The sequence below is a fragment of the Cervus canadensis genome, chromosome 4 (genome assembly GCF_019320065.1).
Source record: "Cervus canadensis isolate Bull #8, Minnesota chromosome 4, ASM1932006v1, whole genome shotgun sequence".
NCBI lineage: Eukaryota > Metazoa > Chordata > Mammalia > Artiodactyla > Cervidae > Cervus > Cervus canadensis.
Genome location: NC_057389.1, coordinates 92,487,581 through 92,628,920, shown reverse-complemented (window position 1 = coordinate 92,628,920; position 141,340 = coordinate 92,487,581). Strand labels below are relative to the sequence as shown.

Genomic DNA, 141,340 nt, shown 5'->3' with positions numbered 1-141,340 from the left:
CTTCTGATGGCTTTTCCACACAGACTCTGTTCATAGGACTTCTTTCTAGGTTGAGCTGGTGCCTGTCAATGAAGAGATAGGCAGTAACTAAAGGCTTTCTCACTTTCATTGCACTCATGGGAATTCTCCCCCATAGGAAGTATGTGGAGTAAAGAAAGCAAATTCCTACCTTAGAAATTGCTACCATTTTCAGAGCAAGTGCACTGCTTCTGCCCTGTCTGAGTTCAAATTGAGCGTACAGAATGAAGTCAAAGTGTTTGGTCGCTCGGTTGGGTCCAACTCTTTGTGACCCCGTGGACTATAGCCCCGCCAGGCTCCTCTGTCCATGGAATTCTCCAGGCAAGAATACTGGAGTGGGAGCCATTCCCTTCTCCAGGGGATGTTCCCAGCCCAGGTATTGAACCTGGGTCTCCTGCATTGCAGGCAGATTCTTTACCATCTGAGCCACCAGGTAAATACAGGGAATGCTCTACCATAAGCTTCCATCATGGCTGCATTCATAAGACTTCTTATATACAGACTTTTTTTTTTCTGATAGTTATGTAAAACAAAAACTCAATTCTAAGTTATATTTATGGACCTGCTTATTTGTGGGATCTATCTATGAATCGCTATTAAAATCAGTTTAGGATATTACCCAAATTCATGGCACCCCAAGGCTCTCTCCTGAGACATGACTTATCTTAGGTGAAGGCTACTGGCCCCTCGTGTCTACCCAGGTTGTTGCGCTCTTTGTCTATCTCATGGCAATTTCCTCCTGCAGAGAACCAGCAATGAACCCTCATGAGCCTTACCCCTTTCCTGCCAGTAAGTGGTTTTTCCCAAACTTTATTCCTTCCAGCCGTGGTCTCTTGGGTTTTAAGCTGAGAATTCTGGTCTGAAATGATCAGAATAAAAAACGTTTAAGTTCATGGAGAAATAAATGGTTAGATAAAACAAAACAACAAACAGAGGCCCATGGAGTTTTTCTTTCATATACTGGCTCTTCTTAGTCACTGTGACAGGGAAGAATGCACCAGCAGCTAAAGACAGACTTAGGATTTCAGCAAGGTATAGAATTTGACAAGGACACAAACAAGGGGTGAAAATGGCAAGTGACAGGTCAGGGAACAAGTTTGTTAAGAATGAGACAACTGCTAATAGTCAAAGAGGGCAAGCAAACTTTGAGGACAGTGGGAAAATGGGCAAATAGCACACTTGGGAATGTTCTGGAAAGAGGAAGCAGTACTCAGTACTCTGTAATGGGAAAAGAACTTAAAGAATGGATACATGCATATGCATAACTAGTTAGGTATTCCTGAATACCTAAAACTAACACAGCATTGTAAATCAACCATACTCCAATAAAAATGAATTAAAAAAAAGAGAAAGCAGGACAGAGCTTATTCTTATAGCAAAAGTGGTAGAAACAGCAAGGATTATGTTCAAATCTTGTAATAACCTACAATGGAAAAGAATCAAAACAACAAAAAAAGAATACAGATATATACATACATGTTGTAGTGGTAGAAACAGCAAGGATTATGTTTAAATCTTGTAATAACCTACAATGGAAAAGAATCAAACAAACAAACAAAAAAAGAATATAGATATATACATAAATGTTGTTGTTTAGTCACTAAGTCATGTCCAACTTCTTGCGACCCCATGGACTATGTAGCCCACCAGGCTCCTCTGTCCATGGGATTTCCCAGGCAAGAATACTGGAGTGGGTAGCCATTCCCTTCTACAGGGGATGCTCCCAACTCAGGGATAGAACTCTACCACTGAGCCCTGAGGAACACCCTATATACATATATATTAATACACATATGGCTGGTGGACTAAGTCCATGTGTCACAAAGAGGTGGCCATGATTTATCGACTAAAACAACATATATGCATGACCGAATCACTCTGCTGTACATCTGAAATGTATCCAACATTGTAAATCAGCTATACTTCAATTAAAAAAAAAAATGGGAGAGAAAAGAGAGAAGGGAAGGAGAGGAAGGAAAGTAGAAGTTTCAAGAGGAAATTCACCCCAAGTGGCTGGACACAATTTCTCAGACAAAAATGACCTTTGAGAAGCTCTGTAAGGGGGGGCTCCTTTTCCCCAGGGCTCACCTGCACAGGTGTCTTGGAGAAGTCTCCTCTTCCGGGTTCTCAGCTCCCTCTGGGTGAGCAGGCGGGGCTTGCGGAGATGATACCCTGGCAGGTGGGGAAAGACACATGAGGTGGGGGGTGTGCAGGGTCGACACGGGAACTCTGCCCAGAGTAGGGCCAACAGTTTCAGCATGTGTGGCCCCATGAGCAGTAACACAATGATGGTTATTGTTTAGTCGCTCAATCGTGTCCCACTCTTTGTGACCCCATGGATTGTAGCCCATCAGGCTTCTCTGTCCATGGGATTTCCCAGGGAGGAATATTGGAGCGGGTTGCCATTTCCTTCTCCGGGGATCTTCCCAGACCAGGGATCAAACCTGCATCTCCTGCATTGGCAGGTGGATTCTTCAACACTGAGGCACCTGGGAAGACCAACATGATAACCCAAGACCCGAAACTATCTCACATCATGCCCTCCAGGGATCCTCAGACCCAAGCTCAGAGACACACATAAGGGGCATGAAAGCTTCCAATCATGAAGAAAATCAGGTTGATATAATGAATAAATCTTCACTCTCAAAAGGAAGACAGGAGACTAGGGGCTAGTGACTGCAGCCCAGACATTAGCCACCTGCTTCTGTAAGTCAAGTTGTATTGGAACACAGCCCTGCCTATTTGCTTACATGCCATCTGCGGTGGCTTCGACACCATAGTGGCAGCATTCAGCAGTTGCAACAGAGACCCAGGGTCCACTGAGCTGAAAATACTTACTCCTTGGCCCCTTAACAAAAAGAGTGCTCACCCCCATTCTACACAATCACTTTTTTTTTTTTGGCTATGCTGCAAAGCTTGCAGGAGCTCAGTTCCCCAACCAAGGATCAAACCTATTCCCCTTCCAGAGGGCAAGTGTCGACCCCTAATCACTGGACTGCCAGAGAAGTCCCTACAATATCACTTCTTAAGGATGGGCCACATACTCCTCCCAAGAGCAAGAATAGTTCCTGCAACACAGCAGGTGCTTGAGAAAGGTTTGCAGCAAAAACCCATGAACGGCACTTCCCTGGTGGTACAGTGGATAAGAATCCACCTGCCAATGCATGGGACATGGGTTTGATCCCTGCTCCAGGAAGATTCTACATGCTGAGGGGCAACTAAGCCTGTGCGCTACTACTGAATCCTTGCACCCTAGAGCCTGTGCTTTGCAACAAGAGACACCACCACAATGAGAAGCCTGTGAACTGCAATGAAGAGTAGGCCCCGCTCGCTGAAACCAGAGAAAACCCACACATAGCAACAAAGACCCAGTGCAGCCAAAAAAATAAAATAAATAATTAAAAAAAAAAAAACCTATGAATGACATCCTGCCCATTGTGTACATATGGTGGGGTGTTGCTCTAGGACCTTGCTTCAGACGTGTAAACTCCCCCATCATTAAGCCACTGATCGCTCTGAAAAACAAAAACAAACAAAACCTACTAACAAAGAGAGGTGGCCGACCACACTCACCCACAGAAGTCAGGTTCCTGTAGTTCTCCAGCATCACGTCTTGGTACAGGATTTTTTGAGCGGGGGCCAGCTGGGCCCATTCCTCCTGGGAGAAGTCCATCGACACTTCCTGGAGGGTCACTGGGTCCTGAAATATCACAACCTCATCTCCATCAGTGTCCCAGGAGGCCAGGGCATCAGGAAGACGGAGCCCGACGACTGAGGCTTGGGAAGTTCAGACAGAAAGGTGATCTTGACCTCAGCAGCCCCATGTAGCCCCATTGATATGTTCATTCTTCAACACACAGTTGAACTCTTCTCCAGCTTGTCTCTGAACCCATCCCTGCCTGGGTCCCCTCAGTCAGGTACACCCAGCCCTGAGCTCCCCAAGGTCCTGGAAGAATACTTGGTAAATGAATGAGTTAAAGCAACTATACTCCAAAAAAATTATTTTTTAAATAAATGGTAACAAATTTTAATTTTTTTTTTAATTTAGATAAATGAATGAGTGATGTTCCCAAGAGTTCCTGAGACAAAGTGGTCTCATAGATTTTCTTGATTTTCTGTCACAGCCCAGAAGTGACTATACTGAGAAAAGTTCATAAATACTGAGGCAGTGCCAGCATTCTCTGGGAAGCTCCTTCGCCACCGTTAGAGGAAGAGTAGGGACAAGTCCCGGTGGGGTTGGAGGCTCCAGGCCACCCACCCTCAGGGAAGGGAGACGCCATGTTGGATGGAGGGGGATTTCCAGTTACCTCTGACCAGGCTGTTGGCAGCTCTGCAGCTACTGCTTCCTCCTCCATGTTCCCCTCCTGGTGACAGGTGGGGTCCCGAGCAGGCATAGCTAGAGGACAGGGGAGATGCTGTGAGAAACAGGCCAAGGCTGGATTTCACTCCACCCAAGCCTGGACACTACTTCATACCACCCTGAATGAAGCCAAGGCAAGCCCGCCTACCTGCCTTCAGGGAGGTTTCCTAAAATGCCAGGGAGGCCCTGTATCTCTCATATTTAGAAAAGAGGCCTGTGGACCTTGTTGCCCAGGGGAAGCCTAGTTATCTCCCGTGACTATTGTGGGTAATCAAGTTTCAGAACAGTTTTGCAAGTCAGTCGTCCAAATTTATAAATCGAAAACAAGGAGGGGAATGCCCTGGCAGTCCAGTGGCTAGGACTCCAGGCTTTTACTGCCAAGGGCCCAGGTTCAATCCCTGCTTGGAGAATTAAGATCCCACAAGCCACTTGGCAAGGGGAAAAAAAAGAAAGAAAAAGGAACGGGATGTCCCTGGTAGTCCAGGGGTTAAGACCCTGCACTCCTAGTGCAGGGGGCCAGGGTTCTATCCTTGGTCAGGCACAGCCAAAAAAAAAGGATGGGAGGGAGGGGGGAAGGAAGGAAGCAAGGAATAATACAATATTATACCCCAAATATCCAAAACCCTAAAAAGCATCAATCCTGGGGCGCAGGGGCTCCTGGGGCTCCACTCCCACCTCGTCCTGGCCTTTGGAAGCCCTGGAGGAAGAGGGTCTCAAAATACTGGCCAGGGCACAAACTAGCTCTGGGAGGGGGCTCGAGGGGGAAGAAAGCCCGTGTGGGAGTGGCTGGAGCTTGGTGATTGGAGTGTCTGGGGAGGAAAACTGAAGGAGCAGAGGGACCAGAAGCTGAGTCAAGACCACAGCAAAGGATGGACTTCCCTGAGTCTGGTGGTTAAGAGTCCTCCTGCCAATGCAGAGGACACAGGTTTGATCCCTGGTCCAGGAAGATTCCACATGCTGTGGGGCAACTAAGCCCATGCTCCACAACAAGAGAAGCCACAGCAATGAGATGCCCATGCAACGTAACTGAGAGTAGCCACCCCCCACCACCGCCCCACCACTCGCCCCCAACTAGAGAAAAGCACCCGCAACAACAGAGACCCAGTGCAGCCAAAACTAAATAAATAATAATAAAAGACCAGGGCAAAGGGACGTGTGGGTTTATATCCCATGACTAGCTGAGCAGAAGAATTTGGCACCAAGAGTGTTCTGTTCCTATTTTTATTTTTTTAAGATCATATTGACTGCTATTCACAGAACAGAACTGGGGAGGGCAGAAATAGAAGCAGTGGGCTGGTAAGCAGCAGTGGCAGGGCCCAGAATGCCTTGGAAGAGGCCAGGAGCAGCAGAGACCATTCTAAATCATTAGTATGGTATACATATCAGAGGAAACACCAAAGGATTTGCTAGGGAATTCAACTGGGGTGGAAGGGGGGCCAACTGACCCTCAGCCAATGGGAGAAGGTCAAGAAACCAAGGGAGGGTCACTGGATCTTTTATATTCACAATGTTGAATTTTTGGAGGTGGGGAAGGGAGGAAGGCCCAGCTTGCAGGATCTTAGTTCCCCGACCAGGGATTGAACCTGGGCCCCAGCAGTGAAAGCGCTGAGTCCTAACCACTGGACAACCAGAGAATTCCCAACAACTGAACTTTATACCTGAGCCCTGTGGTCCTAGAAAACAGTGATGGGTAAGAACCACCTCTCCAACCCTTTCTGTCCTGCCATTAAACACCCTTCCCCAAACAACTCAGGTAAGACCCAAGTATGACCCTGTTTACCTAGGACAAGGCCAGACAGAGGCTATCCGAATTCCCAATATCTGTCTTGTGAATGAGTAGCTGAACTGTCTGTCCCCCTTGAACAGCCTGGACAGAACTTCACCAAGCTTCAGTCAGGCTTCTCCCCACCCCCCAACCCCCAACCCTCCTGGGTCACTGAACTTTGACCCACCCATGAACCTGGAAACCAGTTGTCCGCCCTGACAAACTACCCTACCACCCCATCAGTCATCCCACTTCTCAGCTTTGTTTATTCTTTCCTATCAAAGAAAGCCTGACCTGGGATTTCCCCGGCAGCCCTGTGGTTAAGACTCCAGGCTTCCAATGCAGGGGGCACAAGCTCAATCCCTGTTTGGGGAACGAAAATCCCACATGCTGCATTGTGCAGCCAAAAAGAAAAATAAAGCCTGACCCTAAGATGCGAGATTTCAGCCTACAGCAAGTCTCTCCTTACAATATTAGTACACTGGCTAAAAGATGACCACTACTTGAGAGGGAAAGATGGAGGAGAAGCAAGTTTGTTCAAGGTGAGGTTTGGAGGAGGCAAAAATATATGTATTTTGTCTAACATGTGAAAATTAATATGCATATATCATATATACTTTACACACAATATGCATTATGTATTTTACAGATTTAACAAATGGCATATTTTCCCATCAAATTTAAAAGGGTTATCCCAGGTGGTGCAGTGGTAAAGACTCCGGAGATGCAAGAGACTTGGGTTCAATCTCTGGGTTGGGAAGATCCCCTGGAGAAGGTAATGGCAACCCACTCCAAGGTTCTTGCCTGAAGAATCCCATGGACAGGGGAGCCTGGCAGGCTACAGTCCATGGGGTCGCAGAGTCAGACACGACTGAGCATACACATCACACATACAACCCAGAAAGCTCAGGCACTAGTGAACTTGGGAGGACAGAGGGTAAGGGGCGTCTATTCATTCTGACTATGCTCTCCCCTCTCCTTGGCAAAAGAGGAGGGGGCTGTTGTCAGCTGGAGGTTTCAGAAAGGTAAAGGAAATTTCCTCTTGCGGCAGCGCCACCCCTACAAGGCAGACTCCCTCGGAGAGAGGCTTGATACAGCAGAGGGTTTTTTTGTTTTTTGCAAGAGGGATATCAAGGCCTGTTCTTAGGCTTGTGGGAGTGACAGGGGCTGGGGGGAATAATTTCAAAATGTGGTGGACCAGCAGGCTAAGAGAGAGCTTCAGGGGATGTCTCTTTTTTTGGGCGGGGAGCCCTACACTGGCTCTAAGTTGCAGCATGTGGGGTCTAGTTCCTGACCAGGGATCAAACCAGCACCCCCTGCATTGGAAGCATGGAGTCTTAGCCACTGGACCACCAGGGAAGTGCCCCAGGGAAGTTCCCCAGGGATGTCTTATCTGGGCTCCAGGTTCAGGCAGCCACCTGCCCTCAGTACCCAGTAGAAAAATTTGTCTTTGCCACAGATGACAAAGATGACCAGGGGCCCGTGGCAGTTGGGACTGTGCTGAGGATAATTTGAATTTATGTGTATAAAAATTATAAATATCCCCATGCCTTCAACTAGCAACTTGCAGGATTGTAGCTAAGAGAAACCTTGGCACCTGTGTAGATATAGACAGATAAACAGATGTGTATGTATATTCAAGCTTGTTTACTATTATACAAACTGTTTATAATGGGTAAGAACTAGAACTAACCAAAATATCCATTAGAGTATAGCAAGGGGCTAAAGATTGACCAGATATTTGTATGTGGGATATGATTATGGCTTTTAAAACCAAAAAACTGACATAGATCTTGAAGTATTAAATACATTCACATAATCTATAAAAGTATGTGTATGCTCAGTGGCTCAGCCTGTCCAACTCCTTGCAACCCCAAGGACTGTAGCCCGCCAGGCTCCTCTGTCCATGGGATTCTCCAGGCAAGAATACTGGAGTGGGTTGCCATTTCCTACTCTAAGGGATCTTCCCGAACAAGTGATCAAACTCAAGTCTCCTGCACCGCAAACGTGCAATTCCTGCACTGCAGGTGTATTCTTTACCACTGTGCCATCTGGGAAGCTTGTAAAATATATGTATGTGTTAAATATGACTGAGAAAAAGGCCTTCAATGAATACTTCTCCAAAGAAAATACATAAATGGCCAATAAGCACACAAAAAGATGCTTGACATCACTAATCATTAGGGAAATGCAAACATGAACCATATTGAGGGACTTTCCTGGCAGTCCGGTGGTTAAGACTCCACACTTCCAGGGGCCGTGGGTTGGATACCAGGTCAGGGAACTAAGATCCCACAGGTTGGTGGGGCAAATAAATAAATAAATAACAAGACATCACTTCATACCCAGCAGGATGACCCTTATCACAAGAAAAAAAACTAACAATTGTTGGAGAGGATGTGGAGAAACTGGAACACTTATGTATTGTTGGTGGGAATGTGAAATGTGCAGCTACTGTTAAAAAGTGTGATGGTTCCTCAAAAACTGAATCACAGAACTACCTTACAGACCCAGCAATTCGAGTTTTTCCATTCTTTTGGATGTCCATACCCAGCAATAGTATATACATCCAAAAGAACTGAAAACAGAGACTCAAACAGATATGTGCACATGAATATTCATAGCTGCATCATTCACAATAGAGGAAAGGTAGAAAAAGTCCCCATGTTCATCAACAGATGAATGAATAAGCAACATGTGTATACTTAGAATGGAATATTATTCAGCCTTGTGTGTTAGCTGCTCAATCGTGTCCAACTCTTTGTGACCCCATGGACTGTAGCCCGCCAGGTTTCTCTGTCCATGGAATCTGAAAAGTAAAAGTCACTCAGTCATGTCCAACTCTTTGCAACCCCATGGACTATAGTCCATGGAATTCTCTAGGCCAAAATACTGGAGTAGGAAGCTTTTCCCTTCTCCAGGGGATCTTCCCAACCCAGGGACTGAACCTAGGTCTCCCACATTGCAGGCAGATTCTTTACCAGCTGAGCCACAAGGGAAGCCCAAGAATACTGGAGTGGGTAGCCTATCCCTTCTCCAGCGGATCTTCCCAACCCAGGAATTGAACTGGGGCCTCCTGCATTGCAGGCATTTTCGTTACCAATGAGCTAACAGGGAAGCCATTCAGCCTTATAAAGGAATGAAATTCTGACACATGCTACAACATGGAAGAATTTTGAAAATATTATGCTAAGTGAAATAAGCTGGACACAAAAGGACGGATACCATATGATCCCACTTATCTGAGGTACGTAGGTAAGGGTCAACTTCACAGAGAAAGAAAGCAGAACAAAGGGTACCAGGGTCTGGAAGTTAGGGTTCTGGGGAGTTACTGTTTAATGGGTACAGTTTCCATTTGGGAAAATGAAAAAGTTCTGGAGATGGATGGTGGTGCTGACTGAACAACAATGTGAATATGCTTAATGCTACTGAAAAGTACCCTCAAAAAAGGTTAAAAACTGGGATTTCCCTGCTGATCCAGTGATGAAGACTTCACCTTCCAATGCAGGGGGTGAGGGCTGGATCCCTGGGTGGGAGCTAATAAGATCCCATATGCCTTGGGGCCAAAAAACCAAAAGACAGAAGCAATATTGTAACAAACTCACTAAAGACTTTTTTTTTAATGGTTTAAGTAAAAAAAAAAAAAAACTTTAAAAAAGTTAAAAGGAAAATTATATGTTATATATCATTTACTACAATTTGCAAAAAAACTGCAAAGGCCTACTGAGATAGGTAACACTGGGACCCTCTGGAGAAGAGCACAACACTGTTTCATGGATATTTGGCAGGGGAAATATGAAGGGAAATGTTGATATTTTTACTCTACAGTTTCCTGAATTACTTTAATTTTTTCATATTCAGTTTATTTCAATAATATAAATATTCCTTCCACAATTCCTACTTTATGTAAGTTGTGAAAAGTGAAAGTGTTAGTCCCTCAGTTGTGTCCACCTCTTTGCGACCCAATGGACTGTAACCTGCCAGGCTCCTCTGTCCATGGAATTCTCCAGGCAGGAATACTGGAGTGGGTTGCCATTCCCTCCTTCAGGGGATCTTCCCAATCCAGGAATCAAACCCACATGTCCTGCGTTGCAGGCAGATTCTTTACCGTCTGAGCCACCAGGCAAGCTTAGCTGAAATAAAATGTGTTTAGACTAATTGTTTAAAGAAAATAACAGTAGGGACTTTCCTGGTGGTCCAGTGGCTAAGACTCGGTGCTCCCAATGCAGGCCGCCTGAATTCCGTTCCTGGTCGGGGGAACTAGATCCCATATGCTGCAACTAAGACCTGGTACAGCCAAATAATACATAAATAAACTATTAAAAATAAATAGATTTTCATCTTTATTTTTGAAAAATTAAAATAATAAAATAACACTACCATGCAAAATGACTTTTCAACTCGGCATAGAACAAAAGATACATGACATGTAACATTTTCAGTTTGTTTCTGTTTTTTAAACTACAATATTTACTTTGAAAAGCACAGCACTGTTTCTTTTAGAAATATTCACTTCCCCTTTCTACATATACCAAAAATGATTCCTTCTCACCTCTCTCTAGAGTTAAACTCTTATCCAGAAAGTAGCAGGCATGAGATTGTAGCCACAAACAACTACAGATGGAAGATAACTCAAGTGTTAAAAATTGCATAAGGACAAATGGCAACCTCTGCCCCAATTCCATGCTGAATTCTCTTCTGCTCAACCTCCTTCATGAGTAGGAATGTACCCTTAGCTCAAAACTATCCCAGTTTTGCTGTTCAAGCAGTCACTGCTTTGGGAAAGATCCCAGTGTCCTCCTTACTTGCTGCAAGTAATAAATCCTTACCTCTCCTGCTCTTTGGCTTGGTTATGTCATTTGGCTAGATGCCCCACCAAGAGATGAACCCACATTTCAGGTAACACTGCCTCCTTTTCTCATCACTCTCTGCCCTTCCAGGTCAGGTCTCTCTTTCCTTCATTTAGGCAATACACCAGGCTCTGTCCTGCTTCTGGGATTCTGAACTTCCCGTCCACCTCTCAGACCCCCTTCTTCCACAGCCTCTGCCCAGCTCTGTCCCACTTATCTTTCAGTTCTTAAATATCAGCACCACCTAATATCAAGCCTCCGCCCCTGCTTGTCCATATAATTAAGCTCATCTGTCCATTATAGGCCCTCATATCAGTTTCACATCTGTTTCTCCTCTAAACAGCTGGCGGGAGACAGCACTGTGCATTTTTTATTTTTCTGGTGCCCATGCATTGACTTAGGTTTGGCTCACACTCAGCACCCAGTGAGTTTTGTTGAGTGCCCTGGACAATGTTCAGTTACAGCTAGACTGAGAAGGTGCACACATCCAATAAGAGATACAGTACAAATATTAACACTGGAATTAATTTAAATGGCTGTCCACAATATAAGCCACTCATGTTATTTAAGAAACGGTAAGGCAGGCAATGGGGTCGCAGAGTCAGACACAACTTAGCGACTGAACAACAAGGTGTGAGAAGTATTTTCAGAAACAAGGAACCCGTGTTGCTGAATTTCCTCCAGAATCATTTTTCCTCCAATTTTTCACCCATGAGTTTTTAACTTCACTGAAGAAAAAAAAAAAAAAATCTCACTTGGTCAAAACACATCTCGTTTAAGGCTACTAAATTCGATTTTCTTCTACTAGTATTAAGAAAGCTGCTTCCTCCCTTTTACTGAAGAATCCTTTTGTTTTAATGAAATACAACCTCATGTATTTCACTTTGGATTCTTGTCACTCTTTCACTGCAAATATACAACACCAAAATCCCTTTTAATAATATCAATATTAAGAGATCCCTATATTTTTAAACTCAGCGGCGATCACAGCCACTGGAGGAAAGTTGGAGCTGATTCCGGATGTAAAGAATTGAATAATCTTACTTTAATTTTAAGACCTGTTATTTCCGTTTTCACTTCTCTTCCTTTGTTTTCTTTATTACACTTGCTTATTTATACTCACCCTAGAATCCTGAAATTATCTTCCCAAATGAATTTGTCAAATATAAATAAAAATTGAAAACAAGTTTATCTTAACCTCACCTCAATGCCGCTCACGAAAGCAAAAGTCTTGTACAAGTAAAATTCTCTTGTACAAGGAAGGCAGAAAGGGACCTCCTTGACTAAATTTCACGGGCACACACAAAAAAATTTTTCACCGGCGCCTTTCGCTGGAAAAACGGACGAAACGGCCAGATCACGAGAGCCCAAGGACACGAGGACGGAAGGTCAACGCCAGCTGGGTACCCAGTCGCTCGAATCCCCGCCTCCGGAGGCCTAAGGCCCCACCCTCTCTCAGACCCCGCCCCTTGGAGCTCCACGCCCCCTCCCCCCTATGCCCCGCCTCCCAGAATTCCACATTCACGCCGAGACCCCGCCCCGCTGAGCCCGGTCTCCCCGCCCAGAGCCCGCCCCTTGGATCGTACGCCCCTGCCCCCGCCTAGACCCCGCCCCCAGAGGCCCATCTTCCCGCCCTTCTCAAGACCGCTCCGCGAGCACCGTCGCCTGCCTCCCGAGCCCCATCTCCAAGTCCTTATCCAGACCCCACCCCACAAGCACCCTCTCCTCGCCCTCGCGAGTTCCCGCCCCCCAAGAGGCGGGGCCGCACACGGAACTGCTCCTCGGTGGCTGGAGGCAGGTCGCTAGGAAAACAGTGGCGCGGTTTCGATAAGGATGGCCGCTCCAGGGACGCCCACTCCATTTCCTTAGAAGGGGGAAGACTCGGGGACCGACCTAGCAGCACCTGAGGCGGCGAGAGCGGCGACCACAGCACCTTCTAGCCTCGGGGCCGGAGAGTCCCAGTATCCTCCCACCGGAGCCGTTGGGCCCGCGGGGCAGGCTCCAATAGGGATCCTGGGGGCGGGGCCAGGCGGGAGGCTCGGGCTGGGCGGGGCACCAGGGCCACTGAAGTCGGTTGGACCGGTCCTCGAGCACTGAGAATGCTTTTCTCCCAGCTCGAGCAACTCCTTAGTACCTCCTTTCCCTAAGGCATACTAAGTTTGCTGGTGGTCTGTTATGCAGCAGTGGATAACTAATACAACCCTCTTCAGTTTTTTATTTCTATTATTATCTTTGAACCTGTGTGTTAAGTAACTTCAGTAGTGGCCGATTCGTTGCGACCCTGTGGACTTTGTAGCCCGTCAGGCTCCTCTCTCCATGAGATTCTCCTGGCAAGAATACTGGAGTGGATTGCCATGCCCTCCGCCAGGGGACCTTCCCCACTCAGGGATCGAACCCTCAACGCTTAAGTCTCCTGCGTTGGCAGCTGGTTTCTTTACCACTAGCGCCACCTGGGAAGAACTTCTCTTACATTTGTATATTAATCCTGAGACTTGTTCAGTCGCTCAGTCGTAACTGCCTCTCAGCAACCCCATGGACTGGCAACACACTAGGCTTCCCTTTCCTTCACTATCTCACTGGAGGTTGCCCAAGGTCATGTCCACTGAATTGGTGATGCCATCCATCCATCTCATCCTCTGTTGCCCCCTTCTCCTCCTGCCCTCAATATTTCCCAGTATCAGGGTCTTTTCCAATGAGTTAGCTCTTTGCATCAGGTGGTCAAAATATTGGAGCTCCAGCAGTCGGTCCTTCCCATGAATATTCAGGGTTGATTTCCTTTAGGATTGACTGGTTTAATCGCCTTGCTGTCCAAGGGCCTTTCAAGAGTCTGCTCCAGCACCACAGTTCAAAAGCATCAATTCTTCAGTGCTAGGCCTTCTTTATGGTCCACCTGTCACATCTGTACCATAGCTTTGATGATACCTTTGTAGGCAAAGTGACATCTCTGCTTTTTACACTAAGTTCATCATAGCTTTTCTGTCAAGGAGCAAGTGTCTTTTAGTTTTATAACTGCAGTCACTGCCCACAGTGATTTTGGAGTCAAAGAAAATAAAATCTGCCACTGTTTCCACTTTTCCCCCATCTTATTTGCTATGAGGTGATGGAACCAGTTGTCGTGATCTGTTTTTTGAATATTGAGTTTCAAGCCAGCATTTTCATTGTCCTCTTTTACCCTCATCAAGAGGCTCTTAAGTTTCTCTTCACTTTCTGCTATTAGAGTGGTGTCATCTGCATATCTGAGGTTACTGATATTTCTCCCAGTAGTCTTGATTCTAGCTTGTTATTCATCCAGCCCAGCATTTTGCATAATGTACTCTGCATATAAGTTAAATAAGTAGGGTGACAATATATAGCCTTGTCATAATCCTTTCCCAATTTTGAACCAGACCATTGTTCTATGTTCAATTCCAACTGTTGCTTCTTGACCTGCATACAGGTTTCTCAGGAGGCAGGTAAGGTGGTATGGTATTCTCATCTCTTTAAGAATTTCCCCAGTTTGTTGTTATCCATGCAGTCAAAGGATTTAGTGCAGTCAATGAAGCAGGAGTAGATGTTTTTCTGGAATTCATTGCTTTTTATATGATCCAACAGATGTTGGCAATTTGATCTCTGGTCCCTCTGCCCTTTCTGAATCCAGTTTGTACATCTGGAAGTTCTCAGTTCACGTACTGCTGAAGCCTAGCTTGAAGGATTTTGAGCATTACCTCGCTAGCATGTGAAATGAACACAATTGTACAGTAGTTTGAGTATCATTTGGCATTGCCTTTTTTGGGGATTGGAATGAAAACTGACCTTTTCCAGTCCTGTGGCCCCTGCTGAGTTTTCCAAATTGTAGACACTATAGATACATACATCTAAGTTTTAGTTTAATTTCCCATTTGATTGCTTGGGGGGAGTTCTGAGAGTTGAGGGACCCGCTTTGATTTAAATCAAAGATGTAAATCAGTATTCACCTGATAAAGTAGATGCCCAACAAATATGCATTCCTTTATTTTTCCCCTTATGAGGAATGAAGGGGAATACAAATGTTAGAGCTTTCTTAATTCCTGTTATAAAGTTATATTTATAATTTACATGGCAAATATAATGATGTGTTGCCACCTGCTGGGGATCAAGGGTATCATGTGCTGTCTCAAGCAGCTGCTCTTGAAACCAACCACAAAATAATTTTTTCTGTATTGGATAGTTCTCATTAAAAGAAAAAAAAAAAATTTTTCCTGGCAAAGCCCCCTTGCCTGCCCACTTGCATCTCTCACAAGCATCCTGGATTCCTTCTGCACTGAGACATAAAAATAGCTGAGTCTCAGGAAGTCCAGACACAAGATACTGACACCCACTCCAGGTAGAAAAAGTTAATGATTAATGATGGTAGGCTGTCCACAAGCATGTAGACCCTAGATCATTTGGACCTGAGGGTTAGTGATGCTGACTCCTACTTACCATACCACCAGTGCTCCAGAAGAATTCAAGCCCATCACTCCCTTGATCCTTATCACCTACGCCTGAGCATTAGCCCTGTCTATAAGACCTCTCCCTATTCCCTAAGGAGTGGGGTACAGTTCATGAGGCACTAGCCTGCTGTATTCCCTCTTTGCCTGGAAAAGGAATAAAGCCACTCTTTTCTTCTCCTCCATAAGTAAATTTTCCTTTCCCAGGATAGCTTTGGGTTCTAACAATGCTTACTGCTTGGGGTTTGGCAGAAAAGGAATGACAGTTTGGCGAATGAGAAAACTAGGACTCAGAGTTATCTAGACACAGTATTTCCACATTACCCACCCCCCTTCCACCCCCAACAATCAGACTCAAGGATTTTAGGGACTGTCTTAGAATTTCTGGAGGAAGAATGAACAGCAAGTGCAAAGATCCTGAGGCAGGAAATGTTTGGCCTCTTTGACCAACGGCAGAAGCTCAGTACCTAAGATGGTGGAAGTGAACTGAGCAGGATGGAAACCAGCAGGAAATAAAATTAGAGTAGTAACAGTGTCAGAGTATATGGGGGTTATCTGGGCAACTATAAGAATATTGGGTTTAACTCTGAATGCAGTGGGGAACCCCTGAGGGCTTTGAGCTACAAGAGAAGCATTATCTGACATATATTTTAAAAAGATCTCTGTCTTCTGTGTGGGGCTTCCCAGGTGGTGCTAGTGGTAAAGAACCCACCTGCCAATGCAGGAGACACAATAGACAAGAGTTTGATCCCTGGGTAGGGAAGATCTCCTGGAGGAGGACATGGAAACCCATTCCAGTATTCTTGCCTGGAGAATCCCATGGACAGAGGAGCCTGGAGGTCTACAGTCCATGGGGTTGCAAAGAACTGGACACAACTGAAGCGACTGAGCACGCACGTCTTTTGTGTGACTCCAAGGAAGCAAAGATAGAATTGGGGAGGATGATTTTAAAAGTTAAGGCAGGAACTTCCCTGGTGGTCCTGTGGCTAAGACTCCCACTCCCAATGCAGAAAGCCCAAGTTCGATCTCTGGTCAGGGAAACTAGATCCCATGTGCTGCAATGAAAATCAAAGATCCTGAGTGCAATGAAAATCAAAGAACTGGAGCAGCCAAATAAATAAAAGAAATTATTTTTTAAAAAAGAAAGTTAAGTCAATAATCCTGATGACAGATGGAAATGTCTGAACAAGCATGTCAGGGGAGAATAGAAAGAGTGGGACACCATTTGCAAAAAGTATGTGCTTGATTGCATGTACTCCCCCTTCACCAAAATAACATCTATACTGACATTTCCCCCGCCTCTTTGGAGCATTTTCTCAGAGCTATCTGAGGAGCTGTCTCCCAGGCTACAGTCCTCATTTTGCTCCAAATAAAATTTAACTCACAAGTCTCACTCTGTGCTTTTTATTTTTTTTAAGCCAGCACTCTATCTCCTTCTATCTCCCTGGACCCTTTAGGACCTGTGACTAATGAACCTGTGTTTTCAAGTTCCCTGATGATCATTGATGAAGTGCTTCTTGGAATTGTCAACAAAACAATTAATTAGTAGTCAATCCAAGAACGAAATATAGATTTTATTCTAGCCAAGCTAAGGGTTATCCATATAACCTGGGAGAGAGTCTTTTAGAAAGCCCTGAGGACTTTTCCATTGGTTAGAGATCAAAGCACAGTTATATACTTTTTTTCCAGGAAAAGAAAAGAAAAAAATCAAATTGACATGCTGAGAGTTTACAAAGTACAGATTGGATATATAATGGGTCACTGTGATTCTAACAGGGTTGTGAAAGGAATATTATTTGCTCTTTATAATTGAGCAGGTATTCCTGTGTCTTCTAAGGAGGTCTGATTTGTCTATAATACAGATGCACATTGCACACAAAGGGGAGGAGGTAGTGGCCCAAATGGGCAAAGAGAGAATCCTATGTTTACATTTTTTCTCACCCTGCCTTAAAATAAGTTTATTTCATCACAATCATAATAAGAAACCATAAAGGCCAGTCCAGCCATACAGTGTTGGCCCCCGTTGGGGGAATGTCCACGGGGGCTCATCCCAATGAGTCTGGGCCCAGGTGAGTGCCCAGGCACCCCTAGATGATAGCAACTCTATCAATATGCTGTTGTTCAGTTGCTAAGTCGTGTCAGACTCTCTGCGACCCCACAGACTGCAGCATACCATGCACCAGGCTTCCCTGTTCACCATCTCCAGGAGCTTGCTCAAACTCTTGTCCATTGAGTCAGTGGTGCTATCCAACCATCTCATCCTCTGTGGCCTCCTTCTCCTCCTGCCTTCAGTCTTTCCCAGCATCAGGGTCTTTTCCAGTGAGTCAGCTCTTCAAATCAGGTGGCCAAAGTATTGGAGCTTCGGCTTCAGTATCAGTCCTTCCAAAAAATATTCAGGGTTGATTTCCTTTAGGATTGACCGGTTTGACCTCTTTGCTGTTCATGGGACTCTCAAGAGTCTTCTCCAGCACCACAATTCAAAAGCATCAGTTCTTCATCACTCAGCCTTCTTTATGGTCCAACTTTCACATCAAAACAAGTATACCTCTAAGTTAGTCTGAGTTAGGGAAGAGACTCCATTTCTCTGGCTTCCTAGGTCCAAGTAGGGGAAATTTCAGCTGAAGTGACAGTTCTGATTCTTTTCTGCACATAAAACACCCACACACTTTATTTGACTAGTGGATTTGGAAGAAGGAGCTGCGTTTGAATGGTTCATGCCCTTTCTCTCTGGCTTTTGGAGTCAGCTGGACCCCAGAGAGAGGGTGTTGCCCTAAAGGTCCAGGAGAGAGTGACAGAACATGAAATCTGGTGCAATGGATCAGGGAACCTGCAACCTCTATTGGACTGAGGTGCAGAGTCCACCCTGAGTCCAGCTTTTTTCCTGATTGCAGACTAGAAAACTTTCTTTGATCTATCTTTCCCAAGATACTATGTTGACATAGTCCAGATCTTGTTTTTACCCCAGGCTGTTCCCTTCTGGGATAGTCTAGGGAACAGTCAACAAGTGTGTAGACAGTGTTCATACCTAACGCCGACCCGGTGTTCCAAGGTCCATGCTTTCATGACCCCAGTCATACTCCTTTCTGGGTCTGGCCTTGGGGTCTGTAACAAGGCTATTATTCTAAGAAAAACATGATGAAAAAAATGTTTTTATCATTGTTGATATATCATCAACACAGTTTCTTGATATATGCTGTTTTTCCAGGTGCTATTTCTATGAAATTTCTCAAGGCTGTGACAGTACATTATTAGAAATTCCCACTTCAAGAGGGTATTTTGGTCAGGTTGGGACCATGTAGCTGATATCCAGAGGAGCCTTGTGGTTGACTAGCTGTGCCATGCCTGAGTAGGTTGGGCACATTAAGGGGTGAAATGTCAGAAAACCCATCAAGTTGCATAATGAAGCCACGTGTTCCAGTCCTGCCTTTATGGGCCATGAAGCTGATGTTTTCGTTGCTAGTTCCTGTGACTGGTCTCGACCTCAGAAGCGAAACGAAGAGATGCCAATGATTGTTTTCTGTCCAAAGTCGCAATAATAGAATGCCAACTGAAAATTGTCGCTTGCCCTCTGATTCTATAAGAATGAAGTCACTAGTGGGAATTCCCCAGTGGTCTAGTGGTTAGGACTTGGTGCTTTTAGTGTGGGAGCCCAGGTTTGATCCCTGGTTGAGGAAGATCCCACAAACTGCATTGTGTCGCTAAAAAAAAAAAAAAAAAAAAGAATAAAGTCACTAGCCACTGCAGTGACTTCAACACACCCTGGAAGGAGTTCAGGATAGAAATCAGGAATGAGGCACTCTGTGCACAGAGAAAAACTGGCAGAACAGGTCTTCCAAGGGTTAGATATTTCAGGAGATTTTCTGAGTCTAATTTCTTGCATCTTCTCATATTTAGAAAAGCACTAAAATTATTAAAAGAGACATCTGCTCCTTGAGACTAACAGAAACCTTCTACCAACATGTGGCTGGATTGCACCTATCCCCCTTCACTAAAATCATGTATCTACTCACTTCCTCCCCTATTTGAGAGCAATTCCTCAGAGCTGTCTGAGAGACTGTCTCCTGAGCTTTAGTCCTCATTTGGTCCCAAATAAAAATTAAATCACAACTCTTACATTGTGCTTTTCTTTTTTTAGTCAACAAGACAACATTTTAGAAGATGATAAGCCAAACCTCTTACAGTGATTCCCTGTGGGGTCTAGGATTAGAAATAGACTCACTTTCTGTAATGTTAATATTATTTACAAGGGACTTCCCTGGCAGTCCAGTGGTTAAGACTGTAACAGTTAAGACTTCCCTGCAGGGTCCACAGGTTCAATCCCTGGTCTGGGAGCTAAGGTCCCACATCCCATGGGGTGGCAAAAAAAAAAAAGAAAAAAAAAAATATATATATATATTTACAACATCAGGAGAATTTCTTTTTAACCAAAAATTATATGTTTTCAAGGCTTGTATGTGTATGTGTGTGCTCAGTCTCTCGGGTGTCCATGACTCTTTGCAATCCTATGGACTACAGCCTGCCAGGCTCCTCTGTCCATGGAATTTTCCAGGCAAGAATGTTGGAGCAGGTTGCCATTTCCTACTCTAGTGGAGCTTCCTGACCCAGGGATTGAACCCGAGTCTCTTGTGTCTCCTGCACTGATAGTTCCCTGTGCCAACTGGGAAACCCTGTCTTCAAGGCTTTTTTTTTTTTTAATATTTACTTATGTACTTGGCTGCTCTTGGTCTTAGTTCTGGCATGCAGGATCTTTAGTTGTGGCACGTGAAATCTAGTACTCTGACCAGGAATCGAACCCAAGTCCCCTGCATTTGGAAACATGGAGTCTTAGCCACTAGACAACCAGGGAAGTCCCACGAGGCTTATTTTATACTTTATTTTTTAATCAAAATATAGTTGATTTACAGTGTTGTGTTAATTCCCACTCAAATATTCTATGTTTAAACACAAATAACCATCCATAGGTGAATGGATAACAAATTACTGCCTCTAGTCATATGATGGACTACTACTCAGGAAGATATTTTTTGTTTGTCTGTTTGTTTTCTTTTCTTTTCTTTTTTCTTTTTGTTAGGAAGAAATGTTTTTTACTTATTTTTTTCTGTTTGTTTGGTTTTTAGGGGACAATTTGTTGGTTCATGTTTGGAGTTTTGGTGGGGTTTTTTTTTGTTTGTTTGTTTGTTTTTGCCATATTGCACTGCTTCCTGGATCTTATCGAAGCTGGGCCCCCTGCAGTGGAAGCGAGGATTCCTAATCACCTGATCACCCAGGAATTACTTTGAACAAATTTTTGATCCTTGAAACAATCTTGATAAATCTCAAAATTTTTATGCTGGGTAAAAGGAACAAGACCTCTCCTCCCAAATACACACACACACACAAACACACCATATGATTCTATTTCCACAAAATTCTTAGAAAAGCAAAATAATTTCTAGTGACAGAAAGGAGATCAATGGTTGCCTAGAGCCTGTGCTCTGCAACAAGAGGAGCCAACCCAATGAGAAGCCCAGGCACCACAACTAGAAAGTACCTCCTGCTAGCCACAGCTAGAGAATGCCTGCATGCAGCACAAGACCCAGCACATGTGCATGCCAAGACCCAGCACAGCCAAAAATAAATGAATAAATAAAGTTTTAAAAACAAATAAATAAAAGACAGTTGTTGGAGGATATAGGGAATGAAAAGTGACCACTGAAATGAGAAGGCTGAAGTGACCACTGAAATGAGACTGAAAAACAAGGCAAGCAGCTTCATATAGTCAATGGATCGATTTATTAGAGGGTGACTTGCTCATGGGCTTCCCAGGTTGTGCTGCCAGTGCAAGAGACATAAGAGATGCAGGTTCAATCCCTGGGTTGGGAAGATCCCCTGGAAGAGGGCAGGGCAACCCACTCCAGTATTTATGCCTGGAAAAATCCCATGGACAGAGGAGCCTGGAAGGTTCTGGTTCATAAGGTCTCAAAGAGTCAGACATGACTGAAGCAACTTAACACACTCACAACTTGCTCACAGGGTGGGATCAGGTGTATGACAATTGAGAAGCATTCATGACCTCACTCTCACCCCTGAGGGACCTTTGGACAATGTTTAGTTAACCTAGGGTCTGGGGGAAGGTGCTGGGAAACAGAATGTACATTGCTAAGTCAAGATTTATAAATGAGTAACTAGTCTCATGGGCACTGGGAATACATCAGCAGTGAAAGTTTTCATCGCTGTTTGGGGACTATCAGAGCACAGAGGCCAACCAATCCTAACGACTGTTAAACAATATCTCTTAACTACAAGGCCCTTGATGACAGAGAAGAGGTTTACTGTACAGTACACTTCTGCATGGGGTCAGCAGAAGGACAGGAGGAATTATAAGGGCCCAAGATGGCGTCAGTTATGCTAACAGCCATCCTACCAATGTCTCCACATCTGTCACCTTACTATACATGATTCAACAAGCTCCGGGTACATTTTGTTTTATTTTATTTGTATTTTTTAGTGGGGGTGTGAAGTAAAAAAGAGTAGCTTTATTGCTTTGCCAGGCAAAGGGGGCCACAGAGGGCTAATGCCCTTAAAACTGTGTGTCCTGATGTGGAAGGGGCAGTGAGGCATTGTTATAGTAATACTTCAAAGAGGAAGGCATGATCAGCTCATGGACATTCTTCTGATTGGTTGGTGGTGAGGTAGCTAGGAGTCAACATCATCAACTTTCTGGTTCCAACCATTCTGGGGTCTCTGTGCTTATGGAGAGCACACAGCTACTTTCTCCCACCTGGTGGGGGTTTTGTTACAGTAAGTCCCCTATAGGAACCTTCAAGCTGAGAACTTTTGCAGATACAAACATAATCTGGTTCCGGCCAGAAACCAGAACCTGTGCCATCAACATCATGCGTTAACGAAACTGCAGCTGCACTCCATCTCCTATTGCTGACGGTCCTTCAGCTCTACCATTTTCTACCTCCTCTCCCTCCTCCAGCCAGTAACTCTTCTTGCCTGTTCACTAGATGCCAGCTCCTGTTTGCCAGCCATTGTACTGTACTACTGAATTTTCAATAAATTTTCTTAAGTTGAAGAAAGTAGGGAAAACCACTAGACCATTCAGGTACGACCTCAATCAAATCGCTTACGATTATATAGTGGAAGTGACAAATAGATTCAAGGGATTAGATCTGATAGAGTGCCTCCATTCATAGAACTATGGATGGAGGTTTGTGACATTGTACAGGAGGCCGTGATCAAGACCATCCACAAGAGAAAGAAATGCAAAAAGGCAAAATGGTTGTCTGAGGAGGCCTTACAAATAGCTGAGAAAAGAAGAGAATCAAAGGAGAAAAGGAAAGATGTACTCATTTGAATGCAGAGGTCCAAAGAATAGCAAAGAGAGATAAGCCTTCCTCAGTGAACAATACAAAGAAATAGAGGAAAACAATAGAATGGAAAAGACTAGAGGTCTCCTCCAAAAAATAAGAGATACCAAGGGAACATACCATGCAAAGATGGGCACAATAAGGAACAGAAATGGTATGGACCTAACAGAAGCAGAAGATATTAAGAAGAGGTGGCAAGAATACACAGAAGAACTATACAAAAAAGATCTTCAAGACCCAGATAACCACGATGGTGTAACCACTCACCTAGAGCCAGACATCCGGAATGCAAAGTCAAGTGGGCCTTAGGAAGCATCACTATGAACAAAGCTAGTGGAGGAGATGGAATTCCAGTTGAGCTATTTCAAATCCTAAAAGATGATGCTTTGAAAGTGCTGCATTCAATATGCCAAGAAATTTGGAAAACTCAGCAGTGGCCACAGAACTGGAAAAGGTCAGTTTTCATTCCAATCACAAAGAAGGGCAACGCCAAAGAATGTTCAAACTACAGCACAATTGCACTCATCTCACATGCTAGCAAAGTAATGCTCAAAATTCTCCAAGCGAGGCTTCAATAGTACATAAACCATGAACTTCCAGATGTTCAAGCTGGATTTAGAAAAGGCACAGGAACCAGAGATCAAATTGTCAACATCTGTTGGATCATAGAAAAAGCAAAAGAATTCCAGAAAAACATCTATTTCTGCTTTATTGATTATGCCAAAGTCTTTGACTGTGTAGATCACAGCAAACTGTGGAAAATTCTTAAAGAGATGGAAATACCAGACCACCTCACCTGCCTCCTGAGAAATCTGTCTGCAGGTCAAGAAGCAACAGTTAGAACCAGACGTGGAACAACGGACTGGTTGCAAATTGGGAAAGGAGTACCTCAAGGCTGTATATTGTCACCCGGCTTATTTAACTTATATGCAGAGTACATCATGAGAAACACTGGGCTGGAGGAAGCACAAGCTGGAATCAAGATTGCCAGGAGAAATATCAATAACCTCAGATATGCAGATGACACCATTCTTATGGCAGAAAGTGAAGAGAAACTGAAGAGCCTCTTGATGAAAGTGAAAGAGGAGAGTGAAAAAGTTGGCTTAAAGCTCAACATTCAGAAAGCTAAGATCATGGCATACGGTCCCATCACTTCACGGCAAATAGATGGTGAAACAATGGAAACAGTGACAGACTTTATTTTCTTGGGCTCCAAAATCACTGCAGAAGGTGACCGCAGTTATGCAATTAAAAGACACTTGTTCCTTGGAAGAAAAGCTATGACCAAACTAGACAGCATATAAATAGCAGAGACATTACTTTGACAACAAAGGTCCATTTAATCAAGGCTATGGTTTTTCCAGTGGTCATGGATGGATGTGAGAGTTGCACTATAAAGAAAGCTGAGCGCCGAAAAATTGATGCTTTTGAACTGTGGTGTTGGAGAAGATTCTTGAGAGTCCCTTGGACTGCAAGGAGATCCAACCAGTCCATCCTAAAGGAGATCAGTCCTGAATATTCATTCAAAGGACTGATGTTGAAGCTGAAACTCCAATACTTTGGCTACCTGATGTGAAGAACTGACTCATTGCAAAATACTCTGAGGCTGGGAAAGATTGAAGGCAGGAGGAGAAGGGGACGACAGAGGTTGAGATGGTTGGATGGCATCACTGACTTGAAGGACATGAATTTGAGCAAGCTCCGGGAGATGGTGAAGGACAGGGAAGCCTGGTGTGTTGCAGCCCATGGGGTCGCAAAGAGTTGGACATGACTGAGTGACTGAACTGAAATGAACTGGACTTTCAAGGTACCGTATTATAAGATTTAAAATGTTTTCCATATTTTTTGTGTTTGTTTTTCTGCATTATTTGTGTGAAAATTGTTATAAACCTGTTACAATATAGTACCATACAGCAATTGTGTTATTTGAATACCTAGGTTAACAAATAGAACTTATGAACACACTCTTAGAACAAAACTCATTCATATGTAGGGACTTACAGTATCTAAAAAACAGCTCAAAGACAATGTTATTGCTTGAGGGGAGAACCAGGACTCCTGCCCCAAGGCTTCACTATGGTCCAGGTACTTATATATTTTTGGTTGTGCTGGGTCTTGGCTGCTGCTTTCTCTAGCTGTGATGATGGGGGGCTACTCTTTGTCGCGGAGCATGGGCTTCTCATTGTCATGGCTTCTCTTGCTCTGGAGCACAGGCTCTAGGCATGCAGGCCTCAGTAGTTGCAGGACGCAGGCTCAGTAGTTGTGATGTAGTTGCTCCATGGCAAGAGGATCCTCCCGGACCAGGGATCGAACCTATGATGCCTGCATTGGAAGGTGGATTATTATCCACTGTGCCACCCAGGAAGTCCCAGAAACATTTTAAAACAGAGGACAGCCTTAAGTCCCCAATTCCTTATCTAGGAAAAGGCACTGGTTGTGATGGGGAGGATCTCAAGTGAGGAGGAGCTGTCTGATGTCCTACAACTCCACCAACCTTCAGAGCTAAACTCAAGGAAGGGACCACTAAGATAGAATGAGCCTCCACCAGGTGATCCTGGGAAAAACACACCTCTAACTAGTGGTGTGCTGCAGCCAGTTCATGCCAGCGTAGCGGAGCTGATTGCTAAACTTTCATGAATTTCTTGAGCCAAGTTGTTAAACTGTTGGTAGCTTGAAACCAGCCATGGCAGAGAGTCTTACACCACAAAAATCTGCACATGCTACAAGCGCGGGGCGGAGGAATCAGAACTCCCCAACCCCCCGCCCCCACCACCACCTGCTAACCCCAGCCATTAAACATTTCTGGGTACACCACTGCCTCTAACTCCATATCTGTTGCTCCATTCCCACTGGAAAGGCAGGAAAGGAGCTGTTCCAGGCTGAATATCAGTAGGAAATGGCAACATACTCCAGTACTCTTGCCTGGGAAATCCCTCGAACAGAGGAGCCTGGCAGGCTCCAGTCCATGGGGTTGCAGAGTCAGATATGACTTAGTGATTAAACAACACTCCATCTCCAGGGCGACCAGCAGAGGCCAGGGCTTCTGTCGATCTCTCCATCATACCCCCTCTCCCAACAGTATATACCAGATCTCCAAACACCCTCTACCAAGGTGACAGATCGCTTGGTCATTTCCCTTCCTGAGATGTTCCCAGGGCCCATGCCCCAGCCTGGATCAACCTGTTCCCCTAGATGCCTTGGGCAGGAACTGCTAGATTTGGACCCAGTGTGGGACAAGTAGACCCTAACTATGGCCACATCAGGGGAGCAGTCATACCCTGGTCTTCATGTGGTCAGATGGGAAGGACTGCCCCAGTGGGAAAAGAATGAAACATCTGGGTCCTTTCTGATAGGTGAACTTGGAAAAAAGAACCAAGGGTACCCAGCTCAGCCCCCTTTCCTGTCTCCTGGCTCTGCCCACCACAAAGCAGGCATGCTGAACTGGCAGGCAGGTGGTGAGCCTGCAAAGCCATACACACCCAGCTCCAGTCAGAAGTAACACTCATGGATAAACAACACGGTCCTAGGGACTTCACTTGGTCCAGTGGTTAGGACTCCATGCTTCCACTGCTGGGGGCACAGGTTTGATCCCTGGTCGGGGAACTAAGATCTCAGAAGCTGTGAGGTGTGGCCAGAAAAGACAAAAAAAAAAAGACTCAACAAGGTCCTATTGCATAGCACAGGGAACTATATTCAATGTGTACTAAGCTGCTTCAGTCCTATCTGATTCTGTGACCCTATGGACTGCCGCCCACCAGGCTCCTCTGTCCATGGGATTCTCCAGGCAAGAATACTGGAGTGAAAAAAAAAAGAATACTGGAGTGGGTTGCCATGCCCTCCTCCACAGGGTCTTCCCAACCCAGGGATCGAACCAGCATCTCTTATGTCTCCTGCATTGGCAGGTAGATTCTTTACCACTGAGCCATCTGGGAAGTCCATTATATTCAATATTCTGGGATAAACCATAGTGGGAAAACATATAAAAAAGAATGTACAGGGATTCCCCTGGTGGTCCAGTGGTTAAGACACCCTGCTTCTGAGAGAGTTAAAGCTTAGGGCCCTTTAAAGAGGCGAACACTCTCGCTGATACTTTCCTTAAGCCTTGTGCAACATTGTATCTTGCCTGAGAACTGGCCTTGCTTTAGGTCTGGAACTAAGGACTGCACAATGTCTTACTCATGGAAATGCTCTTTGTAGACTCCAGGAATAATTATAATTGTAACAAATCTTGCCTGGGAACCTGCTTCTCAAGACTTGTAGCCCTGATGACACAGCAATAGTATATCTCCACCGGAGACATTGGCCAGGACCATCCCCCCGGCTAATCTTGTGCCAAAGTTATCACAGGATGTATGCCTTGGGAAAGGGTATGGTGAAACTTTTACAAACCTTGAGGTATTACTTTTACTTATTTTCACTAGCTGGCAGAAGAGTATATAATGCCCTGCCCAAACTAGCAAGCCAGGTATTCTCCTGCCCCTTTCTGATGTCTATGTCAGAAGCTTCTTCTGCCACTTTCACTTCAAATAAAAATCTACACAAAGCTCTGAGTGACTGAGACTGTCTTTGGTCTGGAGTTAAATCTTATCCTTTAGGGACCACAAACCCAGCAACACCATTCACTATAAGCTTCTTTCACTTCCACCGCAGGGGGCACAGGTTTGATCCCTGGTTGGGAAACTAAGATGACACATGCCATGTTGAAGAAAAAAAAAAGGATATGCATACATATATGTATAACTGAGTCATGAGTCACTTTGCTGTATGGCAGAAATGAACACAACATGTAAATCAACTCTACTTCAAAAAAAAAAACACCTCATTTCAAGGGTAGGCATTTAGGATCGCTATCTGTCTGCCACCTGCATCTTTCAAGTGGTTCAGACTCAAAAGGCAGGAAAATGAGTTGCTACTTACTGAACCCCTAAAACCAAAGCCACCTGTGAGGCCCTTCCAACGTCTCCCCATCATGTCTGATTTCACTTTCTATTGTTCACCCCTTGTTCCCTCTGCCACTCGGATCTTCTTTCCATCCTCAGAAAATGCCAAGTTCATTATTTCCATCTTAGGTCTTTGCTTTTTCTGTCTTTCCTAGCGCTCCCCAGGGCTGGTTCCATATTGCCTCCCAGGTTTCCCCTCAGAGAAGCCCACCCTGCCTACCCAACCAAACACATATGCGTCCATCATGTGGCCCTAGTTTATTAGCTCAAAGTCTCTAAAACTATTCCATGCATGTGTTCACCTGTTGATCACCCTGCCTTCTTCCTTGTGTGTGTTTCATTCATTGCTGTGGTCCCAGTGCCTAGAATAGTCCCTGCAAAATAGCTTGAGACACATTTGTTGAATAAATAAACCAAACGCTTTTTTTAAAAAAATGATTATTTGTCTTTAATAGCAAAATCACACTATGGAAAATTGGGAAAATCCAGAACACAAAACACAGAAAGGACAGCTTCAAATCTTTACTAACATTTTGATCATCAAAGCGTGAGTTGTATCTGCCCTCCTTTCCGTGTCTCCTGTGTGCATGTAGGTCTGTCAGTGGTGTGTCTGCGTGTCAATGACATGTTAGTGTGCCGGTGTGCATGCACAGATAGCCCTTCCAGGCTTCCTAAGGGGTCTCGGCCCCTCAGGTCTCCCTAACTCCTAATCTGCCCTTCCGCACCGTCCTGTTCCTGAGAACAGCTCTTCATGGAGGGCCTTTGTTGGGCCTGGGGGTGGTAAACATTAAGGCTCTGCAAGGTAACCATGAGGTAGCTGTGGTTTTCTTCATTTCCAGATGTGAGGATAGGGCCTCCGAGAGGCTGGCTCATGTCACAGAGGCCATACAGCTGGTGAACCATGATTCCGATGACCTGAAGATGCCAAGGCCTGGGTTCTCTCTACCCGTGGTCTTCAGGTCGCTCCAACCTGATTACTTGCCTACTGGCAAGGTGCTGCCCAGAGGGTCTGGATCTCATTAATGAAAGTTAAGAAGGGGGTCCCCGGGTCGGGGGTTGGGGGTGCAGTCACATCCACCAGTCCATGGACTCTTTGGGCAAAGCCCTGACAATGACCACACAGTGGGGTAGCCCCTTAGACAGGATTCTTTCTGCCTCCTGACCCTCCCAGCCCAGCCCCTGCAGCTCAAGGACCCTGAGCTTGGGCATGGTGAGGCAGGAGGCTAGGATCTCCTGCGGGGAAGGCATTTCCGGGGTAACAAGCGGTCCCAGCAGGCACAGACTCTCCAGGGTGGGCATGCCCTCCAGGACAGACAGGCCAGGGGCCGAGAGGCCCCGTACAGTCAGCCGGATCTTCCGCACGTCTCGGAGGTGGCGGCTGATGGCCAGGAGGGTGCTGTCGGCCGAGAGGGTACAGCCCAGCACCTCCAGCCTCTGCAGGTAGTTCAGCTCCTGCAGGCCCATATCCAGCCCGGTCTCGGTCACACGGTAAGTGCCGCCCAGCACCAGCGAGCGCAGGGCGCGAAAGCGCGTGAGGCCCTGCAGGTGCTCGTCGCGGAAGGCAGGGACGCGGTCCAGCACGATGCGCTCGAGCAGGGGCAGCACCGTGGGGTCCTGCTCTTTATGGAGCCAGGCCATGGAGATCTCACAGCTGTGCAGCTCCAGGGTCCGCAGGGTGCAGGGCAGGCTGGCGATGGGCACCATGCTCAGGTTGGCCACGTGCAGGCAGAGGCGCTGGAGGTTGGGGCACTTCTGACCCAGGGCCCTCATCAGGGCAGGGGACAGCTGGGGAGCCTGGGAGCCTGAGAACAGGTAGCCGCCCATCCGCAGGGAATGGAGCCTGGATGCCATGTAGCGGCGGAGAAGGTGCCACATGACTTTGGGCCGCATCTGCAAGAGCCAGAGGTGGGAGGGTGTCTGGACCAGAGACATGGGGCATCTTCCAGGGACCCCACCCGCCTGGAGACAGACAAGCCCCAGCTGGGGTTCTGAGGCTCCCTGGGAATTCTGTCCTTCCCTCCCCAGCCTCACTCAACCAGATGCCTTTCCAGGAGTAACAGGATGGTTTAACCCCACCACTTTGACCTTTAAGTTTGAACAAAAGCAATGGTGGATATCATCATAACATATCTGTCTTTACCAGGACAGTGAGTCTCATTACTTTCTGGAATAAGTAAGAAAGTGAAACAACAACAACAAAAAGCCTGTTTCTAAAGCTTTCAAGTCCTTGCACAATGAAAACCATTGTGACCTGTATATATACCCTAGGAAAATGTTACTGCTGTCTAATTTATGAAATAATACTATTGATTCCAGGTTTAATAAAACTTTATATCTTTTTAAGATTTTTTTTAAAAAGTGAATCCACCCAGCAATATTTTTATCTCTTTTTCTTTTTTTTGGCCATCCCATGTGGTATGTGGGATCTTAGTTCACCAACCAGGGATCAAACCCTCGCCTCCTGCAGTAAAAGTCTGGAGTCTTAACTACTGAATCACCAAGGAAGTGCCTATCCCATTCTTAATGACCACCTCCTCATAGAAATGAGCAACACAAAATAAAAACTGAAAATGGTTAAAACTGCCCAGGGTAAATTAGATCTAGGTTTAAAAAAAAAAAATCATAGCTTAGTAATAGTGAAAGCTGCAAAATTTAACCCTGGGAAGTTAGACTTGTAGAAAACAAACAAACTATAACTAGTATTTCATGTATTTTATTGTATGTACAGTTTATCTTTAAAAAAAAAAAAAAGCAGAAAAAAGAAATTGCATACCGTAGAATTTGTTGACTTTTTTGGTAAATATGAATTTTTTATTAGCAAAATCTATGACCAGGCAAGATGATAGTCTGCTGTCTCTCAGCTACTCCTTTTCTATTGGGTTCCTGGTATTCCTAATCCTTTTATTCCTAAATTCATGTTTTTCACACTTTCATTGAAATATAGTTGATTTACAGTGTGTTATAGTGCATTAGCTTTGGTGCAGAGAGAAGTGATTCAGTGATTGCTATTTTGGTGTACAGCAATATATATATATATACACACATGTATATATATAATATATACATAAAAGTGAAAGAGTTAATCACTCAGTCATGTCTGACTCTTTGTGACTCCATAGACTGTCACCCACCAGGCTCCTCTGTCCATGGAGTTCTCTAGGCAAGAATACTAGAGTGGGTAGTCATTCCCTTCTCCAGGAGACCTTTCTGACCAGGGATCAAACCCAGATCTTCTGAATTTCAGGCAGATTTTTTTTAATTTTATTTTATTTTATTTTTTTCAGGCAGATTCTTTATTATCTGAGCCACCAGGGAAGTCCATATGTATATATATATATATGTATATATATATATATATATATACATATGGCTGGATCTGTATATATTTTTTACATTCTATTCCATTTTAGATTACAAGATATTGCGTATTGCTCCCTGTGCTATACAGTAGGTCCTTGTTGGTTATCTATTTTCTATATAGTAGTATGTATATTTTAATCTCAAACTCCTAATTTATCCCTCCCCCCTGTTAACTACTCTTGATAGAGGAATCAAATCTTAATGATCAAATTTAGACCTGCAAATCTGGGCTGAGGAAAGGGACTCACTAGAAACACTGGCCACTAAAAGGTAACTCACAAGAGTGGAAGCCACTGTTGGCAAAATATCAAATGGCCACAAAGCCAGAAGTTGAGTCATTTTTACTTGTAAAAAGACAAAATGAGAAAATCCTTTAAGTTTCATGATATCAAACACTAGCCAGGATGTGAAGAAGCAGTTCTTGGGTCCTGCTGGTGGGACTTGGTCTGGCTACTTTGAAATGCAATCTGGTTTTTACTGAAATTTAAAATATGGACACCCACTGGCACCTGTTCTGTTTTTAAAAATACGGGACCATCTACTGCCTTTCTGGGAAAGAACAAGGTGACTTGGGTGACAGAAGCAGGGAGAGACCTTACTTTCCAATGTTTATAATTTTGTACATTTTCAATTCTGTGCATTTATCTTTGGCTCCTCCCCCACTTATGTTTTTTAAACAAATTCTTTAGTTGGTTTAAATGAACACACTGCCTAACCTAGTAATACCTGTTTTGTGGAATTTACCTTACAGAAATGTTGGTTTCTGACATCCTGGTTTTAACAGCAAAAATGTCCAGTGATAACAGCCATGTAGATAGCAACTAAGAACAAAGAGGATTCAAAGATTCAAACATGGGTAACTCCTCAAGACATGCAGGAAGGAGTGGTAAAAGGATACCTTCAAGGTTAAAGAAAAAAGAAACAATAGTATTTTTGTTGTTTAGCTGCTAAGTCGTGTCTGACTCTTTTGTTACCCCATGGACTGTAGCCGGACAGGCTCCTCAGTCCAAGGGATTCTCCAGGCAAGAATACTGGAGTGGGTTGCCATTTCCTTCTCCAAGGGATCTTCCTGACCCAGGGATTGAACTGGCGTCTCTTATGTCGCAGGCAGATTTTTTACCACTAGCCCCACCTGGGAAGACAATTATTTCAACCATAATGGTTAACTTGTATTGAGCAACTACTGTTTGCCAAACGCAGCGCTGAGTATTGAACTAGAAAGACCTTGCACAGCAGGTCTCCGTCCCCACCCCCACCCCCTCGCCTGAAAAAAACGCATTGGCCGAATCTTGCTGCAAGAATACAACTATGATTCAACACAGCCTGACCCCAAAGGCCAATCCTGCTCTTGTAACCACTGCCCTTTCTTTCCCTATAAAGCCCCAAGGGTCCAAAAGCATAGAAAATGCTATAGAAGGAAATTCCACATAATAGTGGTTATTCTGGGGAAGGGTAGAGATACCAGGGGATGACTGTCAAAGGCTCTTAGCTTCATTTGTGACAATATTTCAGTGTTTTTTTGGTTTTGTTTTGTCTTAATTTAGATATAATTAACATATAACACTATATTAGTTTCAGGCATACAATGTAATGATTCAGTGTTTGTATGTATTATGACATGATCATCACAATAAGTCTAGTTAATAACCATCACCATACATAGTTATACCACTTCCACATTTTTGTAAGAATTATTCATGATGTGTGAGTTTTAAAAATTAAACCTCAAAAAGAGAAATGTAAAACAAATGTCATAGTTAATCTCTATTATGTGTACTAAAGTGTTTTACAAATGGACTCATCTGCAACTGATTTTGAAGCACACTTAAAAAATAAAATAGGAAAACAAAATAAATAAAAATTTAAAAAATAAAATAAAAGTTTGATGAAAAGAGGGATGGATGAAGAGATGATAAAACAAACATATTAAGTATTAGTGGTGGACAACTCTGTGTTCTCGGTACTGTTGTTTTAACTATTATATGTTTGAAAGTTTTCATAATAAAATAGTCTAGTGGCTTGGAGGTAAACAATCCGCCTGTTAATGCACTGGGTCGAGAAGATCCCCTGGAGAAGGAAATGGCAACCCACTCTAGTATCCTTGCCTGGGAAAATCCCATGGACAGAGGAGCCTGGCGGGCTACAGTCCATGGGGTTGCAAAAAGTTGGACATGAATGAGTGACCAACACCAACCTAACACCAACAGGTGATTCATATGCACAATAAAGTTTGAGACATGGTCTTACAAAGCTGTTTGTGATAGTAGAAAGTTGGAGATAATCTAACCATCTGTCAACAGGAAAATAGAGAAACAAACTGTGGTATATTCATTTAACAGCAATTAAAAGGAATGAATTAGACTTACAAGTACTAATTAGAATAAATCTCAAAAGTGATGTGTGAATAAAGTTGTTTATGGGTGGATATATTAATATAAGTAAAATAACATTTAATTATCTAAAAAGTAGAATAGTTTTATCTCAATTTTAGAAACACATTAATAATACTGTATATTGCTTATAAGCACACACATAGGCAGTAAATAAAAACATGAAGGGATACAAACCCACTTTATAGTCCCAGTTATCTCTGAGGAGGGTTTCAAAAGTGCAAGAAACATATGTGCAAATGTTGTATGCACATGTTTGTATTGAAACATTTCTATGTGTATTTCACAAGTTCTGCAGTGAATAACGCCAAAGGTTTAAAAAGATTAAATCTAGGTGGTGAGTACATACTTTCAGATATTATCCTCTATACATTTCTATATCTATTTGAAATAGTTCATAATAAAAAGAAAAATGCAAAGGGCCAACTTATTGGAAAAGACCTGATGCTGGGAAAGATTGAAGGCAAAAGGAGAAGGGGGCAGCAGAGGATGAGATGGTTAGAGAGCATCACTAACTCAAAGGACATGAATTTGAGCAGACTCCGGGAGACAGTGAAGGACAGGGGAGCCTGGTGTGCTGCAGCCCATAGGGTCGCAAAGAGTCGGGCAACTTAGCGACTGAACAACAACAAAGAAAAATAAAGAAAGCCCAAGTGGGAGAAAGTTGAAATGATTTGGTTGACTACTCAGGAGATTAATTCTAGAACTAAGTTGACTATAGAAAATTTCTCCATGAAAACTCATCAATAAGCTCTTTTCCTGCAAGACCTTGGTTATACCCATTCTGGAGATGGGGAAGCTGAGGCCTGGAGGTCACTGCAGAGCAAGTAAGGGACGCGGGCGGGACGCACCCGGGAGAGCCTCGCTCGAAACACAGGGTTGGAGGCGTGGTCCTCGAAGTCTGACCAACCCGACCTCGGCCCAGGACTGCCCGGCCAGACCCGCATACCGTGTAGAGCGTCAGGTCGACGTGTCGCCACAGCCACCGGTCGTCCACCAGCTTCTTCCAGTGGTGACAGACCCTGGGGGAGGGGACCCGCCGTTAGAACGACCCCGGCTCCTCGAGGACCAGATGTGCATCTCCTGGTGAGCCCCCCGCCTGGCCCTTCCCTCCCGCAAGGGGCGGCCGCACCTGGAGATTCGGATCCGATCCCGGACCGGGAGGTAAGAGAAGATCTCCAGCAGGACCGAGTCGGGCAAGTCGGCAAAAGTCGCCATGATCCCGTTGACACGCACTTCCGCTTCCGTCTAAAGGAACTCGGGGACTCGCCCTGTGGGAGCCCTAAGAAGCGGGGGGAAGAGAGGGTGCGTACAGGGAGGTGGTCGCAGCTTCCGGTAGCTGGCGGAGTTTCGGCTTTCCTCTTGAGGGGATGTGGCTGGACCTGGGAGCCAGACCAGCACGGTATCAGAACTCTGCACAGAGGATTGGGACGGGGACTTGAACCAAGCCCGGGAGGCGTGGCTAAGGCAATGACGAAGTCCAGGGCGAGGTTAAGGATGGGAACAAGACTCGGGGGCGTGGCCGGAGAGGAGGGCCAAACTCAAAAGGCGCTGCTCGGGCGACTTTGAGGCCTGGGGCGGGGTTAAGGGCGGGAACGAGACTGGGGGCGTGGCTGGAGATTAGGACCGAGCCCCTAATGCGTGAGTGGGCGAGGCCGAGCCCTAAACTGCGGGATTGAGTGCGGGACCAAAAGCGGAGCTCTTGGCAGAGAGGGAAGTCCCCTTTTTTTTTTTTTAATTTAATAATGCTTTTTTGTGCATGAGAATACATTTGTAGAAGTGGAATAGCTTGTTAAAAGACACTGAATTTTTTACTTTTTCTGATGGCGCCAAATTGTTCTCCACAGAGCCTGAATTGACACTTCCTCCACATATATAACACTCATTTTTAAAGTTGCCAAGTCATAAGGGTAGTGAAATTTATTCAAACACTCCTGTATTGATGAGTATTCAGGTTGCTTCCAGGTAAGCTAAACAATACTGAAGTTAAACATTCTCTTATATACATATATTAGTTCATTTCAGTTCAGTGGCTCAGTAGTGTCTGATTCTTTGCGACCCCCATGGACTGCAGCTCGCCAGGCTTCCCTGTTCATCACCAACTCCCGGACTTTGCGCAAACTCATGTCCATTGAGTTGGTGATGCCATCTAACCATCCCATCCTCTGTCGTCCCCTTCTCCTCCTGCCTTCAATCTTTCCTAGCATCAGGGTCTTTTCCAATGAGTCAGTTCTTTGCATCAGGTGGCCAAAGTATATATATATACATATATAACATATACTAAGATCCCACAAGCTGTACAGCATGGCAAGACAAAATCCCCAAAAAACAAACAAAAAACCGTGTATTGCCATTATAGGCTCTTGAAAGTGTGATTTGGCAAAAGCTATTCAAAATTAAACTTCACATGTCCTTTGACACATCAATCCAATTCCTGGTTTGATTTATCAAATAGAAGTAAACTGTATTTCTAATAGAAACATAGAAAGTATATATTACATATATATGTGTGTGTATATATATATATACATATATATATATATATATAAAAAAATAGCTTTTGCTAAATCACACTCCCAAGAGCCTATAATGGTAATACATGGTTTTTATTTATTTGTTGGGGGCTTTGTTGTTTTGCCATGCTGTGTAGCTTGTGGGATCTTAGTTCCCTAAGCAGGGACTGAAGCCAGACCACTGCAGCAAAAGTGCTGAGTCCTAACCAGTGGACCACCAGGGAATTCCCTGGCAAAATATGTTTTTAATACACGCACACACAGAAGAAATTGTGTATGAAATGCAAAACTGGGACTTCCCTGGTCGTCTAATGGTTGACGTGGTGGTCCACTGGACTCTGGTAGTCCAGGGGTTTCTGGTTTCCTCGTCTTAACAGGTGACTACCACAGTGTTTTACTTTTTATGTATGTATTTATGGATAAGTGAAAGCAATATAGGTTTTTTAAGCTTTGTTCAGATATAGTTGATAGATAGTTACAGAAATTTAACACCTACATCTAAGAGTTTGCTTTTTTAATTTTCTTTTGGCCAGCTGTACAGTGCATGTGGGATCTTAATTCCCCCACCAGGGATCCTGCAAATGTCATGTTGCTTGCTAGGGCCTCAAGCCCAGATTTTTCTGATGCCAGAGTGTGGGCCTCTATCTCAGTGCTCTCTGGCTGTGATTCTCTCTAGAAAGCCCATGGCATCATGAACGGTCAATGCCTCTGTCAGTTACACAGGTTTCCTAGGAACCATCTCCTCCCCATCAAGCAAACAGGAGTGGAAGGATGGGCACCCCCACATAGAAGCTCTTTCCTCTGGGTCAGAAATTTAGGTAATAAGGGGCAGAAGGGCCCTGCCCAGCTTGAGCCTTGAGTTGTGACTCAGAACTCTCCTTCCTAGGAAGCACCTAGCTCCTCCCAGTAGCAGATGACAGCAGATCCTTTTGAGGCCCAGATGGGAACATGGGGCTGTCCTGACCCCCAGTGGGCAGGTACTGAGTCTCTTCATGAGAAGTTCTGAATGACATTTATCAGGAAATAGAGAGAAGTCTCTAATGTGAGTCTGGAGAAGGAAATGGCAACCCATTCCAGTACTCTTCCCTGGAAAATCCAATGGACGGAGGAGCCTGGTAGGCTGCAGTCCATGCGGTCGCTAAGAGTCAGACTCGACTGAGCGACTTCACTTTCACATTTCACTTTCATGCATTGGAGAAGGAAATGGCAACCCACTCCAGTGTTCTTGCCTGGAGAATCCCAGAGACGGGGGAGCCTGGTGGGCTGCCATCTATGGGGTCGCACAGAGTCGGACACGACTGAAGCGACTTAGCAGCAGCAGCAGCAGCAGCTCTAACGTGAATTGTCCTGTCTCCTGAGGCCTTTCCCCTTCCCACCCAGCTCTGGAGGAGAGAGTCCTTGCAGCAGAGGCAGCCTAGTCCTGGGACTTCCCATGGCCCATTCCCTCCACTTCCTCAGGATGCCTTAGCCCAGTTGGGACTGGCAGGCCCCCAGTAGATCCCCAAGTTCCCAACAATCCCAGGCTTTATTTCCCTCCCCTTGCAGCAGCACTCTTCACCTCTTTTCAATCTCCCCCAGCCCATAAGCTCAGCAACACAATCTTGTGTTTTAGTTATCTTTTTTATAATTAAAAAAATTTTTTCTTTTTAATTTGTGGGGTTTCTTTTGAGGAGAGGGAGTTCTTTCTTTCTTTTTTTTTCTGTGTTGCATGCCTCTCAGGATCTTAGTTCTGCAGCCAAGGACAGAACCCAGGCCTTAGGCAGTGAGAGAGTAGAGTCCTAACCACTGGACCACCAGGGAATTGCCTAGCTACCTTTGAATCAAACATAAAAAATGAGTGAGAACTTTTTTTTTTTTAAATAACACTTACTTCCCTGGTGGTCCAATAGTTAAGACTTCGTGCTTCCACTGCATTGGGCATGGGTTCAATCCCTGGTCAGGATGCTAAGATCGAATATGCTGTGTGGTATGGCAAAAAAAAAAAAAACACCAAAATTTCTTCTGGGACTTCCCTGGAGGTCTAGTGGTTAAGAATCTGCCTTGCAATGCAGGGGACCGGGGTTCAGTCCCTGGTCGGGGAACAAAGATCCCACATACGGCAACTAGGATCCCATGCAGCCAAAGCAATCAATAAATATTTTTTAAAAATTTATTTTCCCCTCCAACTAATAAAAAATAAAAAAATAAAAATAAAATAAAAATTTATTTTCCGCTTCATTACAAGAGTAACATATGTTCATTGTCGATAACTGGGAAAACACCAAAAGCACTAAAAAGAGGAATATGGACTCAGCAATTCTGCTGTCTAGTGGTCAACACCATCAACACCTGGTGTGACCTAGTTTTTCTATGTGAATGCAAAGCTGTGCTCTTTCTAAACTTCCCCAGGCACATCAGTCCCTTCAAGCTTACCCCTTACCTTCCATCTCCCTTCTTGCCCCCCCTATTCTTCTGGATAAGAAAAAAAGAATCAGAGAGGGCAAGTACTGAGATCATGTGTGTGCATGTGTGCATGCTAAGCCGCTTCAGTCATGTCTGACTCTTTGCAATTCCATGGACTGTAGCCCACCAGGCTCCTCTGTCTATGGGATTCTCCAAGCAAGAATACTGGAGTGGGTTGCTATTTCCTTCTCCAGGGGATCTTCCCGACCCAGGCAGGTGTATTCTTTACCACTAACGCCATCTGGGAAGGCTGTTGAGACCATGCAGCTTAATATTAAGGAATGAGACTGAGGTTTTGATTCATCATCTGGATCTGTGTCTGCAATCTGAATAAACTTTCCATTAAGATTCCCTGCCCTCTGAAGCTCACTCAGTGGGACTCTGCAGAGGCTGGAGAAATAACAGATTTCTGCCCTGAGGCAGAAAAAAGAAAAAGTCCTGAGGCAGGAAGGCCCCTGAGTCTAGTGTTTGAGGTGGCACTTCTTGAGCCAGTTCCTTAAGTCAGAGCAGCCCCGACAGGGTCGCAGAGCATCCATCCTTTCCCCAGGAAGGTATCTCACATCTTCTGCCTAATCTCACATCCTATTTTGAGAAGGTGGATTGGGTGAATCAGAGGTTGCTGGCCCCTTTTCAGAGTGAATCCTTTTAGGCTCGTCAAACTAGGAGAATCCTGTCTGCTGAGAAGAAACAGTCCAATAGTGAGTTCTACAGGCAGGTTGTACTTAGGAAGGGGTGTTCCCTGTCCCACCAGCCCTGGGGAACCAGATCAGTCCAGGGGCTGCTCTTGGGGCTGAAAAGCAAGCTTGGGATTTGATACACAGTGCCCTCTGCAGGGCAGGAGCGACCTTCCTTGAAGACGAAGACCTGGGAGCTGTTGCACGTGTCCTGGTTTCCAGCTTCCTCATCAGTGCTGCATTCTGGTAAGTGCTGAACTCCATTCTGGAGTGCTGATAAGTGCTGGTACCCAGGCCAGAATCAGAAGACTCCTTACTTACTGATTGTAGTCAGCACCCCAGATGTCCCTGGGGGCAGGCGAGATAGCCAGAGGGGAGGGATGAGCAAAACGCTTCCGGGGTCCAGCCCTGAATGAAGGCGGGGGTGGGGGTGGGGCGGATAATACAACTGCAGGACTTGATCCAGGCTCCCCGTAGCCCTGAAGTTGCTGTTAGAGGCTTCGTTGGGCTCCGGAACAGGAGGTCAACCCTGTTCCCCCGGGATGTGCCTGGGCGTCCCCACCAGATGCTACACTACACGGTGTCTCGGCACAACGGAAGGGCCTTCAACCAAGGCCCTCCAAAAGGTTTGGCGCCGGTCCAAGACCTCTGACACTCCACTCCTCTCCCTAGCCGGGACCCTCACTTGGCCCAACGCTCCGTTCACAGGTGTCCTCCTGCTCAGGCTTAGGACCCCAAAACCGCTCGTAGGAACTGCAAGCCCACGTCGTACGCTGGGATGAGCACTCCGCTGTGTGTTGACAGCCACTGGGGGGCGGAGCTTCCGGCTGAGCACTTCCGCTTCCTGTTTTAGCGTAGGTTCTTAGCGGCGACTCTGGCCTGGTCTCAGCAGCAGTGCGAGGAGGTTGTGGCGTCTGCTTCTTCCAGGCTATTTGAGGTGAGGGGGCCAGGTAGAGGAGTCCGGAGTCGGGGAAAGGGGATGGGACCTGGCCTTCGAGGATCCGCCGGCCTGCGAGAGGCTCGGCTCGGTCTTCAGGCTATCTGAAGTGGGTCGGGGCCTGGGCGGGTTACTGGAGGGGAGGAGCACGGCTGCCCGGCGTCCGCGGTAGCCCTGGGGTCCGAAGTCCTGGGACACGGAACTTGGGGCCTGGGGAGACTCCGATCTGGGGGAGTGATGGGGACGGGGAGTAATGGGCACGTGAACGTTAAGTCTCTATAACCGGGGGTCTTGGTGCCTAGGGGACCCCTGAAGTCCCTATTCAGTTGCCTCCCGGTCCCCGCCTTGTGCTGCTCCAGCCAGGATGATCGAGGTTGTTTGCAACGACCGTCTGGGGAAGAAGGTGCGCGTTAAGTGCAAGTATCCACTAGCGACCAAGAGGCTGTGGCTTCCGGGGGATACTTGGCATGAGGCAGGCAACTCAGTCTTTGTTTTAGGGTGATTGTAGTTAAACCCGGGGGTTGGGGCGGGGATGGGGAGAGTCCCCTTTCCATTTTCCTTAACTCCTCTGCGTCCAGTACGGATGACACCATCGGGGACCTTAAGAAGCTGATCGCAGCCCAAACTGGCACCCGTTGGAACAAGATCGTACTGAAGAAGTGGTGAGTACAGGGGTAGAGCTAGGGGTTGGGCAGGAGCGGGCCAGAAGGGTTTGGCTGGGGGAGGGCTGCAGCCAGCCATTTGTTTAGGCAGAACTTTTTCAGCTGGTCTCCGGGGTGAAGAGTCTCCTTAGACATTTTTCTAAAAAGTTTTTATCCCACAGGTACACGATTTTTAAGGACCACGTGTCTCTGGGGGACTGTATCCTTTTTTGACTGCTTGAGGAAGGATCTACATACCCAGACTGGGTTCTCTATGTTTAATACTCGGGTCTGTATGAGATTATACACTATGCACATAAGCTATTTAACTCATAATGTGGCACATAGTAAGTATTTAGAGAGTGGGAGCCATCTAATTATTTTGTTGGGGGAGGAGGGTGGTTGGTGAAATATTTTGACTTCCAGGATGTCTGTTGTGCAGAAGGAACATGAACTTTTTACAAAGTTTGGATTCTTTCCAAATCAAAATGATCCATTCCCAAATGTGGCAGTTGTGAGAGATGGGGATGGGGATGGAGCCCACCGTAAGGATTCCTTAACACCTTCACTTCAGATGAAATCCACGATGGGATGAACCTGGAGCTTTATTACCAATAGAGCAGAATTCCTTCTTCCTGCCCTTCCCCCTCCTCCCACCCTCACTCCCCACACTAATATGGATGCTTGTTTTTGGAAACTCATGTTAATAAAAACTTAGAGGTTGCTTCGTTGTCATCTTTGAATGAGAGTTCTCTCTTAAGGGGAGGGTTGGTATCTGGTTGTCACTGTATTCTCAGTACCCACCCAGCTGCTCAATAATACTTCAAGATTGGATCAAGGAGGGAGCCAGTAGACTGGGAGCCTGAGTGGAGGACCTGAGCTCTGGGGCTAGCCATAGTCTCTGGGTCTCCTTGGTGGCTCAGACAGTAAAGAATCCGCCTGCAATGAGGGAGACCTGGGTTTGATCCCTGGATGGGGACGATCCCCTGGAGAAGAGAATGGCAATCCACTCCTGTATTCTTGCCTGGAGAATTCTATGAACAGAGGAGCCGGGCAGGCTACAGTCCATGGGGTCACAAAGAGTTGGACACAACTGAGGGACTAACACTTTCCTGAAGGTCAAGAGATCGTGGGATTATTGTCATCAATAGACCAAGGATCCTCTGGGCAGGGACCTTAGTAGAAATAATAGTTAGGAATACAGGTTTAGATTCAGACAGACAATGGGTGGAACCCCAGCCTTACCGGGAACTGTGACCCTGGGGAGTTACTTAATCTCCCTTAACCTTCATTTCTTTATCCAATCGAACTGATTGTGTTTACTTCATTGGTATGTTGTGAAGTAGAGATGAGATAAGCCTGATTAAGCAGCCACAGTTCTTGGCACCTGTGAAACGCCAGTGGACAGAGTAAAACAGTGTGACCTAGGCTATTCAGCCCTTCCTGATCCTCTGTTTCTTCCTCTAAAAAGGGGCACCATGATGACACCCACATCTCCATGAGATAATGAGATAATGCAGTTAAAACAGCAGGATGCCCGGTGCTATATCCATCTCTGGGCTTCTTCCTTCAGGTATGAGTAGACGGGACATCAAACACTCCATTTCTGTTCCCTTGGCCAAAGCTCCTGAGGTCACCCTTGACCTTGTCCTTACCCAGAGCCACATTCTGGAGCTGCTTTGAGAGTTTCACCTAGAACCTTGCTCCAACCCTTCTCCCCTCCCTGTGTATTGACCTGGTAGGTCCTTCTTCAGGACATAACCATGTTCAAGTCTAGTCCACTGCTCCTCCCCTTCCCCCAAGCCTTATGCTTTCTTTTTGCCATCAAGCTTCTTGGAACTCAGTCTTGCAGATGATCAGCCTGGGATACTGGCCTATAGTCCACTAAAGCTGGTCTCTCCTTGGTCTCTGCTGGCCTTTTTACCTGTCCCCTTGGCTTTGCTACTGTCCCTAGGATTCCCCTTCCTCCTGACAAACCAGAAATGTCTGTCTGCTGGTACCCCTGCTCTTTTAGCTCAGTCTCCTCCTTATCTGTCTGCTTAGAAAAGAAACCCCCTCCTCCCAATTCTTTTTTAAATTTCATGACAGCCTTGACATGCTGGAGTCCTTGTTTTCAAATCAGCATAGAAAAGTACAAGCTAAAAGTAAGACCCCACTCCTGGCCCCATTCTCTCTCCTGAGGTGAAGGCTTTTTCAGTGTATTTCTGTAAACTTCCATTTTAAAAAATGTTTTAATTAATATTTATTTTTAGTTATTTTCTTGGCAGCACGTGGAATCTTTAGTTTGTGTCATGCAAACCCTTAGTTGTGGCATGTGGGATCTGGTTCCCTGACCAGGGGTTGAACCAGGTCCCCCTGCATTGGGAGCATGGATTCTTAGCCACTGGACCCCCAGGAAGTCCCAAATTTAATTTTTTTAAAAATTACTATGCTAATATCTGTTTGTAAAAAAAAATCCATATGTTTTGAAAAAAATTAAGTTTCTTACTTTTATAACACTCCTACTGACAGTGGCAATAATTAACATTTGAGTGAATCCAGAAATTTTCTGAAATACAATTGGAAAATTTATACATTCTGTAATATTTGTATAGTATTCAGTAGTTTTTTCTTTTTTTATGCTTTTCATCTTTCTATATTAATGATTTTTTTTGGTCTCTTTTTAATTGGTATTTTTATTGATTTTTTTTTCTTTTTTTTTATGTAAAAGGGCAGTATGGATGAGGGAATTTTGTGGTGATGGAATTGCCACACCTGGAATTATGGTGGTGGATGCAGTATTCCAGATTTGTCAACCAGGATATAGAAAGATCAAATGCAGCCAGTCAAACAGATCCATATATATAAGTGAATTACAAGACCCCACTGAAGGAGGTGGGGGAGAAAGGAGCTGATCTAAATAATTTTGGAAAATGTATTTTGATTTGATACTATAATGCTAAAGACAAAAAGAATTACACACAAACACTGTACTGTAGTTGGTAAATATGTTCCTCACAGCAGAATGATTTTGCAATTTCAAATCCAGTCTTACTAATATACATCTGTACACACACAGAGTTGGATACATATATTGCAGATAATTATACATATACATATATTGCAGATAATTAAGCCAGGTGTCTTGCTGCTGAAGAAAGAAGTTACTGTGAAAGAGGGTGAATAGAACCCCATGGGACTGATTAGAGTTGGAGGCATCAGTATGAACTCATGGTTTTCATTTAAAATGTTTACAGACACACATAGACATACAGATGTGTGCATATGTACTTACATTTCCTTGTTTATCCATTTAGAGGGACCAGAAGCAGTGATTCCCCAGTATCAATTGTTCCCCAGTCTTGGTTTCTTTACATATATAATTTTACTTTTCATTTATTTTTGGCTGTGCTGGGTCTTCATTGCTGCTCAGGCTTTTCTCTAGTTGTGGTGAGGGGGCTACTTTCCATTGCAGTGCATGGGTTTCTCATTGCAGTGGTTTCTCTTGTTGCAGAGCACAGGCTCTAGGACACAGGCTTCAGCAGTTGCAGCTGCCGGACTCTAGACACAGGCTCAGTAGTTAAGGTGCACAGGCTTAGTTGCTCCATGGCATGTGGGATCTTACTGGGCCAGGGATCAAGCCTATGTCTTCTGCATTGGAAGGTAGATTCTTTACCACTGGACCTTAGGGGAAGCCCCAGATCTTGGTTTCTAAACAATATTCTCCAATAAAAGGAACCAGGGTTTCTGGGAGAAGTGATTGATTCCCGAGCTAGAGCAGGGAAAATTCAAGCTCAGGGTGGAGCATCTTGAGGTAAGAAGTACTCAAAAACGATGGAAGCATGTTGAAAGAGCACAGAGGCCAACCTGTGAAAAAGCTCTCAGTGGCCAAATGTAGAACAACTTGAGCAACAAAGGAATAATATTGAACTATAACCCAAAGAATAAAATAAATATCTTCAAGCCCATGCTCATAGAAATAAATAGCTGAAAGTGTAAATGAGTGGGGAAGAAGGGATAACCCTTCATTACAAAAGGATTTCAATTCATTGTAGAAGGAAAGAGGAAAAGAAGAACTCACCAATGCTTTTAAAAAAAAATCACCAATCCTTACATCACCATAGTAATTATTGCTGTAGGCAAGATGCACTAAGAGATGTTAAAATTTGGGGGTGAAAGTTTAAGTAGAAGGATATTTGCACAGACTCAAAAGTATCTTCCACAAGTATTTACTTATTACAAAAGGGAAAATAGTTCAGATACTGTCTTAATCGAGTGATCAAAAATACCACCAGGTGTGGGAGGTGACCTCTAAGATGGCCCCTAATGAGCTGGGACCACACTCATACTGTTGTGTAATCCCCTCCTCTTAGGCCAGACCTAACTTCTAACATTATGGCAAAAGTGATGGGATATTGTTTCTGAGATTAGTCGTGAAACGTAGTTTCCATCTTGCCCTCTTGCTCATTGATGAAAGCCAGCCAGATAACCATGTTGTGAGCTGCCCTGTTGACCCCCAGCCAATAGCCAGTGAGGAACTGTGGTGTTCAATTCCATACTGTTAGCAACTAAATCCTGCAAGCAACAAAATGAGGGTACTTGGAAGCAGATCCTGCCTAGTCAAGCTTTGGGATAAGACCACTGCCGCTCCTGCTGACACCAGCTAAACTGCACTCCATTCCTGACCCATAGAAATTGAGATGGCAAATGTTAATCCACTAGATTGTAGGCTAACATGGTAGACAGCAATAGAACTCTAGTACAACCAGTAATACATTGCAACGTCATTAATCGCCCGGTACAATGCACTGAGAACGGCATATCATCTTTGTGGTGTCCTTCCCAATGATGTATGTGCTGGTGGTGCTTAGTTGCTCAGTCGTGTCCAACTCTTTGTGACCCCCATGGACTGTAGCCCACCAAGCTCCTCTGTCCATGGGGATTCTCCAGGCAAGAATACTGGAGTGAGTTGCCATGCCCTCCGCCAGGGGATCTTCCCAACCCAGGGATCGAACCCAGGTCTCCTGTGTTGCAGGTGGATTCTTTACCATTTCAGCTACCAGGGAAGTCCAAACCTCAATAAATTATGAGAAAAGATCAGACAGACATCATCATGTCCAAACATCAGAATGAAAGCCATTGTACTCTTCAAAAGTATCGAGATCATGAAAGACAAGAAAAGGCCTAGAAATGGTCACATCGTGGAGGAGGATATTACTAGGGAAACAGGAAATTCTTTTAAAATCTAATTTAGTTAATTGTATTGGACCAATATTGATTTCTTAGTTTTCATCATTATTCTGTGGCAGAATTTCTTGGTTTTGGCACTGTTAACATTTGGGGGGATAATTCTCTGTTGTGGAGGCTGTATGTTGCAGGATGTTCAGAAACATCCTCAGCCTCCACCCACTAAATGCAAGTAGCCCCTCTCTCCTTTTGTGACAACGAAAAATGTCTTAAACTTGCCACATGTCCCCTGAGGAACAATATCACCCCTGGTTGACAGCCTTTATTCTATTACGAAAGATGCTAATGTAAGGGATGGCTGGGGGAAGGACTTTGAGAACTATACTACTTTTGCAGTCCAGCCCTAAATCTAAAATTATCTTTTAAAAAAGATTATTATTATTATGCTAATACATGCTTGTTTAAAAAGTCAGAATGTTATACCTTAAGTTCCTCATTTCTTCCTTCACCTGCGTCACCAGTATTAGTCATTAACATATTTGGATAAATCCAGAAATTTTCAGTGATACACAACTATTTTTACACAGTTTTGAGTTAATTATAATACTCTAATAATATATAAAGTTAATTTTTGTTGATCTTTTTGGTTTTATTATGCTTTCTTTTTTTAAATGTATATTTATTTGGCTACACTGGGTCTTTGTTGTGGTATGTAGGATCTAGTTCCCTGACCAGGGATTGAACCTAGGCCGCCTACTTTGGGAGTACAAAGTCATAGCCACTGGACCACCAGCGAAGTCCCTTATTATGCTTTCATACATATTATAATTGCTATGCTGTACTATGTTTTGCTTTTTTTTTCACCCAGCAATACCTACCCTTGCTATGGACCAGACACTGTTTTTGAGTGCTTTCTATAGATGAACTCATTTAATCTTTACATCAAGGATATTCATGAGACATGTTTTTTTCTTTCCCTCATTTTGCAGATAGAGAAGAGGAAGTACAGAGGTTAAGTCATTTGTTAAGGTCACAGCAAGTGGTAGAGCCAGGCTTTGAACTCAAAGCAATCTGGTTCCTGAGTGCTCTTAACTTTCAGCTGCATCCTGCCTCTGTAATTTGTCCTAGACATGTTTCCCTGTGTTTCACGTCACTGCGCCTCATTCTTTTTAACAGTTACATAAGGTTCTGTGCTCTGTTGTTCAGTTGTTAAGTCCTGTCCGACTCTGCAATCTCATGGACTGCAGCATACCAGGCTTCCCTGTCCTTCACCATCTCCTGGAGTTTGCTCAAACTCATATCCATGGAGTCGGTGATGCCATCCCACCATCTCATCCTCTGTCACCTTCTTCTCCTCCTGCCCTCAGTCTTTCCCACCATCAGGGTCTTTCCCAGGGAGTTGGCTCTTCACATCAGGTGGTCAAAGTGATGGCACCAGGTGGAACTTCAGCTTCAGCATCAGTCCTTCCAGTGAATATTCAGGACTGATTTCCTTTAGGATGGACTGGTTGGATCTCCTTGCAGTCCAAGGGACTCTCGAGTCTTCTCCAGAACCACAATTCAAAAGCATCAGTTCTTTGGCGCTTAGCCTTCCTTATTGTCCAACTCTCAATATCCATACATGACTACTGGAAAAACTGTAGTTTTGACTATGCAGACCTTTGTCAGCATAGTGATGTGTCTGCTTTTTAATACCCTGTCTAGGACCTTGTCATAGCTTTCCTTTCAAGGAGCAAGTGTCTTTTAATTTCATCACTGCAGTCACATCCACAGTGATTTTGGAGCCCAAGAAAATAAAATCTGGCACTGTTTCCACTTTCCCCTTATCTATTTGCCATGAGGTGATGGAGCCAGATGCCATGATCTTAGTGTTTTTAATGTTGCACTTTAAGCTAGCTTTTTCACTCTCCTCCTTCTATAGATGAACTGTAGTTGAACTCTTCCCTGTTGGTGTCCCAGTTCCCACGTCAATCTACAGCCCTAGGTCTCCAACCACCTCTTCAATGTCCCTTGAGTGCCACAGCCTTCATTTTAAATTGACTTATTCAACTGATATTTCAATAAAAAATGAATTAAAAAAGTAAATTGATTCAAACTGAGCTCATTATCCTCCCACCCGCGCTTCCACCCACAAATTTCCACCCACAAAGCCACCCTGTCATCTGAATGGCAAAGCCAGCACCCACGAGTCACCCGGGACAGAGGCAGAAGCCAAAGTGGGAAGGAATTAGTGAAGTAAAGTAGATTTCAAAGGAAGTGGAAGGTGTTTGGGTTAGTAAAATAGGGAAAGAGTCTTGCACAAAAAATTAAAACGAGGTGGGCTAGCTTTGGACATCTGGGGGAAACAGGTGGGACGAGGGAGAACGGAGGAGCCGAATATAGGCTTCTGGATTCTTAGCTGTTCATCACCAAGGTAACGGCGTTGCCATGGCAACACCAAAGTCAGCACCGCCTTTTTCAAGAACCTCCTTCGCTGCTGTTACCTCCACACAAGCCAGACACTTCCGCATGGGAGGCTGCAGCCCGCGGGCTATGGTTTAGGAAGGCGGGAATTGCTGCAGTAGTAACCAATCGGATGGGCTCTGTGGCGAAGGACGCAAAGGAGGGGTCGGGACTTTCGGAAGCTCAGCAGAGGGCGTTGATAAGGCGTGTTCGCGTCCCTTTCCCACCATTTAGCGGCCGAAGAAAGGAAGAGGGCGGGACCTGCGTGAGGCCGACCGGGGGCGAGGCCCAGATTAAGGGTGGGAGGCTCCGCCCACCCCTGCTTCTGCTCAATAGGAAGCCAGAGAGTCAGTCCGGACAGTTAAGGTGCCCAATGAGTGCTGTCGCCAGGACCCCGTGCAGGGCGGGCTCAGCCAATCGACAGCAGCGGTGGGCGGACGCGGGCGGCAGAGGCGGTGCGGCGGAGGCGGAGCGGGCTCTGCGGCAGGAGGGAAGATGGCGGACGAGGAGAAGCTGCCGCCCGGCTGGGAGAAGCGCATGAGCCGCAGCTCAGGTGCCGCGGGGGTCGGGGCTGGGACGGGGCCGCGAGGGCCCGCAGAAGCAGGGCTCGAGCTTGCCCCTCGAGCGCGGCACCGCCGCTCGAGTCCCGTGGGGTCCTGGCTCCTCCGCGTCGTCCTCGGGTAACGGCCCCGGCCCACCCCGTGGGGGCTGCGAGCCTGAGGAGAGGGTAATTCCGAGGAAACTGAGGCAAGGGGCGTGGCCGGGGAGTTCCAGGATGCTCCCGGGGTGGCAGGGGGATGGTGATCCCGCGGTACTCCCTCAGGCAATGGCCCTGGCCCTGCCGGTCTGACTGACATTTTCGTTCGGGCTAATGCACCAGAAGTCCTGAGGGAACGTCTGTGCAACCCCTGGTCCCGGGGGGACCCCTTGGGGAGGACACCTCAACATCATGCTCAGGGCTGGGCCCTAGGGTGTTGTTCGGCCTCGGATCCACAACCTCCTTCTGCTAATACGCTTGCTGCCATCCACACCATATTCTGAGTTTGCGATATCCGGCCGGTGGTATTCTACCTGAGAACTGCCCTTGTGCTCCGGAACGCGATTTAGGGCTTTTCCCCAATAATAATGTCAAGAATAGGGAACGTTTATCTCAGGACCAAGCATAGTTCCAAGCATTTTGGGTGTGTGCTTTCTCTAATTGGCCATAATTTGGGGAGAGAGGTAATAGTTACCCCCGTTTTGCAGATCAGGAAACTCGAGGCCAGAAAACGCAAGGAACCCGCCCAAGGTCATTGATTTCAGGAGGTGGGGGCTGGGTTCGGACCCAGTCATTCTGACTCCAGAGCCCCCTACCCTTCTTGCTGCAAACTACCAAGATGCAGGTTCCAATATTTCACACTTCTTTCTCCATAGAGCCTAGCAATCATAGTAGCAGTAATAATTTGATTTTTTGAACATCAGGAGCACTTTGCACACAGCACCATCCACTCTCCACATTAACCCCCCGGAGGTTTGATGTCCTTATTCTCTCACCCCCACTTTTCAGATGAGAAAACTGAGGTTCAGGGAGATGGAACCTATTGCCAAGGTTTTTGAGGCAGTCAGTGGCTCAGCTCTCACCAGCCCCCACCCCACCCTGCAGCCTTGACCTGTGGATGTGACCTACAATGTAAAGCTGATGCTCTGCCGGATTTGGGGCTCCCATTCCAGCCATTTCTGCCCACTTCAATCCTGACAATGTTCCCTGAGGGTGACATCCAGCCCTTCACGGTGTTCAGCACAAGTCCTCCGTGTAACCAGGGCAGACTCTGCTCCAGGAGTGACACCCTGTCTCTACTGAGTCCTACTTCAAGCTTCTTGTTGGCAGCCCTCACTCCATGCTCTTTAGTCTCTGGATAACATCTGACCCCAGTAATGCTGGACCCCAGTTCGGTAGGGGAAAAGGACAAAGCTTTTGTGTCTGACACACATGGGTACAGTTTATGCGGCAGAAAAAACAAAGCAGAAAATTGCTTTGTTTTGGAGGTACTAGTAGCTGTTGCACTCTTATTGACCAGATGCCTCACAGTGACATGTGCATGCTCAAGTCATGTCCTACTCTTTGTGACCCCATGTGCTATAGCCCACCAGGCTCCTCTGTCCATGGGATTTCCCAGGCAGGAATACTGGAGTGAGTTGCCATTTCCTCTTCCAGAGTATCTTCCAACCCAGGGACTGAACCCAAATCTTTTGCTTCCTGCATTGGCAGGCAGATTCTTTACCTCTGTGCTACCTGGGAAGCCCATGTTTTGACCAGAGATGTATTAGTATGTCTTTTGTTACCCGAATGTTATTGACTGGAGTGTCTCAACATTCACTTACATAACAAATCGCCAGCCACAGGCGTTAGTTTCTGCAAAAATCCCCCAGTCGATAATGTGTTAATACATGTCAAGTGCTATCCTGAACTCATTACAGATGTGAACTCATACAGTCCTCCCAAAAACCATTCAGGCAAGTACTGTTGTTATTTCCATTTTACAGGTGAGAAAACTGAGGCCCGGAGAAGGGAGCTCATACAGGGAGTGAGTGGCAGATTTGAACAGGGAGTCTGGCTTGCTGAGTGCACACTTCGAACCTCTCTTCCTCACCTTGGGTTATTTTCCCCCCTTGAAGTTATTAATGACCAAAGTTATTATGTGGTCTTACTTGCTTGTTTATTGCCTGTCTGCCTCCCACCTAGAGGGTTAGCTCCCTAAGTCCTGGTGACACTGGTGGACAGCAGTGGGCTGACTGAATGAAGGCATCTTGTTGGCCAGTTCCTTATCATGGCTTGACGGTGGTATCCTCTGAGCAGGTCCCAGCTGAATTCTGTCTCCCCCCCACCCCTTCCAGGCCGGGTGTACTACTTCAATCACATCACTAACGCCAGCCAGTGGGAGCGGCCAAGTGGCAACAGCAGTGGCAGTGGCAAAAATGGACAAGGGGAGCCCACCAGGGTCCGCTGCTCACACCTGCTGGTCAAACACAGCCAGTCACGGCGGCCCTCCTCCTGGCGGCAGGAGAAGATCACCCGAACCAAGGAGGAGGCCCTGGAGCTGATCAATGGTGAGCAGGGCTTGGAGACCAGGCTTGGGAGGAAGGGGACAGGCCTTCTCCCTAAGGGCAGTGCAAGCTTTGCAGAAATCACATGAGATCCTCCACCCCAGCCAGCTTAGCTGTCAGCTGTGGCCTTGGCCGACCTATAAGCGCCTGTTGGTGGCATGAGCCTGGCTCCCACGGCTGCCTCTCATTTTCCTCCCCAGCTGGTGTTTGAGAGGGGGCCAGGGTTGGTGGAGAGGACGCAGCCTTAGGGCTGGCAGGCCTGGGTTCACATGGTCACTATGCCCTTAGGAGCTCCTTGACCTTGAGAGATGCATGTCACTTCCTTGAGACTCGGTTTTCACCTCTGTAAAATGGACATCGTCATCTCCTTGCCTTCACAGGCCATTGTGAAAGCTCAGTGAGATGAAATGGTGTAATGGGTGGCCCACGGTTGTCACTGTGTGGGTTGTCATTCAGTGGGAGAGTAGTGTCATCAAGCAGGGTCCTGGGGCACGTATGTGGATGGGTCAGGAGGGAGGTTTGAAAGGTAGCAGTGTTAGAACCCGCTGACAGAGTCATTGAATTACTTTGGCTCTGAGCAGCCTGTTCCTCACTCAGTTCTGTGTTTCCTCCACAGTCTAGGGCAGCAGTTGGTAGGCAGACTTTTTCTTAAAAGACCAGATGGTAAATAGTTTAGGTTTTGTGGGCCATACAGTCTCTGTCAGCTCTGCTTGGTAACTCCATAGCAGCTGCAGGTGATGTGTAAACAAATGGGCATGGCCATGTGTCAATAAAACTTTATTTACAGAAACAGCAGGATTTGACCCCACGGCTGTAGTTCTCAGCATCCTGGTCTAGAGCTATCTAGTGTGGCCGCTTCTTTCTGCATGTGGTTATTTTCATGTACATTAGTTCAATTTAAGTCATATTGAAGATTGGTTCCTCAGTCACACCAGCCACACTGTTCAGCAGTCCCACTTGGTTATAGGCTGCCATTTTGGACAGCACAGCTGCAGAATATTTCCATCCTTGCAGGAAGTTCTCTTGGCCAGTGCTGGTATGGATCACAAGTGTGGTTTCATCATCCACTCAGCCTCTCTCACCAGAGATCCAGACACCTCCCAGGCCCCTGACCCCACAGAACCAATGTCTCACCCCTGCCCAAACAGCCTGAGTGCCCATCTAGTTCTGCCAGGTCATGGCTGTGTGACCTTGAGCAAGCTACTTAACATCTCAGCCGCAGTCTTTTCACTTATAAAGTTAGTGTTAGATAATAGGACGCACCACATAGGGTGAAGAAAAAAAATTGTTAGTCGCTCAGTCTTGTTTCTTTGTGACCCCATGGTCTGTAGCCCACGAGGCTCCTCTGTCCATGTATTTCTCCAGGCAGTAATACTGGAGTGGGTTGCCATTTCCTTCTCCAGGGGATCTTCCTGACCCAGGGACTGAACCTGGGTCTCATGCACTGGAGGCAGATTCTTTATATTCTAGCCACCAGGGAAGCCCTAGTACAGTAAAGCATGAATAACAGCTCTTGGCATCTAGTAAATGTTCTGTGATTGCTGGTGGCCATTATGATGGTGGTTATTAGCACAGGCCTGGCATAGTTAGTCCATATTGGCTGTTGTTTTGTGCCACATAACTGTCCTGTGGGATATTACTGACACACACCTACACCCACACCTGTTCATACAGTCCCCAGCATGATAAATGGCACCTGTTAGCCACCCACCTCTCAGTCTTGTAGAGTGGAGACAAGTTTTTGCACAGAATCTTGAAGGCAGATTTAAAGAGCTTACTTCTGGGGACTTCCTTGATGGTCCAGTGGTTAAGAATTCACCTTCCAGTGCAGGAGATGCGAGTTCCAACCCTGCTCAGGGAACTTAGGTCCTGTATGCCTTGGGGCAAGTCAGTCTGTGTGCCGCAACTAGAGAAGCCTGCGTGCTTCAATCCAGCACAGCCAAAAAAAAAAATGGAAAAGAAAAATAGCTCGCCTCCCGAGCTCCCTGGGGCAAGGGCTGGGTCTGTCTCTTTGCCCGCTGCATACCCAACACAAAGCATGGCCCACAGCTGGGACTCCTGAACCCAGAGGAAGCAAGAAGGATTCCTGATAGAGGAAGCAGCAGAAATGAAGGCCTGGGGCAGGGCTGCAGGCAGGACTCAGGGGAAGACTGCAGGGGACTGAAGAGAGATGAAACCCATCAGGGCAGGTCCCAGCCAGGTGGAGGAGGGCCCAGGCTGAGGCCAAAAGTTTGGGTCCTTTTCCAGAGGCTGCAGGAAACACATGGCCATGTGACCCTGGGAGAAGGGCCCTACAGTCCTGCTTTTCAGAAAGAGCCGTATGGCTGGAGGGTGATGGGCAAGGAAAGCCGGAAGGTCCAGCTCCAGGCTGGGTGGGCCAGCAGTGAGCAGTAAGTGATGTGTGGGGTCTGGCCGCCACTCAGGGGAAGAGGACATGGCGGGAAGCTCAGAAGAAACCACGAGATGACCTCTTGGTTCCTTTAGCTCAAGTGGTCCCAGTTCTGAGGCTTCTGGACCACACGAGAGTGCACAGAAGGTGACGGGCACTTGGAGAGTGAGTGGCAGGAGATGTCATCACTGGCCGAGGGGACTCGGGAAGAGGCGCAGTCTGGGGAGAGTCTCACTAGGTCTGAAGGTCGGAGGAAGAGACCTTGGCGAGGCAACCATGAGAGGATCTGGACTGAGCAGAGCAGCAGGCCAGAGACCGAAGCCTGGGGGACAGTCCCAGCCAGAGATGGCAGGTAGACATGGGGACATCTGAGCATCGCTTGGAAGAAAAGCTTTTGGGCTGTAGGGAGTGCCTGGGAGTGGTGCCGCCTGTCCCATCTCCGAAGGCCAAGGACGTGTCTAGTGGGGCTGACACTGCAGTGGGAGCCTGGGAGTACTAAGGTCAGCTTGGGTCTGGGGAAGGGGTATCTGTGGGTGCGCCCAGTAAGCAGCTGGGCCCTGGGGCCTCACCTTAAATCAGTGTACACTCGGAAGTGTTAGCAGGGGTCGAACATGCCTCCCTGGTGCCAGCGGGCCTGGTGGAGGCCGTGGGAGGAATTGCAGCTAGAAACAATGTGACTTGAACTTGGAGTGGGTAGGAGGAAGGTGGAGTCGATTCTAGCGAGCTTGAGTGGGCAGAATCAGGAGGACTGGGTGATAGATTAGAGGGGCAGGGAGTGGGTAAGGTCAGAAGTAGTGTGACCCACCCTCGGCTGGCCCACAGATGAATCTCGGTGCCAGCAGTGTGAAAGTTGCTCCGTCATGCCCAACTCTTTGTGACCCCATAGACTGTAGTCCATGGAATTCTCCAGACCAGAATACTGGAGTGGGTAGCCATTCCCTTCTCGAGAGGATCTTCCCAGCCCAGGGATTAAACCCAGGTCTCCTGCATTGCAGGCGGATTCCTTACCAGCTGAGCAACCAGGGAAGCCCAAGAATACTGGAATGGGTAGCCTATCCTTTCTCCAGCAGATCTTCCCAACCCAGGAATCGAACCAGGGTCTCCTGCATTGCAGGCGGATTCTTTACCAGCTGAGCCACCAGGGAAGCCAGCTGTGTGGCTTCAAGCAAGTGTCTTCATTCTCAGAGCTTCAGTTGGCCTCATCTGTGGAATGGGCACAGGGTGGCCTGAAGATCCAGGGGCCAGCTGACCACTGAACGCTTAGCAGAGCAGTGGGCTCAGTGTCAGCCACTTGGTGTCTCCATGGTAGAGCCTTGACCCCAGTCTTGTAGGTGTGTGTGGTGGGGACCAGGGTCAGGACAAGGCCTTTGCCTACCGCAGCCTCTCCTGCTTGCTCATGGTCCATGGGTGGAGCTCTGGGCCAGGACATGGGAGGCCTGGTGGGCTCAGTATGCCCACCCTCCACTGACATTGGCATGTGGTCTTACTCAGTGTCCTGAGATGGGCCCCCCCGGGGGTCATTATGAGGGTGCAGTAAGATGGCGCAGACTGTGGTACACTTGGTCACCAGACACCCATGTGCCAGGTCAGCAAGCTTTGGGCATCGGGGCCTGGTTTCCTCTTTTATGAAGAAGGATGTTTCTCCCCCCTCCCCTCTTCTCATCATGAGTTTGTTCCAGGTGATGACGAGATCAGCCTTTTGGTGGCACAGTCTGCCGCTGGCAGCCTGGGTCCCTCCGTACCCATTTAGAACCTGTGCTCCCCAGTTGCCTTGAAAACCAGTGTGTTCACATTTTCTGCCAAGGCTTCTTTCTCTGGGCCAGCTCCTCTGCAGCTCTTGGGCTGCGGCCAAAGGCTTCTCAGGGATCTGGGGACCGGTTACCTGTCATTGCCAGTGTCCTTGTGTAAGGAAGCCAGGCCACAGAGAAGCCCTCCCTGCCTGGTGCCCATTCCTCCATCCCCACGTGCCCAAGGTCGCAGGGAGGCCCCAGTGTGAGTCCCATCCCCGTACCCTGTGCCCAGGGTCTAAAGGATTGGTGAGTGCCTTCCACCCAGTGTCCCCACTCACGGTGGGTGGCTCCCTTCCAGGCTCCTGGTTTCAGGCTGGGGTCTCTGGTCTCTAGACATCCCCTCCTGGAATTTGAGTTTGTTTCTTTTTTAATATTTAATATTTACTTGGCTGTGCCTGGTCTTAGTTGCAGCATGCAGACTCTTAGTTGGGGAATGTGGGATCTGCTTCCGCAACCAGGGGTCAAATCTGCGCCCTGCATTGGTAGCACAGCATCCCTAGACCACCAGGGTGGTCCCTGGAATTGGGTCTTGAGGAAGACAGACCTAATTCCATCACCTTTTCCCCATCCACACCCCTTCCCTAGTTTGTCTCTAAACCTCTTTAGAGTCAGAGACCACTCCACTTGTTCACTCACTGTCCCTGGAATCATTATGGTGTGACTCTGGCTGCTACAACAGAATACCACAGGCTGGGTAGCTTAGCCACAGACATTTATTTCTCACAGTTCTAGAGACTGGAAGTCTAAGATCAGAGTGTTGATTGATTTGGTTTCTTCTGAGGCTTCTTTCCTTGGCTTGCAGATTGCCACCTTCTGTGTGCTCACACGCCTTACCTCAGTACATGTGATGGAGAAAGCTTTGGGGGAGCCTTTTTTTTAATAGATATTTTTATTTATTTGGTCGCACTGGGTCTCAGTAGTTACAGCAGGCAGGCATGTGGGATCTAGTTCCCCGACCAGGGTTTGAGCCCAGGCCCCCTGCACTGGGAGCGTGGAATCTTAGCCGCTGGACCACAGAGAAGTCCCTAGCCTTTCACCTTGACTTGTGGCCAGACTCCCAAAGGTCAGCTTTAGAAAGGAGAGCTCAGAAAGGAAGTCTTGTTTCTTTTTAAAAAGTCATTTCAGGGACGTACCCTGTGGTTCAGTGGTTAAGACTCCATGCTTCCAATGCAGGGGATGCGGGTTTGATCCCTGGTCAGGGAACTAAGATCCCACATGCCGTGGGGCGTGGCCAAAAAGTAAGAAAAAAAAATCAGGGCCCCGTCCAAGCAGAATATTTTCTTTTTTTTTGAAAACAAAATGTATTTATGTATTTGGCTGCATCAGGTCATAGTTAAGGCACACAGGCTGTTCGTTGGGTCATACAGGATCTGTCACTGCAGCATGAAGACTCTCTAGTGGCAGCTTGTGGGCTTAGTTGCTCGGAGGCATGTGGGATATTATTTCCCCAACTAAGGATTGAACACATGTCCCCCCTTTGCAAAGCGGATTCTTAATCACTGGACCACCAGGGACGTCCTGAAGCAGAATATATTCTGAGAGCTGCTGATCACAGGAAGATGTGGGTGCTGTGAACGATGGGGAGAAAAGCTTGGCTTTTATTCAGTTCTTAGGCTGCTGTTGCTTGCATGCACACACACTGTGTGTGTGCGTCCCTTGCCAGGCCGCCTCGTTTCGGGGATCCCTGCAGCTGTGCCTTCAGCACCAGTGGCTGGAGGATGCTGCAAGGGGTGCTTAAACCAGGCTCAGGATCGGGCCCGACTCCCCAAATGCTGGGCCTGTGCAGCGGTGCTCCCGCAAAGTACCTGGAGGGGGTCAGGTACACTGGGGGGCGCTGCACTCAGGATTCCCTGGCTGGGTTTACTGGAGTCCAGCCAGGAAAGGGCGGGGAACATATCTCAGTGTTGCTCGGGTGAGACAGAAGACATAACCAGAATCCAGGGAGAGGAAGAGATGGAGGAGGGGAATCCTTGTGCCGTCCAATTCAGATCGGAGTCACCCGTGGGTGCGTCAGGCACGGGGGTCCACCTGGCAGCCGCGGGGGGTATTGGGAGCCCACCCAGGTTTTCACGGCAGAAGGCACTGCCCTTCCGCTTTCTGCCGAGGAAGGCACTTCCCTGGCGGCTCAGTGCATAGGACTCCAGGCTTTCACTGCTGAGGGCCTAGCTTTGATCCCTAGTCAGGGAACTAAGATCCCACAAGCTGCAGGGTGCAGCCTCCCCCCTACTGCCCCCCAGAAAAAGCCGCCACAGCGTGCAGGCCACAGGGGGCGGGGCTGTGTCACAGCAGAGAGCCTGTCCGACCAGGCAGCGCAGTGCGGTGGCAGCCAGCGCAGACCACAAGGTGCAGACGAGGAGGGCCGGGGCACGCAGGTCAGAAAGAAGCAGGGGCAATCCGAGTGGCGGGGCCCACAGCAGGGAGAACAGAGTGCTGACAGCAGGTGCCGTTTGCCGAGGTGTCTCTTGGTGCCTGGCACTGTGCCTCGTGTCCCTGTGAATGGCTGGCAAGTGACCGATGGTCGAGGCTCAGAGGCACAGGGACACAGGGCAGGCAGCGGTCACGGGCACAGCTGTGGAAGCAGCCAGGCAGATCAGATACCAGGACACGAGTTACTGCCGTGACCTGTAGTGAGATGGCAGAGTGGGGTGACAGGTGTGCTGTCATGTCATCCCGGACGGACAGATGGATGACAATGACAGGTTAGACCAGAGCTGGAGATCCGTGGGCCAAGGTGAAGTTCCCACCAGCTCAGCAACAGGCAGATGGTCTGGCTGGGTGTGTGGGTCTCTGACCACCAAGTGGATTAATTAGCAGTGTCTGTGTGGTGCTCAGAAAGGTACCAGGCGTGTCACAGCCTCGTTTAGGTCAGACGCTGGGAGCCCTTTCCCTCAGTCCTCTTCCTTCCGTCCCATCAGCCCAGTCTCCCTGTCCCCCCAGGGAGAGTCGGTATCTAGTTTGGGCTGCACAGAGGGTGAATCTGGGGCGCTGCCAACACACCCCATCCAGGCGGCTGGGAGAAGACCCATGTCAGCTGCCCCGGGGTGCAGTCTGACGCCTGTCCCTTGCCGAATCCCAGCCAGGCCACCTCCAGGGTTCTTCATGACACCCCAGTAAGTGGCCCTGGCCTTTCTCACGCTTTGGACAGCCCTCAGGCTGAGAGTTCAGCCATCTCCTGTGGCAGAGCTGGGCTAGTGCTGTGGCCTCCTGCCTTTGTCCTAGAAGCCTCTAGAAAATTTTCCTACCACTGCCCTGGGGCGTCCCAGTGTCCCTTTTTATTTTTATTTTCTTGGCTGCGCTGCTGTGGGATCTTAATTCCCAGCCAGGGATCAAACCTGTGCCCCTTACGTTGGAAGCCCTGAGTCTTAACCACTGGGAAGTCTTAACCACCAGGAAAGTCCCCAGTGTCCCTATTTAACATCTGTCCTGTCTTCTGCTGTCCTCCCCAACAGAGCCTGGAGGTAGATTGTCTCTCAGTGTGTGTGGGGGTAGGAAGAGGCCATGCCATGTTCATTATGTGTTCCTGTGTGTGTGTGTGTATGGGGGGGGGGGGGCGGGGAAAGTGACAGAGAGGGGGGTGTAGGACTGGGGTATGAGACCAGCTGCTCTTGAGGTCACCACAGGATTACAGGGTGCATACACGTCATGGGTGGTGTGTATGGCTCCGGCTCTGATTGTGCATGCACACTCATGCACACAGCACACACGATCGGCAGGGGCTGCAGGCTCCTTTCTGAGTGAAGTGCTGCCCTGCCCGGAACCTTCCGCCCACCCGCCCCACCCTGACGAGGAGGCCTCCCTTTGTGTCCCTCTTGCAGGCTACATCCAGAAGATTAAGTCTGGAGAGGAGGACTTTGAATCCCTGGCCTCACAGTTCAGCGACTGCAGCTCCGCCAAGGCCAGGGGAGACCTGGGTGCCTTCAGCAGAGGTGCGCAAGGAACGGGCATCCCTGACCCACTGGCGCCCGCACCCCACCTAGAGGGATGGCCCGTGTTGCACTGTGCCCTGGGCCCAGCAGGTGGCAGCAGGGTCCCTTCCTCAGGCTGCAGTCTTCTCCGGGGTGGGGCGTCCGCCTGTGTCTCTCTGCTCAGTTGTCCCCATCACGGGCCCACCGAGGTGGGTGCTCCCTGCCATTTCCCTCTCCTCCTGTTGAGGTGCAAAGCTGGGGCCCCTAAGAGTCCCAGAGCACATCCCCCAGAATCCTCTGCCCGCCCTCCTGGGGGGAGAAACCAGGAGTGAGGGGAGGAGGGGGTCAGATCGGCAGCCCCGCCCAGTTCAGGCCTCTCCACCTGGGGCTGTGGGAAGGGAGGAGCAGAGGGAACCAGGCCGCCGCCGCCTCCCCCCTCCATCTTTGGGCTCTCGAGAGCATCAAGGAAGGGCCCAGAATAGGCTGAGGGGTGTCGGGGAGCCAGCAAGGGGCTGTAGGCGGCCCCAGGAGGCAGGCGGGACAGACTGTGGCAGGGCCCAGGAACCGGGCCTGGGGAGACCAGTTCATCATTAAAACTCATCTCTCAGTGCACAGTGGAGACAGCCACTCTGCCCTCATTCATCATGCTGTCCTCAGGCTTCCCGGGGCCTCTCTAATAGCCTTGCCACCCCCAGCTGCGCCCAGCTCAGGCGCCATGACAAGGCCATAAAGTGCGTGACGGATGAGTCAGAATGAGGGCGCTGGGGGGCGCAGTGGGAGCCCCGTCTGCCCAGTCCCGCCTGCAGGTCTGGACCCCACACGCCATCTCTCCTGCTTCCTCCCCCAGGTCAGATGCAGAAGCCATTTGAAGACGCCTCCTTTGCGCTGCGGACAGGGGAGATGAGCGGGCCTGTGTTCACGGATTCGGGCATCCACATCATCCTTCGCACGGAGTGAGGGGTGTCGATGGCCCAGGCCTGGCCCCCCGGGGGGAGACGGGTGGGACGGGGTGGCTGGGCCCGCAGACTCTGCTCCCCACTGCCAGCCGACCAGTGGGGACCCCTCCCTTCTCCTGTCACACAGTATTTATTGATCCCAGATGGCCGAGAGGAGGCCCTTCACCACCGGGTGCTCCCTGTCCGCTCCTGTTGGGGCTGTCCCTGCTAGACCCCCCTCCCCTTTAGGAATCGACTTCAGAAGGGCACAGGGTGGAGAGGCTCCCTGGGCTCCCAGAGCCAGGGTTGGGGGTGACCTGTCCCAAAGAGAAGGCCTAGTTAGCTGCCCCCGTGCTGCCCCAGGTCCAGGATGGGGGCAGGTGGGCCTTGAGTTGTTGCTGATTAGGCCATGTTTCTCTGTTCAGTTGTAAAAAGCATACGCTCCGCGTGGGGCCCAGGCTGCTGGCTGCTATGGGGCCTCTCTAAGCAGCCATGCAGCACCTTCCCCACCCTTGATTAAACCTGGAACCACTGCTCTGCTGTCTGGCATTTCATTTCCCACCCTCGGGGCAGCGATCATCTCCCGCCACCCTTGGCGTCCAGGTGTCCAGGCCATGTTGCCTCCCAGGGAAGCTGCTCCTTTCCTGGGCCAGGGGTGCTTCATAGCAGCAGCAAACTCTCAGGGAAGTGGGACAACAGCGGTCCTCAAACTTGGGTGTTGAGGAATGTTCCAGGATGCAAGGGCCCTGACTACAGCTCTGCATTCAGCAGGTCAGGTGGAGCAGGAGAACCAGAGTGAAGCCCCCGTTCACCCTTGGTGCCGCCTGCCCCCACCCCAGCCCACTTCAGTTGGAACAAATTACTCCCAACACTCTGATGCCTGCTTCCCCGTCACCGTAAGCATTCTGCCAGGACCCAGGCACCTTCTGCAGATGCTGTTACCATGGCAACGGGGGCCAGCGAGCAGGGGTACTGCCAGATGTCTCTGAGAGCAGGGGTCCTGCCCAGCCTTCCCGTGGCCGGTGGGGGGAGCGTCTTGAGCAGAAGAAATCCCTGTAGCAGATGTGGGAGGGGGCGGGAATCTTCAGGTGGGGGCTGGGGGCATGGCCCACCTGTTCTGCATGACTCCTCAGAGCTGCCTCTGGATCCAGCCCTGGGCAGGAGGCTCAGAAGTCAGTCAGGGGGTTCATGGGTGTGTTGGAGAGGGAGTTATGTCTGTTCTGCACCCCACACGCACACTTAATGGGGACCAGCCTGGATCTTAGGAGTGGTGGGCTAGCAGGGCTTGGGAACCCAATAAAATAGGCCCTGCCTGGTCTGACCCCAAGGAAGAGCCCCCCCTACCCCCAGAGCTGAGTCTCTGAACACAGGCCTGAGTTGCTCATAAAAAGTCACCTAGGCCGACTCCCATCTGGCCAGTTTCTGGAGCAGTTGCTCTCTGCCTTCCAGCGCGCTTGTTTTTAGGAAGGTTTAATGAGCCTCCTCGGCTCTGTTGGCTGGGCAGAGCTGGCTGCTTGGCTGCCCCTCCAGACAGAACCTTCTCCCACCGTCTGTGGGGGCCACGAAGCAGACAGAGGCCCCACTATTGTTCTCTGGGGCTGGGGGAGCCATCGCCCCCTGTCCTGGTCCAGTGGAGACTCTGGGAAGGATTGGAAATGAGTACTTGGGGGCAGAAAGGTTTGCAGGGTTCTCCTCCAAAGCACCACCTGAGAAGTGGGCCTGTGCCCCTTTCTTAACACCAAATGCCCAAGAAAGGGTGCGGGTGCATTTTCCTTTGTGGGGCTGGTAGGGAATTTTTTTTTTTTGCCTTGCCACCTGGCTTACGGGATCTGAGTTTCCTGACCAGGGATGGAACATGTGCCCCGTGTTGTCCTTAAGTGTGTGTCTGTCCTGTGCGACCCTGGGGTCCCCACGTCTGAGCATGACCACCTGCCTCCGTGGACCTCCCTCTTCCTTTGTCTAGCAGCAGCCAAACCCCAAACACAGAAGAAAGTTGCTCTTAGATAAACATGCCCTGGAGCCCACTCAGCATCCATAATTCAGAAGCTGTGGCTTCTGTCACCTGCTCCACACTCCCACCCACCCACTCCTGCCCAGAATCCAGGCCCCTGGATCCCAGGCCCTCAGAATGATGAGAGTATAGTCTACACCACTGGTCTGGTGCCTCCCCACCCAAACTACCCTAGGGGCTGGTTTCCACTCGGCCTCCATGTGCAGCAGCTTGGGCTTCTGCGGTCACTTCAGTTCCGGTACTGAACAGTTCTGTACAGTACTGAACAGTTCGGTACTGCCACTAGATGGTCTGCAAAGCTTCCCTCTTGAAGCCAGTCTCGTCCATTATAGGGGAAGATGGGATCAGCAGGCAACCTTGGACACAGGCGGATGACATGTGACCCAGGCCAGGGTCAAGGGGTGGGGGGTTATTTCTCCTGCCCATCCTTTGTTGTTCAGTCGCTCTTGGCGACCCCACAGACCACAGAAGTGCCAGGCTTCCCTGTCCTCTACTATCTCCTGGAGTTTGCTCAAACTCACGTCCACCCATCTCATCCTCTGTTGCCCCCTTTTCCTCCTGCTCTCCATCTTTCCCAGCATCAGGGTCTTTTCCAGTGAGCTAGCTCTTCACATTAGATGGCCAGAGTACTGGAGCTTCAGCTTCAGCATCAGTCCTTCCAATGAATATTCAGGGTTGTTGGAACAAAAGCCACCAATGCAAAAGTATCGGAGGGTGGGGCCTGCCCCTGTGTTGTGTGTGAGAGAAGGCGCTGTTCTGATGCCAGGCACCTGTGGGCATCAGGTGCCCAAGATGGACTGGAGGGGTGGGGTACAGATGTTCTAAGGTGGGTTTTTTGGGTGTGTGTCTTCTTTAAAGCAGGTACAGAACAAAGTGCCTCTCAAAGTACTTATCCAGGAATCGATTATTTTCATGTCAAATTTGCTCATTTAAATGGAAATTAATTGCTTTTCTTGATGATTTCTTTAAAAATTGGTTTTAAATGCATGCATCAGGCAGTCACATTTATTATTCATTGGTTTCATTGGCAATGCAGCCCCAGTGTCCCGCGTTCCAGGAGATGCCAGCACAGAGCAGAGATGATTTAATCAAGATAGGCCATTAATTAGAGATGGGGAGACAGGGAGGGAGGGTTCCTCCCACAGGAGCAGGTTTGGTCACCTCTGTGGCCTCAGCAGGGGGCGGTGGGATTGGAGGGATGGGGAGTCCGGGTGGATGGGGCTGTTTGCATGATGTTTCTGCTAGAGATTTTGGTGGGGTGGGGGCTATGCATTGGGGCAAAGGTGGGGGTATGGGGTGCACTGTCTTTGTTCCTGGCCACAGCTCCTGAGGTGACTTGCCATCTGTTGCCCAGGCCACCAAGGATCTGGCTAAATTAAGCCTTCATTGTGTCCTTCCCATTCGGTGACCCCCTTCCACCCCACCTCAGTCACATCAACAAAGCTTCTGAGGATCTGGACTCTGCTGACTTCTTCAATTTCTTCCCGACTAGTTCAACACACCCTTCCTGTCTCTGAGACTTGCTAGCTTTGCCCATTTCTTGGCCTCTAGGAGCTCCGATCTCCACATTGGTCCCCAGTGAGGACTACCCCTGCCCAAGCCAGGGCATCGGGTGTGGGTGTGTCCAGTGGAAGACCCCCATGCACTCTCAGACTGTTGCTACCTTTTTGTTATTAGCTCACTCAGAACTAATAACTCAGGTGCAAGTTATACAAAATGGCTTTGAAATTACAAAGCCCAAACAGAAGAAAGAGGGAAAATTATTCTGTGTCCCACTCTCCTGGTGCTGTTGGTGTTCAATCATGTCTCTTTGTGGCCCCATGGACTGCAGCACGCCAGGCTTCCCTGTCCTCCACTATCCTGGAGTTTGCTCAAACTCATGTCTGAGTCGGTGATGCCACCCAACCATCTCATCCTCTGCTCTGCTCCTTTATCCTTTTGCCTTCAATCCTTCCCAGCACTAGGTTCTTTTCCAATGAGTCAGTCTTCAGAGCTCCAGCTTCAGCAACAGTCCTTCCAATGAGTATTCAGGGTTGACTTCCTTTAGGATTGACTGGTTTGATATTCTCTTTTGGCCACACTATGAGGCATGAGAGACCCTAGTTCCCCAGCCAGATGACCAGGGATGGAACCCACAGCCCCAGCAGTGGAAAGAGTGGAGTTTTAACCACTGGACCGCCAGGGGAGTCCCATCATACCTATATTCTTAAAAGCAGCCAAATTTAAAAAAAAAAAAAAAAGTTAAAAGTTGCCAGATGGTCACCAGTGGTGCACCAGTGTCATCAATGAGTGAAAGAAGGAAAAAAAAAAAAAAACCATGACAATGGGATTTCCCTGGCAATCCAGTGATTAAGACTTCATGTTCCAGTTCAGGGGGGCAGGTTTGATCCCTGGTTGGGTTGGGCAGCTAAGATCCTACATACCTCCTGGCCAAAAAACAAAAACAAAAAGCATAGAAGCAATACTGTAACAAATTCAATAAAGACTTTAAAAATGGTCCACATCAAAAAATGCCTTAAAAAAAAACCTGACAATATTCACTTGAGGCCAGTCTTCAGTGCCATGATAGAATTTGCGGTTGTTCGGATCCTATTGTTTGGATCAACTGAAACAGCTTTGGATTGGGTCTCCTCACCTGGCTTCCCAAAGGATTCACCCTACCATGACCCCTGCCCTCATCCCGCCTACCCCACCCTTTACCTCCAACACCCCCCCCCACTTCACCCCCACCCTCAAGCTGGGCTTGTGTGTGCCAAGTCCATTCAGTCATGTCCAACTCTTTGTGACTTTGTGGACTGTAGTGCCCACCAGGCTCCCCTGTCCATGGGATTCTCCAGGCAAGAATACTGGAGTGAGTTGCCACGCCCTCCTCCAGGGGATCTTCCAGACCCAGGGATCGAACCTGCATCTCTTATGTCCCCTGCATTGGCAGGCAGGTTCTTTACCACTAGCACCACCTAGGACGCCCCAGACTTGTGCTTACCTGCCCCTATTCACAAAGCTTGTGTCCTCGGACAAGGGGACCCAGCTGGGATGGGCCTCCAGGCTCACCCTCCACCTCACCTCCTCTGCCTCTTCTAGACACACAGAGCAATTAAAGTGTCAAATGTCAAAGGTCCCGTTTATTCCGGCAACCCAGAAAGAAACAGTGTAAATTAAAAAAAGAAAAAAAGAAACAGATCCATGCACTCAACTCCTTGGGCTGGGAGGAAGGGACGTGGGGAGAGGAGAAGAGGGTCTGGGTGGGATGCAAAAAAGGGAGGGAGGGAGGAGAGAGAGAGACAGATAAGCAGAGAGAGAGAAAGAGACCTGGAGAGTCAGATCAAATGAAAGAGACAGAGGCATCAAAAAAAAGAAAGGTGTATCAAAATCAGATCATAAAGAAGAGACAACACAGAGAAAACGCACCAATAGAATACAGAGGCAGAGAATGAAAGCTGGGTGCAAAGGTGGAGAGAGAAAAAACAGTACCAGGAGGAAGAGAGGGAGGGAAAGAGAGGGCAGGACAGAGACAGATAAACTCGGAGGGACACAGGCGGAGTGGAAAGGGCCCCGTGGCCCTCGTGTGGCAGCGTGAGCAGCGGCAGCCCCTAGGGGTCCCCGGCGGTGCTGATGACGTGGAAGAGGGTGACGTTGTAGAGCACCTGGTGGCCGTTGTTCCAGGTGTAGAGGGCGCGCTCCCGGGGGTTGTAATCCAGCATGGAGATGTGGGAATACTGGTTGTGGAAGGGCACGTCCGTGTACTCATAGCTGGACGTGTTGGTGAAGTAGGCGAAGTAGACCTTGGCCCCGGCCAGGTGGGAGTTGGTCACATAGAGCACGCCGCAGATCATGAAGGCCTCGCCGGCACTGCGCTTGGGGTAGCCGGTGTCCCACGAGCGCACGACCTCCAGGGTGTGCGGGTCCAGCCGGCTGACCACGATGTTGCCCGCATTCTGGTTGGTGGTGTACACGGCCCAGAGCCCGCTCTCGTCCACCATGAAGTCCATGTCCGAGAAGCCCCCCCAGGAGTAGGGGAAGGTGTTGTTGTAGCCGGCCCCGGGGAGGCTCCGCTGCACCAGGACGGAGCGGGAGCGGAAGTGGTACTTGACCACCACGTTGCTCTGGTACTTGTTGTAGAACAGGGAGCCATTGTACACCACGTGGCCGGTGCCGGCCCACGGCTGGGGCAGCAGGTGCTGGATAAAGTTCTGGCCCTTGATGAAGTCTCCCAGAGTGCGGAACTCCAGGACACGCCGGCCTTTGTAATAGCCATCCATGTACCAGACCTGGGAGAGAGCTGTTGGTCACTGGTGGGCCACTGCTGATGACCAGGGGTCCCGACAGTGACACGGCAATCACGTAGTCATGAGGGGTCAACAGTCACTGAGTGGTCATTACTCAGTCACAGGACGTCTGGTGACCCTTCGTGACCAGGCAACATCCTGGTGACTGGGGTCACCGGGTGAGTGCCATTGGCCTCAGACACTCGGAGGACAGGGCTTGATCCCCAAGAATCAGGGGAAACTGCAGTCCCCGGGGACTCGCTGGGCCTAGGAATTGACTGGTCACTGGATATGGGACGGTTCACAGTCATGAGACTGCCCTGGGGTGGCGAGAGGTCACTTGAATCCACTGCCTGTGGGTAATCCCAGTAACGGGAGGTGACTGCCATGACACCACCATCCTCTCCGTCAACATCATTCACTGTCACCATGGCAATTAGCATTTATGAGTGCCCTTACTAGTGCTGGTTATTGGGTTAAATATCTTAAAAACTGTAAGACTGACATTATTATGACCATTTTGAAGATAAGGAAATTCAGGCTCAGCGACATTAAGGAACCTGCCCGAGATTCCCTAGCTAAGAACTGGTGGAAGTGGGATACAAATCCAAGTCTGATTCCCAAACCTAAGCTCTTTTTGTTTGTTTTGCTGTTGGTGGTGGTGGTTGTTTTTTGGTTTGGGCCACACTGTGTGGCTTGCTGGATCTTAGTTTCCTGACCAGGGATCGAAATTGGGCCCTGGCAGTGAAATCACTAAGTCCTAACCACTGGGGAGCCAGGGAATTCCCCTCAAACCCAGGCTCTTTAACCCCTTGGTTGAACCACCATGATGCCTCAGGAGGTCAGTGATCACGGTGGGGAAGTGGCTATAATGGGCTTCCCAGGTGGCTCAGTGGTAAAGAATGCCAATGCAGGAAACACGGGTTCAATCCTTGGGTGGGGAAGATCCCCTGGAGAAGAAAATGACAACCTACTCCAGTATTCCCGCCTGGAGAATCTCATGAAAAGAGGAGTCTGGTGGGCTACAGACCATGGGATTGCAAAAGAATCAGGCACGAATTATCGACTGAACGACCTATGATGGTGGCTGCCCAGGGACCAATATCTGTCACTAGAATAGTCACTGAGCAGTTAATGGATGGTTCCTATGGGCCAGAGGTGACAGGCAGTTGTGACCATGGGGGTCACTGGAAGTTCAAAGGTCATCGAGTGGTGCTCAGAGGTCCTAGTCCTTGGAAGGCACTGGTCACTGGTGGTTATTTTGAGATCAGTGCTCACTGGGAGCTGGTCAGTGGTACTAGTAACCATTAGTCTCTATACAGTCACTGGAAGTCAGCTGACTTGCAGATTCACAGAGTTGGAAAGTTCTTGGTCACTTGGTGGTCGCTAGACAGTCAGGGGGAGGTCAAGGGCCCTGGAGACCCTAGGACAAGATAATCATTGATGTGGAGTCACTGGGCACCTATGGAGGGCCACGGGCTACGTCTCCCTGCCCCCGGGTTCTGACCCCCAGCGTGGGCACACTCACCCGGCTGTCCGCGCTGGGGGCCATCGTGTCCGTCATCCAGGAGCCAAAGCGGGACCCCATGGCCCGAATGGTGATGGGGTTACTGACCCCGGTCAGCTTCCCACAGCCTGGGAGGCAGCAACAGGGGGAATGAGGCTGGAGGATGGGAAGAGCCCAAGGGACACAGGGCAAGGATGAGGGGGTGTGGTCAAACTGAAGCGCTGGGACCAGGGCTGAGGGAAGATCCAGAGATCTGGTCCCAAGGCGGAGTTAGCTTGGGGGTGAGGAGGGGTAGGGTCAGGGCCGTTTCCAGGTTTGGGGGTCTATTTTTGGCCTCGGGTAGGAAAGTCAAGGATCAACGTTTAGAAGTTAGAGGTCAAAACCGTGCTCTGAACACACAGAGGGAATTGGGGTTGGAGGTGGAGGTCAGGGGTCAAGGTCAAGCATCGAGGCATACCCAACTTCTGGGCGCAGGCATGGAGCCGGGCTTCCAGGGCCATCACCCGCTGCTGCAGGTCCTCATAGCCGTAGGCGCCCATCTCCTCCTGGATGGCGGCAAGGCTGCCGGAGAGATTCCTCACCTCCTCTCGCAGGCGCACGATGGTCCGCGTGTCCGCCTTGTACTGCTCCAGGACTGAGCTCAGTGGCAACAGCTCTGCCATCCTGTCCTTCAGCTCCTGCCCCCGAGAGGGAACCCGCGCTGACCCCGACCCCTGACCGGTGACCCAGACCTGGCTCCAACCTTCAACCCACAACTTCACTCATTTTGGGGGGAGGAGTATTATTTTTATGGGAGTATCATCACTTTACCATGTTGTGTTAGCGTCTGCTCTACAACAAAGTGAATCAGCAAATGTAAACACATATCCCCTCCCTCTTGAGCCTCCTTCCCACCCACCTGCAGTTGTTGTTCAGTCGCTCAGTCATGTCCGACTCTGCAGCCCCATGGACTGCAGCATGCCAGGCTTCCCTGTCCTTCACTATCTCCCGGAGTTTGCTCAAACTCATGTCCACAGAGTTGGTGCCAGCAATCCCACCCCTTATCTCTGATGCACACTTGACTCTTGACATTCAGCCCACATAGGACCGCAGATCCCAGTCAACCCTCTGTCCTTCCTGGAAGTAATGGGTACCAATCCCAGTTCTTCCTTTGACCTCTGACCTGAACCCTGAAGGACGCACCTGGAAGCTCTTGGCCGAGAGGGACCCATCAGCTGCCCGGAGCCGCGCATCCAGGCTCCGCATGAGGGTCTCCATGCTGCGCACATACTGGAGGTCCCGGTACGTCCGCAACTCAAGAACCTCCATGGACTGGGAGACGTTCTGAACCTAGGAAATTGGAGGGTTAGGGCGAGCCAGACTCCTGTCCCCATCCCCAGGGATGCCACAGACAAGACCTGGTGGGGCCAGAGGCCAAAAAACCCAACCAACCTTCTCCTCCCGACCTTACCAGCAACCTCCCAAAGGCACGCCCAATCCATCCATCTGGTCTGGCCACCACTGCCTCTCACCTCTCCCTGCCTCCCCACTCTCCTCGCCTCCACCCTCATTCACAGCAGTCAAGTTTCCACACAGCAGCCAGAGGGAATTTTTCTTTCTTCTTTTCTTTTGTCCACACTGAGAAGCATGTGGGATCTTAGTTCCCCATCCAGGAGGCGAACCCATGCTCCCTACAGTGGGAACGCAGTCTTAACTTCTGGACCCTTGGGAAAGTCTGGAGAGGGAGTTTTTCAGAAGGAAGATTGAGTCACCTTCTCCTGCAGACCCTGCGAACTGGTTCTGCCCCTTCGCCTGCCTCCTCTCCATGTTCATCCACTCCAACCACCAGCCCCACTTCACTCTCATTAGCTCCTTCCCTTCTCAGGGCCGTTGCTGCTGTTCAGTCGCTAAGTCATGTCTGAGTCTGTGACCCCGTGAACTGTAGCACCCCAGGCTCCTCTGTCCTCCGATATCTCCCAGGGTTTGCTCATGTCCATTGAGTCGGTGATGCCATCCAACCATCTCATCCTCTGTCACCCCCTTCTCCTCCTGCCTTCAATCTTTCCCAGAATCAAGGTCTTTTCCAGTGAGTCGGCTCTTGGCATCAGGTGGCCAAAGTATTAGAGCTTCAGCTTCAGCATCAGTTCTTCCAATGAATATTTAGGACTGATTTCCTTTAGGATTGACTGACTTGATCTCCTTACTGTCCAAGGGACTCTCAAGAGTCTTCTCCAACACCACAGTTCAAAAGCATCAATTCTTTGGCGCTCAGCTTTCTTTATAGTCCAACTCTCACATCTGTCCATGACTGATGGGCCTCTGCACTTGCTGATCCCTCTATCTGGAGCGCTGTCCCTCTGTCTTCCCACAGCTGGCTCCTCTTCATCCTTCATGTCTCAGCTCCAGCATCACCTCCTCAGAGTGGCCTTCCCCAATCACCCTCCCTCAAGGGGCCACTCACCCTCTCTCCCTTATGTGGTTATTTTTTTCCAGTTGTGACTACTACCTGGAATGTTCTTATTCATCTGCCTCCTTCAGGTGGGGTCCTCAGAGGCAGACCCAGTGTCTGGTTTGTCCACAGCTGAATTCTCAATAAATACTAGATGCTCAATAAATACGGGTAAATGATGGAATGAAACTTCCCTTGCCCTGACCTCTCTGAATCAGCCGAGGGCCCCCTAGGTCCCACCTCCCCCTGGCTAAGGTGAGCTCCTCCCAGTCAAGGTGAACACAGAGACAACACTGGATGCTTGTTGAAATATGCAGACATTCCTGAACCATTATTCATGTGACACTTGGAAGTTCTGAGAAAGCCAAAAAACAGCCTGACCATCCTGGACGTCACAAAACATTTTAAGAGTCATTGTCAACCATCAGGGGACACCCCCTGGATGTGTTTAGTGTATCCTGGTTTACAGTCTACGGGAACTTGAATACAATTTGTATCTTGCTGTTGTGTGAAAATTGTATGAATCTTGTGTGTGCATGTGAAAATCGTTCAGTCGTGTCTGACTCTTCTGCGACCCCATGGACTGTAGCCCACCAGGATCCTAAGTGTAAGGGATTCTCCAGGCAAGAATAGTGGAGATTCCCTTCTTCGGGGGATCTTCCCGATCCAAGGATCAAACCTGGGTCTCCTGCATTGCAGGAGATTCTTTACCATCTCAGCCACCAGCAAAGCCCTGTATAAAGCTTATTATGTTAAATTGATTCATAGTGCTTTTCAGGTCTACTATATCCTTCTACTTTTTGTCTATTCATTCTATTTATTTTTTAGACTTTGATATTAAAACTCCAACTAAAAAATTTACCTGCTTTAAAAAGTTGTAATATATAGTGGAAATTATATGTAACTTTGTTCTGTATTTTCCAAGTCTCCTGTAAATGTTTTATCATACTTTCATAATTTAAAAAAGAAAAAAGAAAGAAAAAATAAAAACAATCAGAGGACACCACATGGTCATCTTGAACAGTTCTAATGTCACAGGCAGACAAGACTTCGGTGCCAACAAGGGTCTCTGTCCTCAGCTTCCTCCTCTATAGGAGAATGGTGGGAGGTGGCTAGTCCCTTTCAACACTGACATCAGAAGTGACTCATAAGCAGTTCATCTGGGTAGTGGCGAGGGACAGCAATCAGCCTGTAAAGGGCACCCAAATATCCTTGGATTGAATTGCTGTTGTTTAATCACTAAGTCGTGTCTGACTCTTTCTGACCCCTTGGACTGTAGCCTGCCAGGCTCCTCTGTCCCTGGAATTCTCCAGGCAAGAATACTAGGGTGGGTTGCCATTCCCTTCTCCAGTGAATCTCCCCAACCCAAAGACCAAACTTGCGTCTCCTACATTGGCAAGTGGATTCTTTACCACTGAGCCACCTGGGAAGCCCTTGAATTGAATGGGGACCAGTTTATATCAGTCACAACCAGAAGGGGAAGAAATCTTCACATATCTTGGGATGGAGGGTGAGACCCTTCTTAGCAGCTGAGTCCTGAGGCTGAGTACATGGTGGGGCTGGAGCTCACACACCAGAGATGCAGATGCTGCCACTGGAGTTCACCTTCCCTGTCCCCACGTAGTACTCAGCTTCTCCTCCAAAGAAGCACAAGGAGATTTTTGACTAAAACCCCCGCCCGGAGGGCAGCCAGGTTACCCACCAGCTCTGCATAATCATGGCTTAGATCCGGCGCCGGCTGACCTGGCGGGAAGCAGAGGGGAGGGTGGAGAAGTCAGGGATTTTCGCAGGGGAACCTGTTCGGTTCTTACCTTCTCCATCAGCTGCCGCAGCTCCCGGCTTCGGCCGTCTCGGGAGCAGGTGCTCTGTGCAGGGATCACAGCCGTGCAGACGCATTTTCCATCGGGGGCCTGGGCCGAGGTGTACAGCTGCCAGCCTTCCTCTGGGCTTTGGAAGAGGGTCTGCGGGGAGATCAGGGTCAGAGAGCGGGAGCCCCAAGGGGGATTCGCCCCCGCACCTCCTGGGAGGAAAAGGAGATCCCAGGGAGATGACAGGTGCCCTTCCCTGGATGCTTGGGATGTCCCAGGCCATGTGCTCTGTGTGCCAGGGAAACCCTTCCTCAGGGAAAGCCCCATTTTACAGGTGACAAGATTGAGGTACAGGGGGTGAAGGAACACAGCAAGGAACTGTGGGATACAAGCCCTTCCACAAGATGAGAATTCATTCTCTCACACATATTTGCACACGCACACACCACTGCCTCCATAACCACCATTAGAACATAGACCAAGGGACTTCCCTGATGGTCCCGTGGTTAAGAATCCACCTTTGCAGTGCAGGAACTTCAGGTCCAATTCCTGATTGGGGAACTAAGATCCCACATGCTGCAGAGCAACCAAGCCTATGTGCCACGACTAGAGTCTGTACATCAAAATGAAAAGCAATTAAGACCCAATGCAGCCAAATAAATACTAAAAAAGAAAAACCCTCCACCTATGTCACCCCTTCTTCCCCAACTCCTGCTCCCTAGAAGCCCGAGCAAGGTAATGGCCAAAAGGGTGACAGAGTCCTCACCAAGACCTTCAAGACTTTGCCTGGAAGGCATCATTTTCAGACTCCTACACTAAATTTCAAGTTAGATGATGCCACTCAGATAATTCAATTATCAATTACGGCTGTTTCCCAAACCTGGCTTCTTGGAACCCTGGCAATCTTTCCAGGCATGCGAGGAAAAGGGGTGCTCTGTGGTCAGATATGTTTGTGTAATGCTGAGTGAAATGAGTTTTTTTTAAGTGCAGGACTTATCAGAGCCTTTGAAATGCTCATGTGCATCAGGGAACTCAGCCATAATTTCCCAAACTTACTAGAAAATATCTAGTGAGTGCCTACTGTATGCCAGGCATGGGTCTGCAATAGGAACTAGGAAGAGAGGAGAGATGAAGAAAGTGTATCTATTGCTCCCCACGGATGTGGAAGAAGCAGACTTCAAGTATGGAATCCCACTGATGCTTCCAGAACTATGTGCACGCATGCTGAGTTGCTTCAGTCGTATCTGCTCTTTGCCACTCCATGGATTATAGCCTGCCAGGCTCTTTTGTCCATGGGATTTCTCAGTCAAGAAAACTGCAGTGGGTTGTCACGCCCTCCTCCAGGGGATCTCCCCAACCCAGGATCAAACCCAGGTCTCCTGAATAGCGGGTGAATTCTTTACTGTCTGAGCCACCACGGAAGCCCTTAGAACTATATGCTGCAGTGGATGCTACAAAGAAAGTGCAGAGCGTGACAAGGGGTGTTCCCTAGGCTGAGAGTCTCAGAGGAGGTATCCCAGGGAAGGGACACATAACCTGAACTGGAGGAATGAGTGAGCCAGGAGAAGGGGAGAGAGGAAGGGACGTTTTGGGCACACAAATTCTGACCAGTGGGACATCCCTGGTGGTCCAGTGGTTAAGATTTTGCACTTCCATTGCAAGGGCCTCAGGTTCGATCTTGGGTCGGGAACTAAGATGACACATGCTGCACCACACAGCAAAGCCCACCCCTCCAATTCTGATCAATATATGGAGGAATTGGAAAAACATTGCTCAAAAAGCATCAAGCCCTCACTGGATGGAGCATACATCATGCCGCCTTGAGCTTCCCCAGAACATACTTCCAGCCAGTCACAAGTCCCAATCTTTTTTATTTTAATGACAATGTTGTTGCTGCTTAGTTGCTAAGTCATGTCTGACTCTTGCAACCCCATGGACTGTAGCCCGCCAGGCTCCTCCATCCATGGGATTCTCCAGGCAAGAATACTGGATGGAGTGGGTTGCCATTTCCTTCTCCAGGGGATCTTCCCTATCCAGGGATTGAACCCCTTGTCTCCTGCTTTGGCAGGAGGATTCTTTACCACTGAGTCACTTGGGAAGCTTGCAATTTTAGGGGCCCTAGGAAGGCCTTCATGAGAAGGTGTCATTTGAATAAAGACGTGAAGGAAGTGAGGGAGAAGCCTTGGTGATATCAAGGGAAAGATGGTCCAAGCCAAGAGAACAGCAAGTGCAAAGGCTCTGAGGCAGGACCACGCCTGGTGTGTTTGGGAAACACGGAGAAGGCTATAGCTAAAACAGAGGGAACAAGGGGGAAAGTGGGAAGGGGGCAGATGAGGACAGGGATGAGACAGGACAGCCTAGGCAGTGCTTATGTGCCGTGGGGAGGACTGATTTTTGGTCTGAGGGAAGTGGGAGCCACGGAAGGTTCTGATCAGAGGGTAGACAGGACGTGACTCAGGTGTTCACAGGCGCCCCCTGGCTGCTGTGGGGGGAACAGACTGGGGGTGTCGAGGGTGGGAGACCAGGGCAGATGGGTGGACACTGAAGAGATGGGAAGAAACTAGAAGATTCTGGTCCTATCCATAATGCATCCCTACAGACAGGAAGGACAGTCTAGTAAAACCCCAAGTGTTTTACAGAGAAACAAAGCCCCACTACCATGGACTATTTGCACAGCTGCTGCTTATCACTGAGCAGAGGCTATTTCCATGAGCTGTAGCAGAGATAAAAGCCAGACTATGAATTATGAGCAATCCTAGAGATTCCAGCTATTAGCCCACCTATTTTCTCTCCCACTCAATAAAGTCTTTTTTTTTAAGCTAATTGGAATGTGAACAAGTGGTATCATTGTACAGACGAGCTTGACTCCTCCACTAATTTATAAGAAAAACAAACCATTCATAAATGCCAACTGAAACTATTGTAATTAGTCACTCCTTGCACCTTATATACACATATTGGAGGTTGAGGGAACCCCCACTGTACGAGGTGCTGTGAGAAGACTCTTGAAGAGTCCCTTGGACAGCAAGGAGATCAAACCAGTCAATCCTAAAGGAAATCAACCCTGAGTATTCACTGGAAGGATTGAAGCTGAAGCTGAAACTCCAATACTTTGGCCACCTGATACGAAGAGCCGGCTCACTGCAAAAGACCCTGATGAAAGATTGAGGGCAGGAAGAGAAGGGGGTGACAGAGGATGAGATGGTTGGATGGCATCACTGACTCAATGGACATGAGTTTGAGAAAACTCTGGGAGATGGTGAAGGGCAGGGAAGCCTGGCGTGCTGCAGTCCATGGGGTCGCAAAGAGTTGGACACGACGGAGTGACTGAACAACAACCACCACCTCTCTGAGAGTCTACATCTCCCCCATGAGGGAATGAAGCCACTTACCTTCCCAGCCTCCCTTGCGAGCAGAAATGGTCCAGGTGGTTTGCAGTCAATTAAGCTGACTGTGCTCTTTTCCCTATGGGGACCCAGAGTGCACTGGCTGCAGACAGCAGCCCCCTCGGTAGTGTAGATGGCCTGTTGTCTGTACAGGTTGCCCTAAGGGATCTTGGAGACAGTCCTTTCCAGTGGACATTCATGACCGGCATGCTGTCTACAATCTAGGCTCCAGACAAGTATGCACGGTGCCTTTGGAAAGCCCCAGGGCACAGTGGTCAGGTCATAATGTGCCCCCGCACCAAGCTGCAGAACAAGGAGCGTGTGACTGAGGCCCTCTGCAGGGCCAAGTTCAAGTTCCCTGGCCACCAGAAGATCCACATTTCCAAGAAGTGAGGATTTACTAAGTTTAATGCGGATAAATTTGAAACCACGGCGACAAAAAGGGGCTCATCCCAGATGGCTGTGGGGTCAAAGACATCCCTCATTGTGGCCCCCTGGACAAATGCTGGGCCCTGCGCTCATGAGAGCCTGGGCACTGTCCCCTCCTAACTCGTGTGTGCACGCTAATTTGCTTCAGTTGTGTCCAACTCTTTGCGACCCCATGGACTGTAGCCCACCATGGGATTCTCCAGGCAAGGATACTGGAATGGGTTGCCGTGCCCTCCTCCAGGGGATCTTCCCAGTCCGGGGACTGAACCTGGTATTCCTGCATTGCAGACAGATTCTTTACCATCTGAGCCACCAGGGAAGCCCACCTGGTCTAAAACAAGAAGGATGCCCCAAGGGACTTCCCTGGTGGTCCAGAGGGGTTAAGACTCTGGGCTTCCAATGCAGGGTGTGTGGGTTCAACCCCTGGTTGGGGTACTAAGATCCCACATGCTGCATGGGCAGTAAGTAAATAAATAAAACAACAACAACGAAAAAAAAAATTTTTTTTAAAAAAGGAGGATGGCTCAAGGATAGAAGAGTGACCCCAGGGCAGAGATAAATTAAGAGGCTGGGATTAACATACACCCACTACTATACACACTACTATATATAAAATAGATAATCAACAAGGACCTACCATATAGTACAGGGAACTCTATTCAGCATTCTGTAATAACCTACATCAGAGAAGAATCTGAAAAAGATTAGATTATATGTATACGTGGGGCTTCCCAGGTGGCGCTAATGGTAAAGAATCTGCCTGCCAATGCAGGAGACACAAGGGACAGGGGTTTGATCCCTGGGTCAGGAAGATCCCCTGGAGTAGGAAATGGCACCCCACTCTAGTATTCTTGCCTGGGAAAGTCAATGGGCAGAGGAGCCTGGTGAGCTACAGTCCATGGAGTCAAACACGACTGAGTGACTAAGCATGCAGCACACATATGTATTTGTATAACTGAATCATTTTGCTATACATACACCTGACAGTTACACAACATTGTAAATCAACTGTACTCCAATATAAAATAAACATTTTAAAAAGAAAAGAAGAGGAATGCCTTCCCCCTTGGGTCTAAGAGAACACAGAACTAGTTTCACCTTTTTTCATGGCAAAAACACTTCTTAACAAACAAAAACAGGATCAAGAATGTGAGTTCAAACACCTCCATCTGTGCTCCCCTGGCCCTGGTTCCCAAGCAATTTGGACGGAATCCCCTAAAGATTCTCATTTATGCAGAGACAAAGCAGCCCGGTTCAACATAATTAACATCCTTTTCTTACATTCTGTAGCGTGTCCTTTGAAGCAAACAAGCCATTTTCTCTCAACATATGAAATACTGAATAGTAAAAGAGAAGCAAGATTTAAGCGGCACGGAGAGAAGGCCTTCATGGCTTGCCTAAAGTAATTGTCTGCGTTGGATGCACCTTGCCGGAGTATTTTCTGCAGCAGCACAATTAAATGCCTGGGGTTTGGCTGCCAAATCTCTGCATGGCAGAGATTCTGAGTTTCACCCGTGGGGTTCAAGTTCAAATACACAGTCAGGTTCAGGTCCCCAGGAATTGCTGAAATGTCCTGGAAGGCTCAGCGTCTGAGTATCTAAATACCAGTTCCCCAGACTGGGTTGAGGTTGCAACCAAAGTCACAAATTCTTGGAGGTCACAGTCCTAGGAATAGAGAACACCTATAACTAATGGAAGGGGTTTCCCAGGTGGCGCTAGTGGTAAAGAACCTGCTTACTAATGCAGGAGACTTAAGAGACGAGGGTTCAATCTCTGGGTCAGGAAGATCCTCTGGAGTAGGTAGTGGCAACCCACTGCAGTATTCTTGCCTGTAAAATTCCATGGACAGGAAAAAAAAAAAATTCCATGGACAGGGGAGCCTGGCAGGCTACAGTCCATGGGGCTGCAAAGAGTCAGACACGACTGAGCACATCACTAACAGAAATGTTTGCATCAGCAGGTGTGAGAGCCCTCCTGGTACAGACACTTCTGGTCTGGTAGCCCGTCTCACCTCTAACGTGGCAAACGCACTGGAGGAAGACAGCCACTCTGTTAGTTGAGCGGTTGGTTCCAAGTTTAATATTCTTGCTAATGGGCTCTAAGAGCATAAGCCAGGCATTCAACTAGCTCTTCCTCAAATTGTCTTTTCTGGCCAGAATTTTTCAAATGCTTTCACCCAGGCTACTGCCCCAATTAAACAGCAGTCTTTGTAACCAGTCCAGGACTAAGGACGAGACACACAGGGAAAGTTTTTCTAGCTGTCAGGTCTGGGATCATCAGCTCAGCCTACAGCTCCATCACCTATGTCGGTTCAGAAAACAATTCCTGGTTCTTTTGGCAGCAGAGCGATGGCCAGAGAATCCTGGGGGGAGGGGCAGCCAACCATTAAGTGCTGGCTCTCAGGGGTTTAGCCAACAGGAACAGAGCAAGCGGCTGTCTCTTAATGAGTCAAAGATATTATTGCATGTGAGGCTGTATAATTTAATCAGGAAGCAGAAGTGTCTTGGGGCTCATATATTTATTTGTTCCCCGCCTCGTTCCGGAGGGGACCGCAAGTGGTTTACAAGGATATGTAAAATACCGCACGATAGCTCCAATTAAAGAGGAGAGCAGGAATTAGATATTTCTGGAGGGTAGGCTGTCAATCCAGTGCCAAAGCCTTCAGGCGTGTGCATTTTGTGTTTAACCCAGTCAATCCCACACTAAGAATGTAACCCAGGGAAATGGTGTGGACGAGCACTCGATGGCTCTAAGAATGCTCATTAAAATGCTGTCTAAAATTGGACAAATGGAATTTTTTCCCTCTCCAGCCTTTTGCCAGTAGGGAGGCTGATTGATAAACTCTACAGCGGAACTTCCCTGGTGACCCAGTAGTTAAGAATCGCGCTGCCAGTGCAGGGGACATGGGTTCGATCCCTGGTCTGGGAAGACTCCACAGGCTGTGGGGCAACTAAGTCCATGCGCTGCAGTTACCGAAGCCCTCACGCCTAGAGCCCGTGTTCTGCAACAAGAGACGCCACCACAGTGAGAAGCCCGAGGTCCGCAGCTAGAGGGTAGCCCCCACCGACCACAGCTAGAGGAGGCCCATATGCAGCAATGAAGACCCAGTGCACCAGAAGTAGATGAAATAAACTAAAAACTCCACAGGGAGGAATACTGTGTGTGTGCGTGTTAGTCACTCAGTTGTGTCCGACTCTTTGCGACCCCATGTACTGTAGCCGACCAGGCTCCTCTGTCTATGAGATTTTTCAGGCAAGAATACTGGAGTGGGTAGCCATTGCCTTCTCCAGGCGATCTTTCCAACCCAGGGATCAAACCTGGGTCTCCTGCATTGCAGGAAGATTCTTTTATCACATGGGCCACCAGGGAAGCCCAGGGGAAATACTATGCATCCATTAAAATTGAGAACAAGCAGGGAGTTTTATCGCCATCTTTAAATGTATCTTGAAGCAAAATTTCTCTACAATAAACACGGACTGTTCGCGTGAAGAGTTTTTTTCCAGTCCCTTAAAGTTTTGTCTTTGCAAGGGGGAAAGAGAAGAAAGAGAAAAAGTAGACACACTAGAGCTCGAAGGGAGGCTAAGAAAAACCCAGCCTTTAAAAACCTGAACAACCAGCATATGGTCAGGCCATAAATTTGGCTCCCAGCTCCTTAGCAGCCAACTCAAAAAGGGAAAGCTGGTCATTTATGCGGCTCCCAGTGTCCTGAAACAAAAGCATGCCAGATGCTCAGGAGAAAACTTAACTATTTTTAGTACTAAGAACAGGCAAGGCTCTCTCCCACGGTCCTCCCCAAAAAAGGAGCCCATGTGATGTCACCAGGATCTTTCCAGACAACATCCTTACGGTAGAAATGAGTCTTTTTCTCTGGATGTTCCTTCTCCCTACTCAGATGGTCCAAGGGTCAGACTGTCTGGGTTTATGTACTGGTGTGGCCCCTCCCCTGTGGTGTGAGTGGGTTCACCTCTAAGAGCCTCCGTGTCCTCATCTGTAAAATGGACATGATAACTGTACCTACCTCACGGAGTTGCCAGGAAGCTTGAATGAGTCAAGACTATATGTGTGAGCAAGGAGAAGAGTCATCAGCATGTATTGATAGTAATGCTACATAAGGGTTTGCTTTTGTTATTATTATAATCCTCATGACACTCTAATGCCAATTCAATGACTTCCTGAAGTCAAAATGGTTTGAGTTTGATGCAGGCATGGAACTGAGATGATGAGGAAGAATTGGTGCTGGGACTTCCTTGGTGGTCCAGTGATTAAGACTCTGCCTTCCAAAGCAGAGGTGCCGGTTCTATTCCTGGTCAGTGAGCTAAGATCCCACAGGTCACTCAGCCCAAACAGCAAACAAACAAATATAAAACAGAAGCAGTATTGTAAGAAATTCAATAAAGACTTTTAAAAAATGGCCCACTTAAAAAAATCTAAAAAAAAGCAGGGGGACTTCTCTGGTGGTACAGTGGGTAGGAATCTGCCTGCCAATGCAGGGGGCGCTGGTTCAATCCCTGGTGCAGGAAGATCCCACATAACTAGGAGCAACTAAGCCCGAGCATGACAACTATTGAGCCTGAATGTTGCAACTACTGAAGCTGGAGCGCCTAGAGCCGGTGCACCACGGTAAGAGAAGCTACCACAATGAGAAGCCTGCGCATCTCAACTAGAGAGTAGCCCCTGCTCACCGCAACTAGAGGAAGCCCTCTTATAGCAACAAAGACCCAGTGCAGCCCCCCAAAAAAAAGAGTCACTGAAAGTCCATTTGATTTGGGACTGAGAATGCAAGATGAGGAAGACTCACAGACAGCCGGATGGCAGAGAGATAAAGAAAGAGAGCATCAAATCCTGCCAAAGAGGGACAGAGATGCTGCTCCATCTTACTTGCCACGTGACTTGGCCGGCTTCTGGTTCCAGACCATCTCCTTGACATAATTTGGTGGAAAGGAGTCCTGCTTCTTAGTAACAGGCAATCAACAAGGCTCGCACGACCCTGTTCTCTGTGGCCCATCCTCTGGCTAGTGGTCCCCAACATTTTTGGTTTCATGGAAGCCAATTTTTCCACGGACCAAGCTGGGTGGGAGGGATGGTTTCAGGATGATTCAAACACACTTCACTTACTATGCACTTTATTTCTGTCATTACATCAGCTCCATCTCAGATCATCAGGCATTAGATCCCGGAGGTTGGGGACCCCTGCCAGTCATCTTACTCTTCCTGGAACACATCACGCTTTTCCCCCAAAACCAGTCCACTGGCTGGACCCTCTGCCATCAAAACACTTGCCCGAGTCATACAGCAAATTCCTATTGGCTATCTGTTTTATATATGGTAATGAAGTTTCCATGTTACTCTTTCCATACATCCTGCTTCAAACCAGAGCTCTGTAACAACCTAGAGGGGTGGGATGGGAAGGGAGGTGGGACGGAGGTTCAAGAGGGAGGGAATCATACCTATGGCTGATTCATGTTGATATTTGGCAGAAACCAACACAATTCTGTAAGGCAATTACCCTTCAGTTAAAAAATAAATTTAAAATTTTTTTAAAAAGAACTCTTGCCAGAGAGATCCCTGGCACTCCAGTGGTTAGGACTCCGAGCTTCCACTGCAGGAGGTATGGGTTGGACCACTGGTCGGGGAACTGAGAACCCGCATGACATGCAGCATGGCCAAGAAATTGAAAAAGAAAAAAACCATTTTTAATCTTGCCCCATCTCATGGCTAGCTAACCCTTCCCCATTAGGGCTCAGGCATAAATATCTCTTCCAAAAGCAGCCTCCACTGTCCCTTCCCCATGCTACCCACCTCTCAGGCATCCTGTGCCTTTGTTTTCCCCTTAATACTTCTAGTTCTTCTTAGTGTGTGTCAAGCACTGTTCTAAGCACTCTGCATGCTTTAACTGATGGAGTTCTCACCACGACACTTAGAGACAGGACTGTCATTATTCGCCTTTGATGAGTTGAGGTTCGAACACAGGCCATCTGGCTGCACAGTCCTCATCACCACACCACAGCTCCCCTGTCCTCCTTCCAGCCCTGATCACAATGGCCACTGGGGGAAACTTCCCTCACTGTCCAGAGGTTAAGAATCCATCTTGCAATGCGGGGAACTTGGTTTTGATCCCTGGTTGGGGAACTAAGATCCCACATACCTCAGGGCAACTAAGACTCAATGAGGCCAAACAAATAAATATGGGGGGAAAAAAGAAAAACAAAGGAATTAGGGGCTTCCCTGGCGGCTCAGTGGCAAAGAATCCGCCTGCCAATGAGGGAAACACAGATTCCATCCCTGATTAGGGATCTTATCCCACATGCCACGGAGCAACTAAACTCCTGAGCCGCAACTACTAAGCCTGTGCTCTAGAGCCAAGGAGCGGCAACTACTGAAGCCTTCGAGCCCTATGCTCCACAGTAAGAGAAGTCACTGCAGTGAGAAGCTGCAACTAGAGTGTGCCCACGCAGCAACGAAGCTGCCCAAGCAGCAACGAAGACCCAGCACAGCAAAAAATAAATAAATAAAATCATATCCTTTCAAAATAAAATAATAATTAAAAAAAAAAATGGCCATTGGGACCTCTTGGGTGTGACCACTGGCTCAAAGCCTACCTTTGTTCTCAGACAGAAAGGATCTTGGAGATAGGGAGCTCTGTCTGCTTTGGTCGTTGCTGAATCCCCCAGCCCTGGCATGATCAATACTGAGTAACTAGACGCTGATGGGCTGGTGAGTCAGAGAGCAAACATCCTCACAAACCCACCATGCATCTCCCCTCCGCCACCAGATGGGTTTCCATCTCTTGCAGGGAGGGACTGGCTGAGATTAAATGGTAGATTGGCTGAGGCAGGCACGGAGGCAGCTGAGGCTCCCCTGACTCTGGGGATGGCAGCAGGGCCATGATGAATGATCAGGGACATGCTTGTCTGCCTCATCTCAGCCGTGACGGGTCCTAAGTCCCTCTGGAGGGCTTGAGATAATAGCAGGCTGCCCCCGTCAAACCTAGCGGTATTGGGCAAATCCCCCCTGAGTGATAAGCTTGACAGGCTTTAAAGAAGACATCAGCTCACCCATGCTGAGATGGAGAACCAGGGTCTCCCTCAGTCTGAGCAGCTGGGGCCTGGCCAGTGAGAGCCTGTGGCCGGGGGAGGGGCTGGGATGGGATGTGGGGAGGGGGGCGGCTGTAAATCCATTCATTCATTCATTCTTTTTTTTTTTTTGCCGCACCACTTAGCTTTTGGGATCTTAGTTCCCCCACCAGGGATGGAATCCTAGCCCTCGACAGTGAAAGTGCCAAGTCTCAACCACTGGACCAGCAGAAATTCCCAATTCATTTATTCTTTTTTTAAAATATAATCTTATTTATTTATGTTTGGCTGTGCTGGGTCTTTGTTGCTCTGTGGGCTTTTCTACAGTTGCAGCAAGCAGGGGCTACTCTCTATCTGAGATGTGCAGGCTCCTCATCGTGGTGGCTTCTCTTCTTGCAGAGCACGGGCTCCGGGACATGCAGGCTTCATTAGTTGTGGCTCCCAGGATCTAGAGCACAGGCTCAGTTGTTGTGGCACACGGACTTACTTGCTCTAAGTCATGTAGGATCTTCCCAGATCAGGGATCGAACCTGTATCTCCCATACTCGCAGGCAGATTCTTTACCACTGAGCCACCAGGGAAGCCCCTGATTCATTTATTCTTTCATATCCTTGCAATGCAGATTACCCATTTTGCCCTGAGAGGCTATTCAGGCTGGCACACACAACCTCTTCCCCTCTGAAACCACCCAAGCCATGGCAGAAGACCCCCAGTGACCCCTGGGCCCCAGTCCAAACACATATTCCTAGATCCTAGGCTCTGCCATTACAGTGCCAATGGGGGCCAATAATGAATGGAACAGACTCTCTTGGGAGAGATGAGAAGAGACACAGATCTCTGTGACTGACTGACTGCCCTCCTTGGGGTACAGGGAAGGTGTGAGAGGGCTTGCCTTGTGCAAAAATTTACAAACACAGCCCATTCCCTTGGAGTATGGCCCAGACTGTTGGAATCACCTCGGATCCTCATGGATAGCCCCAAGAGCAGGGTTTATGGGCAGAGCTCTGCATCCAGGTTGCCATACAAGGGCCACTCCAGTCCTCATACCAGCTTGCTTTGATAGAGGACAAGTTCTCTGTCTCCAGCCCTCAAGAACACCCCATTTGAGAAGACCCCTCTGGGAGGAAACAGACTCTCACTTGAGTCTCCTGAGTCTTACCATCTTCCTTTCAGATCCCCAGCACCTCCTGAGTTCTTTATCACCCCCAGGGCCTTTGAACATGCTGCTTACCCCAAAGTCATTCTGGTGTGAGGGCTTGCCCCAGGGCAGATGGAATGGAGACAGAAAACGGGCAGATTCTTGTGTTTTACAGGTACAGCCTGTGACTTCCCTGGTGGCCCAGGGGTTGAGATTCTGAGCTTCCACTGCAGGGGGCACAGGTTTGATCCCTGGTCTGGGAACCAAGATCCTGCATGCTACTTAGCAAAGCCAAAAAAATAAAAAAAGACGGAGTTCACAGGACTCTGACCACCTCCACGTGGAAATGCCAAGTTAGGTAGTTGGGGCGAGGAAGAGAGAGGGTTTGGCTGGAGATAAGTATTTGCATGCCCTCAGCAGAGAGAGACAGGATGGAAAGAGACATCCCTGGTGGTCTAGTGGTTAAGACTCTGAGCTTCCAATGCAGGGTACACAGGTTCAATCCCTAGTCAGGGAACTAAGATCCTGCATACCAAGCAGCCAAAAAAATAAACAAATAAAACTAACCAATTGCTTGAATTAAGATCCCTGAAAGCCCTAAAAGAGTTCTGTCTCTCTTATCAGCCTCTAAGATACCTTAGCCGCTCACTAAATACCTGTGCATGAACAGGCGGCTATAGAGTTCATCAGTACAGGCTGTTTCAGCCCCAATTCTGATCTACTTCTTCCTGTGTGACCTTGGGCAAGTAGCTTAACCCCTCTGTGCCTTTCTTCACCCCTCTGCTTCCTCATCTAAAAGTTGGGATCATAATGGCCAGGCTTCTCAAAATTCTTGTCAAAATGATGAATTAGTACATGTCAAGAGTTAGTCACACTGTGTGGTACATTGTGAAAGCCCAGTCAGTGGGAGTTTTTATATCAGTTCATGGAAAAGAGTCTGATGCTGGGAAAGACTGAGGGCAGGAGGAGAAGAGGGCGACAGAGGATGAGATGGTTGGATGGCATCATCGACCCACTGGACATGAGTTTGAGCAAGCTCCAGGAGTTGGTGATCGACAGGGAAGCCTGGCGTGCTGCAGTCCATGGGGTCACAAAGAGTCAGACATGACTGAGTGACTGAAACACAACAAATGGAAACAGCACTGTTCTAGAACTGTCTTATGTCCCCTGCTGACTATTTAACTCTTTATATATTATTTTATTTTATTCAGGCTTCTCAGGTGGCACAAGTGGTAAAGAACCTGCCTGCCGGTGTAGGAGATGTAAGAGATATGGATTCTATCCCTGGGTTGGGAAGATTGCCTGGAGGAGGGAATGGCAACCCACTCCAGTATTCTTGCCAGGAGAATTCCTTGGACAGAGGAGCCTGGCGGGCTACAGTTCATGGGGTTGCAGAGTCGGACACAACTGAAGCGATTTAGCACAGACTCACACTGTGAGGCATGTGGGCTCTTAGTTCCCTGACCAGAGATCAAACCCTTGCCCTCTGCATTGGAAGAGTGGAGTCTTAACCACTGGATCACCAGGGAAGTCCTTCCTGCTGACTTCTTAAAAATAAACTTTTTATATTGGAAGGATTTTGGATTTACAAAAAAGTTGTAAAGAGAGGGCTTCCATACACCCCTCACCCAATTTCCCTTGTTGCTAACCTCTTACGTATTCATGGGACATTGGTCACAACTAAGAAACCAGTTCAGGCACATCACTCATTAAACTTCAGACTTTACTCAGATTCCTCCAGTTTTTCCAGGGGTACCCTGGTGGCTCAGACAACAAAGAATCTGCCTACGATGCAGGAGACCCAGGTTTGATCCCTGGTTTGGGAAGATCCCCTGGAGAAGGAAGCGGCAACCCACTCCAGTATTCTTGCCTGGAGAATCCCATGGACAGAGGAGCCTGGCGAGCTACAGTCCATGAGGTCACAAAGAGTCGGACACGACTGAGCACACACACACCAGTTTTTCCACTCATGTCCCTTTTTTGGTCCAGACTCCCATCCAGGTCCCACATTGCATTTAGTTGTAGCACCCCCTTAATCTCTGGTCTGTCCAAGTTTCTCCATCTTTCCTCAATTTTCATGACCTTGGCAGTTTTGAGGACTACTGATCAGAGATTCTGTAGCAGGTCCCACTGGCTTTGAAGGGGCAGGAACCAGGTTCTAATTTCTCCCTGAGGTCTCCCTAGCTCCCAGCCTGATGCCTAGCATGCAGTAGCTGCTGCACAGACAGTTCCTGAATGAATGAACACATGAATGACAGTCATTTATTTCTTTATCCTCCGCACTCTATGTTCCGCAGGCATTCCTGCCAGAGGCTAGATCTAGAAAAGTTCACAAAGAAATAAAAGCTCTTCTCCTTTCAGAAAGGTTCGTTTTTGATCCTTTCTTTGTAGACATCAAGGATTCATTTCTTTAATATTTAGGGGCTTTTGTACCAAAGGGAAGTGGCTATGTCTGCATCAGATGTCTCATTTTTAAAGGCAAGTGAGAGAGATCTTTCTAGCAAGATGGGGGTTTCTTCCTTGCCAGTGCTATCATTTGATTTCTCTGTCTCTCCCTCCCCAGCCTTCAGGCAGGGGCGGAGTGGAGGGGTGAGGGAACTATGGAATTATCCACATTTTTATGTCCTCTCTGTCATAGCCCAAGGAAGCTTAATTAGAAGAACCCTGAGAAGTTTGCCGAGGCTGAAGCAGCCTCAGGACCTAGTGGAAAAAGTGGCATGGCTGGTGAGGGAGATGAATTGTTATTGTTGCTGTTTAGTCACTAAATTGTGTCTGACTCTTTTGAGACCCCATGGACTGCAACCCACCAGCCTACTCTGTCCATGGGGTTTCCCAGGCAACAATTCTGGACTGGGTTGCCATTTCCTTCTCCAAGGGATTTTCCTAACCCAGGGATCGAACCTGTGTCTCCTACATTGGCAGGTAGATTCTTTACCACTGAGCCACCTGGGAAACCCAGAAATGAATTAGAAGTTTTATTTCCCATCCCTCTGAATGGCTCAATATTTGCCACGGGGATCAAGAGACCTGCCTCTGGGTACACACAGCGTGCTCCTTTTTAACATTAGTTAGTCAGAAGAGGGAATGCCCTTTAGCCAGGCAGGCATTGGGAGTCTCACTGTTTTTTTTATTCCTCAGCTCTGGGAGGCCAAGGTGCAGCCAGGGAATGGAAGAAAAATGTACACGTCGAGGTCATCTTGCTCCCCCCCCACCAACCCCGCAACCACGGTCCCTGCAGCTGAAAGACACCGAGCCAGGTTTAATCTCTCGCCTGAAGTTTGTCAGAAGTAAAAATGAGCCTGGGTGAGCTTTTCCGACACTTCTCCTGACTTACAGGAATTCAATTTCTGGCCTGGGCATAAATTTGCTGCCAACAGCCCCCGCTGTGGGGGATGGGCCCATTGGCTGAGGTTGGATTCCTGAAATCAATGCAGCAGTGCGTGGAAAAGGTCGTCTTGGGGGAAATTGATCTTCCGTGGCTGGCTCAGGAATTTCACGCTAGGAGCCAGGGACGCCCTGGCACAAAATGGAAGCATTCGCTATGAGGCTCCTGGGCAAGGGATGAAGGGAGGGAGGCCTTGAAGGCTGGACAGCGCAGTCAGGAGGTGACAGTTTGCTGGCTAATAACTCACAGGGACAGTGAAGCATCAGCACTGTCTGAAATTGACTTCCGGAGGCTCCATGGGCGCCTCTGGGGGTGGCAAGTTAATTTGGCGTCCAAAGCTTTGATCATTTGGTTACACCCGAGATACATATTCCAGGGTTTCAAAGATGGGCATTCAATTCCCCCAGCCAAGGTGAGGCAACAGCGCATGGTGATTCAGGGGGCCAACTCTGCGGCCAGGTTGCCTGAGTTCCACTCTCAGCTCAGCTGTGTGACCTTGGGCAAATGACTTAACCACTCTGGGCCTCCATTTCCCCACTTGTACTACAGCACTAAGAACAGTACAGATGTGGGACTTCCTTGGTAGCCCAGGGATTAAGAAATTACCTGCCAATGCAGGGGACACAGGTTCAATCCCTGGTCCAGGAAGGTTTCACATGCCAAGGGGCAGCTACTGAGCCCGCATTCCACAACAAGAGAAGTCACCACAGTGAGAATCCTGAGCACCGCAACTAGAGAAAGCCGGCAGCACAAAGATCCAGCGCAGCCACAAACAAAACAAATATATGAATCTGCGGTGATGGAGGAGAGGGAGAACTGTTCAGCCCATAACCACGTGTGAGCAGGGAAAAGGTCTGGTCAGGAAGATCGCTGAGGGTGGATCGGCCAGGGTGAGACAGAGAGGCAGAAAAATCCACCAGCAAGATTCAACTGAACACATCACGGGGCTGACTCAGCCCCTGCTTTGGAGTTTTCCAGAGCTTTCAAAGAAATAGATCTCAGAGAAAACAGCCCGAGCCACAAGGCACATCCTCCGCTCAGAAAGGGGAGGAGGCAGTGCTGGCCACCAGGGTCACCGGAGCCCTTTGTTAGCGAGAATGGGCCACTTGAAGGGAAATCGATCCTGCTAAGCACGAAGCAGCTGCTCCCAGCCAAAGCTGCTATAGAGAGGCCCTTTGCCCCCTCTCCTCCGGGGCTGGGACAGGAGCCAGCAGGAGCCTGGGGATTGTTCTGCCAGGTGGCGGGTCTCGGAAGGGCCTTCAATCAGCACGCATTGTGGCTGCTGGCTCCCACGTCCGTCCAAAGTGAAGTTTCAGCATCACCTGCACTCACCAGAGATCCGGCCTCATATGGAATGGTTAACATTATCTCCAGCCTTGCCAAGTGCCATTCATGTGCGTGCGTGCATGCTAAGTCGCTTCAGTCATGTCCACCTCTTTTTGACCCTGTGGGCTGTAGCCCACCAGGCTCCTCCTCTGTCATTCCTCCAGGCAAGAATACTGGAGTGGGTGGCCATTTCCTTCCCTGTAGCATCTTCCCAACCCAGAACTGAATCCAAGTCTCTTGCATCTCCTCCATTGGCAGGGAGGTAAACCACTAGAGTCACCTGGGCAGCATTATGCATGCACGTCTATGTCCGAGGAAATTCCCAGAGTCACCTCCTAGCCACGTGACCTTCAGCAAGCAATTTGAACCTCACAGTGCGTCAGTTTCCCATCTTTAAAACAGGGCCAACAGCAGCACCCACCTCTTAGGACTGTGGGGGAGGTGAGTGGCAGAGCTTCAAACCACGAGTGAAAAGATCTGCGGAAGGAGACTTCCCTGGTGGTCCGGTGGTTAAGAATCTGCACGGCAATGCAGGGGACATGGGTTTGATCCCTGATCTCAGAACTAAGAGTGATTGAGCCCATGCAATTACCGAGCGCATGCATCACAACTAGAGAGCCCATGTGCTGCAATGAAAGATCCTGCAACCCAGTGCAGCCAAATTAATTAATTTTAAAAAGGCAGGGGCCTTCCCAGGTGGTGAAGTGGTAAAGAATCTGCCTGTCACTGTAGGAGACGCAAGAGACTTGGGTTCGATCCCTTGGTGGAGAAGGTCCCCTGAAGTAGGAAACAGCAACCCACTCCAATATTCTTGCCTGGAAAACTCCCTGGATAGAGGAGCCTGGTGGGCTACAGTTCTTGGGGTTGCAAAGAGTAGGACACAGCTAAGCATACACACACACATCCCTTGCCATAAATTAAAGATAATCCTAAAAGTAATCACAGGGAAAACAAAACAATATTAAAAGAAATAACAGAAGTGTGGAAGGTCACCCCCTGCTAGGGTCATCCCCTTTCATCTCACAACAGTTGTGGGATGTAGGGGGTGTCCTAAGTCAAAGGTCAGAGAGGAAAGTAGTAGAACCTGACATGCCATCAGCCTGTTGGGAGACGGTAGCCATGCTAGATGGTTCCATGGAGAAAATTTAATATGGGAAGTGTTATTGGCACCCTATGGGTGCCAAGGACCCAGGGGGCTGGATGAGGGAAGTGGGGAATGTAAAGTGATCAGAAGAATAGCAATTGTAATAAGCTGCAAGGTTGGCAGGGCAAAGGGGGTTACTTGAGCTGGACCCAAGGAGGAGACACGAGATCACTGCCTGCAGCTAAGAAACAGGGACAGAAATCCCCTAACTTCTCTCTTCCTCCCACCTACAACTCCTACCACGGCTTCCCATTGGCCAAATCTAACAGGAAGCCAGTGAGCAAGGGAACCTGGGAAATGTAGTTTTCAGGGGTCAATTTCCCTCAGATACCATGTTTTGTATTGGGGTATAACTGATTAAAATGTTGTGGTAGTTTCAGGTGAACAGTGCAGGGACTCAGCACATATATTCATGTATCCATTCTTCCCTAAACCTCCCATCCAGGCTGGCACATAACAGTGAGCAGAATTCCATGTACTATACAATAGGTCCCCGTTGGTTATCCATTTTGAATATAGCAGTGGTACATAACCTTCCCAAACTCCCTAACTATCCATTCCCCCTGGCAACCGTAAGCTCATTTTTTAAGTCTGTGAGCCTCTTTCTGTTTTGTAAGTAAGTTCATTTGTACCATTTCTTTTTAGATTCCATATGTAAGAGATGTCATGATATTTCTCCTTTGTCTGAGTTACTTCATTTAGTATGACACTCTCTAGGCCCATCTGTGTTGCTGCAAATGGCATTGTTTCATTCTTTTTAATGGCTGAGTAATATTCCATTACACACACACACACACACACACACACACACACACCCCAACACCTTCTTTATCCATTCCTCTGCCCATGGACATTTAGGTTGTCTTGGCTATTGTAAACAGCCAATGCAGTGAACACTGAGGTGCATGCATCCTTTCAGATCATGTTTTTCTCTGGAATATGCCCAGGAATGGGATTGCAGGGTCATTGGTAGCTCTATTTTCAGTTTTATAAGGAACCTCCATACTGTCCTCCATAGTGGCTGTACCAATTTACATTCCCACCAACAGGGAAGGAGGGTTCCCCTCTCTTCACACCCTCTCCAGCATGTGTTCTTTATGGATTTTTTGATGATAGCCATTCTGGCTGGTGTGGGGTGATATCTCATTGTAGTTTTGATTTGCATTTCTCGAATAACTAGCAATGTTGAACATATTTTCATGTGCCTGTTGGCCATCTGTATGTCCTCTTTGGAGAAATGTCTGTTCAAATCTTCTGCCCATTTTTTGAGTGGGCTGTTTGTTTTGAGGCTGTTAAGCATCCTAAGCTGTTTGTAAATTTTGGTGACTAGTCCCTTATCAGCCACATTAAACTTAGGTGACTCTTAACTGGGAAGGAGACTTTCTCAGTCCCCAACTCTCTGCCTGGCACTTGTTTGTCACAGCAGAGATCAAACTATATTTGTTGGCTGGTGTGGTGTATGACCCCGTAGGGAAGAGGTGTACAAATACAAGGACCTTATGTCTTGGTCACGACCATGTTCCCAGTGCCTAGAAGAGCACTTGGCACATAGTAGGTGCTCAATAACCCTCATAGCTCAGTGAGTAAAGAATCCACCTGCAGTGCAGGAGACCCTGGTTCGATTCCTGAGTTGAGAAGATCCCCTAGAGAAGGGATAGGCTACCCACTTCAGTATTCTTGGGCTTCCCTGGTGGCGATCAGCTGGGAAAGAACCCACCTGCAACATGGGAGACCTGGGTTCGATCCCTGGGTCGGGAAGATCCCCTGGAGAAGGGAACAGGCTACCCACTCCAGTATTCTGGCCTGGAGAATTCCATTGACTGTACAGTCTATGGGGTAGCAAAGAGACACGACTGAGCAGCTTTCACTTCACAGGTGCTCAATAAACATGTGTACAATAATTTTTAAGACCCTGAAGTGCTGCTGCTTGCTCTGTAAATTAAGTAGTAGAGCTGGAATTACGAACCAAATTCTGTGGCGCTGTAGAGAGGCTGGTGTTTCTACTCTGCCATCTACCAGCTACCCCAGGACTGTCCAAACTCTCTGCATTCTTCAGGGTTCAGAGTAAACATTGTTGTTTAGTCTCTGAGTCAAGTCTGACTTTTTTGGCCCCATGGACTGTAGCCCACCAGGCTCCTCTGTCTGGAATTTCCCAGGCAAGAATACTGGAGTGGCTACTGTTTGCTTCTCCAGGGGATCTTCCTGACTCAGGGATTGAACCCGAATCCCCTGCATTAGCAGGCAGATTCTTTACCATTGAGCCACCTGGGAAGGCCACCTCTGAAACATTACTGCCCCTGAAAAGCCTCCCCATCTCTGCAGATAGGTCAAGGTCCCCTCTGTGTGTGTCTCCAAAGTCCCCACCCTTCCTTTCTTACGAGGTTCTTATATCTCATAGCTTTTCTTGCCTGGGTGAGTGTCTGCGTGCTCTTTCAGGCTATGAGCTCTGAAAGGGCAGAACTAGGTGCTCTTTCCCGCTGTGGCCCCAACACCAGCACATGCTGGACAGAATAGGCAGGCATCATCAGGACATGAATGAATGAATGAACAAATGAATGCCTCCTACCTACTCTGAGTCCTCTAGGTGACCTCCTCATCTCCCACCCTCCACACACTCTGTTCTATTCTCTCAGGGATTTCCTCCCTTCTTCCCATCCCTACTCAGGTGAAGGCAGGGGTTTCAGGTTTCAAAGGGGTCATGGGGTCTAAGGGCTTCCCAGGAGGCGCTAGTGGTAAAGAACCCACCTGCCAATGCAGGAGATGCCAAATACATGAGTTCGATCCCTGGGTCAGGAAGATTCCCTGGAGAAGGAAATGGCAACCCACTCTAGTATTCCTGTCTGGATAATCCTATGGACAGAGGAGCCTGGCGGGCTATAGTCCTTGGGATTGCAAAGAGTCGGACACGACTGAAGCGACTTAGCACACACTCACGTGGTATAAGGTGGGCTTTCCTGGTGGCTCAGATAGTAAAGAATCTGCCCGCAGTGCAAGAGACCTGGGTTTGATCCCATGGTCAGGAAGATCCCCTGAAGAAGGGGACGGCAATCCACTCCAGTATTCTTGCCTGGAGACTGAGTGACTAACACACATGGGGTCTAAGGCAGTTGAATGTGTCTCAGAAGCACAAAGATCCCAGACCATGAAGACCTGAGTTCCAATTCCGGCTCCTCCAGTTTCTAGCTAAGTGACCTTGGCAAGTGATTCAACTTCTCTGTGCAACCGTTTCTGCATCTGCCAAATGGGTGTGATGGCAGTGCCTTCCTCTAGGACTGTGGGAGAATGAGGTGAGCTATTCAGAACTGCTTCCGGGCTGTATCTCTTCCTCACAGCTCCCTTCTGCAATTCCTAGGTAAGTCTGGGAAGCGGAGGGCTGAGCCTCCGGCAGTTAATGAATCCAGAAAGGATCTCAGCTGTGTCGGGGGAGCCCCGGTGCCAAGTTGGCCTGATTTTCATCCCAAGAGAGCTAAGAACGGGTTCTGGTGTCAGACATCTGCGCTGTGATTGGCATAAATGCCTGGTGTTCCCGTGACCCTCTTTGTTAGAGCCTGGGGGTGTAGATGTTCTTGGGGCTCTGCCCAGATCTTCTTATAATGGGGCACGCCCGCCCCACAGATGCTGAGAGTGGAAGCTCAGAGCTAGCACTGCTGACCTTCTCTGGAGACCTGCCCTTGGCTTTTGGGAGCTACCACATGCCTGAGATGCCTCAGAGGCTTCCTCCAACCCCAGGAGCAGCCAATGGTTGATTGATGCCAAAGCCCACCCCTCGGCAATGCAATTTACATTCCAGAGCTCCCCCCATCCTTGTGGATCAGGCCAGTGTACCTGAGTCCCCTTTCCTGGTCCCACTTCTCTTTACTCCTCCCCCTACTCACAATTAGTCATGTGCTCCAAACCCCCGTCTTGGGTTCTGCTTCTCATAAACCCAACCTAAGATGAACATTCCAACAGGAGAGGGCATTTATGTGAGTGTCCCTTCAAAGCTCATCTTCACACCCAGGCACCAGGTTCTGTCATTTCTACCTACACATGCCATCCATCAGCTAATCCCGAGAACAGCTCTCGCTTCAAAATGCATCCCCAATTCTGCCCGGTCCACCCAGCCTACAATGTGCAGCCCTTATCACTTTCCAAGGCTTGCTCTGCTGCATTTTATTGCATAAAATGTACTGCCCCCTGACCCTACATTAAAATTTATCTTGTTTCTTGTCTGTCTCCCCTGTGATGCTGTCAGCGTTCCAAGGGCAGCATCCAAAGGATGCTTATCCCTTTGTGTGTTGCTGTATCTGCAAGCCAGAACGGGGCCTGGCACCCAGTAGGTGCGCAATAAACATTTCTGGAATTAAAGAACGAATCCTTTGAATGCATTCATTTAGAAACAACTTTAAATGTCTCTTTCTCTTACGTGTGTGTGTGCTAAGTGGCTTCAGTCATATCTGACTCTATGCAACCCTATGGACTCTAGCCCGGACCTCCAGGCTCCTCTGCCCATGGGATTCTCCAGGCAAGAATACTGGAGTGGGTTGTCATGCCCTCCTCCAGGGGATCTTCCCAACCCAGGGATCGAACCCTCGTCTCTTGCATCTCCTGCATTGGCAGGCAGGTTCTTTATCACTAGCGCCACCTGGGAAACCCATATTTTTTTACTTCTCTACACTCAGAATCTGTGCACTTTTTGCTCTTTGGATGGACATAGTGTAGTCACCTCTGCCCTGGTCCCCTGGATCCCATCTCGCCACCCACAGAGCGTTCCCCCCTGCAGCAGCTAGAGGCCGCCTACAAGCATAAGTCAGATCATATTCTCCCTCTGACCAGAAGCCTCTATGACTCCCACCCTCAGTTGTAAATAGCAAAGCTCTCCCACAGCCCACAAGGCCTTGCATAATCTGCCCCTGTCACCCCTCTGCCCTCACCTCCTCTATGCTCCCCCTCACTCACTGTTCCAGCCTCACAGGCCCCCTCACTGTTCCTACAACACCCCAGGCACACTTCTTCCACGTCAAGTTTTGCAACCACTATTCCCCCTGCCTGGAAAATGTCCTTCCATTTCCTTTATTTAATGTCATTCTTTCAAGAGACCTCCTTGACGGTCCCCCCACCTCACCCCTGTCAGAACAACAAATGTTTCAGCACCACTCATTTCCTTCTTTGCTTTATCAGCTTCCAACACACTACATCATTTACGCATTAATTTTGCGTGTTATCCTTCTTTTCTGGAATGTCAGGCAGCGGTCTTCACCTGTTTTTGTTCACTGCGGTATCACCAAGTGCCTAGGATAGTACCTTGCATACCACAGGTATTCATTGGTTACTTTAAAAAATGTGCATATTTGTTGCCAATTAATCCAGCTGTGCCCTTTTCCCCGTAGGGGCCCAGTGTGCAAGGGCTGCAAACAGCAGCCCCCTTGGTAGTGTAGGCATCCTGTTGTCTATACAGGTTGCCCTAAGGGACCTTGGAGACAGTCCTTTCCAGTAGACATTCATGAATGGCATGCTAGCCCCAGTCTAGCCTCCAGACAGGGGTGTGAAATGCCTTTGAAAGCCCCAGGGCACAGTGGCCAGGGTCCACACTGGGCAGGTCATAATGTCCCCCGCACCGAGCTGCAGAACAAGGAGTGTTTGAAGGAGGCCCTCCGCAGGGCCAAGTTCAAGTTCCCTGGCCGCCAGAAGATCTACATCTCCAAGAAGTGAGGATTTACTAAGTTTAACGTGGATGAACTTAGAAAAAAGGTGGCAGAAAAGGGGCTCATTCCAGATGGCTGCGGGGTCAAATGCATCCTTAATCATGGCCCTCTGGACAAATGGTGGGCCCTGTGCTCACGAGAGCCTGGCTGCTGTCCCCACCTTACTCATGAGTGTGTGCTAAATCGCTTCAGTCATGTCCAACTCTTTGCGACCCTATGCCTGTCAGGTTCCTCTGTCCATGGGATTCTCCAGGCAAGAATACTGGAGCGGGTTGCCATGCCCTCCTCCAGGGGATCTTCCTAGCCCAGGGACTGAACCCTCATCTCTTGCGTCTCCTACATTGAGGGCAGGTTCTTTACTGCTGAGCCATCAGGGAAGCCCCTCTGGTAACATTAATGCCTTCTTTTTCCACGCACTGCAGGTGGCAGGTCAGGGAGAGGACACTAAGCAGGATCAGCCTCATCTCAGGCTGGAACCCACGTCTCCTGCACTGCAGGTGAATTCTTTACCACTGAGCCACATACTCATACCCACCAATAACTGCTACTTTCCTATCAAAAAAAAAAAAAATTGCATAGCAGGACTTCTCTGGAGGTCCAGTGATTAAGACTCTACGATTCCAATGGAGGGAGCACGGGTTTGATACCTCCTCAGGGAACTAAGATCTCACATGCCACATGGGATGGCCAAAAAAAAAAAAATTTGCCCAACACCCTATGAGGCAGGGACTCTCAGCAACTTCCCACAGAGATGAGGACACGGAGACCCGCCAACGGAAGTGCCACGCTCGGTGGGTCTCTTTGGGTGTATGTGTGACTGCATGGGATTCTGAGTTGTTTCTGCTGGTCTGAGCCTGAATGCCTGGATCTGTCCGGATGCCGACACCAGAGGAGGCTGCCTGGACATGTTCAGGCAAATTTTGCATGTGAGTGTCTGTGTGTGGAAGGGAGGCAGCGGACCTGATCCCAGACAGGTGGGAATGTGTGTGTGCTCAGCTGTGTGGGAAAGTGTGTGTGTGACAGCACACAGGCCAACGAGGATTCACGCATCCACAGCCAAGCTCTGTGTGTGTGTGCGCGCGTGTGTGTGTGTGTGAAGGGGGGAGGGACCGCTCGGGGAGGCTTGGATGGGGCTGGAGCTGAAGTGGAAGGAATGTGGCGGGTGAGAGAAGAGCCCCACCAGTCACAGGCCTGTTATTTATAGACGGATCCTGGTTCATAAATTCCAAATGTTTTTTTTTTTTTATCTCCCTCACTGCCAGGCCCTTATAAATATTCATGAGTTTCCTGCCTCGGAATATTCAAGTAGTCAGAGGAGGAGTGGGGTGGGCCGTGAGAGGGGAAAGAGAGGGTCCTGGTGGCAACGAGAGGACGCCCGGGTGGAGAGGACTGCGCTCTCTCTGGAATTGCCTTCTCCCTTCGGGGCTCCTCTTCCAATGCAGCTGCTGAGATGAGGAAGGTTCTCGGCCAATATGGAGATCTCTCAATGCCTATTACTATTCTTCCCCTGTGTCTGTGGAAAAATACCGCCCACCCTGGGGGCAGAGAAGGCATGTGTGCTGTTATTTCAGCTCTGACGATAGCTCCGGCTTTGAAACTTGTTACCCTGGGACCCCCCCAGCTCTGAAGGGGCTGGGAGACCCCTCAGACATACGATGAGACAAAGGAGCTCTGGAGGCAAACCCCTCCTGTCCCGTCCCATGGAGGGGATTAGATCCCAAAGACTAGTCCGTAAGGGAAGAAATAAAGTGTGTGTGTGTGTGTGTGTGTGTGGACCTGCATCTGTGAGTATCTCTTCAAATGTGAAAGAGACTGTGGCAGCTGGTAGAAGTGTTCACAAAGTTTCCAGTTCTCTTTTAGGCTCAGGATAAGACTCTACTTCCCCAGTGTGGCCCTGAGACTTCCCTTAGCCAATGCCGTGTGGGTGGAAGTGACCTCCGGGGAAGAGCTGTAACAGCCAGTGCGTGATTTGCCACATTCTTGCCTCAGTAACTGGGGAAGTGCATGTGGATGAGAAGCCTCCAGCAGTTGGCCACATGAAGCAGAAACCCCTGCCAACCGGCATGTAGCATGAGCAACTGCTCATTTGGTTGTGCTAAACCCCTGAGATCTGGGGGCTGTGTGTCATGCAGGACAGCCTTGCCTGCGCTGACTGGCACAGAGCCTGAGTGTGTGAGATGGATGGGTGGCACATCTGTGTCTGTGCGGCCAAGAACCCACGTGAGTGTGTAGCCGGGTACAGGCCTAAGTGTAAGCATCAGCAAGTGTATGGAACTACACACACGAGTGTATAAAACAGGGACTCAGTAAGAGTGTGCAAGGCTCTGTAGGTGGGTAAAAAAACGTGAATGTGAATGGCCAGGCACTGCATTGCACTGCACTGCACAACCCCGGGGGGCACTGTTCTCCAAGAACACCACATCCCCTGGAGTCGTGGCATTGCGGTAAACATGAGGCTGTGTCTGAATGCGCTGCCTTGGCTGGCTGGCAGTGTGTTTGTGATTCGTTCTGTGCCCATGTGTGTGTGTGCAAGGATTTATATACAGCTACTGTACCAATGTGCATGTGTGTGCACAGCGTGTTGCTGTGGGTTTGAGGAACATGGGTTTGGATGCTGTGTGTCTGTGTGCGGCAGTGTGAATTGACCCCCTGTGTGTGATGAGTCTGCGTGAAGTGAAAGCACTGCTCTAGTCTCCATCAGAGTGGTCACAGTCAACATGGAGGGAGGCATGGCCACCTTGGGCATTCGCAAGCTGTCAGCTCTGCTGAATATGTTTCTGGGCTCAAGGGCCTGAGCTAGTTTCAACTTACGTCCTAGGATGACCTGGCATTGGAAAATAAAAATCACTTCCCCTCATTAGTCCTGGGACATGCTATGTCATTTACAATGGACATTAGTCAGCGGTACTCGACGGTTTGAGCAAAGTGGCTCAACAGGTAGGGAGATCCCTGCTCTCCTCATCCCCCCGCCCCACCAAGAGAAGCACATTTTCTTTTTCTACCCTCATAACCTCTTCTCTGGTCTCAGGATATGGGGTCAGCACTGGTCCATCTCAGGGAAGTGAAAGAAAGTGAAAGTGTTAAGTTGCTCAGTCGTGTCTGACTCTTTACAACCCCATGGACTGGAGCCCGCTAGGTTCCACTGTCCATGGAATTCTTCAGGCAAGAATAGTGGAGTGGGCTGCCATTCCCTTCTCCAGGGGATCTTCCTGACCCAAGGGTAGAACCCGGGTCTCCTACACTGCAGGAAGATTCTTTACCATCTGAGCCACCAGGGAAGCCCTTGGTCCATCTCGGGACTTAGGTTCAACTCTGGTCCATCTGAGGACCTGGATTTGACCTTGCCTATCTCAAGCTTGAATTGTGGCCTCGACTCATCCAGGACTTGGGTTCATTCCTGGGCTCCTAGGTCTCCTAGGACCAGGTTTATCTTTGGTCTATCCCTAGACTGAAGTTCAGTTTTTGCTGATCCAGGGCTTGGGCTTGACCCTAGACTGTCTCAGAGTCAACAGTGGAGTATCTTAAGACCTCATGGGTATATCTCTGCTCTGCAGGACTTGAATTAATCTCCAGTCTCAGAACCTGAGTTAAGCCTGTTCTGACTCAGAACCCAGCTTCCCCCAGGTCTATCTCAGGATCTGAGTCCCCTTACCCAAGCTCAACTTTCAACAGTCGGTGGTAAACCCACAGCTGACATTTCCTCTTTCTGAGCATCTCCTTACTCATGGATCACTTCCCCCAACAAGTGCTTAGGCCTCTTGAATGAATGTCCACTTCAAATGATTGGTGTGTCCCATGATTAATGAGGGTAGGGGGATTTTATCTCTCCAATGCCATTATCTAAAATTCACCAGTGTGGATTTTATGGGTCTTTCAAGGATTATTGCAAGGCTTTCTTGATAAGCTATTACAAGCAGCATTAATCTTCAAGAGTTGGGGAGTTTACGAGAATCCATCAAGAGTCTTAACTCAAACACTGGAGTTGGACGCCCCCTCCCCATCTGATCTCTCTCTAGGCTCAGAGGCCCAATCTGAGGCCAGGAGCTCAGTAGCAGACTATGAAGAGGGCCTCCTTCATGAGTGGGTACAATGGGAACGAACACCTGCACACTGTCATGGGGCAACTTGAGCTAAACTGGGAGGCTCAAACTGTTCTCCATTTTCCTCCAATGTTCCCCGATCTCCCAGGGGAAATAACAGCCATAAAGTATAACCTCTCTTCTCCCCTGACATATTTTACAAACATTTGCTCCATTCTGGCCCCTCCCTCCGTTACAATAGAGGAGTTGCCCTTCATTTCAAAGATCATGCAGCTCTTCTTGCTTTGGTCCTCTTCTGCCTTCTTATGTTGTTGTTCAGTCACTAAGTTGTGTCTGACTCTTTGCAACCCCATGGACTGCAGCATGCCAGGCTCCCCTGTCCTCCACTATCTCCCAGAGTTTGCTCAAACTCATGTCCATTGAATCAGTGAACCATCTCATCCTCTGTCGTCCCCTTCTCCTCCCGCCCTCAATCTTTCCCAGCAGCAGGGTCTTTTCCAATGAGTCAGCTTTTCGCATCAGATGGCCAAAGTACTAGAGCTTCAGCTTTAGCATCAGTCCTTCCAATGAATATTCAGGGTTGATTTCCCTTAGGATTGACTGGTTTGATCTCTTTGCTGTCCAAGGGACTCTCAAGAGTCTTCTGCCTTCTTATACGATCTCTTTTATCTATATTTATCTATTTATCTTATTCATTTTAAACTTTTTATTTTGTATTGGAGTATAGCTGATTTACAATATTGTGATAGCTTCAGGTGAAGAGTGAAGGGATGCAGCCATACATATACATGCATCCATTCTCCCCAAGCCCCACCCCCATCCAGGCTGCCACATAATACTGAGCAGAGTTCCCTTGCTGTACAATAGGTCCCTGTTGGTTATCCATTTTAAATATAGCAATGTGTACATGTCGATCCCTACCTCCCTAACTATCTCTTCCTCCCTCCCATTCTTCCCCCCGGCAACCATAAGTTTGTTCTCTAAGTCTGTGAATCCATTTCTGTTTTGTAAGTAAAGAACTTTCTCATTGGTTTTTAAATAAACTCAAGTCTCTCCTATGAAAAAACAAAACCCCTTACTTGACTCCTCCTTCCATCTGTCTCCAACTCCTCTCCTCCTCTTTTTAGTTGCCTACACTAACTGCCTCCGTCTCCTCACTTCCTGAACTAGCACCTCCACTGCTCCTGTCTAGTTTCTGACCCCATCATACCACCGACACAGATTTTGCCAAGTCCACCCATGGCTTCCATGTTTCTAAACACAACGGCCATTTTTCAGCCTGCCATCTCTCTTGACCTCTCATCAGGGTTCAACTCTGTTGACTTTTCTCTTTCTTGATACATTTCCTTCCCTGGCTGCCATCACACATGTTCGCATGGTTTCTTCCCACCCTAGTGCATCTCCTTTGCAGAATCATCTTCCTCCACCTGGACATTAAATGTTACTCAAGATCAGGATAAGTCAGCCTGAGCAAGACAGATATTGTGGCCAGATAACAATTCTGTGCATTGTAGGATATTCAGCAGTATGTCAGGCTTCTACCCGCTAGACACCAGTAGTATCCCCTTTCAGCTGTGACAACAAAATGTCCCCAGACAATGCCAAATGTCTCCCTGGGTGCAGAATCATCTCCAAGTTGAGAATTAGTGCTCCAGACTCAGTCTTATGCTCTCTTGTTCCCTCGATCTTTCTCTGAGGGTACTTACTCTTACCAAATCTCCTATCATCAGTTGCATGTATGTATATCCTCAGAACTCCAAATACATATATATATATCTGACTCCTTGATCCCCTCCCCCTCACCCAAGACCCTTGGACATCTCAAAAGCATCTCAGTCCCAAAATGCTCAAAATGAAATGCAATCTTCTCTCCTGAACCTAGTTTAGATCCATATCCCTAGGTTACCTCCTCTATCCCCTTCCCTACCCCCGACCAGTGGTTCAGATGCCCAGGCATTATCCCCACCCCCATTTCTACTCTCACTTGGTCTGAAAGTGAAAGTGAAGTTGCTCAGTCGTGTCCGACTCTTTGCGACCCCATGGACTGTGGCCTACCAGGCTTCTCCGTCCATGGGATTTTCCAGGCAAGTATACTGGAGTGGGTTGCCATTTCCTTCTCCAGGGGATTTTTCCCATCCCAGGGATGGAACCCAGGTCTCCTGCATTGTAGGGAGACACTTTACCCTCTGAGCCAGCGGGGAAGCCTAGATACTTTTACAACTCATGCAGGGTTCTCCACGCTGTATCATCACTCAATGGTCCAAGCCACCCTCACAATTAAAAAAGTCTATCTGATCAGTCTTGATCTACCCTTTCTCTTACCAGTTCACTCCACACATGGGAGCCTCAGGAACCTTTTTTTTATATTCCTTACTCCATTATGGTTTATTATAGGATACTGAATATAGTTTTCCTGTAATATACAGTAGGACCTTGTTGTTTATCCTTCTGTATAAAATAGCTTGTATCCGCTAATCCCAAACTCCCAATCTATCCTTCCCCCATGCCCCTCCCCTTTGGCAACCACAAATCTGTTCTCTGTATCTATGAATCTGTTCCTTTGGCAACCACAAATCTGTTCTCTGTATCTATGAATCTGTTTCTGTTTTGCAGATAAATTTGTTTGTGTCATATTTTTAGATTCCCCATATAAGTGATATCATATGGTATTTGTCTTTCTTTTTATGACTGACTTCACTTACTATGATAATCTCTAGATCCATCTACATGGCTGCAAATGGCATTATATCACTCCTTTTTATGGCTGAATAATATTCCATTGTGTATATGTACCACATCTTTATGCATTCATCTGTCAATGATTATTAAGGTTGTTTCCATGTCTTGGCTATTGCATATAGTGCTGCTATGAACACAGAGGTGCATGTATCTTTTTGAATTATAGTTTTGTCTGGATATATGCCCAGGAGTGAAGTTGCTGGATCATATGGTAACTCTATTTTTAGTTTTTTGAGGAACCTCTATACTGTTTTCCACAGTGGCTGTACCAATTTACATTCTCACCAACAGTGTAGGAGGGTAGGGAACTTTTATAATGCATACTGATGATATCATTCTCCCAACCAAAAGCTCACTGGCAGGTTTCTTTTATTCTTAGAATACAGATAAAACCCCTTAACACAGCCAGGAGGCCCTGCAGGCCTGCCCTGTATTTACTTCTCTGCTTTCATGCTACATTGTCTCTCCCTTCCAAGGCCATCTTTGGTCTGCCATATAGTTTGCCTCATCCCAGAGCCTTGGCATAAGCAGTTCTCTCTGCCTGGAATACCCTTTGTTCTCTGCTTCAGATTTCAACTCTTACTTCCTCTGACTTTCCAAATTAGATCAAATCCTCTTATTAGAGGCTCTTTTGACACCAAGAATCTTTCTTCAAGCTGTTATCACAGATGCCATTTATATATATTTACTTGTAAAATTTGGTCATCACCTGTCTTTCTGTTTTGAAGGAGGCTCCATGCACTGCTTGGTTCACCATCTTATCTCCCAAGAAAGGCACATAGTAGGTCCTCAATGGTTATTTGTTGAATAACTTAATGATTGGATAAATGGCCACACTGCTTTTAGGATCAGGTTAGAGTGATGTGCTCTGGCATTTGAGAATCTCCATGACCTCAAGGACTGAGCTCTCAATCCAGGTAAAGGTCAGAACAGAGACCAAAAGGCACAAGACGTAAAGTGGAGAATAATAATTCTGTAGAAGTGGGAAGATAGAGGCAGGGATGACCAAGAGAAAACAGGCCCTCCAAGGAGTGTGGAGGGTAAATCTTGGGGAATGAAATGCCCTCCACAGAACTTAGAAGGGAAATTCAGGCCATTGTATCTTCCTGGTTATTAATGGCAGGGTGACCCAGCTTGTATTTGGTCTGCTCTATTCACACCGCCCCCCCCCCCCAACAACCCTGACCTTTAGAAATGGTCCCTAGGTCTCTGGTTCTCTCCAAACATCACCCCATTTCTCTGTTCCTCACTTTCTCCTCCCAGACATCAATCGGGTCCATCAGCAAGTCCTGATGGCTCTCTCCTAAGAAACACACCAATCTGCCCACTGGTCACTTTTCCAGGTGCTTCTTTCCCAGCCCAGCCACCTCTGGCTTTTGCTTGGACCATTGCAGTCACCTCCTCCATGATCTCCCTGCTTCCACGCTCACTCAATGGTATCCTTTCCCCATCACAGAAGTTAGATGGATCTTTAAACAATGTGAATCAGATCATGGCTCCCCTCTCCACTGCAACTTGTCCAGCAGTTTCTTGTTGTATTTAGAATAGAATAAAATCCAACAACTCACTTTGGCCCGTGAGGCCCTGCATGAAGTGTCCCCTGCCAACCTGTAAGACCTTAGTCCTCTCCTCCTCTGAAGTCACCCAGCCCTCTTTCCAGAAGGCATGAAACTCATTCCCATGTCAGAGCATTTGCACTGAGGTTCCCTCTCCTAGAATGCTCTTCTCCCAGTTCTTTCCCTCTCCCAGAATGCTCCTGTCCCAGTTCTTTCCCTCTCCCAGAATGCTCCTGTCTCAGTTCTTTCCCTCTCCCAGAATGCTCCTGTCCCAGTTCTTTTCCTCTCCCAGAATACTCCTCTCCCAGTTCCTTCCCTCTCCCAGAATGCTGTTCTCCCAGTTCTTTCCCTTTCCCAGAACACTCTTCTGCCAGAATGCTCTTCCTTCTCCCAGAATGGTCTTCCCTCTCCCAGTTCTTTCCATGGCTGGCTCCTTGTCATCTGTCAGGTCTCTGTTGACATGTCACCTCTTCAAACTTCTAAGATGAATAAGTTCTGGGGATCTAATGTACAGCATGGTGACAATAGTTACCAACACTGTATTATATACTTGAAAGTTGCTAAGAGAGAAATCTTAAATGTTCTCACCTCACACACACAAAAATGGTAATGATGTGAGGTGATGGAGGTGTTAACTAACTCTATGGTGAAAACCATTTTGTAATACATGTGTGTATCAAATCATCTTCTTGTACACCTTAAAGTTACACAATGTTATATGTTCATTATATCTCAATAAAGCTGGAAAAAAGTCACCTCCCCAAAGAGCCCTATCCTGGTATCTTGAAAAATAAAGTTCTCTGGTCACTTTCTTTTACCTGTTCATTTCATTACAGCACTTATCTCTCTAAAACAAACTTGTTTGTATATCTGTTTATGTGTTTGTTGTGTCTCCATGTAATATGCACATCACAAGTCTGAGGCAGACCCATCATATTCACAGTTGCGTCTCAGCACCTACAACAGTGCCTGAGACTCTAAGCATTCAATCAGAGTTTGTGGAGTGAATGCATTCATGAGTGAATGAGTGATGATGTCTAGCACTGCCTCCCTTCCCAGTGACCCTTCCAAGAGAAAACTCCTACTTATAAATCCTTACTGAGTGGGAGACCTCCAAACCACATGTCCCCAGGAACCCAGGATGTCTGACAAATTGGACAACAAGTGGATTCCTGATACAAGTTGAAAGAGACAAATTCTTTAGTCCAGGGAGATGGAGTTGGAACATGGAGGTCAAGGCAATTAAAAGGTATGTGGGCCAGTGGGGCCCTGGAGCTGGAGATGCATGGCGGATCAGGGGCTGCAGAAACCAAAGCCATGACAGGCTGGAGTGAGGAGTGCAGAAATGAAGACTCCTCAGAGTAGAGGGTGGGACAGAAAAGAGGGTTTCCTCCTGAATCCATAGGAGCCCCACCTCCACCACATCCCTCACCCTGGTTTACATCTGCACAGAGCTGTTACCGGCTGATAATCTCTCACTTATTACCAGTCTCTTTTCTTATGTATAATTTTATTGATTTACTTATTTTTATTTTTGGTTGTGCTGGGTCTTCGCTGCTGCACAAGCTTTTCTCTAATTACAGCAAGTGGGGGGCGACTCTCAGGCTTTTCATTGTGGTGGTTTCTCTTGTTGCCAAGCACAGACTCTAGGGCATGCAGGCTTCATTAGTTGTGGCTCCTAGGCTCTAGAGCACAGGCTCAACAGTTGTGATGCATGGACTTAGTTGTTAAATGGCATGCGGGATCTTCCCCGACCAGGGATCAAACCTGTGTCTCCTGCATTAGCAGTCAGATTCTTTACCACTGAGGCACCATGGAAGCCCTGTTACTGGTCTCTTTCCACTAAAATATCAGGTCCATGAGAGCAAACACCCTGTCTTTCTTGTCTACCTGGTGCCTAGTAGGTGGAGAATAAATATTTGCTAACTGAATTGCTAAATGAGTGAGTGAATGAAAGCTTCCCGAGTCCCTGAAGCCCCAGTTATTGGGTTTTCTGAGACTCCCTGTGTTCTTTATCTAAAACTCTTACTTCACGGGGCCATATTAGGGGGCTTTTTATTCCAAACAGATGCTCCGACATCCACCCATCCCCAGGCAGACAGACGGGAACTGTGATGTTTGGAGGCAAATGAGAATGGAGAGAGATGTCAGGGAAGAGTGCACAGTGGGAGAGGAAACCATGGCTTTAAAGGACTGACTCTCGGAACAGGAGAGAAACAGACGACGCTGGAAGGCTACTGGGACACCATGGTAACGCCAGGACCGAAATGCAGAGGATAAAGAAGCTCTTTGCGTTTCAAAAATATTCATAATAGGGGACTTCCCTGGTAGTCCAGTGGCTAAGACTCTGTGCTCCCAATGCAGGTGCCTGGGTTCCATTCCTGGTCAGGGGAATAGACCCCACATGCCACAACTAAGAGTGGGCATGCTGCAGCTAAAGATCCCTGTGCTGCCACTAAGACCTGGTACAGCTAAATAAATAAATAATTATTTTTTAAAAAGAATATTCATAATGATGATTCTAGTCAGTGATATAGTCCCTAATACACGCTGAGTTCTACCTGTGCTGGGCACCATTCTAAGCCATATCTGAGCATTGGCGGCCATAACTGGCCCTGATGGGAGGGGGGTGTCAAACAGGGGAGCATCTCAGCTAAGACAGCCTGAGTGAGGCTGGCTCGGGGCTCTGTATTTGCACTCATGTAACTCGGGTCTTCTCCTCCATGGTTCTCTAAAAAGGGTCCGAAAAGGTCACTCATGCTGGCTTTGAGATCTCATTTTGCCAGGAACCCTGGGGAATTTGGGGGTGGGGGCGGGGATCAGTCATTTGCATCCCAAACAATGACATGTGGGTACTGGGGTAAATCAGGGGGCTCTGTGACTGTGGACATCAGTGTTCATCCACAGGCACCTGTGAGCATCTGCATTCTGGACACACATGGAACATCTGGACATGTCTGTGACGAGTCATGTGGATGGGTGCATATGAACATAAATCGAGGGGAATGCTGGTGAGCATCACCTGGTAAGTGCAAATATACATGCCTCTTGCACTGTTGTCCATAGAAGGAAATGTGAACATTTCCTTCATTTAGATGTATTCACGAGCGTCTATTCCTATATGCAATTTGTGAGCCCACAAGTCAGCCTGCATAAGGACTCTTAAATATATATATAAGGCCCATATATGGGCTTCCCACGTGGCTTGGCGCTAAAGAATCCACCTGCCAATGCAGGAGACATGGGTTCAATCCTTGGGTTGGGAAGATCCCCTGGAGAAGGAAAAGGTAACCCACTCCAATATTCTTGCCTGGAGAATCCCATGGACAGAGCAGCCTGGCAGGCTTCAGTCCATGAAGTCACAAAAGAGCTGTCATGACTTAGCAACTAAACAACCACGACATATCTTTATATACATCAGGTGTACACTGCATACATGTGTATCTATATACCTCTCTTCTTGAGTCAAGTTCACGTGCTACTGTGTAGCCACGTACATAAACGCACACTGCTTAATCCAGAAGTTGCACTGCCACAGAGTCCATCACAGAAGGGAACGCCCCCTTATAAACACCATGACCCTCTGTGTGCTAGCCTGCACAGCCATGTACATATATGTATGTCTAATCGGGAGCCACAAACATGTTACACATTTGTGTCCATTCAAGAAGATCCCTGCCCTTCCATGTATTAATATATAACTCTTCATGTTCACTTGTGTCCAGCTGCCTGTAACAGCGAATATTTCCACACTCCTCTCAGCAGGAACTGGCATCTGTATATGTTCTGTCAGTTGTACTCTTAGGTCTCCTCAACCAATTCATTAGCATGGCAGTCAGTCCTGAAATATTCCTGCAGAATTTATGCTTTACTAATAAGCCCAGTGTCCTGCTGAGGTCACATGGCACTTTACAAGGGCTAATGGAGCCAGCTTCGGCCAGCAGGGCTGGGGATTCCTGGTCTCCCAGAATAGCCAGAGAATGTGCTCACTGGAATGAGCAAATTTCTCTTCCTTCTCACTGCACCAAATGCCCCAGCCAGTGCCTGTCTGCAGAAGTGAAGTCACATTTCAAGGTATGTTTATCGCCCCGATGCTATCCTGGCATCACATTAAGGGGGGCATCATCGTCTTTGCCATTATACTGAAGGCAGCATCGCTGGTGGATGCTATGCTGAAGGCTGCCTCAACAGACTGTGTGCAGTGGGAAGGGACAGGCAGAGATAAGAAGTAATCCCAAGGGACCTGGTGGGACTAGAGCAATGGAAGAAATGGGGACCCTGGCGCTATGCCCTGAGGGAGGGAAGCTACAGAGGAGCAAATAGGGGATCAAGACTTGGCACTCGGGGACTTCCCTGGTGGTCCAGTGGCTAAGACTCCAAGCTCCCAATGCAGGGGCCTCGGGTTCAATCCCTGGTCAGGGAACTAGATCTCACAAAGACCCAGTGCAGCTCTGGGGGGACCAGCAGGTCTCCAGCCTCTGCCTGAGTCTATGCACCCGAGGCCACCTTGCTCTTCTGGATGGATGGATAGGGCAGCAGGGAGAAGGCTGTTATAAATTAAACATTGAGACGCCGTCTGAGCACCAGACTGCTGTCGCCTCATTGGCTGGTTCTCTCCCAGGAGGCTGCGGGACCGCAGGGTGGGGAAGAGGGCAGGGGAAGTGGCTCGCTTAATTAATTAGTCCTAATTGAGATATCTTTGTAAATATCCCTTTATGGAAGGACACGATCCCATCATTTCCTGGGAATTTGCCGTCTCTATTTGTCCGCAGCCCCTGAGCATCGCAGAAATGACAACAAAAGAAAGAGCAATCCAAAAGACTGCTGGAGATTTAGCTGTGCTTCTGATGATGGCAGCAGCACTGAGGGGTTGGGCGAGGAAGCTCAGAGATACACAGAGACCCAGGCGGAGTGGCAGGCCGAGAGACAGAGAGATGCAGGCAGGGAGACACGGGGAAACTGAAATACTGGGCAGGCGGCGGCAACAAGCAATAGGGAGACCAAGCGACACAGGGGGAGTCAAGAAATTCAGGCTCCGAAATACAGGCAGAGGGAGAGACAGCCAGAGATGGGCGGAGAAACTTCACACCAGGAAGGACCAGAAGTGGGGACAGATGGACCACGGCTGGGCCGACAGACCTTCCTCTGCCTTTTCCCGCCTCGCCCGGTCTCCCCATCTCCCAGGCAAACTACCCACTGCGGCAGCGGCAACCATCAAGCCTGATTCCTCTTTGGCCCTTGCTCCCCTCCCCTTCGCTCTCCCTCCCCCAATCACTCCTGCAATCATCTTCCTTGTTCAAAATGAGCTTCCGCAGCTGTAGCCCAGACAGCTGTCCCATCTTGGAGCCAATGCTGGGTCCTGGTGGCTGGGTCCTAGAGGGACACCCTCCTGGGCAGCAGAGTGGGCGGAGGAGGGTGGGGGAGGGTTCAGGCTTCTCGAGAGCTTGGGCACCCACCCACCCTTCACCCCAGACTCCCATTAAAGCATGGCCCGCATCCCCAGCATCACCGGGGGTACAGACACTCCCCGCTTGTCCCTCCAGGGCCTTCAAGGGCTGATGCTGGCCTGGCCTGTCCCGTCCCACTCACTGAATCCTGCCCAACACAGGTTCCAGCTCTGTCCTGTCTCAGGAGCCCTCTCAGGTCTGAGAATTTGAGCCTCACTCCTATCCCTGTCAGGGTCCTGGACTGTGATACAGCAACTATGGCAATAATGGAAACAGAATCCTAGAGAGAGACATAGATAGACAGAGACTGAGACAGACGTGGCTTCCCAGGTGGCACAGTGGTAAAGAATCTATCTGCCAACGCAGGAGATGCAAGAGATGAGGGCTTGATACCTGGGTTGGGAAGATCCCCTGGAGAAAGGAATGACAGCCCACTCCAGTACTCTTGCCTGGAGAATTTCATGGACAGAGGAGCCTGGTGGACTATAGTCCATGGGGTCACAAAGAGTCGGACGCGACTAAGCACGCACACAGGGCATGGTACAAGAGCTAGACATGGAAGAGATATAGTGGCAAATACACCAAGAGGCAGAGATGACAGAACCAGAGACGAAAGAGACACATAAAGACAGAGACACCCAGGAAAGAGGAAGGAGACTTACAGACAGAGATAGAGACAAGAGAGAGATGGAGAGAGGACAGTGGGACGGGGACAACGAGAGGCAGACATGAGACACAGGCAGACAGATAACCATCAATATTCACTCAACAAACACTTTTTGAGGGGACTTCCCTGGTGGCCTAGTGGCTATGATTCCACACTCCCAATGCGAAGGGGCCTGGGCTCGATCCCTGGCCAGGGAACTAGATCCCACATGCTGCAACCAAGAGTTCACAGGTGGCAACTATTAATAAAAGATCCTGCATGCTGCAACTCAGACTCAGTGCAACCAAATAAATACCAATAATAAACAAAGGAAAAAAGCCTCCATTTATTAAATGTCTATTATGTGATGGGCTTCCCTTGTGGCTCAGCTTGTAAAGAATCCGCCTGCAATGTGGGAGACCTGGGTTCGATCCCTGGGTTGGGAAGATCCCCTGGAGAAGGGATAGGCTATCCACTCCAGTATTCTGACCTGGAGAATTCCATGGACTGTACAGTCCATGGGGTTGCAAAGAGTCGGACACGACTGAGCGACTTTCACTTTTTCACTTTCTATTATGTGGTGGCGATACACAGTGAAGACAAAGAAAGAGGAATAAAGATAGCTAATGAGACAAAGATATGAGAGACAGAGAGAGACACACAGAGAGAGACTTAAAAGACAATGTTTAAAAATAGAGAAGCATCAAGGCTGAGACAAGAGAGGACTGAGAACCAGCCTGGTCCCTCAGATCTCTCAGTGGCAACTTCTTCACTCCCACACACAAAGACACCCAACCCCACATCAAACTCTCTCCAAGCGCCTGAACCTCCCCCGGAAGGCTGCTTTTCTTCCTAGCCCAGCTTCGCGGCTGCTCCTCACTGGAGCTTCACAAAGAGGCGTTAGCCACCCAGGGCCAGAGGTGAGAAGGATGCTGCGGGGAATGCAGACGCCAAGAGGCAAAAACCAGAGCTTCGCTCTGGAAGAGAAGGAAGCCAGTTTTAACTGCACTCAAGCAGCCCCAAGGTCCAGACTACCCTCCCTTGGTAGCTGTCCATGGTGCTGTTGGTGGTGCCGACTGGATGGGCAAAGGCAGCATTTCAAGCCATTTCTATGTGTTGCCTCAAGCTCGGGTGGTAGTCAGCAGCACCCGATGCTATGGTCTCTGCCTATCTCACCAGATCCTCAAACAGAACGCCTGCCATTCCATCCCAACACCTTTACATGCCCTGTTCTCTTGGCCTCTCTCCCTCCAAGTTACCAGCTGTCTTTACCCAGTTCTTACTCATCCTTCACGTCTCAGGGCAAACATCATCTCCTCAGGAAAGGTGACCAGTCCCTCCCAACTTCCTGTCCTCACAGTTCCACATCTTCTCCTTCACAGCCCCCACTAATTTTTAACTATCTAGAAGTGTGCAAATGGCTATTTGCACAATTCCGGGTTAACTGTCTCCCTACAAAGCTTTGTGAGGAAAGAGACCAAGTCTTCCTTGTTCACTGCTGTATCCCCAGTCCCCAGCATAGGACTTGGCACAGAAGAGCTCAGAGATTGCTAGTCGGGGACGATTGCTTTCTGGTAGCAAGATCACTTCATATTTTTATGGGGGCTGCTGGCAATGTGCCCGTTTGTTGGACATCCATTCAAACAGAGAAGAGTTGAGAAACAAAGACACAAGGGGGAAAAAAGTTTTAAGAAACAGACATTTCTGAGGAATTCTCCAGCAGTCCAGTGGTTAGGACTCTGTACATTCACTGCTGAGGGTGAGGGTTCAATCCCCCATTGGGGAACTAAGATCCTACAAGCCACAGTGCCAAATTAATTAATTAATTAAATAGAAAAGTGAAAGAAACAGGCACTTCTGAGCCATGGGAGAAGATTGAGTTGTTGTTACTCAGTTGCTAAGTCATGTCTGACTCTTTATGGCCCCATGGACTGCAGTGTGTCTGGCTTCCCTGTCCTTCACTATCTCCTGGAGTTTGCTCAAACTCATATAGTCACAGAAAGACTCAATCAAGGCTCAGAAGTTTCACTAGCAGAAAGAAGGGGCAGTAGTGTCATGGGGCAGAACATTCAGGAAATACCTACTGCCCCAAATGAGACAATTCCAGTAATAAACAAGAGGGACAAAAGTTTTTGCTTGCATGGCGGTACCATTCTGTTGGTGGAAAACAGTTACCAACATGATTTCAGATCAGTATGAGTACTGGGAAAATAACAGAACAGGTTCAAATAATAAAGCTGGAGTGTTTTAGCTGGGGAGGCCAGGGGAGCTCAGAGGGGTGAGAAGGAGCTGACTAAAGGAAGGATGTTCCCAGAAGATGGGAACAAGTTCTAGAGGCAGGAACAAGACTAGCATGGGATGGAAAAGTGGTCCTTCCTAGATCTGAAACTCAGGCAGGTAGGGATTTGTGATAACAATAATAGCTAACCAAAAAAAAAATAATAATAGCTAATCTTCAGAGGCTCCTTCCACATGCCGGGCACATTTTTAAACACAATGCTATATGGTCTATATTCTATTGTCCCCATTTTATGAATGAAGAAATTGAGGTTTACTGAATTGGGCCAGGTAAGGAGTTTAGATTTGGCGCAAGTGAGATGGGGAAAATTTAAAATGAGACAAATTTCACACTCACAGTCTAGAAGGATATGCTAACAATTAGGTCTCTAGAAAAAGGCAACAGGCAGCCTCATATTCCTTTCCTGCTCCAAAGTCCTCCAGGTCTCCCATTCTGTGACACTCAGAATGAAGTAAAGGCAGGCTTCCCTGGTGGTGCAGGGATCCGCCCGCCAATGCAGAGGACGTGGGTTTGATCCCTGGTCTGGGAGGATTCCACATGCCATGGAGCAACTAAGCCTATGCACCACGAGTATTGAGCTCGACCTCCAAAGCCCACAAGCCACAACTATTGAGCTCACATGCTGCATCTACTGAAGCCCATAAGCCTAGAGCCTCTGTTCCACAAGAGGAGCCACCGCAATGAGAAGCCCTCACACCACAACAGAGAGTAGCCCCCACTCAATTCCACTAGCGAAAGCCCTCACCAGCAAGGAAGACCCGGTGCAAGCAAAAATAAAAATGAATAAAAAATTTAAAAGAATGAAGTATAGGCACCTCAGGCCAAATCCCATCATGACATGGTCCCCACTGGCCACTCAGGCCACTTCCACACTTTTCCTATCCTGGTACATATTGGTGTTTAATAAAAAGCTGTTAAGTGAATAAATGGGATGCCAGGGAGGGCGCTGAGCACAAGAGGGATGGTGACTCAGGTGTTCAGTTTTTCTGAACTGCTTGCGTCTCTCTGTCCTCAACAGGATGCTCCTCACCTCCGAGCCTTTGGCCATGCTGTTCCTTCTGTCTGGAGTCCCCCTGCTCTGCTTTCACCTGGCCAATTCCTTCTCCACTTTAAGACTCAGTTGGACATAACCACCTCCAGGAAACCTCCATCACACCCCAGCTGATTTCAGCACTCCTCTCCTGTGTCCCCATAACACTCTAGAAATATCCCTGTCTCCACGCATACCATGACGTGTCACAAGTCCTGTGGATGAGACAGTGATCTGATTGAAGTCAGGGCTTTACTCATCTCTATATTCCACAGTCCAGGACCCTTCCCAGTACAAAACAGGTACTCAATTATTTCCTGACATTTTGAGGTGTTTGAGCAGAAGCCATAAGTCCACAATTAGGAACAGGTGAATAGGCAGGTGTGGGTGAAATCCACAATACTTTACCTCCTTGGTTCCCACCCTGGTCCAGTTTCCATCATCACTCACCCGGACCAGGGCTATGGCCTCTTCGCCAGTCTCCTGGCTCCTGCCCTTACCTCCCACAGTCTGTCCATCCTACAGGGGCCAGAGAAAAACTGTGAACACCTGAGTCACCATCCGGCTTGTGCTCAGCAACCCCCCGGCATCTCATTTATTCACTTAACAACTGATTACTGAACACCAACTGTGTGCCAGCCCCAGTGCTAGGGCACAGGGGCTAAAACAGTCAACAAAAATGGATTTAAAAAAATCTCTGCCCTCATGGAGCTGGCATTTCAAGGGGGAGGATCAGACAACAAAATAAATAAATCAACTACACTGTGAGCAACAGAAGGTTAAAAGTGCAATGCTGAGGGCTTCCCGGGTAGTCTAGTGGTTAAGAATCCGCCTGCCAATTCAGGGGACAAGGGTTCGATCCCTGGCCCGGGAAGATCCCACATGCAGTGGAGCAATGAAGCCTGTATGCTGCAACTACTGAAGCCTGTGTGCCTATAGCCCGTACGACACAAGAGAAACCACCACAATAAGAATTTCGAGCACTGCAACAAAGAACAGCCCCCTCTTGCCGCAACTAAAGAAAGCCCAAGTGCAGCAATGGAGACCAAGGCACAGCCAAAACTAAATAAATAAATTGTTTTTAAAAAGTGCAATGCTGAAAAGGAAAGCATGAAAGGAAGACAGATAATGTGCAACAAGTTGCAAGTTAAATCTAAAATCCTTACAAGTCTCTCTCCCCCAAACATGATGTGGCTCCCACCACCTCCCTGCCCTCATTTCTTCTCGCTTCCCCCTTCACTCACTCTGCTTCAGCCACACTGGTTTCCTCACCGTCACTCCAAAATTTCCGACATATCCCCACCTCAGGGCCTTTGCATTTGCTGTTACCTCCACTTACTTCCTTCAGATCTCTGTTCAAATGTCACCTCCTCAGAGACATCTACTGAATCTAAAATAGTCTCCCCAAGACTCTCCACTCCTCTTATACTGCTCTGTGCTTCTTCACAACACATTTATCACTGTGTGTGTGTGTGTGAGCTCAGTTGCTTTAGTTGTGTCCAACTCTTTTTGACCCCACAGGCTGTAGCCGACCAGGCTCTTCTGTCCAAGGGATTCTCCAGGCAAGAATACCGGTTGCCATGCCGTCCTCCAGGAGATCTTCCCAACCCAGGGATTGAACCCGGCATCTCCTGCATTGCAGTCAGATTCTTTACCACTGAGTTATGGGGGAAGCCCTGTATCACTATGTATGTATTATCAATTTATCTGTGCACTTATCTTTTTGTCCCTCTTCCTGCCCTAGAATGTCAGTTCCACCAGGACAAGATATCTGTTTTGTTCATGGTCATATCCCTGCCACTTGGAACAGTGCCTGGCACGTAATAGATGCTCAGTAAATATTTGTTGAATGATTGAATGAATGGAGAGAATCTCCAAGAGAATTCTTGTTATAGAATAAGAGGAGGAGGGATCAGTAGTATACAGCCATGTTTAGGGTTGTTCATAAATATTTGGCCACTTCTCTCTGTTCCAGGTCATAGTAGGACCTCCTGTCTCACCCGCTTTGGAGTTAAGCATGCCATGTGACTTGTGCTGGCCAATGAACTGTGAGCAGAAGTAACACGGGGTTTCCAGGGGAAAGCTTCAGGAGGCAGAGGGGGGGGCTATGCTGTGCCTTGCTGTCCCTGTTTCAACGATCCTGTCACCATAGAGCCTCCCTCATTCCAGGTCCCTACCACGGACAGAGCTCACCAGACAACATGGATGCATAGGGCAAGCACAGAATAAACCAATGCAGTGTTAAACCACGGAGTAGTGAGGCCACTTGCTACAGTCCTTCCTTGCCTCAATTGACTGAGTATTAGGGTCCTTTCCCCACTGAAAACCATCAAGAAAAGACAAGGATTCCAAACTTTGGTTCTTACTAGGAAGTCCTCAGAAAGCATCTTGCTGAAACTGCCAGACCGTCCCTGTTTCTCCCAGGAGGAAAAGGGCCCTCCCCAAACAGAATATTCCTCCTTCATCTCCCCTTCCTTCCCTTCATCCCTCAAGGAGGAGGGGATGGACAAGGGCATAACATGTAAGATGCAGGTAACTCACTTCAGGCCCTGTAATGACGGCAGCCGCTGGCAGCGGGGCTGACAATGCTTAGTCTGGTTCTGAATTTATGACCCCCAGGTGAGAAACCATTTCCACTGAAGGCTCCCATTCCGCAGGGATGGTTTATGGCTGGGAGTTGGCCAAAGGTAGTAGCAGAGGCAGTTCCCCCTCCCCCTCTCTTCCAGAGATGGTTTGTAACAGTATCTCTCAGAATCTCTTCTAATGCTAAGCTGTTTCTCTGGATCAGATCAGGGAAGTGAAGAATGGCCAGAGGATCTAAGCTCATCCCGTCCTCCAAGAGAACCTTTTTAAAGTCAAGCACCAGCATCCAATTGTCTGCTTCAGGACCAGGAATTCTCACTATCCGGGTTCCTGAACCCCTCAGCTTAACCATGCTGCTGCTATGTACCTTCCTACAACTCTTCCCTATTAAACACCTACTCTGTGTCTTTCATTTGTTCCTCAGTCCTTATGAAGGTGGATTAATGATTCAGACACTTGACAAATATTTGTTCCATGTCCATTATGTGCTCGGCTGTAATGGCAAACAGAGAAACCTCTCCTTACTGAACCTAGCCATTTGTTTTTATTTGAAGGTGGAATCCTTATGAAGATGCAATTGTTGATTCAGCCACTTGACAAATACTTGTTGTAGGCTTACTATACATCAGGTCTTAGGTTTCAATAATGAGTAAAACACAGATGTCCTCACGGATCCTGTGGTTTAGTGGGGACCCTCCTTGATGAATAAGGATATTGGAGCTTAGAGAGATTAAATAAGTTTCCCCAAGGTCATAAGACTGGTAACTTGTAGGACCAGAATTCAAACCCAGATTCATCTGACTCAGAGTCCTGCCACTGAGCATCTACTATGTCAGGGACTGAACTGGGATTTTCAAGCATACACACACTTGACATAAAGGAAGTACTCGATAATTTTACCAAATAAACAAAAGAGATGGATGGATGGAAGAATTGATTAAGAGACAGATAATGAATAATAGGTGACTGGAAAGATAGATGGATGGAGAGGTGGATGGAGAGACAAATGGAAAGATGAAGAGATGAATGGGTGGGAGGATGGTTGGCTGGATGAATGAATGGATGGATAGGTGCGTGGACAGATGTATGGGTAGATGAACCGATGAGTATAAAGACAGTTGGGTGGATAGATAGATGAAAGGATGGATGAATGAAGACCTGGATGATAGACCTCTTACCCACAACAGTTCTATGAGATAGAAATTATCATTCCCATTTTATAGATGAGGAAATTTCTGCCTCCAGTGGTCATGTCACTGGCCCGGAGTGCAAGTCACAGAGCAAGTTGGGGGAAAGTCTGCATTTCAACCTATGTTTACAGACTCCCAAGACCCTTTCTAGAGCACTCTCATGTCACAGTCCCCTTCTAGGACCTACCCTGAGTTCCTTGGCATCTCACTCCATAGAGCTCTTCGGGCAAGGCTGAGTGAGACTGAGGGATGGGGGTGGGGATCAAGGATGGGAAAACTATTAGCTTTTAGCAGGTAACTTCATGGAAGCATTGGATCAAGGTCCTGTCAGCTACAGATAGGCTAGAGTGGAGACCACATCAGACCACACACATCCTCACACTTACAGAAAAACTGACACACGCAGGAATCCACCCACACACATACAAACTAGACACACACACCATTCGTAGATAAACACTTGAACATATATGCATGCACTTCTAAAGACAGACATGTCCACATTTATATGCACATGTACATATCTGCAAAGACATATTTACACACACAGAGTCATAATTCAGAGACATGCTGTTACACACATGTACACATCCCCCAGACATTACCCATGCTGTACATGATACAAGCACACATTTACACTGACTCACACTTTTTAGATGGTAAGCGAGTGGAATAATCCAGCTTCTGATTTCAATGAGACAGCATCTCCCCCCCACACACACCCCCAAAGGCAACAGCAAGAAGTCTGTCTCAGAGTCATGTAGGCAAACATATGCACACATGCAATTACATACATGCAAACCCACAGTCAGGGACATGCAACTGCAGATACACACTTAGACACATCCACACCCAGACACAGTGAGTACCCAGGGACACACCCACTCAGTCTGGAATGCACCCTTACATACAGGCAGACACATCTGTGCCCTAATGCCAGCAAAGCACATGAACTTTCTCATAACCTCCACTCACACACGCCCCCATACACACACCAAAACCTACGCATAGATAGATACACCTGGTCATTGCTTGATGTGACTGACACACAGAAAGACATCGTTTCACACACTGACTTTCTGAGGATTCAGACTGAAAGCCCTCACCTGGGCCAAACCGAGTGACAATTCCCTCCAGGGGCTGCTGAAGCCTGAGCGCAAGACATGGCACCTTGCCTCTACTTGCATGCAACCCTTGGGAGCAAAGACCTCTTTCCTTTCAGGGTGGTGGCCATTGGTGGCTCAAGAGGGGAGCTGATGAAGCTGGGGGACTGGCAAGCAGGAGAGGGAGACCCCATGATCCAGATACTGGGAGGAGTCCCAAAACCAGACTGAAGAGAAGGAATGAGGGGTATGGGGCATACCTAGAGGAGCCTGAGGGAAATTTGTCCAGGAGAATGTCTTCCCAGGATACCAAGACCACCATTCTTAACCCTGAAGGAGCCCCCCCCACACACACACACACATCCTGCCCTCTCCCGTCGCGCCCCCGGCCCCAGCCAAATACTATGACTTGGGAAGCTAGAGGATGAAGATGATAGAGGGGGGTAGGATGGTATGGGGAAGGCAGCAAACCTGGACTTTCTGGAGGCAGCACAGAGCCCCAGGCCCTGCTCCCCGCACTCCCTTCCCCGGGAGTCTGAGACCCCCATCTGCCTCCTAGGGTTTCAGCACACGGTGAGACAGGTAATTAGAAGGGAGAGGCTGGGGGAGCGGGGGTGGGGTTGCATAGGGGAGAGGAAAGGAGAGGCAGAAAAAAAGAAACACCAAGTCAGAGACAGCTCAACAGAGACACATGGAGAGGGGAAACAGAGACAAACCAGAGGAAAAAGAAACCAAGGAGACAGAGAGAGACAGGGAAGCAGAGAGAGACAAAGCTAGAAGAGAGGAGGAGAGACAGACAGACGGATAGACAGACGGGACTACTCAGAGACATCAAGACAGGAGCAGGGAGAGATTGTGACAGTGGAGACGCTCTGAGACCCCGAGATTTCCCCATTCAGAGGCTGGGTTCCTCACAGACCCCCGAATCTACCCTCCCTCTTCGCCCCACTCAACCCGGACCAGGCTCAATTCCGCAGCCCTTGCCGCCTGTGCCCCGGGGCCGGAGCGAGCCTAGTACCTTGTTGCCACTCGGACACTGCACATTAAGCCTAAGAAATAATCATAACAATAATAAAGGCGCCGCGGAGGTGGCCGGGGGTCCCAAGGCGCCTCCGCCTCGGCGTCCAGCCCCTAGCCCGGGGAGGGCGCCCCCGGGGTCGGGCGCGCGGGCAAAGCAGGGGGGCGGGGGCCCCTGGGGGCTGCGGCGGCGGCTCGGGCACCACGCCCCCCCTCGGGAGCGCCCCCTGCGCGGCGGCCACTTACGATTTTCTCGGAGGCGCCCGCGCGGGACACGGTGCCGTTGAGCCCCACGAGCGAGGGCAGCGTCTGCGACATCCAGTTAGTGACCATGGCCATGGTGCTGAGCACGGCCCCGATCTTCAGCAGCGGCACCGACATCGCGCCCCCGCCTCATGCCCCGCGGCCGCCCGCCGCCTGGCGCTCGGTCCCTCGCAGCCCAGTCGCCCCAGGGGACGCGAGCGCGAGCTGGGGGCCGGGCCGGGGCCAGGCCGGCCGGGGGGCTCGGGGACGCGGGCTGCGGCTCTGCGCGCCCGGCGGGGCTCCGCTTATAAAGCGCCGCCTCGGCCCCCCCCCCCGCACCCCCTCCCGCGCCTCCGCGCCGGGCACTTCCAGCCGCCGTGACGTCACGGCTTCCCGCCCGGAGCCCGGCAGGGGGCGGGGGGCGCCCGGACTACACCCCCCTGCGCCTGGCCACCCCGCTCCGCGCGGGACCCACCCATCCCGCGAGGGGCCCCCTCTGGCGGCCTTCCCCACCTGCCCCACCCCCACTGCCGCGGCATCCCGGCCCCGCCCCCAGCGGTGTCCCCGCCCCCAGCCTCCCCCCCACCCCCGCAGCCCCGCCAACCCCAGTGAGGTATTCCCGGGCCACTCTCCACGCACAGCCCCTCTCTTAGACCCCCGGGTGCCCCACCCCGACCATCCAAAGCTGGCGGGTGGAAGGGAGGGCCGGAGTCACAAGTCCCCATCCACCTAGTGCTAGGACACCGACCCCGGCTCCCTAAAAACTGGGAGCCCAGGCATGGGGTGGGGGAACTCTGGTGCGCTCCCTTGAATGGGAAGGCCAAGGGTCTCCTTTCCTTGGGGAAGGGGCACCTCGGTACCAGGACCACTCTGCGGACCACTTGGTCGTTTTCGGACGAGGGAAGCCTAGAGTGGCGCGTCCGAGACCAATAGATGTGATTACTCGGATGAAGGTTCGGGAATGGGGTCACTTTTGCAGCAGGAGGACCCGCCCCCCCACCCCCCACATGACTCCAAGGGGCGGCATGGCCACCCCCGACGGCTGAGACAGGAACTAGCCTTTTGCAGACAAGTCCCAGGCGGGTCTCCACTCACAACTTGAACTTAAGGTGGGGGCGGGGAACTGATGCTTCGGACCCTCCTCCAGACCCCAGAGACCAGCTCCCGGGCCCTCCCCTTCGAAGGAGGGGGGAATGCAGTGCCCCCCACTTTCCACCCATGCACCAGTCGGCGGCGGGGGCGGCCAGGCCGCCAGGAGGAGAGCCCGGCCGGTTTTAATTTCCTCTGTTTTCCCTGCACTCACGCCCCCTCCTGGCGTCCCCGCATCACCTCGCGTGGCCGCCGCCACCGTCGCCTTCAGCCCGCGGCCGCCGCCGTCTGGAGGCGGCGATGACTCAGGCCTTTCCAGGGTAGTGGCCGCTCACCGCCCTCGGGGGAAGCGCTGGGCATGGGGGGTAGAGACGGTGGGGGTCTTGAACAATCTTTTTTTTCTGAGCTTAACGATCCGGAGAGGCAGGTTCTGCCCCTATGTGACCTCCAGCAATGACCTCTCTCTGCCTCAGTTACCTCATCTGCAAAGTGGATGGTTGTAGGGACCTGCGGACCTAGCGCCTGTAAATGGCTCCGCTGTCCTGACAATCAAGCAAAAGATTTATTGAGTATCTACTATGTCCCAAGCACCATGAACAACAGATTTAAAAAGCCCTGCCTTTGTGGAGATGAACATTCTGTAGCAGACGAAGGTCCTTCTAGTCAAAGCTATGGTTTTTCCAGTAGTCATGTACACATGTACACATGCTGGACCATAAAGAAGGCTGAGCGCCAAAGAACTACTGCCTTCGAACTGTGGTGCTGGAGAAGATTCTTGAGAATCTTCTTGGACTGCAAGGAGAGCAAACCAGTCAATCCTAAAGGAGATCAACCCTGAATATTCATTGGAAGGACTGATGCTGAAGCTGAAGCTCCCATACTTTTGGCCACCTGATGCGAAGAGTCGACTCATTGGAAAAGACCCTGATGCTGGGAAAGACTGAAGGCAGGAGGAGAAGAGGATGACAGAGGATGAGATGGTTGGATGGCATCACCGACTCAATGGACATGAGTTTGAGCAAGCTCCCGGAGTTGGTGATGGACAGGTAAGCCTGGTGTGCTGCAGTCCATGGGGTCACAGGGAGCCAGACAAGACTGAGTGACTAAACTACAACAGGATCAGACAGAAAACAAATGGGGGTGGAGAGGAAGGGGCATATGGACTAAGTAGGGGAGTAAAACTTTAATCGAGGTGGTTGGGAAAAGTGACATTTGAGCAGAGACCTAAAGAAAGTGAAGGAGGGAGCCATTTGGATATCTGAAGGAAGAGCTCCAGGCAGGAAGCAGAGCAAGTGCAAAGGCCCTGAGACAGAAGCAAGTGTTTAAGGAACAGGAAAGACACCAGTGTGCAGGTTGCAGCAGAGTAGGTTGGGCAGAGATGGTGCTTGTAAAGCACTTTGCTGCGTGCCTGGGACATCGTGTTTCATAAATAGCTGACATTGTTATTATCTGCGACTGATAATGAGCTTTAGAAAAATGAGATGTCTCTTTGCCTACTTGTACTACAGCTTGCATTTTAGGAGTGCTGAACACTTTGCAAATACACTTGCTGAGTACTGGGTGAATTCTCCCATGAAAAGTACAGCATCTTCCCTATTTACAAGAGAGGAAACCACTCGGAGAGGAGCCAGGAGATAAATTCGAGCCCAGAATTTGAACCTAGGTGGGGCTGATTTCAGATCCCCAAGACACTGGGCTCCAAGCCCTCCGGGTTTAGAGAATTTGGAACAGGATGATACTCTCATTCACTAACTGTTGGTGATGTAGGAAACTGCACTAGCTCCTCCCAGCCAAACTCCTTAAAGGAGTGGGCTACACTCATATCTACACTTGCTGTCTCTGCTCCCTCACCTCCCATTTCCTGTGTGCGTCCCACAATCCTCTCACTAAAGGACCAGTGACCCTAAAATTTGTTCATCCCATAGCCTCATTTAGTCACTCTCACAGGTAAGCCCTCATGGATCATCCCTGTCTTCTTGAAAGTCATTTGTCCTTTGAATTCAATGCTGCACCATCACTGTCTCCTGCCTTCTTCCTAAATGTCTCCTGGGGCTTTGTCCTAGGTTCCTAGCCTCTATCATTCTGTATTCTGTGCTAGGCCCATCCATCACACTCACTCCTAGGGTTTTGGTTCCATTCAGCACACTCCCACCTCAGGACCTTTGCACTTGCTGTCTTCACTATTGACAGAGATAGGCATGTTCTTTGTTCTTTTTGTTTGTTTGTTTGTTTTTACTGTATTTATTTATTTTGGCTGTACCATGATATGTGAGAGCTTCCCTGTTGGCTCAGATGGTAGAGTCTGCCTGCAATGTTCAAGACCCAGGTTCGATCCCTGGGTTGGGAAGATCCCCTGGAAAAGGAAATGGCAACCCATTCCAGTATTCTTGCCTGGGAAATCCCCATGCACAGAGGTGCCAGGCGGGCTACAGTCCATGGGGTCACAATGAGTTGGACATGACTGAATGACTAAACATGTGGGACAAATGGCATGTGGGACCTTAGTTCCCCAACCAGGGATTGAACCCAGGCTTACTACATTGGAAGTCAGAGTTTTATCAGCACTGGACTGCCAGGGACGTCCCTAACTGTATTTATTTATTTATTTGGCCATGCCACGTGGCATAAGGGATCTTAGTTTCCTGACCAGTGATTGAATCTACACCCTCTACAGTGGAAGCGCAGAGTCATAACCACTGGATGTCCAAGGTTTATTCCTTTATTTCACTTATATTTCTGGGCTATCACTGTGTAGGTCAGGGCCATACCCTACCTTTCTCCAGAAAACTCCATTTCCCAGGTTCTCTGGTACCCTGGCTTCCTGTTAGTCCCACCCGATGAGAGGCACTGGAGGGAGACTGGAGAGTGAGGAGGAAGGGAGAGGCCAGGGTATTTCTTCTTTCTCTCTCTGCTTAGGGCGGGAGTGTGTATTCTGACAGTGGCCATACCTTCTCTTATGATCCCATGATCCCAGCTCCCACACACAAGCCTCTTCCTCATCACACCCCCTTTTGTCTTGTCCCTCCAGTAGCTTTGTGCTGTGGCTTGTTCCTGGATTCCCTGATCATTCCATCAGTGTGGCTTCTCAACTCTTCCATTTTGCGACAAACTAATTCTCTATATTATTAATACATTTCCTCTCTTTGAAACACCTGGAGTGGTTTGTTTCCCTGCCTGGACTCTGAATGATCTGACCATCGTATCCTCAAAGACCTCCCCTGGCCACCTCATCTCCGACAGCACCCACCAGAACCACTACCACCTGTCTGTCACTTACTCTGCTCTACTTTTTTTTAACAATATCTATCACCATGTGACATTGTATTGTACTTTTATTTGTTTCTGGTCTGTCTCTTCCACTAGACTTTCAGCTTCACAAGGGCTCCTACATGCCTGTGTTTTCCACAGCTGCATCCTTACAGCTTAGGATAGTGCTTGGCATATAGTAGGTGCTCAAGGGGCTTCCTGGGTGGCTCAGTAGATAAAGAATCTGCCTGCAATGCAGGAGACACGATTTCAATCCCTGGGTCAGGAAGATGCCCTGGAGGAAGGCACGGCAACCCACTCCAGTATTCGTGCCTGGGAAATCCCATGGTCAGAGGAGCCTGGTGGGCTACAATCCAAAGGGTCACAAAAAGTTGGACACCACTGAAGTGCCTGAGCACACACGCACGCATGCACAGGTGCTCAAGAATGATTGAAGTGACTGAATCTACAACTGAGACTCCCAAAGGTATTTCTACAGGCCATATCTCCACCTAGAGCTCAAATTCCTATGCCCATCTCCTCTGTGCACGTCTCCACCTGTGTCTTTCACAGGACTAATCACATATGACATCCACCAGAAAAAACCTCAATCAAAAAGACAGGCAGAAGCAGGTGCTGGTGATGATGTGAAGAGACCAAAACCTCTTGCTAGTGGAAACATAAAATGTTGCAGACTTCTCTGATGGCCCAGTGGGTAAGAATCCACCTGCCAATGCAGGGAACATGGGTTCAATCCCTGATCCAGGAAGATCCTACATGCCAAAGAGCAACTAAGCCCATGCGCCACAACTTGAAGCTGCGCTCTAGAGTCCCTGCTCCTCAACAAGAGAAGCTACCTCAGTGAGAAGCCCCTGCACCGCAACCAAGAGTAGCTTCTGCTCACTGCAACTACAGAAAACCCATGCGTAGCAACAAAGACCCAGTGCAGCAAGCCAAAAATTAATTTAAAAAATAAAAAACTGTTGCAACTACTTTGAGAAGCAATTTAGCAGTTTCTTAAAATGTTGAACAGAAACTGACCATAAGACTCAACAATTCCATCCACTCAAGAGAAATGAAAGTATATGTCCACGGAAAGACTTGCATATGAATATTCATAACAGCATTGCATTGCTCACAATGAAACAATTCAAACGCTCATCACTGGTGGTACTGTGGTACCATACACTGTGGTACATCCATCAACTGGTGAATACATCCATACCACTGTGGCTCAGGAGTCAAGAATCCGCCTGCCAATGCAAGAGACACGGCTTCAACCCTTTGATCCAGGAAGTTCCCACATGTGGCAGAGCAACTAAGCCTGTGTGTCACAACTATTGCATCGGTGCTCTAGAGCCTCGACTACTGAGCCCACAGGCCCTGAGCACCCTAGAGTCAGCGCTTCACAACAAGAGAAGCCACTTCAGTGAAAGCCTGCACACAGCAACAAAGGGTAGCCCCCGTTCAATGCAGCTAGAGAAAAGACCTCACAGCACAACCAAAACTAAATAAATGTTTAAAAAGAATAATAAGGAACAAACGACTGATCTATACTTCAGCATGGGTGAACCTTAAACATATTTTGCTAAGTGAAAGAAATCAGATACAAAAGGCCACATTTTGTATGATTTCTATTTATACAAAATGTCCAGAAAAGGCCAATATAGAGACAAAGAAATTAGAGTAGTGATTGTCTGAAATGGGTGGGAATGAACTGCGAACAGGTGTTGAGGGATCTTTTGCAAGTGATATAAATGTCCTCAAACTAGATTGGGATGATGTTTGCACAACTTTGAAAATTTACTAAAAGTCATTGAGTTGCACAGTTAGGTGGATGTAACGGTATACAAAGTGAAAATGAAAGTCGCTCAATTGTGTCAGACTCTTTGCAACCCCATGGACTGTAGCCCACTGGGCTCCTCTGTCCATGGGATTCTCCAGGCAAGAATAGTGGAGTGGGTTGCCATTTCCCTCTCCAGGGGATCTTCCTGACCCAGGGATCAAACCCAAGTCTCCTGCATTGCAGGTGGATTCTTTACTGTCTGAGCCACCAGAGAAGACCAATTATATGTAAATTATACCTCAAAAAAACTGTTTAAAAGGGGGACCATCCCTAAACTTTCCCTGAAAGCTTCCTCCCGCAAGGAACCCTGTACTGACATATGAGAATGAGTTCTTCCTTAATTTTTTTTTTTTTTTTTTTTTTTTTTTTTGCAGCATGTGAGGTCTTAATTCCCCAACCAGGAACTGAACCCACAACCCCTGCAGTGGAAGCACGGAGTCTTACACTGGGCCACCAAGGAAGTCCCTTCCTTAAATTCTACATCCTAGATTTCTTGCTTGCCCTGGTCCTGGCCCAGATGTACCCACAGTCAGAAACTATCAATTACGCCCCTCTTGTGTTCTTTCTCTGTCCCTACTCCTCCATTCATACTGTCACCAATGCCAGCTGAAATTGATGTAGAAAAATCTCCAGAAAGTGTCCCTTTTTCACTGTCACCATCACCACTCTAAATATCGTGTTGGGGAGTGCTACAGATTGAATGTCAGTAGCCCCCTACTCCTTCCAAATTCACATGCTGAAAGCTAACTTTCCATGTGATAGTGTCTGGAGGTGAAGTCTTTGGGAGGTGATTAGGTCCTGAGGGTGGAGCCCTCCTGTATGGGATTAGCGCCCTTATACAGAGACCCCAGAGAGCTCCCTCTCCCTTCCAACATGAGGACACAGTGAGAAGACACCAAGAAACTGGTCCTCATCCGACACCAAACCTACCAGCACTTTCACTTTGATCTGGGACTTCCCCAACTCCAGGACTGAAATAGATTTCTGTTGTTTGTAAGCCACCTAGTCTATGTTATTCTATTACAGCAACCTGAACATACCAGAGCCATGAGAAGAATTCTTTTTTCCCTGACCTGGAAATTATCAGGAGGAAAAAAAGTTTGTAACTGTCAGAAACAGTAACAATAACTGCTAAGGTTTATTGAGTACTTATCATGAGCAGGCAATGGCACCCCACTCCAGTACTCTTGCCTGGAAAATCCCATGGATGGAGGAGCCTGGTAGGCTGCAGTCCATGGGGTCGCAAAGCGTCAGACACGACTGAGTGACTTCACTTTCACTTTTCAATTTCATGCATTGGAGAAGGAAATGGCAACCCACTCCAGTGTTCTTGCCTGGAGAATCCCAGGGATGGGGGAGCCTGATGAGCTGCTGTCTGTGGGGTCGCACAGAGTCGGACATGACTGAAGCTACTTAGCAGCAGCAGCAGCAGCATGAGCTTTCCTTGGAAGGAAAGCTATGACAAACCTAGACAGTGTATTAAAAAGCAGAGACATTATTTTGCCAACAAAGGTTCATATAGTCAAAGCTATGGTTTTTCCAGTAGTCATGTATGTATGTGAGAGTTGGACCATAAAGGAGGCTGAGCACTGAAGAATTGATGCTTTCAAACCATGGTGCTGGAGAAGACTTGTGAGAGTCCTTTGGACAGCAAGGAGATCAAACCACTTGACCCTAAAGGAAATCCACTCTGGATATTCATTGGAAGGACTGATGCTGAATCTCCAGTACTTTGGCCACCTGATGCGAATAGCCAACTCATTGGAAAAGACTCTGATGCTGGGGGAAGATTGAAGGCAAGAGGAGAAGGGGACAGAAGAGGCTAAGATGGTTAGATAGCATCACCAACCAATGGACATGAATTTGAGCAAACTCTGAGAGACAGTGAAGGACAGGGAAGCCTGGCGTGCCGCAGTCCGTGGAGTTGCAAAGAGCTGGACACAACTTAGCAGCTGAACAACAACAACATCATGAGCTAGGGGCCGTTTGTAGCAGTGTACGTGTAATAACTCATTTACCCTCAGAATACCAATGTGAAGTAGACAGGGTTACAATTCCAATTTTTTAAATGAGGAAATAGTGGCACAGAGATGCTAAGAAATTTTTCCAAGACCCCCTGGAATCTAGCCCAGACTCTGGGGCCTGTTCCTGGGTCATTCGGCCCTATTCAAAGGGGAAAGAATAAATGTGGATCTGTACCTCACGTCATATACAAAAATCAATTCCAGGTGGATTTTACATCTAAATGTGAGAGATAAACAATGAGTATTTTAAGTAAATATAGAAGAATATCTTCATTACTGTGGGGTGGGCAAAGATTTCTAAAACAGGACACCAACAAGCACTAACCTTGAAGGGAAAACATTATTATTTAAACTACATTCACGGACTTCCCTGGTTAGTCCAGTGGTTAAGAATTATCCTTCCGAAGCATGGGATGTGGATTTGGTCCTTAGTCAAGGAACTAAGATCCCACATACTGAGGGGCAACTAAGCCTGCAAGCTGCAACCAGAGAAGCAGCACAACGAGGACCCAGCACAGCCAAGAATAATTGAAGTTCCTTTGTTAAAAAAAAAAAAAAGAATATACCATAGTAAGAAATAAACTACATTCAAATTAAATTCTATTTATCGAAGACATTAAGAGAATGAAAAGACAAGCTACACAGTAGGAGAAGATATTTGCAATCCTATGTCCAGCAAAGAACTGATATCCTAATTTTAATTTATATGAGAAACAGAAATACAGATACAACATTTGGATGTATACAAAACATCCATTGGATGTATACAAATACAAAAGAAGGTTGTAAGAATATCTTACAAATTAATAAGAAAAAGGCAGACAGCCTAATAGCGAAATAGGCAAAAGACTTGAAAAGGCATTTCACAAAAGGGAATACTCAAGTGGTCAATAAACATGTGAAAGGGTATTTAAATATTATTAGTCATTATGTGGAGAAGGAAATGGCAACCCACTCCAGTACTCTTGCCTAGAAAATCCAATGGACAAAGAACCTGGTGTGCTACAGTCCATGGGGTCGCAAAGAGTCAGACATGACTGAGCAACTTTACTTACTTACTTACTTACTTACCATAGGATGAGGCAAAATTGGCATCTAGTGGGTAGAGAACATGGATAATGCTAAACAGTCAGCAATACACAATACAACCACTTAGATCAGACATAGCCAGTAAATATTTGCTGACTCTACTGGAGTCTCACCTCCCCATTGAGAGTAACATAAGTTGTGTTCATGGATTCATAATGCTCATTTAAATTTATTCTGGAAATATGTTTATTTGTTTGACACTTTGTCCCAAGGGAAAAAAAAAATATTATTAGTCATTATGAAATGTAAATTAAACCCAAAATGTGAAACCACTATACACTCATCAGAATGGCTAAGTTCAGTTCAATCACTCAGTCGTGTCTGACTCTTTGCGACCCCATGGACTGTAGCCTACCAGGCTCCGCCATCCATGGGATTTTCCAGGCAATAGTACTGGAGTGGGTTGCCATTTCCTTCTCCAGGGGATCTTCCCGACCCAGGGATTGAACCCGGGTCTCCCACATTGTAGACAGATGCTTTACCATCTGAGCCACCAGGGAAGTCCTCAGAATGTCTAAAGTGAAAGAGAAAGACAACACCAAGTGTTGGTTAATGATGTAGAGCAACTAGAATGCTCAGACACTACCAGTGGGACAGTAAATTGGTAAACTCTTTGAAGAGTCTTTGAAACTTTCGAAGACTGTTTGGCACTTAGCTCCTCAAGTTCAATATATTCCTCCCCTGTGTATGTGTTCAGTTACTAAGTCATATCTGACTCTCTGTGATCCCAGGGACTGTACACCACCAGGCTCTTCTGTCCATGGGATTCTCCAGGCAAAAATACTGGAGTAGGTTGCCATTTCCTATTCCAGGGGATCTTACTGATCCAGGGATCAAACTTGTGTCTCCTGCATCTCCTGTATTGGCAGGCAGCTTCTTTACCACTGAACCACCTGGGAAGCCCATATTCCTCCCCTATGACCCAGCAGTCCTTCTCCTAGGTATACATACTTGAGTCTCACTATTTGTGGGTTCCAAGTTGTCAAACTCACCTACTCACTACAATTTATCCATAACCCCAAAATCAATCCTCCTGGAACTTTTGTGGTGATCCATGGACGTTCACAGGGTAGCAAAAATGAGTCACTGACATGCAGGTTCCCAATGGAGATCCAATGCAGCCATGCTGTGGGCCTCTTGTTTCAGTTCTCATAACTGCAAACAACGTTCTTTCTCACAGTCTACTTGATGCTGAAATTTTCACATTCTCGTGTATTTTATTGGTGATCTCGCTGTTTTAAGGGACCACATGCACAGTGCTAAGTTCTGTCTAGTGTTCTAGGCAAAAGAAGGTTGTAAAGTGTCTTTGAGAGAAAATAGGGCTCATTGACAAGCTTTGCTCAAGAGTGTCTTGGGGGACTCAGTTGGTGGTCCAGTGGTTAAGAATCTGCCTTGCAATGCAGGGGATGCAGGTTCGAGCCCTGGTTGGGGGAACTAAGATCGCATATGCTGAGGGGTAACTAAGCCTGAGTGTTGCAACTGATAAGCCTGCATGCTCTGGAGCCTGTGCGCCAGAACTAGAGAGCCCCCTTGCCGCAACTACTGAACCCTAGAGACACAGCTAGAGAAAGTCCATGCACCACAAGGAAAGATCCCACATGACACAAGATCCCGCGAGCCACAGCTAAGACCAAATAAATTAATTTAACTAAGTTTTTAAAAAAGAATGCCTTTGGCCATGAGTCTGATGCCAGTGAATCAGCAACATATATTAAATAAAGCATTTTTCAACACCAACATTCATAAAAGGGGTTTGCATATTGTTTGGTAAACAAAAATGTGACCAGAGCCTTGCAGGAATCTAATCCCGTGATGACTCAGTATTCTCAGCATTCAGTCTTCACTAATTCTTTATAGAACATAATCACTTCGAAAAAAGAGAATCTACTGTATATGTACATCCAACAGAAATACAAACAAGCATCACTAAAGGTATGCGTCAGAGTGTTTATTGAAGAATGTTCGTGTCAGCCACAAACTTCACCAACCCAAATGCCGAGAAACATTAGAATGGATATACCACACTCGATGTATTCACACAATGGAACACCACAAAGCAATAGAAAAAAGCAATCTACCACAAAACAATAATATGGAGGAATCTGACAAGCATTATGCTGAGCAAAAGAAACTAGGCACCAAAAACTATATATTTAGTGACTTCATTAAGTTGAAGAGCAGGTCAAACCAGTGCATAGTGAGAGACGCCGGCTCAGTGGTTACTCTAGGTGGATGGGGAATGTGAAAGTGCAGATAGCAACTAAAAGAGGCATCAGGGGGCTCCTGATTCTTACCAAGTTCTGTCTCTCAACCCGGTACCGGTCACATTATGTCATTTTAAGACAATTTCTAAAGAGCACTGTTATGATTTGCATATCTCTTTGTAGAAATGTTTTATGTCAAGAAGGAAGTTCACTCAAAAATATGAACTAAAGTACCAAGCATAAAGAGGTTTCCCAGGTGGCTCAGTGGCAAAGAATCTGTCTGCCACTGCGGGAGAGCCGGGTTCAGTCTCTGATCTGGAAAGATCCCCTGGAGAAAGAAGACAACCCACTCCAGTTTTCTTGCCTGGGGAATCCCGTGGACAGAGGAGCCTGGCGGGCTATAGTCCATAGAGTCCTAGAAGAGTCGGTCACGACTTAGCAACTTAACAACAACCAAGTATAAAACGTAAGTATCATTTCTGTTTGATGTGCAGCAGGTAAAAATGCTAGAATGTCCAGTAGAAAAGCTAGAAAACATAAACCAAGCAAAACTCAGTGTCCTTTACAAGAAGCCAAGTGGCCTCTGTCGAAAGGACCGTGTTGGCTTCCATATTTCATTCACACAGAGGAAAGGCATGAATTTCTGTCCACACGTACACAGCTTTGCATTCCTCAGAACACACATGGTGTTAATCTTCCAGCCTGTGCCTGCCTTGAGTTGTTTTTTGTTTTATTTGCTTGGTTACAGCAAGTGTTTAGAAATGGTGTTGAAGCATTTTCTCCCTGGAATTCTCTGTCTTGCCATCTCTGCTTTCCTGCTTGTTTCAGAATTCCAAGAGAAGACTCCAAAAGATCCAGGAGGCCTGGCTGAGGACTTTGGACACTATACAATGAGAGGTACATTCCCCCTGCCCCCTAAATGTTGGTCCTGCCCTACGCATGGCTGCCACCAACTTGCCTCCAGTTTTGTTAGCTCTTGTAATAATTCCGTTTTCATACCTTTACTCTCCCTATGCTGGCCTGTCTTCCCAGTTACAACCAGAGGATCCCTCCCTCTTACAAATCCAACCATGTCTCATTCCTGGCTTTAAAAACCTTGTATTTAAACAACAAAAAAGCAGACATCCCAATTTTGAAAATGGACAAAAATCTTGACTAGACATTTCTCCAAAGAAGATATACAAATGGCAAACAAACACATGAAAAGATGCTCAACATCACTAATTCTTCTTTTTCCAACATCACTTAATGAAATGCCACAATGAAGAACCACGTTACACACCTTAAAATGAGAGCCCAGGAGCCACAACTACTGAGCCAGACGCCGCAAGTACGGATGCCCAAGCGCCCTAGAGCCCGTGTTCTGCAACAAGAGAAGCCACCGCAATGAGAAGCCTGCACACCGCAACTCGAGAGTAGCCCCCGTTCATCGCAACTATATAAAAGCCCCAGAGCAACAAACACCCAGCACAACCAAAAATAAATAAATTAATTAAAAATAAATAAAATTTATTTTTTAAAAGTAGTAACACGTATTTTTTTTTTAAAGAGTAAACCAGCACTGAGAACCTACTGGATTTCCCAGAAGCAACACAAGTCAATTTCTCCGCACAGACTTCATGGAACCTATTCTGACTCCTCTCTGCTCCTTCTGATTTCTCCTTGATTTGTGGCTGAGCTCTGAATGGATGAGGGCTTCCCCAGTGGCTCAGATGGTAAAGAATCTGCCTGCAGTGCAGGGGACCTGGGTTTGGTCCAGGGATCAGGAAGATCCCCTGGAGAAGGGAATGGTTACCCATTCCAGTATTCTTGCCTGGGAAGCCCCAAAGATAGAGCTACAGTCCATGGGGTCGCAAAGAATTGAACACAACTGAGCAACTATCACTCTAAACGGATGGGGTTGTGAGACAGACCAGGCTTCTGTTCTGGAAGTGAAGATAAGTCAATGTTCTCAGACATGAATTCCTGGAAAAATGCGAACCAAGTCTACTGCCCCTGCCACAATGCCCTTCTCCCCAGCACAGCCAGACTCAACTTGAAAGAAGTTAAATCTTCCATCTCACTCCTTGAGAGCTCAGTCACCCAGCCTCAGTGTCTGATATGAGGCTCGAAATACAGAAGACTCACAATGGATGCTTTCTAAATGAATACATGAATGCATGAATAAGTGAAAACAGCTAGTCACTGCTTCCTAGGCACTGGCCACCAAATTCTGGGGACACAGAGTCATTGCTAACACCAGCTGCTGAGATCATGAGAAATCTACACACATCCATGTGGTCAACCTGTATAGACACAGAATCACTGTGTCTATATACCCATAGGTGTGCATATGGCACACGTGTGTCCTGGTGCCCAGTTGGACCAAAGCCAAGTACATGGTTCCTAAACATACACACATATGTGCATGGACACTACAGACACACTACTATTGGGGCAGGGTTAGAGTGAAGTGAGTCATGCAAAAGCAGTGTTGGATTCTGCCTTTATTTAAAATTTTGTTATTCTGTTCATCATGGTTTCTTTTTTTTTTTTTGCATTGATTTTGATTTTCTTAAAATATTGCATTAACATATTTATCTTGGGGGCTTCCCAGGTATCCCAGTGGTTAAGAATCTGCCTTGCAATGCAAGGAACACTGGTTCGATCCCTGGTGCAAGAAGATCCCACACATACCACGGAGCAACTAAGTCCTTGCGCCACAACTACTGAACCCACAGGCTTCAACTGCTGAAGCCCGCCTGTGCTCCGCAACAAGAGAACCCACCACAATGAGAAGCCCGAGCACCCCAACGAAGAGTAGACCCCCTCTTGCCTCAGCTAGAGAAAGCCTGCGTGCAGCAGTGAAGACCCACCACAGCCAAAAAATAAAAATAAATATTTTTCAAAAAACATTGGTTTCTGAAGCTATTGGCACCTCCTTCAATTTTGCACCCAAGGCGAGTGCCTCACCGTTCTCACACCCTAGCCAGGACTCTGATTGACACACCCCCGCCAAGGGCATCTGCCTGCACATCCTCACCAGAGTCAACGGGACACACACAGTCTCTGCGCAAGCCTCATTCTACCACTAGATGTCGCCCCAGCTCCTTCAGCTTGAGCTCAGCAGCAACCCCTTAGGAAGAAAACGTCCAATTCACTTAATTATCTGGGAGTCCTCGAGATTTCCTTTTACTTCCCTCCACCCGAAACATTTACATTTTCTAATGGAGCCCTGGGGGAACAGCATCTTAATCCTAAATAGTGGTGCCCTGGAGTGCTGGAATTTTTAGGCACAGATGAAGATGAGTTTTCCTAATGCCTGCGATCCAGGAGCAAACGGTTGACTTAAAATGGGTATGGGATAGCCCAAGGGGAGGGTTGTTTCCCTGACCTTCCCTTGGCACAAGAGTCCCACTGTTTGAGAAAGAAAGAGACTCTGTGGGGGGAGGAGGAGGAGGGGCTGATCCATTCATTCCACAGATAGTTTTTGAGATCCTACTGCGTGTCAGGCTCTGCTGTAAACACTGATACAACAGATCATCAGACCCGATAAGTTGCCCCTCTAGGGGGAGAGAAACAATAATTCGTTGTTGTTTAGTCTCTAAGTCATGGCCAACTCTTTTGTGACCTCATGGACTGTAGCCGGACAGGCTCCTCTGTCCATGGGATTCCCCAAGCAAGAACACTGGAGTGGGTTGCCATTTCCTTCTCCAGGGGATCCTCCTGACCCAGGGACTGAACCCATGTCTTCTGCATGGCAGGCAGATTCTTTACCACAGAGCCACCTAGGAAGCCCAATAAGTGAATAAACAAATCCTGGAAATCTAGTGACAAAGCCTATCAAGAAAAACAGCACAGAGTCAGAGCTCTCAGAGGAGGTGACATTTAAGCAGAAGGGAAGGGAGGAAGTTGAGTAGCTACCTAGGGAAACAGTGTCCCAGGCAAAGGGAATGACATGTGCAAAGGCCCTGAGGCATGCAGTATAAACTGCAATGGCTTCTCATTACAGTGACTTCTCTTGTTGCAGAGAACAGGCGCTAGGGAATGCAGGCTCAGTAACTGAGGCACACTGAGGCTTAGTAGCCCTCCATGGCATGTGGCAACTTCCCAGCCCAGGGATTGAACCGGTGTCCCCTGCATTGGCAGGTACATTCTTAACCACTAGAATACCTGGGAAATCCCAATGTAGCTAGATCTGAAAGAGGACTTCCCAGTGGTCAGGAAGGGAGCATCTTTCCAATAGTAAAGATGGTGCGCCTTGAAGCTATCAAACTCTCTGGTAGCTCCAGACCCTGGATGGATGGACAACTCCTCTGACATGTTACGTTCCTATTCTCAGGGTAAAATCCAAGCTCCCATCCACACCCCACAAGTTTCCACTTGGTCTGGTCCTTCTTGGCTTCCCTGGCCTCATCTCCCCCTTAACTTCCCCTTCACTCACTTCTCTCTAGCCACACCAGCCTTCTTGCTGCTCCTCAAACACTCCAAGCTTATTCCTACCTCAGGGCCTTTGCACTTGCTGTTCCTGCTTTGAAAGCTTCCCCCCTGGACACAGAAGGCATCTCTCTCACCTTCTCAGGGAGCCTCAAATACTACCTCCTTAGAGACACTGTCTCTATCACACCTGCTAAAACAGCTCCCCCCCCCCATCATTCTTTAACCTCCTTTGTTGTTTAGTCACTAAGTAATGTCTGACTCTTTTGTGACGCCATGGACTATAGCCCATCAGGCTCCTCTATCCATGGGATTCTCCAGGCAAGAATACTGGAGTGGGTTGCCATTTCCTTCTCCGGGAGATCTTCCCCACCCAGGGATAGAACTTGCATCTCCTGCTTGGCAGGTGGATTCTTTACCACTAAGCCACAAGGGAAGCCCTTAACCCCCTTTACCCTGTTTAATTATTCTTCATACCACTTGCACTGTATTATATATTGATTTAGTTGTTCACACTGTATCATATATTTATTCGGTTTTCATCTGTCTCTCCTACTACAAGGTCAGCCCCAGGAGGGCAGGGACTTGATGACTTGGTTCAGGGCTGTATCTCTAGTGCTTCATCATATCTGTTGACTGAATGGACAACTGCATGATTTCCAGAAAGGACCCCTGGTGGAGCCCAGGGCCCATCAATGATGGAGGAGAAGGTTCTGGGAAACAATGGAGGAGACTCAGAGGGGACAGAGTGTCCATTTTCCAGACTTCTCTCTTCCCCGGGGCGCTAGGCTGGGTGGGCAAGCTGGGATACACAACACAGTAGCGCCCACTGTAGCTAGTGGTAGGACCCGACCAGCAACCCCAACTGACTACCCCAGCTAAGCTCCGCCCCATTCACCATTTAGCCCCGCCTCCACGGACTCAGTTTAGTCCCGCCCCCAAACAGCCTCATTTAGCTCCTCCTCCATGAATCTTCATGTGAGCCCCGCCCCCAAGCATCTCCCACCCTCCTCTGGGGTCACCCAACAGCACCTCTCACTGCACTCTCCCGCACCCCTAGACAATCTTGGCCATAGGACAGGAAATCTAGAGTTTCCTAAAGGTTAGCAGGGGTGTGGGAAGAGTCCCCAGATGGTGGTTCCAAGGATCCTTCTTGGAAACCCAATTCAACTTCCCTCCTGGTGCATTTTTATCCACCCTTCTCTTGAGTGTAGGCATCTTTTGGTTTCTTATCTCTCCCTCAGCTGACTTTCTTTACTTCTTTGGGATTCATATATCAATCGAGCACCTATAGAGTGCAGCCTGATGCATGGCACTAGGCATACTCCCCATTCCAGCCAGTACTTGGATACTGTGATGGGGAAACAGTGAAGGAGCGGGCCTCCTGAGGTCCTCTGTGGCCCGGAAATCCTTCTACCTAGAGTCTGATCTCCATCCCTCCCAAAGTCCCCAGGCCCCCAGGTGGGCACAGGAGTCGATTTCCTTCTTCCCTCTCTCTCTTTTTTTTTTTTTTTGCCACACCGCGCATCTTGTGGGATCTTAGTTCCCCCACCAGGGATTGAACCTGGGCCCTCAGTAGTGACAGTACAGTCCTAACCGCTGGACTGTCAGGGAAGTCCCTCTTTCTTCTCTTGACCACAAAGGAGACGGTAACAGGACTGTTCTTCTTCCGAGTTTCTACCTAGAAACTCTTCTAGTGTCTACACAGGCACTGTCCACACCCATGGAGTGGATTATTTAACAGGATGGTAAATGTGTGGGTTCAGGAGCCAGACAGCCTTGGTTCAGTCCTAGCTCTGCCACACCCTAACTGTCTGAGCTTAAGCAAGTGCCCTAACTTTCCAGTGCCTTGGTTTCCCCATTTGTAAAGTGAGGTAACATGAGCACCCATTAATTGCTGATTAAATGCCTTAGTTCATTCTGTGTGCTTGAAACAGTGCCCAGCACATAATAAGCATTTAATAAGTGTTAGCTGTTATCCTAATTATTATTCTATTATTTTGGATTCCAGCTTCCTTCTGAGCTTCTAAAGATGAGAACTTAGGGGGCTCCCACCCCCAAGATGGGGGAGGAAAAAGGTTTCCCAATAGCATTAGAAAGCTGGGACCACCCCTCATTTTGCAAAGCCTGCTCAAGAGGTGAGGGAGCATGGAGACGAGACATGCTTCCATGAAAGCATGGAGTGTGCAGTGCAGACACACACATGGATATACACGTCCGCACACACAGTCCTTGCCCCACACACACCCCCTTTTAGAATGACTTGGGCACAGAATGACACAGTTACCCAAAGCTCCCACACAGCCACACACCTGGTCACACACGTTTTGTAGAACACCCAGGCAGATGGACAGAGTCATGGGGACACTGACACACACGGTCGCAGCTGCCCAAATACCACTGGGATTAACACAGACCTCACTTGCTGTCACTCTGCCAGTCACGCACAGATACACAACTCCGGGTCACAGACTCACAAGCCTCGCACTGTCACAACAGCCCTTCAAGTCACCGCTTCCAGCTGTGACACTCAGACTCTGCCTCACGTACACACACCCTCTCCCAATCCCGCCCCGACTCACGCACAGCCAGCCCCACACCTGCACAGCCACACACACAAACTCTCAGTCACACCCAACCGTACACAAAGGCACCCACGTTTACCCAGCACCCCTCCAGCACCTCACACACATCCCCATCAGTCACACACAGGTGAGTCCCACCCCCTGCCCACACTGGGGTGCTGGTGAGGAGTGGGGGGCTGTGGTGGGGGGAGTGAAGGACAAGTAATGCCCAAACCCCCCTGAAGTCCCCTCCCACAACCCCACTAAGCTCGAGCGAGATGGCGGGTGTGGGCTCCGGGTCACCGAGAGGTTGAGAACCCCGAAACTGGAGTCAGGTGGTCCCCCCAACCTAGGATGCTTTGAAGCTGAATTTAAAGCTTCCCTTCTTATTCCCAAAGCCAGGGTGGATGGCCCAGCCCCTCCCCCGCGGCGACCCCCCCTGGCCTCACCGCCCCGGGGCGGGGCATGGAGCCCCCAGTCCCGTTTCTGCGGGTCCCCCTGAGCCCCCTCCCCTCCTGGAGCCCTCCACGCCCGCACCTGCCCGCCGGGCCCCTACCTGTCCGGCGAGGCCTGAACACAGTACCAGCAGCAGCAGCGGCGGAGGCGGCGGGACCGCGAGCGGCCACATGACGTGCCCCCGGCCCGGCGTCCCGTCCCCCGCCCGCCCTAGCGGCGCCTCGGCCCGGGGACCGCCACCAGGCGCGACCCCGCCCGCCCGCCGGCCAGGGCGACCCTCCGCCGCCGCCTCCCCCGCCTCGCCGGAGGCTGGGATCCCGCCCCACCCCCGCCCCCCGCGCGCGCTCAGAGTCTTTGTTGCGGGCTCCGCCCCCCCGCCCAACCCCCAGCTCGTTTTCGGGAGCGGATCTTGCTGGGTCTGGGGGTGGAGAGGAGGGGGAAGGAAGATGGAAGATGGAAGGAAGAAGGGGAGGGTAGCTGGGGACGCGACCCAGAACCCCAAGGCCATGGAGGGAGTGGTCATGGAGATGGTGGGGGGAGTGAGGTTCCATCACGTGGCTGTCAATTTCCCCCTCCCAGGACATTTCCTACGTTGTCAGTGGGGGGTGGGAGAGGGATCTAGGGACGGAGTAGTAGGAGGAAGGCCTGGTAGCAAAAAAGAGACTTTGAGAGGCCTCATGTTTAAAGAAGTCAGGAGTGAACAGAGAAACTGAGGCAGGGTCTGTGAAACTCTTCTTTGCAGGAAGGGGTCACGGCCATGACACAGGGGGCGAGGGGTGGGGTGGAAGATGGGGACAAAAAGGAAGACAGATACAGGGGGCGGGAGATCGTTAGACTAGGCCGAAGCGGGTGTCCAGCTGGTGGGAACCTTGTTTTCACCTCCTCCTCTTCTCCAGGGGTCCTCGGGCTCAGTCTCCCTTCCCCCACCACACCTAGGACAGTCTCTCCCTCTCATTTCAATTGCCCAAGACAGGAGACTAGAATCCTAAGAGAATCGGTGTTAACGCCACCTCCACACGAAGCTATTTGCATATGAAGGGCGTCCTTGTCCTGCCTCCATCCTTTCTCTGCCTCCCCCCTCATCGGCTTCCCCAATCATCTTCTCTCTCCAAAGTCCCTCTATGGCTTTTTTGGGGGGAAGGGGTAGTGAGGGAGCAAGCCCGTCAGATTATAGAGGAATCAATCATAAATATTGGGAATGGGGAAGCATGGAATTTTGCTGATCCTACTGTGTGGGACAGATAACAAGTTATGGATGTTTTTGTCAAGCAAGAAGTGAAGTCGCTCAGTCTTGTCCGACTCTGTGACCCTGTGGACTGTAGCCTACCAGGCTCTTCCAACCATGGGATTCTCCAGGCAAGAATACTGAAGTGGGTTGCCATTTCCTTCTCCAGGGGATCTTCCCAACCCAGGAATCGAACCCTGGTCTCCGGCATGGGAGGCAGATGCTTTAACCTCTGAGCCACCACGGAAGCCCCTAAAGCAAGGAGAAAGAGCTTGTTATATGATAAGACCTGGATTCCACCCTGGTCTGTCCCTTCTCGGCCATGCAGTGCCAGGCAAAGAGCTTTCGTTCTCTTGGGAGAACTGTTTCCTCTTGAGTTGTTGGGGACTTTGTGATTCATGCATAAAGAAAGCACCTCGTCAGCGCTCAATTCCCAGAGGGCATTACTACAATGAAGGATATATTAAAATTATGATCAGGTCATACTGTGGTCAGGGTCATACTCGGTGTCCTGATTGTACGTTGTCAGTTTGGACATCAGCGCCATTGGGAGTCCTCACCATGGTTCATTCAGCTCCTGCAGGTGGCCATCACCCTGGTAACCCCCTCCTCCCTTTGCTGCTTCAGCCCTTGGAGGTGGTAGCTTGCTACTCCTGAGCAGATTCACTTTCTCCTATTTACTCTTAAAGCTTAACTGCCATCTCTGTGACTAAATCCCCATATTCTTGCTCTTGAACTATCATATGGTGTGAGCTCTGTTTTTCTGACTGGACCCTGACCAATACATTCAACAGCTGTGGTCGGTGGCCAATTTCAGTGTCCTGATCACACTGTAGTCAGTGTCCTGTTAAACTGTGATCTGTGCTGCCGTCAGCATCCTGGCTCTACTGGGGTCAGCATTGCAGTCAGTACTGTGGTCGCTACTGGTCTTAACTGTGCTGTGGTCAGTGTGGTGGTCAGCTTCCTGGCTGTGTTGTGCTCAGAGTCACGATCACTGTCCTGGTCATGCTGTGGTCAGGGTTCTGACCTAGCTTGGGACACCCTGGCCATGCTACCATCAAAATCATGATCAGGTTTTACTGTGGTCAGGGTCATGCTCAGCGTCCTGGCTGTACCGTTGTCAGCTTCGAGGTCAGCACCATGGTCAATGCTATGATGAGCGTGGTGTCTGCCTTCCTCTGTGGTTAGTGTAGTGGTCAGAACGGAGCCCCAGCGTTGAAAAGAGATCAGCTTCTCAAGGACCCTGTACGACAAAACTGTGGGGCCAGGTGGCTTGGGGTCTGGCACCGGCAGTCGGCTC

The 141,340-nt window shown here is 48.4% G+C and overlaps 5 protein-coding genes, 1 long non-coding RNA gene and 3 other non-coding genes across 13 annotated transcripts in view; 5 read left to right on the top strand and 4 right to left on the bottom strand.

Moving 5' to 3' along the window:
• Positions 1-15,468, bottom strand: part of LOC122440921 (zinc finger protein 177-like) — a 25,642-nt gene extending 10,174 nt beyond the window's left edge. Inside the window, exons 1-7 of the mRNA XM_043467586.1 lie at positions 15,434-15,468; positions 12,887-13,006; positions 4,326-4,414; positions 3,592-3,795; positions 2,107-2,190; positions 795-877; positions 1-62 (exon numbers count right to left, since the gene is read on the bottom strand). The exon at positions 1-62 is cut by the window's left edge and continues 10,174 nt beyond it. Of these exons, the coding sequence (XP_043323521.1) occupies positions 1-62; positions 795-877; positions 2,107-2,190; positions 3,592-3,795; positions 4,326-4,414; positions 12,887-13,006; positions 15,434-15,468 (677 nt within the window). The remainder of the gene's footprint in view (positions 63-794; positions 878-2,106; positions 2,191-3,591; positions 3,796-4,325; positions 4,415-12,886; positions 13,007-15,433) is intronic.
• On the bottom strand, positions 5,941-6,012 carry TRNAE-UUC. The gene has a single exon. It is a non-coding gene; the product is annotated as a tRNA-Glu (tRNA).
• A 12,689-nt stretch (positions 15,469-28,157) lies between the features above and the next one.
• FBXL12 (F-box and leucine rich repeat protein 12) lies at positions 28,158-34,957 on the bottom strand. 3 transcript variants are annotated; one of them, XM_043466728.1, is made up of 4 exons: positions 34,619-34,684; positions 34,436-34,508; positions 31,841-31,917; positions 28,158-29,626 (listed from the first exon to the last, which is right to left on the bottom strand). In XM_043466728.1, exon 4 carries the CDS (start codon positions 29,624-29,626, stop codon positions 28,805-28,807), a length of 822 nt encoding a protein of 273 aa, XP_043322663.1. In that variant the 5' UTR covers positions 31,841-31,917; positions 34,436-34,508; positions 34,619-34,684; the 3' UTR covers positions 28,158-28,804. The 3 variants fall into 3 exon arrangements, with proteins under 3 accessions (XP_043322663.1, XP_043322661.1, XP_043322662.1); XM_043466726.1 differs by lacking the exon at positions 31,841-31,917 and having other exon boundaries at positions 34,619-34,957; XM_043466727.1 differs by lacking the exons at positions 31,841-31,917; positions 34,619-34,684 and having other exon boundaries at positions 34,338-34,461.
• On the top strand, positions 34,506-39,962 carry LOC122440455. 2 transcript variants are annotated; one of them, XR_006269107.1, is made up of 4 exons: positions 34,752-34,888; positions 35,334-35,451; positions 39,275-39,361; positions 39,824-39,962. It is a non-coding gene; the product is annotated as an uncharacterized LOC122440455 (long non-coding RNA). The 2 variants fall into 2 exon arrangements; XR_006269108.1 differs by lacking the exons at positions 34,752-34,888; positions 35,334-35,451 and adding an exon at positions 34,506-34,650.
• UBL5 (ubiquitin like 5) lies at positions 39,963-41,417 on the top strand. Its single transcript, XM_043466729.1, has 5 exons — positions 39,963-40,052; positions 40,355-40,472; positions 40,631-40,714; positions 40,876-40,913; positions 41,268-41,417. The coding sequence occupies exons 2-5, from the start codon at positions 40,417-40,419 to the stop codon at positions 41,309-41,311; spliced, it is 222 nt and encodes a 73-aa protein (XP_043322664.1). The 5' UTR covers positions 39,963-40,052; positions 40,355-40,416; the 3' UTR covers positions 41,312-41,417.
• Positions 41,418-48,706: 7,289 nt separating this feature from the next.
• On the top strand, positions 48,707-60,937 carry PIN1 (peptidylprolyl cis/trans isomerase, NIMA-interacting 1). The gene is made up of 4 exons (XM_043466725.1): positions 48,707-48,854; positions 51,176-51,388; positions 59,380-59,490; positions 60,317-60,937. Exons 1-4 carry the CDS (start codon positions 48,797-48,799, stop codon positions 60,424-60,426), a joined length of 492 nt encoding a protein of 163 aa, XP_043322660.1. The 5' UTR covers positions 48,707-48,796; the 3' UTR covers positions 60,427-60,937.
• Positions 60,938-65,517: 4,580 nt separating this feature from the next.
• On the bottom strand, positions 65,518-139,140 carry OLFM2 (olfactomedin 2). Of its 2 annotated transcripts, none has more exons than XM_043466724.1 (6): positions 138,916-139,140; positions 72,427-72,576; positions 69,370-69,516; positions 68,645-68,864; positions 68,209-68,315; positions 65,518-66,683 (listed from the first exon to the last, which is right to left on the bottom strand). In XM_043466724.1, the coding sequence occupies exons 1-6, from the start codon at positions 138,985-138,987 to the stop codon at positions 66,006-66,008; spliced, it is 1,374 nt and encodes a 457-aa protein (XP_043322659.1). In that variant the 5' UTR covers positions 138,988-139,140; the 3' UTR covers positions 65,518-66,005. The 2 variants fall into 2 exon arrangements, with proteins under 2 accessions (XP_043322659.1, XP_043322658.1); XM_043466723.1 differs by lacking the exon at positions 138,916-139,140 and adding an exon at positions 119,885-120,224.
• On the top strand, positions 75,856-75,990 carry LOC122441121. The gene has a single exon (XR_006269259.1). It is a non-coding gene; the product is annotated as a small nucleolar RNA SNORA70 (small nucleolar RNA).
• Positions 95,635-95,769, top strand: LOC122441120. Its single transcript, XR_006269258.1, has one exon. It is a non-coding gene; the product is annotated as a small nucleolar RNA SNORA70 (small nucleolar RNA).
• Positions 139,141-141,340: the final 2,200 nt, after the last annotated feature.

Excerpts from the sequence above, each read along its gene's own strand:
- FBXL12 (XM_043466726.1), bottom strand. The coding sequence starts at position 34,704 with ATGGCGACTTTTGCCGACTTGCCCGACTCGGTCCTGCTGGAGATCTTC. Across the intron at positions 34,509-34,618 it reads GATCGGATCCGAATCTCCAG|GGTCTGTCACCACTGGAAGA; the intron begins GTGCGGCCGCCC and ends CCCCTCCCCCAG. Across the intron at positions 29,627-34,435 it reads TCGACCTGACGCTCTACACG|ATGCGGCCCAAAGTCATGTG; the intron begins GTATGCGGGTCT and ends TGGCTCTTGCAG.
- UBL5 (XM_043466729.1), top strand. The coding sequence starts at position 40,417 with ATGATCGAGGTTGTTTGCAACGACCGTCTGGGGAAGAAGGTGCGCGTT. Across the intron at positions 40,473-40,630 it reads AAGGTGCGCGTTAAGTGCAA|TACGGATGACACCATCGGGG; the intron begins GTATCCACTAGC and ends CTCTGCGTCCAG. Across the intron at positions 40,715-40,875 it reads AAGATCGTACTGAAGAAGTG|GTACACGATTTTTAAGGACC; the intron begins GTGAGTACAGGG and ends TTTATCCCACAG.
- PIN1 (XM_043466725.1), top strand. The coding sequence starts at position 48,797 with ATGGCGGACGAGGAGAAGCTGCCGCCCGGCTGGGAGAAGCGCATGAGC. Across the intron at positions 51,389-59,379 it reads GGCCCTGGAGCTGATCAATG|GCTACATCCAGAAGATTAAG; the intron begins GTGAGCAGGGCT and ends TCCCTCTTGCAG. Across the intron at positions 59,491-60,316 it reads CCTGGGTGCCTTCAGCAGAG|GTCAGATGCAGAAGCCATTT; the intron begins GTGCGCAAGGAA and ends TTCCTCCCCCAG.
- OLFM2 (XM_043466723.1), bottom strand. The coding sequence starts at position 120,019 with ATGTCGGTGCCGCTGCTGAAGATCGGGGCCGTGCTCAGCACCATGGCC. Across the intron at positions 69,517-72,426 it reads TGCGGCAGCTGATGGAGAAG|GTTCAGAACGTCTCCCAGTC; the intron begins GTAAGAACCGAA and ends CCAATTTCCTAG. Across the intron at positions 68,865-69,369 it reads TCTCGGCCAAGAGCTTCCAG|GAGCTGAAGGACAGGATGGC; the intron begins GTGCGTCCTTCA and ends TCTCGGGGGCAG.